Below are 144,179 nucleotides of genomic sequence, written 5' to 3' on the forward strand. Positions count from 1 at the left end.
TTGTTACAGATTTCTACTAAATGCTGAATTTGGATACATAAACCACGAAACAAAACCAACAAAAGGATCCAGCCATTCCCACTACTGGACACCGGATCACAGGAAGTGTGTAAAATTGAAAATTTATCCTGTAAACTGTCATTGGAACTAAAAGCGCAAACACGCCGGAGAAGAATATCTTCATTTTCAAATTTAAATGACATCACTAAAGAAGCTTGCCGGACACTGCTGCCAGCTATCCCGAAGAACTCTGAAAAACAAAATAGTGGTGTCGCTTTCACCACATCACAACCTATGAAGAACAGTGATTTACTATAAACTTTATTAACTAATAAGCTGTGAAATTATGTGCTGTGATATCTAATAAAATATACTGTGTTGAAAATTCTGGTGTTTGAAAGTGAAAAATTAAAAGTATACTAACAAATACAATTGTTTTCCTTAATAAAACTTAATCCGTAATAAACTATTATGTATATTAGCTTAATCCATCAAAACAATTACATTGCAGTGTAAAATAGTCAAAAGTAACAAATACTAACAAAAATCATTACTAAAATTGCAGTTCCAATAAACAGTTGGTCAAAATTATAAAACTAAAAAGTTCCCAAACAAAATTCAAACAAATATCAATTTCATAAAATATTGTTCTAATTGAAAAGTTAACTTTACACTATTTCTCCAAAAAGAAATACTAAAATGCCAAAGCATACGAAAAACTTGACTAAAAAATCCAAAATAGTATCCAAAATTATTCAAAACAAACATGTGCTTTGATATTAGTTAAGTCAGCAAAATTTGTTAACCTCAAAATGTATCACACAAAATGTAACTCTTTTTTTAAAAATTATATGTCAAATCAACATAAAATAAAAACACAAAATGTATGCTAATACCAAAAATACAATGCAACAAACATTTAACTTCAAAATAGTTACTAAAAGTTTCACAAAAGGTGAGACACAAAAAAAATTAAAGTAATTTCTGGTGCATAACAAAATCTAGGCTTATCCTTCAGCAAGTCATTACTAAAAATCAAAGTTACCCAGGGCGCCAGTGTAACGGTGGTGTATTTGGTGGGGGGTAAATAAAATGGAATGGAAAGCTCCGGCTAGTTCAAAGTAAATACACCCACATTAGCACAAAATTTATAATAAAACAAAAGCTAAATGGTGTCTCTATACTTGCTGGAGGAAAGCTAGAGGAGAAACAAATTAAACAATATCACATTTTATATATTTATTATACCAAAATCTTGCCTTACAGATAGGTTTAAGTTAATGTTTCCAAAATACTAAATTTGACACCATATATGAAATAAGAACTACGCTCAGTGGTAAAGCTGGGCCGCTTTAAGAGGGTCCAGGAAAAAGGTTTCTTACAACCATTTATTCTACAAAAACTAAATATGAATTTACCTAAAGTTATGCACCAGAATTCTCAAAAATAAATGAAATCAGAAATTACTTTACACAGAAATTAAAACCTGAATTACACAGCATTACCGGCAGGAAACGGCAGGAGACACACCTTGTCAGGGATGAGCCGGCTGCTCCCCGGACTCCGGTGCTGACGCCCCCTCGCCACGTGGACAGGGCTGACCCTTCCATACGAAAACAAGGTCCAAAGGCACCTTGCGCCAGTAACGCCAAAGAAAGTTTCCTTGCACATCAAAATTGTAAAAGTTCTTGTTAAATTCTACTTCTGTAATTCTGCCCGACTCCTATGAAACAAATAAATTGGTCACATTAGTCGAGTGCCCTCACACACTGTGATAAACTAAACAAAAAATGTAAGCGAGCTCACCGAAGACCTGCAGACTGCAGACCGAGGATCTCCACGGAGCACTCCCACCCTTAGCATGTTTCTGCCAGCTGGAAATAAACCAATTTATGGTTAAGAACATCTCCACGTTTCACGCCATGGAAATATCAAAAGCTCACAATAAAATCTACTTACTCAGACTGACAGAACGCACCACACAAAATATGGAACGCCACGGCAGCACGTGGCATGCCGGGCTCCAGGCCCTTATACGGCCGTCCGATCACTATACAAGAGGATCTCGTCACAGAAAGAACGGCGCACTGAATGATCTCGAATTTAAAGGACCCAAAACAAAAGCCGGGTGGCAAACGAATAAACAATAAAATACTCTAATTCATTAAATGAAAATTACTCCAGTTTCTGTATCAGACCTTGAAGTAAACAAAACCTAACAAATATCATTCCAGAACAGCCTTAAAAAACCTATGATAACATTTGTTATCATGTCTCTAAAATATTATATTTTCCAAAAATCAATACCTATACTATATCAAAACAATATAAAGTTTTCCTGGAATGACAGCCAAAATACCTACAATTTCGAATAATACTTGTTGTATGGCAACCCTACAACAGATAAACATAAATATGTGCATTTGAAGTGCAACAGATAATGCAATGAACGAGAAGGAAGTGTTTCATTCAAAAATTAAATTTATCTAAAATATTTAATTACGACTATCAAAAAATCTGCTACGTTACAGGGAAACAAGATTAGTTTGACTATTAAGCTTCCTACCGTTATTTGAAGCCTATTTTATTATATTTGAGAGAGCAATCCTGTTAACAGATGACGTAGCGGTTCACATATTAGCTGACAGTAGTCGCCATTATCCCCACCACCAGTTTTACCCTTCCAGTTTTATCCCCTCACCACCGGGCGGTGGCGCCTACGGGCGCCGTTTGCCTCATTGGCGTTCTGTTCTTCGGAGCGTACGGTTCACTACAAAAAATTCTTAGAATTTCTGAGATTCTTAGAATTTTTTGTAAGTAAAAAATATGTAATATTTTACAAAATATTTCATATTTTAACGGTTTTACCGTTCGATTATAAATAATAAAACGTGACGGACATTCCTTGTCCGTCGCAATATTTTTAGATAAGCTGACATTTCGAGCGCAGCGAAGGCGTCACGGTAAGTAAGCGACGAGCATTTGTTTTACTTTATTTACAGTGAATCGGTTCGCCATAAGCACGGATCAGGTCATTGAGAATTGAGACAGTTTAAATTAGACCACGATTTCATAAATTGTTCGTTAGTTATAAAAAGAAAGGCGCATCTTTGTCGTCATAATTTATAAGTTGTTAAATGGTCGCGGTCTCATTCCTGAATGAGCATATTTTGCATAAATGTCTGTTTGATGCAAAGTTTACGTTCTTAACGGTTGCTAAGTAATTAAACTTTTTGCACAAGCCTGCGCAAGGATAAAGTGCATCCTATTAGGATACTTGATTACTATTTTGTGAGGGACGCTTAAATTTTTATGACCTGATATTTTCCGTGCATATCCCCAGTATTATTACTATGCAGGCTATGGCGTGTAACAGTGATTGCTTTCAAAATTTTGATAGTCTCGCAAGAAGCTAAGATGCAATTCATTAACGATTAAGTAGATAAAACCTAGGACACGTTTAAAACCTTGTTGTATCAACTTGTAAAGGTTCTAGTGTCATATTGGATTCCCTATTGGGATCCAGTCTATTATGCTATTTTCTTCATTCTTAATTAAAGAGTGCCTACTATTGATGCATCGTTCTAAGTGTAAGCGTTGAATAAAATTCCGGTACTAATAATAATAGCTTACTGGAAGTTTGCTACTCTAGCTAAAGTAAAAGATTTTGAGTGAAACCCCCGTATGTGATATAAAATTGTAATGTGATATACATGCTTTTCTATGTCTAAAAAATGGCTATTTCACCCTATGTCTATAGTGTGAGGTCTGAAATTTACCAGAATAACCATTATTATTTAAAGTAGGTACCTACTCTGTTGTAAATTACCACATACAGGAGAGTCACTATTGATCTTTTGCTTCTATCCAAATAGGATTTATAAATAAATAGTAAGTAGCTGTCTGCTGATTTAAGTACACAAGTTGTTGTGCAATAAATTTATTTATTATTCTGCTGCGCAAGCAGATGTGTTGACTATGTAGTATTTGTATCAGCTCATATCCTAGATTTGGCGTTACAAAGAAAAGACCCGAAATTTGTTTTTTATTCGAATACCTACTCTAATAATTTCCGCTTGCGCAAGGCGTAAAGAGACATCATTATAATAACATTGTTGCTTGGGATACCCATTGAGACCATTTGCGAGGCTGGGCAAATGTTAGCGGGAAATCCGTGTAAATAGGAAAGTTTCCGCCAAGCCTATGTATCTAATCTTAATTACTCGTACTTCCGTCTGCGCAAGACGTGTAAGTATTTCTACTTACCCAACAAATAACAAGCCTGCGCAAGGCCTTTGTTTGTTATTTTTTGTTATTTGACTGCTACACTAGCAGACGAAATAAAAGAGGCTCCTTCTATGAGACTATCTATCTAGTGTAATGAATTACCAATAATATAGCAAGCCCGTCCTGGCCTGCGCAATGTAGCGTGATCATAGAACTTGCCTTTTTATAAAATTTTATCTGCCATTCCATAATATTCATAATTTGCCTGCGTAAGGCGTGTGAATATTATGAATATATTGTGAATATTCAGCCAACGAAACATAATCTCTGAAGAGATTTTGGCCGTCACGGCTATAGCCTCCGCAGGGCGTGTTAAACTTACAACTCAGCTCTCTGCTAGAACTATCAGGAACCGGATATTCTTAAATTAATGTAAACAGCATTCTTAAACTGTTTTTGCAGGGTTTAAGTAGGTAAGCAAGATATGATAAAACATATGTATTAGCCTGTTACATATCGCTAAACAAGTGCTTTGATAATGCAAGTAGTATTTGCTTCGGCAGTACATATACTTAAATTGGAATGACAGAATATTAGCACAGCCCCTGCGTATAGGGAAGACCCGCAAAGTGGTTAATTAAGCGTCTGGCCATATTACAATAACATAAATATATGCTTCCGCAAAGCAACCACAAGTCATATACTGTGTATTATTGCGTATCGGGCTACTACCACGAAAACGCATGCTATTAAGTAAATACACATTTCAAATACAAATCATCATATTCATGAAATATCTAACCTAACCTAACCTATTCAGCCGCCAGCGACTAGCTAAGTGAACTTACCGGTCAATGGCTCCTTTCAACCACATATGTATTGCCGGCTCCGCTAGCAGCGTGAAGCTCGCACTAGCGCTGAAACCAGCACCAGGGGCGGCTCACTCCGCATTTCTTCCATACATTCCAGCGGCCGCGAGTTCGCGGCTCATAAAGTTTGACGACCTTGTCGCTGCGCAATAGAACTCAATGTCGTATGCAGTCCATTGACAGGTTGTTGACAGTGAGCCTTCTGTACTTGTACTTTTATATATTCTGTGCCAGCACCAAATCAATGACTTTGAATACAAGTCACGTGGAACGGGATGAGCCTAGTTCCTTATTAAATAAAGGTTGGATTAGTGGGTGTAATCTTCGTAATCCAGCTTGCCTGGTAAAAGTGGTAAATAACCAAATTGTTCCTATATCTAAGATTGTGGTAATCTATACTGGAACTGAGTAATTGGCTTGCAAAAACCTGACAATTTGTGTTGACTATCAAATTCACGTCATCAAAGACTCAGATCTTTAACCCTTTATTAATTTCCTATGAGTTAGACACTTCACTTCCTTCTGTGGACATAATAATATATAAGGTTGTACCCCGCTGTATGTGAATATAACGTTGGAATTCTTTAACCTTCCACGTATAATATATATAAGAACAATTTGGATGTTTACCGTATGTAAATACCTATGACCCACATAGGGTATGATATGATCAGAGATGAATAAAATTTATCTGTACGGTACCTGTCCGAACGACAATAAGCCATGCTATACAAGGCTTTTAAATCAAATGATTGATATCGATTCCAAATCAAGAACCTTCTAGATTTCCTAGACAACTTGTCTAACATCCCACAGAAACCCGCTCTCTGGGTAAGAAGGAGGCCAAAGTTCTTTTCGAGAAAAGGGATGCACCGTAATCCTAAATGTGACGTTAGAAGAATGTACATACAACATGTACCTCTTCATTAGCTTGAATCTGCTCCTAACGCTAAAAGACGGCTCTTTAAGATTTTTAGTATCAAACACTAATTATTCTGGGAGCTTCATTCAGGCAAATAACTGCGAAGGTTATTGCTGCAAGAATATTACCAATGTTCAACAAGAACTGATCGCCGAGTCTGCCTACATTCTTCCCTTGTTTTTGACAAAAATAAGTTATGAATTATTTAGTGTCTTGCTTGGCTACTCGTCTAAAATACATAAAATGTACTAATATTAGAGCTATGCGCCTGTGACATAACTAATTTATGGGGCCAAATCAATGCTAAAATCTATTTTGGAACTATTTTTAGTCTTGTTTCAAATATAACTAAAGCTTCAGTTAGGCCTACAGTCCAAGTTATTTATTTATCTTACCATAATGGGTATCCAGCAGATATAGTTGGTACTTATATATTACAATGATAAGTGAAAACCAGTGTTTTTCTAGCTATACTACAACTTATTAGCAAAGGTAGTGCTGCTTACCATATCAACCCAACTAATTGCAAATACGTATATGTACAACAAAATGAAACCACTTATAGGGTGGTACATATTAAAAATGGACTGAAACGAAAATCTTATAAATTAAAAGATAATTTATTGCCTAAATAGCTGCGCTCTGTATACTACTATTATTCACCTTTAGGTGGGCACATGAAATTCGTCTTTTGTTCGTATATGCCAACTTAAATCGGCCTGGAAATACAATGCATGTACATACTGTGACATCACGCAATGATCACCTTTATTCAAATTTGTACGTACACACTTGACATTGTTTAGCCATTATATGCTAACAACAAAGTAAGGAAATATTGTAGTCGATTTTATATATCTTCAAGGGAGATCCCGTTGTTTTTGTAAAATGTTGTATAAGTGCACTTTATTCCTCATAAAGACTATAAGAACTTTCAAATAAATATTAATACAAAGGAATAAGCCATGAAGATAATTTTGTGTCTGTAACGTAACCTAAACAGTATTATGCCTTAGTTATACTGAGATCTATAGATCTAACATATATGCTTTGATAAAGATAAATAGCATTGTGGCTTGTAATGCCTCAACAAGATTTCACTTTCTTTTTGCGAAGTAGATCGATGCGTAATGATAAAGGATCCTGAAATTAATAGAAACAGACAATACCGAAAATTATAACTTTATGGGTGAAATGAAATAAAAATATGAACTCGCTTTTAGAAATAAGATTTAATCTTATAACTTGATTCACATTGATTTATTAAAAATACAGTATTCACAAAAATAGTAACATGTATCACTGCAGATTCCACTTAGTTGGTTGAATTGAAATGATTCACCCACACACGCAGATTATTAAGTGCACTAGTTGTTTCCACCAGTTTCACTAATGATGAGGAATTAATCACATTGGCGTTATGCTGGCCACCAGGCGGTCATAGACAGGTCTCAAATATAATAAAATAGGCTTCAAATAACGGTAGGAAGCTTAATAGCAGCGTTTTACCTTACAATAAAACGCATATTAAGCGAAGTACCTTATTTGAAGCCTATAGTTTTTAGGCCGCCAGTGGCTAAAGTACTCCGTTGCAATACACCACTTTACTTTTATTACACCCATGGAGGGTAGGTTTAACTCACTAATGTATTTTATCACCTTCACCATTCAGGTTGCAAAATCCAACACCTATACACTCCAATGTATACTGATATGTCCCTGTTTTTATTTAAAATGTACATAATTAAAATAATTATTGCAACCTTTTTAGTAAATTGTACACTTATTGCAACTTTGTTTTGGTTATAATTTGAGAACCAATGAGGCAAACGGCGCCCGTAGGCGCCACCGCCCGGTGGTGAGGGGATAAAACTGGAAGGGTAAAACTGGTGGTGGGGATAATGGCGACTACTGTCAGCTAATATGTGAACCGCTACGTCATCTGTTAACAGGATTGCTCTCTCAAATATAATAAAATAGGCTTCAAATAAGGTACTTCGCTTAATATGCGTTTTATTGTAAGGTAAAACGCTGCTATTTTATTCGAAACTTCACAGGAAGATTCCTTAAGACATATGACTGAATACGTGTTTCAGGTTTTTTGAAAATTTAACCCCTAAAAGGGTGAAAAGGGGTGATAAAGTAAAAAAATCAATATGGGTATCGTTTTTATGGTTTATCGGGTCGCTGATCACGATAAATACAACGTTTTTAAAATCTAACGAGGCGGAAGTGAAATACCTTCTCCTCTGTTGTGGTGCAATGGGGTTTAAATATCAAAAATATATATAAAAGAAGATATTGACTGACTGACTGACATATCAACGCACAGCCGAAACCGCTGGTCCTAAAGATGTCAAATTTGGCACGTAGGTTCCTTATATAGTGTAGAGGAGCACTAAGAAAGGACTTTTTAAAATTCGCCACCTAAGGGGCTCAAATGGGGGTTCAAAGTTTATATGGGGAAACAAGATTAGTTTGACTATTTTATACTAAACTTCACAGGAGGATTCCTAAAGACATATGACTAAATACATGTTTCAGGTTTATTGAAAATTTGACCCCTAAAGGGGTGCAAAGGGGGTAAAGCCAAAAACACAATATGGGTATCGTTTTTATGGTTTATCGGGTCGCTGAGCACGATAAATACATAAGATTTTAAAATCTAATGTGGTGGAAAAGAAATTTTACCCCCTGTTGTAGTGCAATAGGGTTAAAATATCCAACATAGCCATAAGAGGAGCACTAAGAAAGGATTTTCAAAGTTCACCTCCTAGCATGATAATTTGACAGGGACAGGGACAGGGACAGGGACAACTTCACAGGAGGATTCCTAAAGACATATGACTAAATACATGTTTCAGGTTTTTTGAAAATTTGACCCCTAAAGGAGGTAAAGTCAAAAACACAATATGGGTATCGTTTTTATGGTTTATCGGGTCGCTGATCACGATAAATACAACGATTTTAAAATCTAATGAGGTGGAAAAGACATTTTCTCCCCTGTTGTTGTGCAATGGGGTTAAAATATCCAAAATAGCCATAAGTGTAGGTTTAGTTTTTATCTATACTTCTGGTTCAAGATTTCAAATTGACACGGAAGTTCCTTATAGGAAGGATTTTTCAAAGTTCACCTCCTAGCATGATAATTTGACAGGGACAGGGACAGGGACGGGGACGGGGACGGGGACGGGGACGGGGACGGGGACGGGGACGGGAACGGGATAGGGTTAGGGTTAGGGATAGGGATAGGGATAGGGATAGGGATAGGCATAGGCATAGGCATAGGGATAGGGATAGGGATAGGGATAGGGATAGGGATAGGGATAGGGATAGGGATAGGGATAGGGATAGGGATAGGGATAGGGATAGGGATAGGGATAGGGATAGGGATAGGGATAGGGATAGGGATAGGGATAGGGATAGGGATAGGGATAGGGATAGGGATAGGGATAGGGATAGGGATAGGGATAGGGATAGGGATAGGGATAGGGATAGGGATAGGGATAGGGATAGGGATAGGGATAGGGATAGGGATAGGGATAGGGATAGGGATAGGGATAGGGATAGGGATAGGGATAGGGATAGGGATAGGGATAGGGATAGGGATAGGGATAGGGATAGGGATAGGGATAGGGATAGGGATAGGGATAGGGATAGGGATAGGGATAGGGATAGGGATAGGGATAGGGATAGGGATAGGGATAGGGATAGGGATAGGGATAGGGATAGGGATAGGGATAGGGATAGGGATAGGGATAGGGATAGGGATAGGGATAGGGATAGGGATAGGGATAGGGATAGGGATAGGGGGATAGGGATAGGGATAGGGATAGGGATAGGGATAGGGATAGGGATAGGGATAGGGATAGGGATAGGGATAGGATAGGGATAGGGATAGGGATAGGGATAGGGATAGGGATAGGGATAGGGATAGGGATAGGGATAGGGATAGGGATAGGGATAGGGATAGGGATAGGGATAGGGATAGGGATAGGGATAGGGATAGGGATAGGGATAGGGATAGGGATAGGAATAGGGATAAAGATAGGGGACGGGGACGGGGATAGGGATAGGGATAGGGGAGGGACGGGGACAGGGACGGGACGGGGATGGGGACGGGGACAAGGATAGAGATAGGGACGGGGATAAGAATAGGGATTGGGGTCGGAAATTATTCCGGTCGGCAATCGCTATTTAGGCAATGTAAAAAGCAAGGGGCTCAGCGGGAAGGGATTAGTAAGTAGGCATCTGCGAGTATCCTGCATCCGTGATAACTATTATATTCAATGTGCTGTAAGAAGATCGTTGTTTGCTTGCCTTTTATATGTTTACATTTGCAATAAGTATAAGCAAAATGGAAAAAATTGTAAGCGATAATGCAAGGAAGTACTTTTTACCCTACCGACCGTCGAGATACTGGCTATGTGGATTGTATGAAGTTTCCCCAGTATAAATATTTATATAGGTAAAATACATACATATTCGTACCTACTACTTACGCTGTGGTCGCTGTGTAACAATTCTACAATCATTGCAAGAATTTCTTTTAAAACAATAGTAATATGTGTAAGGTACAGTCAGCCAAAAAGCAGTGTAAGGTTCTTGGCTGACCGTACAGCAAATAGATCAGTTACAATGGCCCCCCAGTCGAGAATTGCCCCGCTTTACCTTAATCGAAATAATCGCGGACAGATGTACCTACAAAGAAACCTACGGATCCAAATGAAAATCTTATTTTTTGTAAACGTTTCAATAAGAATACTTTTATTACGCGGGCGAAGCCGCGGGTAAAAGCTAGTCAAAAATATGGGACGCAATCAGCGATTGTTAATATACCTAGATGTCTAAAGAGCTCTCAAAAATGACCCCACGAATATTGTGCCACGGTAGGCGGGGCCTAAAAATTGTGCCACGGAGCTTGTCAGTGCGGTAATGGCGGCCAGTCGGAAAATAAATAAATATGGGATTAAGTTTCATGTGTAATTTGGCGAGGATCATAATTATTTCGATTTATTTTGTACGAGCTACTTTTGTATGGGGATGATGTTATGCAATATTTTTAATAGCCATTGATATTTAAAAACTTTCATTTTTGTATAATTTTATTTTTATTAATATCGCCCATATGGCCCTAGACCGCGTCAAGTGGAGAGAAATCACTGTTGGTCACGATCCTCAGCCATGAGGGAACGACTGAGAAGAAGAGATTAATATCGCGCGACCATGTTTGCCTGCCTGCTGTGCGGCCGATATAGGCCAGTAAACTTGTTTAAACACACGTACGTGTCAGTGGCATAGTAGTTCGATTATTTTGATCACAGACCTTGTGTCACCGGCATAGTGGTTTAAATGGCCAATCTGAACACATTCGTGGACACGTATGGTATGGTATAGCATACGCGTAGTCATTTGTTTCCTTTGGTCTATGACAGATGACGTCACTAAGCGTCCCTAAACGTGTTAATTTAGAAAGTTGTAGAATATAAATAGACGTGACGTCCGGTGTCAGTACGGCGTATTATGATCTTGGAACCACTTTTCGTCTGGCATTTTGTTTGAAAGTAGTGTTCTATGTTATTATCTTTCGGTGACGACATCTAAGTAATTACATATTTAAGGTCCGGTTTTTTAGTCGCCAGATAAATATATCTACCAGATAAAGTTATCACTATCCTTTTCATCACACGTATAAATTACAGTGACAGCTGACATTTATCTGACAAAATAGATATTATTTATCTGGCGATTGAAAAACCTGACCAGCCCTGAAAAGGTAAAATTTATAAAATGAAAGCCTACGTTTAACACCTTTTAACAATAGATGGCAACTGACAACAACCTGAACGTGACTGTACATTGATATACAGATATAAATTGAATTTATCTAGCCATAAAAATACTTATTATAGCGGCATACGTGTACGACATAATTATTATTTTCTTATGTAGGTTGTTACTTCATAACAACAAATTAATTATGTAGTTATTTTTTAATATGCATAAAATTAAAATTATTTCTGCTTGGTTCTTTAATGTATGACATAAACTCATCCCTTTTCGTGTCAAATTTTAGTCAAATATGAACCGCGAATTCTTAGCTGCCAGTACGTACAGCAAGAAGGTTATTAGCCGAATAAAATCGCTGATTGGTAGTTAGTGACATTATATGCATTTCAGCTACACTTATCTGTGTGCATTATTATAAAAGAGATGACTATTGTTTTGTTTACCAGTTTTGATTACAGGGCCTGTAAACGTATTGTCTTGTGTAAATGTAGGCGTAATTGTGTATGTGTGCTAAACGGTGCCAAGAATTTGAACGGTAATGTTCTTAAAAGCGGCTTCCATGTTTATCTTACTTCGTTGGACGCAATTGCTTTAACCAATAAGATATCATATGGTATTTATATTAGACTAATTAGTAGCTCTGTGAACTGTCCACATTTTGAAAATGTTCCAATTCCAGTTAATAAAATAGACGGCTAAGACGAATGACTTTAATTCACCTTGCAAAATATTTATTGGTATTATCACTAACTTAGTAGTCCATACGACAGAAGTCGTTATTTGGCGACGGTTAGGTTTAACATAATGGAAGGACTCATCATGGCGCCCAATTTAAATATTCATCAATCACCTCTAAAAGGACCTAAGTCTACTAGAAACCGCTATGTAATTACAACTTTTGTGTTTACGAGCGCAGTTTAAAGAAGGGCGTATGTCGCTTGGAAATTGTTCCGTCGCCATCAGAAATATCTGCGCGGCCGGCGCGCTCAAAGATATCTGGCCCCGTAGCTGAATGGCATTTCTGCGACGCGAAACGAAAACGAAACGCCGCAGAAAGGTATTCTGGCTCTGTCGCGCCAATACGCAAGAGCGATAGAGATAGATAGCTACGAAAGATATACTATCTCACACTGAACGCTTTGACAATAGAGGCGTGTCCAGATATTTGTGACCACGTTGACCGCTCCGATATTTCTGATGACGGCTGTATGTAGTTACGATTTTATAAATGAAGGTTCTGTCATTTAGAATTCAGCAGAGCGGACGGGTTTCTTTTGAAATAAATCTTAATTCATTAATGTTATTCAGGCCCCGTAGCCCAATGGCATTTCTCCGACGCCAAACGAAAGCGATACGCCGCTGGCTCTGTCGCGCCAATACGCAAGCGCGATAGAGATAGATATCTACTAGCGCTTCGTTTCGTGAGCGTTTCGTGAGCGATTGTGCCATTCGGCTAGCCACCCTGGTCTGCTTGAATCTTGTACATAAGACAATTTGATGCTTTTGTTAGCATGAAGGGTATTATTGAATTTCTAATCTGATGTGCTGGAACCCTGAGTCCGTTTTCACACTATCCGATCCGATATCGGATGTCGGAAGAATTTCAATAGAAAAAATCCAAGATGACGCCTGTAATGTATCCTATCCTATGTATTAGGCTTGTGCCGTTTCGTTCATTGATCGGAGCGCTCCGATCTCGTTCAATCGCTCCCACGAACTAGTTCGCTCTTTTAGGTCTTTGCTCATTTAGTTCAGTCAGACCAGCGACCACTGCGGTCGGAAAGATCAGAACGAATGGGATCGACTAGTGTCAAAATGATACGAATATTCCACAGATAATAACAATTCCAGACTGAAAGGTTGTAAGTAACCGAATCTTAATATGAAAACTTGACGTTTTTGTGTCGCTTTGCTAAATAGCTCGCTCTCGGTCGGCGCAGTCACACACTCGTTCTCGATCCACACCGCTCGCGCTCGCCGATCCTATACTGAACTAAATGAGCAAAGACCGATTCTCAGAGCACGGAAAGATTCAGTTCATTTCGGTCATTGATGTGATTTTATTCCTAACAGTTCATAGTTCGTGAACGACACAAGCCTACTATGTATCCTGGTCCTACAACCGATATCGGATCGGATAATGTGAAAACGCACTTACTAGTTGGTAGCCTATACTAGTGCAGCTTGGTAACCCGAATTAGTATTAAAAGCGCATGCCACTTATTAATTTAGCTGAAATGGAACATTAGCGCCTTGAGTTGGACTTAAACTCACGACCTCTGGATCGATACCCCAGTGCTCGTACCCAGATCTCAAGCATTAGTGGAAACTGTTAGTGAACTATGCTTGAGATGGCCACTCCCGCTCCCCGCTGAAGGTGCCGCACACCCCCTCTCGGTTACCTCACAGTTACCGCCTGTCAGAAACACGAACAGTCGGCCTGTCATATCTCACTCATACAAGCATAGTACGCGTTCACGTACACGAGCTTAGACTGTGTGCGTAGGAACGCGCCTCTTTCATATAATTGATCGCCAGTGTCCGAGGTGTGGCCATAGACTCTTTAGGCGATAGAAAGGAACAAAAGATAGCCGCTCCCGTGTAAATAAAAGAGACGCGATGATAGCGCGGGCGAGTTGTAATACTTGTAACTCGTCGCCCAGCAATGAAGTGTAAATCGCTCGCTTTCGCTTTCATTCTTAGAGACAAAAAGTAGCCTATGTCACTCTCCGTCCCTTCAAGTATCTCCACTTAAAAAATCACGACAATTCGTCGCTCCGTTTTGCCGTGAAAAACGGACAAACAAACAGACACACACACTTTCCCATTTATAATATTAGTATGGATTTTTGCGTCTACTCGCTTCTTGCGGGACATGATAAAACATCTGGCCGTCCCTATCGCACTTACTAATAGTGCGATAGGGACAGCCTGATATTTTATCGTCTATCGCGCGACCATGCTACCCGTGTAATTATTTTTTTAAATTGTAGGTCGTAACATAAAGAGCTCAAGCCGTTATGAACCCATCAGTTATTCAGAGAGCACGCTCGTTACATGTATGTATGTATGTATGTCTGCATATTCTGCGGGTCCGTAATTTTCACTTACATGTCAGGATTAAAGGCTTTGTCCAGGGTTGTTATCCACTCCTAAATAGTAAATTGTTCATTCTCTGTGTTAATTTCATTTCTATGTTCGTATCACGTTGCGTTCAGTTACATTTTAGCATAACGTGGCCAGTTATTAAGAGATGTTCAATAATACACTATGTAACATAATTGCCGAAGATAAATCCCTCGGCTTATACATTACCTTCTATAGTACCTTTAATTTTCATGGTGTTTATTTTAAAAAAAGGAAGTGGTATTCGTAACCGCTATTCGATACCGGTTATGCTCTTAAATGGATCACCGGCATTAATGTTACATCCTGTATAAAGATGTAAAAATACTCTTTTCATAGGTAGGCAAAGACATTTTATTAGACTTATATTGACCGGGATATAGACCGTAATTACCTTTTCGATTTTTGTCGAGCTCCCGATATTTCGACGCAGTTGCATGCATCATGATCACGGAAAACTGATGAAGGCGGGTGGATGTAAAAGTTGCATAGACAGCGCGCGATCTACCTTCCTTCGCGCGCGTCGGCTGCGTTCACTTTCAGCGTTACCACTTGTCGCATTCACACTCGATGATCGATGATGATGAGTTTTCCGTGATCATGATGCATGCAACTGCGTCGAAATATCGGGAGCTCGACAAAAATCAAAAAGGTAATCACGGTCTATATCCCGGTCAATATAAGTCTAATGAAAATAACCGTGAATCATTCAAAACTCTTAAAGACATTTTAAGGTAACTGTCCCATATTACGGGAACTTAAGACGTTTCCTACTTTGAGTGAGTATTGTAAAAAAAATACGACGTTTCTAGTCGTGTTAATTATTTTATTTTAAGGATAAGTCTTCTACGATGGATTTAAGATATTATTTTGCATCGTAACTTCTAATTTATAGAAATTACCGTTGTTTTACTTAACCCTTAGTTTGCCCATTATTCCGGGATACAATTTTGGTATGGCTTCAATTCCGGGAGTCGTTGTACGTAATTACGGGATACCTTTAAAGTCCACGTTGTTAAAGCATAATGTAAAAAAAAAACGAATTAAAAATATTGTTTACGTAAATATATAAATGCTCATATCGTTTTGATAGATTTATACAGAGTGTATTTTTTATAATTGGCAATGTTTTGATGGGTTGGAGTGGGATGGGAAATATGATATTTTACGGTATAACTATTGTATGATATAATGACAGGGTGTTATAAGTTTTACTGTCTGTCTAAGGCATCGCTTTCGAATGGATGAACCGATTTAGATTAGTTTTTTTCGTTTGAAAGCTGAATTAGTCGAGAGTGTTCTTAGCCATGTTTGATGAAAAACGCTTAACAATGTCGGGGTTTTTTTTTTTTCAAAATTTAATTTCAATCCAGAAGCTATGGCCGGATATAAAAATTGCACGGCACTCGTGAAAATTTCACTATTTTGGTACTGGTGATCACTGAGCTACACCGTATACATATATGGTGGTGATACGTTATTCAAGTATGTATATATAAATAAATAGTACTCAATAAATAAAAATATTATAGGCCGTTCTTACACAGGTTGACTGTCTGACTAATTTGTACTATTTTATATTTATGTATGTCTAATTGTCTATCCTATTATGTATTATCCTCATGTAAATTTTAGCTTTCTAGTACTGATAATGATTGAGCTAAATCGTAGACGGACAGACTGACTGACGGACAAACCAATATGCGGTATAAAGATTTTTAGCTAACTAAGGAAGTTGAAAAACATAATAGTCGGGTCTCTATACCTTATTTTGTGTTTTTATATTTTAATATACTTTTCCCCTCACTAGCTCGGAAACACGTGTTTTGTCCTTTAATACCAGCGGGTAAAAACACATTTTATCCACTAGTGGGTAAAGTAATTTAACCTTGAATAAAGTCAAATTAATTGCTTTAAAATTGATAAAAGTAGGTGAATCTAGTAATAAAGATGATTTACCACCTGTGGAACTACTGGAAGCAGTGATAAACGCATTTTTTGCGTTATAGTTTCCTCGCTATAGTGAGGGGAAAAGTTTTGTGTAACACTCGGGTGCAAATGTATTTTACTTCTCGTGTGTTAAAAAACTCGCAAGTTCTGGATTCTATTCTCGAACCACTCGCTTCGCTCGTGGTTCAACTATAGAATCCTTTCACTTGCTCGTTTTTCAAATCCACACTCGGCGTTAAAATACAACTTTGCCCCCTTGTATAACAAATAACTATTATATAGGCATACTGGAATAAGATACACTCATATAAAGTCGTGTACTTAATTACGGCAGTCAAAACGAAGGCTATGTTAAAAGACAAACAAGATTTTTTTTTAGTACATTGGAAGATTATATAACAATTATACTCAAAACATCGAAATAAGTAACCTTTGTGCTTTAATTTTGTGAAATAAAACAAATTTAATGTCAAACACTGATTTAAACTTTCACGATTATTACACATCATTATTTTTAAAATCGGGACTTAATCGCGTATAACTACATATTAAACTGACCTCCAACGTTTCAAGGACGGCGTTGTCCCCGTGGTCTCGGAGAAGACTGGCTTGAAATGACATCAACACCTTCTGACAGCCGCGCGAGTTTTTCGAACTACCCGCACTTGGTTTTGATTATCAACTTGAACTGTTTGCGCACTAGGGATGTTACTCTGTCGACATACAACACTGACGATATTTGATTTAACGACTGTCGATATTATTTTCGGCTTACACTTATTAATGACAGGATTCCATGTGGATGAGATCCTAAAACCTTCGTCCCGATTGAAATTGCGATGTTTTTTGATTTCAATGGCTTCACGCACTTTTCTACTGTAGAAATGGCGTTCCGTGGAAAGGACTTTAGGGTCATGTAGTTCGATCCAGTGGTTTGGCCCTGACTCTAACAAATGTTCAGCCACGGCAGACTTGTTGACCTGACGATTTTTCACAGCCGCGATGTGCTCCTTTACCCTTTCTTCTATGGTGCGCTTAGTTTCTCCAATGTAGGAGCTACCACAACTGCAATCAATAAAAAGTGGCAACCTAGACGGAAGGCAAGGGGGAAACGTCCTGAGGTGTCCAGACAACCGGCATTTCTGCCGTATGTTAAAGGTGTGACGGATAAGGTTGGTACAGTACTTGGAAAGTACTCTATAAAGACGGTGTACACGCCATTATTCAAAGTTGCAGGAAGCCTAAGATCACCTAAGGACGTTATACCGTTTCAATCACCTGGCGTTTATAAAATTGATTGCAGTTGTGGTAGCTCCTACATTGGAGAAACTAAGCGCACCATAGAAGAAAGGGTAAAGGAGCACATCGCGGCTGTGAAAAATCGTCAGGTCAACAAGTCTGCCGTGGCTGAACATTTGTTAGAGTCAGGGCCAAACCACTGGATCGAACTACATGACCCTAAAGTCCTTTCCACGGAACGCCATTTCTACAGTAGAAAAGTGCGTGAAGCCATTGAAATCAAAAAACATCGCAATTTCAATCGGGACGAAGGTTTTAGGATCTCATCCACATGGAATCCTGTCATTAATAAGTGTAAGCCGAAAATAATATCGACAGTCGTTAAATCAAATATCGTCAGTGTTGTATGTCGACAGAGTAACATCCCTAGTGCGCAAACAGTTCAAGTTGATAATCAAAACCAAGTGCGGGTAGTTCGAAAAACTCGCGCGGCTGTCAGAAGGTGTTGATGTCATTTCAAGCCAGTCTTCTCCGAGACCACGGGGACAACGCCGTCCTTGAAACGTTGGAGGTCAGTTTAATATGTAGTTATACGCGATTAAGTCCCGATTTTAAAAATAATGAAATTTAATGTCGATGTCACACTCCAATATTTCGCACGTATTACTCAACGACTATACATTTCGTACTCAATTATGAGACTAAAATCTAAAAAATATATGTACCGTAATTATGTCACTATAAACTGTAATCTTTACTCAATATATTTACATCAAATATATAAATATACTTCACCGCAAATAGTAATAAAACATAAAAACATTGCGGACTGTGTTTCCGTTATTCCGGGATACTCCCGCAATTATGTACACCTCGTCAAAATGGTGTACATTATTCCGGGAGCGGGTATTTTAATTAAAATATGCTTCAAATTAATTTGAAAAGATGATATAAATGTCTTTTAATAACTATAAGACAATTATGATACAAATTTAATATAAATAAACTTACCCGCATCACAGTAAACCCTTAAGAAGTTCCGCTGCCGCGTTAAGCTCACCGTCAAACACGCCCATAGAAACCACTGCGTGGTTGCGACTGACGCGTTTGGAGGTACCTCACGGCTTCAAAAGATATGATAGATATTCGAAAATCGACTTTTTCGGTTCTATTTGATCTAAAGTTAATAAAATACTGCCTTAAATTAAGATTTTACTGATAGTTTCCTTATTTTGCGACAAAAATCAAAGTATCCCGGAATAATGTAGGGTAAGATGGTTGACAGTGGATCACTCTATTTTTCAGAGGCCATATCTCAGGAAAGGTTTGACATATTTACATTTTGTGTGGACTCTTATATACATAATTTATTTAAGATTTATTGTGTTGTGGTTGAAAAGCTGTATTATGAGCCATGTCGGGTCACTAACGCTTTTAAAAAAAAAGGAATTTGATCCACTGTGCAACAGGGGGTGTGAACAATGAATATACCAGTGGTCCACAGTGGACCAAAGAGAATCATATCAGAAAGACAAGGGGAAAAATAATGAAACAGAACATGTATTATTTTTTATTAAAATAGTCAATAATAAATATCAAACCTAGTAACATAGGTGTACTGACCATCTAACTAAAAGATCTAATTTCTATGAATTTTCAGTTTCGGCCACTACAAGCTGTCAACCGCCATACAATAAAACAAAAATAAATATTGGTTGTTATCTAACTTAAACTTTATAATGTAAGAAAATTAGACCAATAATTATTATGCGTATATAAATAATTAACTACTCAAAATGCTTTTATGAGATCAATATTTCTGAAATGAACATTTCTGACCATACAACATAAGTAAGAGCCACATAAAAATAGTCTTCCAAGATTTTCTAATGGCAGCCAATGCTTTTTCCACTCGTTCATTTGGTATTCCGCCTTCTTTTCTACAGGTGACCCTTTTTCGCAGCAGTCTGTAACATAGCAGTGTGTACTAAATCTAACCCATTGTGTACTTGATCCATATGACCCAGTGTCAACCCACACGCCAAAAAAATTAAATAATTAAAATCAAATACACAAAAATATTTACAGCGGAAAATGTTAAAGCACACAATAGCTTTTTAATCAAGGTAGTAATAAAAACGATAACAAGATATTCAATGGCACTTAATTCGAAATTATACGATAAATTCCAGCTTACGTAAATATGTTGCCCGCGGAGTGATATCACGTTCACTCCTGCACACGACGTTCTGTTCGCGCGGTCCCGTGGGCACTGAGCTAGTAGGTACGTGTTGGCCAGAGGTATCCATGGCGCGTAATAAATTAATAATAGTGTATTTGGATTCGTCGTAGTGTGCGTGACCTATTGTGCACCAGCGACCCACTGTCAACCACCTTACCCTACCACATTTTACTATCCCGGAATAGTGTACAGTTACCTTAGTGTAGACATATCTAACAACCAGCTCCATGTCATAATAATATTGCATTGTCATCTGTAAATATTCATGTATGCAAAATTGGGAAGTATGTCTTGAACTTCCAAGTTCTTGACCCACACCAACATACATTACATACATACATATTACCAACGGAAGACCTAATACATTAATCTTCGGTTTCATTCACATGTACTTTGTTGTATTGCTACTCAATAATAATAATGTACCACCCTGCTGTATACCATTTTTATCGCAATAAAGTAATTCATTCATTCATTCACATATTATTTCTAAAATGGGAAATATTCGCTTTTATGAGCATTCCTTTTTTGCCATTTTTTTTATTTTGATTGTTTTAGGGAATTTTAGGTCAATTGTACTCAGAATCACGAGTACCTATCTCACTGGGAGACAAAAAGTGTCCCAGAATTTCCATACATTTTTGTTGCTTTCCTCTTTTGTTACCCCATAGTCGGCCCATACAACATGTACGGAAAATGGTAACAAAATAAGAAAAAATCGTATGGGACAATTTTTTAACTACAAGGATTGAAAAAGCTAGTAATTCTGAGTAGCTAGAAATAGCATTTTTTTTTTCAAAAATATCACATTTCATAAAAGTGGCAAAAAAAAGAAATGCTTTTATTTTAACAACAATATTATTCTTGCACGTATGAAAATAACATGAAAAACATGCTCATTAGAGCCAACGCACAGGAGGCAGCCCTAGCAGCTTCATTAAAAAGATTAGCGGCATCATTAAAGCAATAGGCTGCTCCTGACGAGTTTCGGGAAGCTAATGAGAGCGTCAAGTAAGGCGAGTTCGAGTCGGACTCGCGCCCAAAGGGTTCCGTTCCTTGGTTTTTTCGTCAAATTCGACACGCCGTTAAGTTCAGGGTAAAAAAGTATACAGTATATAGTAAAAAAAACCGTTCAACCATTGCATAGCGACTTCTGGGGGGTTACCATGACGTACCAAAGACGTTCAGTTTAGGTTGAGAGAAAGGGACACAGCTATAGCAGTTACATAGTTCCGTCCCTCTCTCTCGACCTAAACTGAACGGCTTTAGCACGTCATGGTAACCCCCCTGAAGTCAAAGTCAACATGCAAAATTTGAACGGCCCTTTTTATTTGATTCTGTATAGCCCGCTCTCTCAACCGATCCTCGTGCATTTTTGTAACCAGATTCTATGATTAACCAAACATTTTTTGTCGAGCCTGTTTCTACAAAATTTGTAAAATGTAGAAATAGCTGTAGGTAGCATATCTGGCGCTTAAGATTATAGTGACTTGCTGTCTCTGATAATTACTTTCTCTAGTATTTTAAGATCTAAGTATTTTTACAAGCTTTTATTCAACTTGCCTTGTTAGTATGTTAGTGTGCGTCTAAACGTAGAAGCTAAATTTGACCCACTTCCCGGTTTCCCATTGAGTTGAAATTTTGCACACATATGTAAATCACGTGACAATGCAATATTATGATATCATGGAGCTGATCTGATGATGGAGCATAGAGGTGGTCATAGGAACTCTGTTATGAAACGTCGTGTCCCCAATGTCCCCATCGAGTAAGGGGTTTTTAGAAACGTCTCGGAGAGCAGTAGATGACTGTTGAAAGAAAGTTACAGTCGGCGATAATAGCTTGTGCAAAAAATGAATTTTCAGCAAAAAAGCTTATTTACTTTTGCGTTTTATAAGCATGTCGCAAAAGTCCACAGCTCCCAGAGCCACTAGTAAATAATTTTGAGCTAAGCTAAATTCGTGTATGCAATAGGTAATATTATCTGCAGCTCGCTCTGCGCAAGTGCTCGTGTTATTATTCGATTACAACACAAGACTCGTGATGACGTCCCAACTCTGCTCAAGGCATGTTCTGGTTGTGATAATAATTTGTATATTTGTTAGTTTGGTGCTCCCTCACTGGCAGTTATATAGCAGCCAGTGTGGATGCACCGTAAGGAACTACCAAAAAGTGATAAATATACGCGTCAAAATACAAATAAGTAAAATTACCTATTTTAACAAAAGTTAAATGACCGTTAATAAGAATGAAAAACCAGTTTAATTTACATGAAAAATTCGGCCCATCTCTAATCTACATATTCAGGTAGGTACTTTATTTCACAAACGGTCAAATATCTTGCATTGATAAGTGAAAAATGAAACATGGCTAAGAACACTCCCGACTAACTCAGCTTTCAGACAAAAAAACTAAACCAAAATCGGTTCATCCGTTCAAGAGCTACGATGCCACAGACAGACACACACACAGACAGACAGACAAACAGACAGACAGACAGACGACAGACAGACAGACAGACATCCACACAGACAGACACGTCAAACTTATAATATCACAGTGTGCCTTACTGGTAAATAAGCTTAAAGCTCCGGCTGTACAAAATTAAGGACACAAGTGATAATAATAGAAAAAAATACTGAAACTGAAAATAATTAAAACGGTGTCGAAATAAGCTTGCTAGGGGAAGTATATGTGGAGATAAATAATTTAAGATTGTCTCTATTTTATAACCTTTATTTATAAAGAGTATATTTTTGCCAAAGTGTGTTGTTAAATTGGTTCTTAATTTACTTACTTACTGCGCTAACTGTGTGAAAACTGACCTATAATTCTCTTGTTCGACACCAATGAAATGTACAGAGCTCAGCGGGAAGCTAGGTCGCTTAAAAGGGTTCAAAGTAAATTTTCACCCCTTCGTTTTTGCGTCGGGGGTTAATAAACAAGAGGCTGTTATAGAGGCCCGATGCCGCTTTATACGATTATTTTATATTCAATGAGTGCTTAATAAAATAACCAGTAACAAAGGTGAATATTGAATACTGGCTAGAAAAATTGGAATTATTTCCTTTTATTTCACATGAACCAAATGGTTCATGTTCGGCCTAGCCACGATATGTCGGCAAAACGTTCGCTAGTTTGCGGACGGCACAGCGCCATCTCGCGGGAATAATGAGAAACGTAGCAGGTTGTTTATTTTTATTAATTATTTTTAACCGACTTCAAAAAAGGAGGAGGTTCTCAATTCGACTGAATGTTTTTTTTTTTATTATTTTTTTGTATGTATGTTCCTCGATATCTCCGAGAATTGTGGACCGATTTTCAAAAATTTTTTTTTGATCGAACGGGTATAACCCCGAGATGGTCCCATTGGCACCAAGTCAGGGTCTGATGATGGGATCCTGGAGAAATCGAGGGAACTCTTCAAATGTTATAGGCACATGTAATGTTTTTAGTGTATTTTTCAAAGGTAAACCAGTATTTACGCCTGATGGTAATAATTTTATGTGGCTGAGCTGATGATGGAAGGTCAACTCCTCAATGGTTAGGAGTTAAAGGATAATTCTTTCACTAGTGTACATATATTCGGACTGATACGTATAATATCAATAGGAACCACTAAAAATCAACAAATAAATAAACTTAAAAAAAAAAACCGCCTTCAAAAATAAGCGCGTTACAAAACACGGAGAAACTAAAAAGCAAAAAATAATAAACCTTTGAATTCAGATTTCTTATCGTATTGCAATAATCTAAACATCCAAATTATAAACAAATCAATTATTTTTGGAGTCGGTGCCAGCCTGCGTATGGTTGGGTGGGGCAAACAGGCAATAGCAAGGCGACGAACAGGTCTGGTACCGACTACAAAAATAATTGATTTGTTTATAATTTGGATGATTAGATTATTGCAATACGATAAGAAATCTGAATTCAAAGGTTTATTATTTTTTGCTTTTTAGTTTCTCCGTGTTTTGTAACGCGCTTATTTTTGAAGGCGGTTTTATATCATACAGAGTGCTTATTTTGTTTTGGCCTGGGAATTGAATTGAAGCGATAGAAAGTATAACGAAATTTACATTAGACTTATATTGATCGGGATTACCTGTTTGATATGGGGAGCTTAACAAAAACCAAAAACCTAATTACGGTTTAAGTGCGACTTCACATTATCCGATCCGATATCGGATGTCGGAAGGATTTGAATAGAAAAAATCCAAGATGGCGCCTGTACTGTATGGGATATCGGTCCGACATCCGATATCGGATCGGATAATGTGAAAACGCACTAACGGTCTATATCCCGGTCAACATAACTAACCGAACTACTAACCGTGAATCATTCAAGACTCTTATAATAAAATGTCACACAAGTTGGACGTTTACTTTCTCGTGCAATCAAAATCGCTGCCAAGTAAGCTTGGTCTGACTCCAGATCTGCAGTCGTGATTAGGGAATGCAATCTCGTTCTCGCGAGATCTCTTTTGTACGAGATCTCGGTCATTTTTAGCGAGATTGATCTCGGCCGAAAAATCGACGAGATCTCGCGAGATCAACGAGATTTAACTCAAGCATAAAACGTCTTATTCGAGGCTCGCGAAATGACTAGACATGTTTCGTTCGCAAGTTGTAAGTGATTTATATGAACTATATCATTTAACTGAACTCGCCAAAACTCGTTAACTCAGTAGAGATCTAGAGATTCAACTCGCTTATTTCGCTCAATGATTTACCTATCTCAGTTCGGAATGACGAATGACAGATTCAGACCGTTTCGAAATAATTCGAAGGGTGTCAGCCAGGGCTATTTGCGTGATTCGCCATTATGGTATTACACTTACGGCTGTGTGTATATAACCATCTATTTTACGAATTTTCGTGCACAGAGTTTTGCTGGATGTCGAGAGAGCAGAAGCCTTACATCCTTACTACGGCTGTCGTTTGTTAGGCAACCAATAACAATTTCTATTTTACACTCAAAAAAGTATTGTTTTTTTTTTCTTTTTTAAATAGTCACACTACTATATATTCTTATATTTTTGACGACCGGTCTGGCGTAGCCCAGCGGGTAGTGACCCTGACTGCTACGCCGCGGTCTCGGATTCGAATCCCGGTAAGTGCATTTATTTGTGTGATGAACACAGATATTTGGTCACAGAGTCATGAATGTTCTCTATGTATCTAAGTACTTGTATATTATGTATACCGTTGTCTGAGTACCCCACAACACAAGCTTTCTTGAGCTTACCGTGGGACTCTGTCAATCTCAGTAAGAATGGTCTGTAATATTTATTTAATAATATTTATATAATATTATTATAGTATATTTCTGTTTTTCTTTCTATTTTAGTTTCTTATTTAACTGTCCGGTTTAAGAAGCGTATTGTATTGGTAGTCTAATATTTTTATGTAATTTACTAGTAGTCAACTAGTCATAATTAATTGAGTACAGCTAATGTTTTTATGTACCTATTTAATGATGGTAGGGATAACCTTGACTTTTATAATGTTAAATTTTTATCCTTTCATCAATAAAGGCATACGTTGCGGAATTTTTAAGTAGTCTCTACTGTGTACTGTTCGCGGTTGGCATGGCAACGAATTCGAATTTGGCACGCGAATTCTACTCATTCGTGAATTATTTTATTTTATTTTCATACATGATAATCTATACTTCAAAGTTTAAAAAAATATATTCTACCTCACAGGTACATAATTTATGTTAAACAAAGTAAAATACATCGAAAAAAAATTGAAAAATAGTCAAGATAAATATTTGTTTCATAATAGCAATCATTCTAATTATTGTTATTCTTATTCATTGCTATATTGTGACTATTTACAAGAATAAACCCACAAACCGGCCAATTTCGAGATCTCGCGAGATTGGTTTCATGAATTCCCGAGATCTCGCCTGGGCCCCAATCTCGTCGAGATTGCATTCCCTAGTCGTGATGCAAATGCTCCAGAAGTCTGGATAATAGCGCGCCTCAGGCAAGCAACATTCGAATTCTAGCTTTTAAACTTCTGATCTTGACGTGATTATAATATAGAAGGTCATTTTAAAAGGAAATCATAAAAATCATTTCCCTTTTAGCTGAGACGTGTTTAAAGCAGTATTCTCGGGATTCAATTAACGCCCTCGTCGTGGTATTTTGCTCGCTTGGGGACCATCCACACACAGCTGAGACGCGGAACGAACGTCAGCGCCACGCCGTCCGAATGTAATTTAGAAAACCTCTCCTCAGTACATTTTGTATAGAAAGGACGTAAAACGCGTCGCCTGTGTGTGGATGCCACTGGATGGTTCCTTGTGACACAGTCCACTATAATATAACCGACTAGGTAGAGGCAGGTACAGTCACGGACTTTAATTGTTGATCCGTTTAAAGCTCATTTTATACTGGAACGTCATAGCTTAGGGTCTCTATTGGTTCCCATAATTTTTTAAGTCCGATTTTTAGTATCCAAAACGTTTTCCGTCATAATTTTTCTTAGTCATATTATACTAGTCATAAAATTGAACGTCAGAAATTGTAGTTCCGATTTTTGAAAGTCATAATAATTGTTAGTCATAAGTTAAGGACAAAAGATAACTAGCAAAAGGAAACTAACGAAACTAACTACACGATGCAAAGGGTTATTTTTTGAAACAATTTTGTTCCGCCAATAAGTCGACGGAGCCCCGCTACGCGGGCCTCCTATTTCCGCTCTAAGGTACAAAAGAAAACTAACGAACCTACACGAGGAAAAGGGTTATTTTGAAACAATTTAATTCCACCAATGAGTAGACGGAGCCTCGCTGCTCGGGGCTCCTATTTCCGCTCTAAGGAATCAAAGGAAACTAACAACCTACCTAAGGAATGGAGTTACTTTTTGTTTGGAAGTCATAAATAATATTTTATGTATCAAAATGTTTCTGTGTAATTATATATTTGTCTGAAATATAATATACTTTAGGAATTTTGGACATTAAATCTATATGCAGACCAATCAGTAGGGCTTCAAAATATATGCCTAATAATATTTCTGAATAATTATTGTTATACTTTTCAATTTTATACTCATCAACTTTATGACTTTTGAGATTATGATATCCAATATTATGGTTTGTTATTGTTAGAGCCATTAAACGTTATTCGTAACAAAAATTATGACTAGTGATATTTATGACCACAAAATATATGAATAACAACTTCTGACTAACGAAATTATGAACAATAAGTTTATGGGAAAGAAAGGGATCCCCATAGCTTAACTATGAGATGTCCAGTATAAGATGAGCTAGAAGTGGATCAACAATTAAACCGTGACCGTACAGTCAATGTATAAAATAAATATAGTTAGATTAGATGCGAACAAAAATAAATAAGTAAACAAAATTACCTTGACTGCACCTAAGTATCAAATCCGGATGATATTTTCAAGATGGGACTGTGTCGGTGCCGGATTGCACTGCTGAACTAGGAAATTAAATACGTTGCTGTCGGTTTAAGTAATAGAATAGGTAGGGTAAACTCGCTTCATTCGGTGACAACCGTAATTCGGTAAAATAAGCAAAAATCGTCTTTCGGAATAGTGCTTCAAACTTCAAAGCTTAATGTATCACCGAATTAGGCGTGTCACCGAATCAGGCGAGTTTACCCTATTAGGTATTTCTTAACTCCTGCGGGGTTAGCACATCACTGGCGCGAGTGTCGCCACGAGATAGACTACCCGTCCTTATGTCATTAATACAAAAATAATTAGAAGAAGTCGTGTGGTGGCAATCATGTGCTAACCCTTTTTAGGGTTCCGTAGTCAACTAGGAACACTTATAGTTTCGCCATGTCTGTCCGTCCGTCCGTCCGTCCGTCCGTCCGTCCGTCCGTCCGTCCGCGGATAATCTCAGCGACCGTTAGCACTAGAAAGCTGAAATTTGGTACCAATATGTATACCAATCACGCCGACAAAGTGGTCAAATAAAAAGTGGAAAAAAATATTTTGTTATGGTACGGGGCCATACGGAAAACTACGGAACCCTACACTGAGCGTGGCCCGACACGCTCTTGGCCGGTTTTTATTTTATTATTGTGCGTGCCGCGGGGCGGGGCGTGCGGCTGCGGCGTGCATGTCAAGCAATGGAAGCTCATTCAAGGGTCCTGACTCGACGCGACGCTGCACAGATAGTACGCACGCACGCTCGCCCGTACCTCAATTTTTAACGCCATTTAAGTACCTAACTACACTGATGAATTGATGATGATGTCTTACAATTTTTTTCAAAATGTGTATTGACGTGATATCATGGTATTAAAATAAGAAAAAACATGTCATTTGCTCTTATAAAAAAATAAAAACACGCAAAAATATTTGAGGAAAATATGATTTTTGCCACTTCCAGGCTGCGACGCAACGCCATCTAGTTTTATCCGTAAAAGGCCCATACATTTCAGGGGTACACTTTCTTGTATGGGCTTTGTCAGTCCCGGTATATATCGTCCTTGTTTTTGACCAACAGAATCACTTGGAATCAGAACAATCTGACGGGTGACATTTTGAGCAGCAACTTCTGACAGCTAGGATATTCCGCTGCAAAAACGATATGCCCTAGATCTGCCAAGCTTACGAAATAGACACCGCATTGTAGGCAAATATACGAATACGACGCGACCTCACGCCTGTATTCCGAAAATGGTAGGCAGAGCACATGAAACTGCAAGTGTCAGCCACTCTGAGCAAGTAAGGGGTTGAATGAAAAGGAAATTGTGATATTGCAGTGCTTTTGTAAAAACTAGTGTCTACGCCAAGGATTACCATTCCTTATCCTTGGCGTAGACACTAGTTTTTACAAAACTTCAAACACTGCCGACTTCAGCTTTCGAACAAAAAAAAAGTAAATCTAAATCGGTTTTTTCGTTCGGGAGCTACGATGCCACAGACAGACACACACAACACAAATAGACAGACAGACAGACAGACACGTCAAACTTATAACACCCCGTCGTTTTTGCGTCGGGGGTTATAAAATAATAAACTATCCACCGCACCATCTATTTAGAGGTAGTATTTATTTGACCTCATGTATTTCGAAACAAAAGTGGTAGATCCGGCGGCCGGCCGTTCTGACGTCCAGCAGGATTTGGATGGAATAATTAAGTTGATCCTGTGCGGTGTCGGGTTAGAGCCATCACATGGAGGATTAACTTTTATTTCAGTTGGAACGGACAGTTTCGGCCGAATGGCTAATTGTGAAGCTTGCAGGGTACAGCGTCTTAGACCGTTTTCACACTGTCCGATCCGATATCGGATGTCGGAAGGATTTCAATAGAAAAAATCCAAGATGGCGTCTGTAATGTATGGGATAGCGGTCCGACATCCGATATCGGATCGGATAATGTGAAAACGCACTCACGCTTCGTGACCGTGTCATAGCTTTCCCCACAGATTTAAGAAAATTATTCTTTAGTATTTTTTGCTTTGAGGCTTTCCCTATCGCTCTTCTGTAGTGGCGGTGGCGCGACCTATCAGTGTGCAAAAGAGAAACTGTCACGTATATGATCATCCTATAAGTGGAAAAGAGGCAGACTGCAAATGAAAAAACATGACCGTTTTTGATGACAGGCAGCGGCCGCTAGCGGCCTACAATTTAAGTTAACGGATTAATCGGACCTTTCAGTACAAATAGGTGTATTTAGAGGATACAGTGGGTGATTTCCGTTTCGATTAAACAGTTAGAAAAGAAAATTATTCATGTTATTATACATAATTTCTGAATTAAATACTCCCAATGACGCTTGATATTGGTCCAGTTTTGGTCTGACTTTTGATATTCGACAGTTCTTCTTTGTCATCCCAGTTCTATGATCGCCACGTACCGTCGACGCCTGTCACTTCAATCAATGTTGATCAATGCTTGAAAAACATACATACATACAATCACGCCTGTATCCCATAAAGGGGTAGGCAGAGCACATGAACTACTCAAGTTTCAGTGCCACTCCTGGCAAAAAGAGGTTGGAATAAAACGAAATTGTGACTTGTGACATCGCATTGCAGTGACAGGTTGCCAGCCTCTCGCCTACGCCACAATTTAACCCATATCCCACAGTCGACTTCTACGACACCCACGGGAAGAAAGGAGGTGGTGAAATTCTTAACCCGTCACCACACGGCTTGAAAAACATTTACGTATTTACTGGCCAAGGTGTGTATGTATACTATTTTTCTTTAGACGGAGCCGGGAAGAGATGAGATATGACTTCGTTTAGCGCATCGGCCTTAAATTTGACGCTTTCCTGCAGGAAGGTAAAAGATATCATTAACATTTCTTTTTTTAAATATCAGCGTAATAAATCCAGCTTGAATACCTACATTAAAGCGTAAATATTCAATAATATTGAATAACAACAAACTATTCGGTACTTTTGAAAGTTTACCTTTGTCGTCGAGAGATGTCGCTGTACTATCCGTTAACTAGCGAATGATTCGTTGACGTAGCTACTACAAGTTATTTTGATTGACCAATCACGTTATTCAAGAAAAGAGTATTAGTACTCCCTATTTTTATATTCTAGTGTCCGTAAAACAGACTCTAGTTTTTAGTCATAGCAAAATAATGGTTAATGGACAGAATAACAGGGGCCCATTTCTCATAACTGATAGTTACAAACAGTGGAAGTCTATTTCCAACTTGTGTCATATGTCATATTAGACATTGACTACCACTTGTAGATAATCGATGGAATCAGGCGTTACTTTGCGGAAATCCATGTTAATCGTAAACTAGAACTTTCCTTTGCTAATCCGCGAATAGATAACGTGCAAGTCAATCAGTGCTAACCTGTTATAATTACTTGCGTATTTTTTACATGCAATTAATTTTCCCACCCTCCCACCGCAAAAATAAAAATAAATACGCAAATAAATATAACAACCCACCACCAAAAATACAAAACTCGACACGTGTTTCGCCTCTCTACGAGGCATCCTCAGGAGCTGATGTTGACGGTCCGAAGTCCCGCAACTGACTGATCGTCCCCAGAATGGTCGGCCATATTTATACTTTGTCCACCCCCCCTACCAAGCAAGTTAGATGGAAAAATTCGTAATAACGGCGATGACGCAACATTCAACTGCTCATTAAGGATTAACCCCCTATTGTTGTACCTAATTATCTCCAACTGTTCTAGAACCCCCAAACGCAGGCCTTTCTCACATACATGTAAAACATCAAAAGAATGATTCTCTGATACAGTATGGTCACTCTCTATCAAATGCTTTGCAAAATTGGATCTCTCTGGATGGTTGTGCCTGTATGATGCCATATGCTCCTTATACCTAGTAGTGAAATTGCGGCCCGTTTGGCCCACGTACACTTTGTTACAAACAATATTTACCACTTGGCAGTTTCGAACGGTTATGATAAATCAATCGTTGATGGCATCATCAGAAAGAAGCGAATGGTTATGGTTAACAATATGTTGTATGCGGCACGTCCTTCTGAACCGGTTAAGAGGTGTCAAGCGAGCATTACTTATGTTGGCAAAGTGTCAGAGGACATTTATAAGATTTTGAAGTCAAACGGCATTCCTGTGGCCTTTAGGACAAATAACACTTTGCACTCCAAGCTTTGTAACGGCAAAGATAGGATCGAGAAAGGGAAAAAATCTGGGGTTTATAAGTTGAGCTGTGATGTTTGTAACAAAGTGTACGTGGGCCAAACGGGCCGCAATTTCACTACTAGGTATAAGGAGCATATGGCATCATACAGGCACAACCATCCAGAGAGATCCAATTTTGCAAAGCATTTGATAGAGAGTGACCATACTGTATCAGAGAATCATTCTTTTGATGTTTTACATGTATGTGAGAAAGGCCTGCGTTTGGGGGTTCTAGAACAGTTGGAGATAATTAGGTACAACAATAGGGGTTAATCCTTAATGAGCAGTTGAATGTTGCGTCATCGCCGTTATTACGAATTTTTCCATCTAACTTGCTTGGTAGGGGGGTGGACAAAGTATAAATATGGCCGACCATTCTGGGGACGATCAGTCAGTTGCGGGACTTCGGACCGTCAACATCAGCTCCTGAGGATGCCTCGTAGAGAGGCGAAACACGTGTCGAGTTTTGTATTTTTGGTGGTGGGTTGTTATATTTATTTGCGTATTTATTTTTATTTTTGCGGTGGGAGGGTGGGAAAATTAATTGCATGTAAAAAATACGCAAGTAATTATAACAGGTTAGCACTGATTGACTTGCACGTTATCTATTCGCGGATTAGCAAAGGAAAGTTCTAGTTTACGATTACCACTTGTAGCTTCGAGAGATGGGCCCCGTATAAAAAAGTGGCAACATTGTAGGGTCAGTCCCGTTTTGTCATACATATTTGAAAGGGTTGACGCTACCATGTGCCACAAAAAATGTTCGAAAATGGATGTTTTTAGGGTTCCGTAGCCAAAATGGCAAAAACGGAACCCTTATAGTTTCGTCATGTCCGTCTGTCCGTCTGTCCGTCTGTCCGTCTGTCCGTCTGTCCGTCTGTCACAGCCGATTTACTCGGAAACTATAAGTACTACAGTGATGAAATTTGATGGGAATATGTGTTGTATGAACCGCTACAAAATTATGACACTAAATAGTAAAAAAAAAGAATTGGGGGTGGGGCCCCCCATACATGTAACTGAGGGATGAAAATTTTTTTCGATGTACATACCCGTGTGGGGTATCAATGGAAAGGTCTTTTAAAATGATATAAAGTTTTCTAAAAAACATTTTTCTTAAAGTGAACGGTTTTTGAGATATCAGCTCTCAAAGTCGTAAAAAGTATGTCCCCCCCCCTCTATTTTTATAACTACGGGGTATAAAATTCTAAAAAAAATAGAGGTGATGCATGCTAATTAACTCTTTCAACGATTTTTGGTTTGATCAAAGTATCTCTTATAGTTTTTGAGATAGGTTGATTTAACTGTAATTTTGGCAGGTGTATAAATTGACATAATAAGTTTATTATATTTGCTGCTACGGAACCCTTTGTGCGCGAGCCCGACTCGCACTTGGCCGGTTTTTTTTCTACTAAATTATTTGTCTATATCGGTTTCACATCTTATGCACCGACATTATCTAGTTTACATTGTCCCACAATGATTAAAGTTGTGCACGAATAATTTATAATGTCTCCGACAGATGGCGCTATTACACTCGCAAACTAGGTAACGGTGTGTAAATGTGCACAGCTCTAAATGAACTATCTTCCGTTTTAAATCCACTGTGTGTCACAATCTAACGGTTTTATCCATAACCGAGAACGAAAAGTTCTAAAGTAGTTTTTAGAAATCTACGTATTGATTTTAAATCGTAGATTTTATTAACCTGAATTGAAGAGTGAGCTTATGAGCTAGTTCATTCACATAAAGAGTACTATCGTACAGTATGTATGGCCAGTCCCGCTCCCCGCTGAAAGTGCCGCCCACCCCCTCTCGGTTACCTCACAGTTACCGCCTGTCGAAATCGCGAACAGTCGACCTGCTATATCTCACTCATACAACCACGTTACGCGTTACACGAGCTTAGGATGTTTGCTAGGAACGCGCCTCCTTCATCTGATCGCCAGTGTCCGAGATGTGGTTCAGTCATCAGATATATACTCTGTCAAACAAGTCTGTCAGTAAATAAGAACAAAGAAAACTATATGCATCCTTTTCTTAAGGGTGCTAGAGAAAAGGATACCTATAGTTTCCTTTGTTCTTATTTACTGACAGACTTGTTTGAGAGAGTTTAGTTGTTTGGCATCACTCACTCGCGACGACACTTATCTACAGTGGCCTATTCCACAACAGTGACGATTGTCACCCGACATGGACAGTGACAGTTCGCCGCACATTGCCTGTTCAAGTATTGACGCTGAGTAACAACGTTACTTTATCTACCCAGAAATAGGCACAGCATCGTCAATGTCCCACAGATAACGCCAAATAGAAAAGATCGGATACCTCATGGTTATTTGAAGTATTGACTCGGTCCTCACGAGATAGATATTAAAAGTCCTAATATTATAATTTGGTGAACACACTAGTTGGACAAACTTTATCGTATCACACTTACAAATAAGCATTTTTAATTTTTTTTTCTACTCCCGTGTTGTTATTCGTCACTTACCGTGTCGTGCATAGATCGTTAAAACCCTACATGGCAGATGCCCGCCCCCGGCCGGCGCCCCGCGCACCCACGCATACGATATAGCTCTTACAGCATTGTTAGGTAGCCGTTAAGGGATATAGCGAGCCGCGGGGCGCCGGCCGGGGGCGGGCGGCGGCGCGGGGGAGTGCGAGCGACAGGGTGAGTGCAGAAACATTGCAGAGGACAAGTCAAAATACTTGTAGGAAACAGTGCAAATTTCACGAAAGTTATTCTAGAAAACTATTCAAAAGTATGTGCATGGTCGTAGAAAAAGTATTGTATGCAACGGTGTTTAACTGAGTCAAAAAATACTCGTGGCGTCTTAATAACAATTTTCGGCTTCGCCTCAAATTGTTACCCACACCACTCGTCTTTTTTGACCTCCTTTAAACGCCTGTTGCATAAAATACTATTAAGCAACGTTACTTACTAGTTATCAATGTCACCGCTAGATGTCGCTGTACCACTCGACAACTGAGTAACAGTGTGAACACGTATAACTTTCAACAGGTTAATCTTGTTTACACTTATTCGTTAAATTATTTCTCCACAAATACTTCCCAGAACATTTTGATATGTTCGTTAGCAGATTTTTGAAAACCTACAATTTTTTAATTCGTAGGTTTAACTTGAAGTGGAAAGTGGTGCCAACTTACAGCTTGGTAAAAGAGTAAAAATAATAGGGGCGCCACCGTCTATGTAAACCGTTTTGCATGTGGCAACTATTGAGTCACTTAAAATAGTACATTACGATACAAGTGCGGAAAAAAGGAAGTTCGAAGAGGAGCACAGATGTTCACTTCTTGTCACGTCGAAACTTCGGAGGGCCCTCTGTATCTGTACTGAAAACGTCGTTCGATACACGAGCAACAATTAAATTCGTAACTTGTGTCAATTTAAAACACCCCCTTCGGTCGTATTTTAATTTATCCCCACTCGTTTCGAATTTCCTGTTTTCCGCAACAATGTCGTAATGCACAATTTTTCTACATAAACCTACAGTTTAAGTAAAAACGCAGGTTTCTAAAAATTCTTCTTTAATCACGTGATAATAAATAGATTAGGTTAGATTACGGATGTGAATGAATAAGTATTATAGTTAATTTATAACGCAGAGTTACCCAGTTCGCGAGTGTAACAACGACATCTGTCGGAGTCAATTAGAAACGTAATTCAGCGGAAAGAGCGTGCGATTTACGATCCGGAGGTGAGGTCGCGGGTTCGAACCCCGGCTTGTACCAATGAGTTTTCGAATTTGATATTTGCCAGTCGCTTTTCGGTGAAGGAAAACATTGTGAGGAAACCGGACTAATTCCGAAAAGGCCTAGTTACCCTTCGCGTTGGAAGGTCAGATGGCAGTCGCTTTCGTAAAAACTAGTGCCTACGCCAAATCTTGGGATTTGTTGTCAAAGCGGACCACAGGCTCCCATGAGCCTTAGCAAATGCCGGGATAACGCAAGGAGGATGATGATTTATAAATCTGTGAAAAAATCTAATAGAAGTATTTACCATGCTAGTTTCAGAGCATCTACAACTTAGCAAAAAAGAGTAGAAATGCAACTTTATTTTAAATCATAGCAACACTTTTCTCATACAAATGTGACTCAACATTTTCCACATCATGCAAAACGATGTACATAGACGGTGGCGCCCCCTATTATTTTCTACTTCTTTTTTTGCCAGGTTGTGTGTGAAGACTGACATGTAGTTGCGAAAACATTAAATTTTCGAAGATTTATTAATATTGTACATTATTTGTCAGGTCGAAACTCCAAATAGCCATATGTACCTAACTTGACTGTTCTTAAAATTAAATCTTTTATACATTGCACGAAATAAAGCATCAGATAATTATAAGAAAAACATGGACAGATGTTATTTTTAAATCCTATTTATATTTAATAAGTCAGGTAGAAATATATTAAGTAACTGAATTTATAATATATATAAATTAATATTTAGAACACTACCGAAGGGAATTTTTAAAATCGCTACCAGTTGTACAGTCGAGGTCAAAAATAAGTGATGACTTCAGTACCAAGTCGCTTTTAATCGTATGACACTTCAAAGACGACGTTAAAGTGACAAGGTACATAAATCATCACTTATCAATCGTGACTGTACTATTTTTTGGTCATCAAATTAATACATTGCAGTAGTTTATCAGCGTTTATTTCTTTTTTAGCGTTTTCTGCAGTTTGAGTAACGACGCGTTCTTGCTTTTCCTCTTCTCTCGCTTCAACTCTCCGGATTCTAGCGCTTTCTTCATAACCTGCCGACCAAGTATTCACAATTATATTACATTTATGTGAGATTTCTTTTATTTCAAATTCGTATGACAGTAAAAACCAAAGCATCTAAAAAAATCTTGGTAGTTGGTGGCGCCATCTATGTGTGGCGTAGTGTATGCGCGTTCTTAGGCGGTCGCATTTTAATTTATGAGATGGTATGATCTTCTTATATTTAATCTATGGTAAAAGTAACGTGAGTGACGACTTCATTGCGTGTTTATTTGAACTACAGCAGCAAATTAAAGGATTTATGCATATATCGGGAAAGTAACTCTAATTCAAAGATAGATTATCACTTGAACTTGCTTCGTGAATAAATGGAACATGCCATAACATCGTGACTCACGTTACTCTTGCCGTGGATTGGCCCAAACCCAATTGTTGATCAAAAATGGAAATAATTTTGCTACCCTGCGACACGTGAGGTACAGAGGCGCAATGTCGACTGCTAAATTATAAAGTACAAATGTCTACTGAAAACTACTCTCCATATACTGGCAGAGTAGATTAAGTATATCAATATTCACCCAAAGATGATATGGATGTTATACGCAATAATGTGTTATCCCACATTTATTTCGCAATAAGATTTCAACTCAAGTATTTGTCGATCAAAGTTGACATTTTATTGCAAAATTCATGTGGGATAACATATTATTGCGTATCAGCGTCCATTATTATATACCTGCAAGGCGTTATCCTGCGTCTCTGCCAACGCAGTGGGCTCATTAAGAGTGGGGTACTTGAAGGAGAAGCCCCTCGGGAACACGGGCCGGGCTAGCATGGCGTTCAGCTGCTTCTGTGTCACCTTCACGGCCTTCTCGAGGCCCGGGTCTAGCTCCTTCACGGGCCTGGAATCGTAAAACAAACATTTTATAAATACAAACTTACGCTTTTATTCCCGTAGGGCAGGAAACTGCTCAAGTTTCAGTGACAGAATTAAAGGGTTGAAAGAAAACGAAATTGTGTTGCAATTTGACCATTCACGAGGTCTAATGGGAAAGACAAACGCGCTATGATGTCTTGAGTATCGTAGAGTGCGTTTGTTTTTTTGTAGTACTTTTTTTGTACTGTGATACCTTATCTAGGTATTATATTCATCTACGATTGTATAACGCAGTACATGATACCAAGGACGATCGGTTATATAGTATAGAGTTACTGTCAGATGTGTAGTCACCGTGCATAGACCGCCGTCTCTTGACACATGCGTAAAACCTTTGAACCTGAGTTGATAATTTGGCCCATAATTTTAAAGTGGAAAATGTCTGCCTCGTGTGAGACTCGAACTCACGGCCTCTGGATCGATACTCCAGCGCTCTGCCAATTGAGCCACCAAGACTTCAACCAAACCAGCGAAATTTTCCACCACTAAGATCAATGGGATCCGTAGCAACATCTACCGTAAGAGTGCGTTCTTAAACGGCCACCGGAGTTCTAAGTCATGGAGTATCGATCTAAAGGTTGCGAGTTCAAGTCATTTTCAAGGCAGACATTTTCCACTTTTAAATTTATTCTAAGCCTAGTGGCGTCGATTACAGACGTTTCTGCTAATCAGAAGTTATTTCTTTCGATGGTATCGAGTTTTTTTAGACTATCTGTCTATACGGAGCAAAGAGGATCGAGTATTATAGAGAGTTACTGTCGAAGTAAAATGTGTAATCACAGTGCAGAGACAGCCATCTCTCGACACGGGCTTAAAACTTTTGAACCTCAGTTTTGACAATTTGGCCCATATTCTTAGCTCGATATGTGTTAATTAAAAATGTCAAATAATATTAGCGCCATCTAGCCGAGCGTACCCCAAAGGTGTATCGCCATCTAGCTCACCGTACCTTTTTCTGTATGGTTTTGAGGTACGTCTTTTTCTTAGAGTATCTGTCTATACGGAGTGATATACACGTGTTTGACAATACTAACGCGTCATCGTCGTCCACAATCATGTCCATGTCCCGCGCAGCCTTCTCTCTCCAGCCCAGCGCTTGAGCTGCGCGCTTGCGCTTGAGCAACAGCGCGTCAAGCTGACGCGCCGTGTTGACGAGCGCCTTGAGAGAATCCAAACTTAGCGGCGGCACCGGGAATGTCGGCAGCGAGGACTCTGGGGAAACAGGGAAAACATTATATTACAACGATGGCACATTTTTAACCCTCGACGCGAAAACGACGAGATTTTATAAGTTGAACATGTCTGTCTATATGTGATTGTCTGTGGCATCGTAGCTCCTGAACGGATGGAACCGAATTAGATTTCATTTTTTTTGTTTCAAAGCTGAATTAGTCAGGAGTGTTTTTAGCCTATGTCGGAGGTGTTCTCAAAATTTAAATTTTGTATTGTGATTATATTTAAAGTCGACCAAATGTTACAATTACATTGTCTATGTATTTCTTTTTTGTACAAGTATTACCACCTTTTTGTGTTTTAAAACTTTAAAGTTTAATTACTGTAGTACCATGTTATTATAATGAAATTAAAAAATTTAGTTTGAAAACTTGATTTAACTTACTCTTATTAAGCGTAATGTATACAGTTTGACGTATCTTTAAGTTTCCTGCGGCTCCATCATAAGAATGACAACTCCCTCCAGCCCCATTTAGATGGTACGAGTTTCTCGCCCGTCTTGGTCGAGAAACTCGTATGACATTATCGTATGCGATAATCGCCTGGCGAGTATCGTATGAAAACGTTTACATTAGTGCGAGAAATAAAAACTCGCATACGAGTATCGTATGCGAGACTCGCCAGGCGATTATCGCCAGGCGAAATAGTTTAGACGGAGAGTAGAATTTTCGGGAGATATTTCCATAACATTTCTCGACTCGTCTAAACCGGTTCTCGTATGACATTTTTTCTCGAACGTGCGATTATCGCACGAATCGGAGCGAACCGATTTTCATACGAGTTTTGCCTGTCAACTTGCGTGCCTAGTTGCTAATTAATTAATTATAAACACATATATTATATGCTTTTTTATAATATTGGGTATAATTTACCTTGGATTTATTTGAATTTAAGATGAATAGTACCCAATAATATTAAAAACACTATAAATGATTTATGAAGGTCTCAATAATATACAATAGGGAAAATAATGATTTCGACCGTAGCGTTACCTAGCTAATAAAATCTTGGTTGCGATACTTGCGATTAGGTTTAGGATATTATTAAACATAGAATATAAATAACATTTTTTTAAAATTATAGTAGGCATTTTGCCCCATAGACATATGGGGTAAAAAGTCAGTAGGTAAACATTAACTGTATAATATTAATAAGCCGAATTTATTTTTGGTTTTAGCAGTTACTGAGAGGTAGCTATAAATATAAAAACATCATGTTTTACATGATTTCTACTGAATTAATTTCGACTGAGTAGCGTATAAACTCGTATACGATTCTCGCATATGTGTTTTGTTTACACGGAGACATACAAATATCAAAGGCGAGGCGATTATCGCCCCCTCTCGTGCGATATCGTACGCATAGTTTACATGATACGATATTTTTTCTCGTACTTCGATAATCGTACGTTTGAGGCGAGAAACTCGTACCATCTAAATGGGGCTTAAATGGGGCTTTATAGACATTTGATAGAATAATTGATTGAATGATTAAAACTTACTAGAGATGCACAGTTTAGCGTATTTGTAAACCTCCTGCGACTTTATCAATTCATTGATTGAATTCATTGATTATTGATTAAATGATTGAAAACTTACTCTTATTAAGCGTGCACAGAGAACCTCCTATAGAGTAGCATTCTTGTATATTTTGTTCGCGATACGAGTCACCAGTGCCAGGGGTGCGAGGAGCGGGCGGGGGATGTGTTAAGCGCGCTGTGATTGGCCGTTTCAAGGACGGCGGGCAGTCGCGCCAGATGAAAGGGACTGTCCCTCTACTGACGCGTAAGTGGCCAATGTAAGTTGACCTATGCCGGCTCTGAATAAATTATAAATATGACTTTTATGTGGAATGTAATGACGTCTGTTTTTAAATTTGAGCTTCTTGTTACCTTTCCACACCATTTCACACTACAGGTGGACATCTTTAAGACATCAAAACACCCTTTTTCAATTTTTTTACTGCGAAAAACACGCGCTGCTTTCGGGTCTGTTACTTGGTCGCTACTGATCGGGCACGGCGAGCGCCCGCGCTTATATCAGTGCAAATACTAGGAAGGCTGGCGACCGCGAGTCGTCTTGTAATGGATGTCTATAGGGGTTGGTCTGTGTAAGCGTGACATACAGCTTGGCATATCTATAACTTCTTGCAGCGCCATCATGAGAATAGCGAGCCCTTCCTTATGGACAACTGATTGATTAATCGATTGAATGGTTGATAACGTACTCTTGTTGAGCGTGATGCACAGCTTGGCGTATCTGTAGGCCTCCTGCGGCTCCATCATGAGGATGGTGAGCCCCTCCTTGCTGGCGCGCGCCGTGCGCCCGCTGCGGTGCACGTAGTTCTGCGGACAGACGGACAGACATATGTTTCATACAGTGGCCTATTTCATTGCCTGTTCAACAAGGAACTATTGACGCTGAGTAACAATGTTACTTATCAACACAGAAATAGGCACAAAATTGTCAGTGTCAAGTGTCAATGTCACTGTGGTAAAATAGGCCAGAGTCAGAGCAATCGATACATGTTGAATAGTTACCTAAATAAATATATAATAATAATAAAATCTTTTATTTCGGACAAATAGGGTATCCATAGATAGTTAGTAAACATGCCATATCTTAATCTAGTGTTAGTATTTACAATATATCTAAACTTATGTGTACTACTTTATAATATTATTCCTATAGTTCATATACCGCTACACTTTTAATCTGCTTGGTCCAGTAGTGCAAGATCGGGCAGTCGAACCTATCAGCGATTTCTCTTAAAATGCTAAAAACAAAACGATAAAATAAAAAAATTATATAACCTCACTCAAATATTATAGGATATCGTTACCCAGATCGACCGAGTCCCACGGTAAGCTCAAGAAGGCTCGTGTTGTGGGTACTCAGACAACAATGTATATAGTAAATATGTAAATACTTAAAATACATAGATAGGAAACATCTATGACTTACGAACAAATCAGAAATCAAAATGTGTTTACGCACAAATAAATGCCCTTATCGGGATTCGAACCCGGGACCACCGGCTTAGTAGGCATCAGGGTCACCGGTGGCGGTGGTCTATTTATTTATCATAGAGGAATAAGTAAGGGAAGAGTCGTAACTCCATACATCAGTAAATAAGAAGTTATACGGCTTTCACCCCCTTCTCTATCCCACCCTATTTGTTTTAGGTATGGTAGATTATACATCTTTAGAGTCACGCAGAAATATGTACTTAGTAAAATATATTTTTCAATCGATTCGCGGAAAAGTAACGAACCCATCTTTACTGGTACAAATATCACTGCGAGTCCCCCGTCTCACCGCCAGACAGCTACGGCCTCGTAGCCGCGGTCTGTTCACGTGCCCGCGGGCCACACGCGCCTGCTCGCCGCTCCCCTCTCCGCCTGGCACTGACGTTACTGAACGCCGTCCTGGACAGCGACAGAGAACTAGATATATTTTTAACGACGGAAGCTAAATTCCTAGCCGCATCGAATTGTTACATCGAAACGACGGTTACCACTAGTTCCGTTACCTGAATTGTTTTAAATAAAATTAAGTTTTAAAATTTGACTTCTTTAAATTATTAGGACCCGTTTTCGCTATTTTGATATGATTTGAATTAACTTTTCCTTTTATTTTATATGTTTCTCGATTATTTTTATTTGAACATTTTGACTTTTCCGAACGATATTGTATTGCTATGAATTTAATAAATTTATTTCACTTCCCTCACATTTATATCGATGATCAAATTTATTCTCACGACCTGTTTAATGTAAATGACATCTAAATTTGAATGTACCTAAAATGTAATGTGTTCTATTTAAATTTAATTTAATATTTATTTCATTAATAAACGATCGACTGTTTCACTTCACTGTACTTGATATTGTATATTGCATGTTAGATCCTAAGAAATACAAAACTAATTATCACGTAAGGTTTAACTGTCAGTGTTAATTTTATGCAATAAATTGAATTGAATCTTTAAATGCGAGTTATTTGTATAGGCATAGTTATAATGACATCTAGCGACAACCACGCGTCACCTAGCGTAAATTATCAGTACTGCTACTTGTCAATAGACGTCGCGACAAACGAGGAATCTAATGCTCACCAATGTTTAGCTGATATTGCAATAGTATTAATCAATATTCTGTTTTCAATTCCTTCTGCTTGTAAATATAAGTTATAAATATAAACTGTTCTAATATTATTTTTTTGGCAGACGAGACACAGTTGCCACCTAGTATCGAGTAGTGGTACTGATAACTCACGCTATTTGACGCGTGATCGTCGCTAGATGACACTTAACTAGGCCTATACAAATAACCCTCATGTCCTGATGTATAGAGTTTTAACTCTGCCCGTACTTATTCCTCTATTTATGAATGTAAAATAAACAGGAGTCACCTCGGCGGTGCGCGGCACCTGGTAGTGTATGACGTGGTCCACGTCCGGGATGTCCAGCCCTCGCGCCACCACGTCCGTCGCTATCAGGACTCCGTGAGGGTCGTCCCTGAACCTGGAAGCATTTTATTTACTTTTGACCAAAGAGGATCGAGTATTATAGAGAATGACTGTCAAAGTAAAATGTGTAATCACAGTGCATAGACTGCCATCTCTCGACACCGGCTTAAAACTTTTGAACCTCAGTTTTGACAATTTGGGCCATATTCTTAGCTTGATATGTTTTAAAATATTAATACTAGCGCCATCTAGCCGAGCGTACCCCAAAGGTGTCTCGCCATCTAGCTCACCGTACCTTTTTCTGTATGGTTTTGGGGTACGTTTTTTTCTTAGACTTTATCGGTATTTACGAAGTTATATAGGTCTTTGCTTTTGACAAACAGAAATATAAGGAATTAAACTAAGAAATTTCTAATAAATTTCATACTGGAAAATTTCTGTCTCGGGTTAGACTTGAACTCACGACCTCTGGATCCGTAAGAGCAAAAAAACTACAACACAAAATTTTTACTTTGAGACCCCCGACATAATGGACGGATTTCCAAACATGGCTAAGAACGCTCCCGACTAATTCAGCTTTCAAACAAAAAAAAAACTAAATCTAGATCGGTTCATGCATTCGGGAGCTACGATTCCATAGACAGACAGACACATTAAACTTATAACACCCCGTCGTTTTTGCGTCGGGGTCAAAAGTGGGAGGAATGGGGTTCTTTCTTATCATAGCAATATGGATATGAATAAAGTTACCTTTCTAGATTTTTGAGCCTCTGCCGCTGCTGCAGATTGGCGTGGAGCTGAAGAGGCCGGCACTTGAGTAACGACAACAGCTGCGCTAACCTGCAACACAAAACCATTGTTTATTTATTATTATTGCAACTCCACTCTTGCTCCTTACAATAATGTGCAACAAAAAAATAAAGTAACTAAGCCGTGTACTAGCATAGATTAAATATAAGAAGATCATACCATCCCATACATTAAACTGCGACCGCCTAAGAACGCGCATACACTACACCAAGACATTTTTTTTTTGTGGCGCCATCTATGTGTGGTGTAGTGTAGTGTATGCGCGTTCTTACGGCCCAGCCACGACATTGGCCTAAGCGCGGCAGCGGTGAGCGGCAGCCATACATGAGAATGAAAAGTCCCATCGCTGTGTCTCGCTCCAATGTATAGCCGCCGCTCACCGCTGTCGCCCTTAGACCAATGTCGTGGCTGAGCCGTTAGGCGGTCGCAGTTTAATGTATGGGATGGTATGATCTTCATCATATTTAATCTATGGTACTAGCTATCTAAAATAAGCTCTTGAGGCATTGTACCAAGGATGCTGGCAACATTTCCTCGCTGTATCGCACTGATGATACGTTGTGCGAGGAAGTCGCCAGCTTATCGTTCACCAGTTATGTCAATCAGAAGCTTCGCAATTTTTGCGAAAAACTTGGCCCTAGAGCAGCGGTTTTCAAACTGTGGAGTGCGGTTACAGAGCTCGTTTGCATTATTTAACTTACGCGTCATGTTGCAAAGTACTATTTAATATTTGTTTATAACATCTCACCGCTGCACGCAGCCGATGGCGTTACAGAACACTATAGTCCTGCCCGGGTGTCGCTTCAGGATGTAGTAGAGGTAGGCGTCCTTGTGCTCGAAGGCGCACGCGATCCTGCACTCCGTCAGCGTCTCGGCGGTGCCTGACAACCATAAAGGAAACAACACTCAATTTTAATTTTGAAAAAAACTTCGACATAGTGGACCGATTTTCATCAAACATGGCTAAGAACACTCCCGACTAATTCAGCTTTCAAACAAAATTGACAGGTCGGTCTCGTTCTTCACAGGCAGTAACTGTGAGGTAACCGAGAGGGGGTGGGCGGCACGCGCAGCGGGGAGCGGGAGGGGCCATACATGCGGTAATACTCTTTATTATACTGTGGTACCTATAATGATGAGTACTATACTGGTATAATGAAGAGTACTAATAATGAAGATACAGTGTTTTTCTGAACTTATATGCGAAATTTCATTTGATGGAAAACATCATGAGGAAATCGGACTAATTCCAATAAGACCCAGTCACCCTTAGTTTTCTGTGTAGTGTTCTGGAAGGTCAGATGGCAGTCGCTTTCATAAAACTAGTGCCTACGTCAAATCTTGGGATTAATTGTCAATGCGGACCCCAGGCTCCCATGAGCCGTGGCAGAATCCGGGATAACGCAAGGAGGATGATGATGGTATAATGAAGAGTAGTATGTGGTGTGGTATGAGAGAGTCGACCTGTCATATCATATCTCACTCAAACAAGCATGTGACGCGTTCGCCTACACGAGCTTAGTGTGCGGAAGAACGCGTTTGTTTCATGTATTTGATCGCCATTGTCCGAGGTGTGATTATACTGTGGGTTTACTGAGTAAGGGCCACTTGCACCACCGAAAATGGAGGGCTAACCCGAGGTTAACCCACCATTTTACATAGAATTTGACAGTTGACAGCCCACTAACCTTGAGTTAAGCACCCGCTTAACGCAAAATGCGCACATTATCCGATCCGATATTTACGCCGCCTTCTTTGTTTTTTCTTTTGAAATCCTTCCTACATCCGATATCGGATCGGATAATGTGAAACCGCACTAAGAGTGACTCACCCAAGTTGTCAGCGGTGATGTCCACAACCTTGGGCTCGGTCATGCCGACGAGCGCCACCAGCCGAGCGATCTTCTGCTTCGGGGTCATCTTCTCGATCTTTCTGTTTATTATCTTGCCGCGTTTCGTCACCTGTCGACAAATAAATACATACAGATTGACATTTCACTAGATTGATCAATCATCACATTGTTTTTAAACATCTGGGTACGTAGCCGAATGGTACAAACGCTCTTAGATATCTACTCGTATCTCTATCGCTTTTGCGTATTGGCGCGACAGAGCCAGACTACCTTTCGCGGCGTTTCGTTTTCGTTTCGCGTCGCAGAAATGACATTCGGCTACGGCACCTGGCTTTTTTTAAATTCATGGTTTTAATTTTCCATTTTTCAATGTATTCTACTAAATCCTCGTAGCATCGATTTCAGACGTATCTGCTTGTCACAAAGTTCAATTTATGGTTTTTCTATATTGTTTTCAATTTTGGAAAAAAATAATCTTTGTCATCAAAATTTGATTGTACGTTTATTGTACTTTTTTCAAATATTCTTTACCTTATTTTTAACCGCCGACGCAAAAACGACGGGGTGTTATACGTTTGACGTGTCTGTTTTTTTGTCTGTCTGTGGCATCGTAGCTCCCGAACGGACGAACCGATTTAGATTTAGTTTTTTTAGTTTGAAAGCTGAGATATTACGGTAAAGTTTCACTTAATAGGTTTTCTGCGCCTATAAGCTGAGGCTCTGCACTGTCTGTAGTAACTAAGTTCTCTGTGTGCATACCTTCTTCCCCTTCATATGCGCGGATCATGAACCAAGGTGAGAGTGGCGGAGAAGACCAAGTTCTGCCGGGAGCTTCTCTGCGCCTCGTCGGAGTTGAGCCTCTCGAGCAAGGGATGTATGACTCCAGAGTCTGTAGTCAACAACATGATGATATGGTTACCTTCTTCCCCTTCATGTGCGCGGGCAGATCGTGCACCAGGGTGAGCGTGGCGGAGAACACGAAGTTCTGCCGGGAGCTTCTCTGCGCCTCGTCGGAGTTGAGCCTCTCCAGCAGCGGGTGCAGCTCCTCGAAGTGGTTGCGCTCGATCATGCGGTCCGTCTCGTCTATCGCCAGGAACCTGGGAACGAAAAAATAATAAATAATTACATACACATACGGTGGTCTTCTGATGTATACACTTGCATAAAAAAAGAATAGTTATTTGTTATACAAGGGGGCAAAGTTGTATTTTAACGCCGAGTGTGGAATTGAAAAACGAGCAAGTGAAAGGATTTTATAGTTGAACCACGAGCGAAGCGAGTGGTTCGAGAATAGAATCCTGAACTTGCGAGTTTTTTAACACACGAGAAGTAAAATACATTTGCACCCGAGTGTAACACAAAACTTTTCCCCTCACTATAGCGAGGAAACTAAAACCCAAAAAATGCGTTTATCACTGCTTCCAATAGTTCCACAGGTGGTAAATCATCTTTATTACTAGATTCACCTACTTTTATCAATTTTAATGCAGTTAATTTGACTTTATTCAAGGTCAAATTACTTTACCCACTAGTGGATAAAATGCGTTTTTACCCGCTGGTATTAAAGGACAAAACACGTGTTTCCGAGCCAGTGAGGGGAAAAAATGTTTAAATAAGAAAACATCAAAAAGGAGAATGTGGTACGAAATGGTCTAACCTCAGCATTTTGCTAACCGCTTCCAGCGTTGATTTTCCGATAATACCATCCGGTGAAACAATCACGATAGGTAACAAAAATTATAAAAAAACATACAGAAGCAAATTCACATAATACACATTAAAACAGATTTATATCACAAGCTTTTAAAACTAAAACTGCTACTAAGGTTATTAATTATTATGAACTATCGTAACGTAACGGGTACACACCTATACCAAAGAATTAGTGCCTATTCCAATATGCGTGAATATTTTCTGGCCAAAATGTCTAAAAAAGTCAAAATAATGTTATTTTCGCGTTCGACCTGTAAGTGCCTTTAAATATGTGTACTAAACGCGAGAACTTTTTGTTATACAGTGCTGGACAAAATGCATCATACACCGACATATAAAATAAACTTTCTATCATAATTTCTTTACCCTTAAACTTAACATCACATCATCGTTTCCATAGTTTTATTTCTTAACATCACAGTTGGATTGGAATACTTTTAGCTAATTTCATGGCGTATAACATACAGACAATAACATTGCACTGTATAGTATGTATGCGTTACTCTATTGTTTACTGTGCTGTGTGAAAGTGCCCTATTACAAGAAAAGGTGACCGTTTTCCATCAGGCGGGCAGTATACCTATTTGCCACCGACGTGGTATATAAAAAAAGGCCACTCACTTGACACTAGGCAGCTGCTGCAGGTGAGACACCAGCTCCCACAGGTGGGCCGACGTGGCGACCACTACCTCGCGGTTGCGGCTCTCTCGGACACTCCCACTATACTCACTGTACGGAGCCGCACAACACTCACTTGACGCTAGGCAGCTGCTGCAGGTGAGACACCAGCTCCCACAGGTGGGCCGACGTGGCGACCACTACCTCGCGGTTGCGGCTCTCTCGGACACTCCCACTATACTCACTGTACGGAGCCGCACAACACTCACTTGACGCTAGGCAGCTGCTGCAGATGAGACACCAGCTCCCACAGGTGGGCCGACGTGGCGACCACTACCTCGCGGTTGCGGCTCTCACGGACACTCCCACTATACTCACTGTACGGAGCCGCACAACACTCACTTGACGCTAGGCAGCTGCTGCAGATGAGACACCAGCTCCCACAGGAGTAGTGTAATATTGGTGCACCTGGATCAAAGAAGATCCAGGTGCCACCAATATTACACATTAGAATACTAATTTGAATCGATCGATCATTCAAATACTCATTTTGCATCCATTCAAGATGTCACGTATTCAAGTAGTGAGGTATTATAATGCTAGTAGGTACATCTAGCTACCACCAATATTACACATTATAATAGGTACTAATTCGAATCGATCGATCATTAAAAAATTTTTCGTTCACTTAAGAAGTCTCATATTCAAGAAGTGAGGTAGCAGAATACTTGTAGATTGTAGGTAAATGTAACTGCAATAAATATTACACGTTCGAATACTTTTCAAAGCAATCCAAGAAATCATCATTCAAATATTAATTTCGTCTCCATTCAAGAAGTCATGTATTCAATGGAACTAGCGAGATAGGAGAATGCTTGTACTAGGTACATCTAGTTGACTCGTTTTACCTACCTATTCAAATATGTGCTAATTTTACATCAATTAAGGAAGTCATGTATTTAAGAGGGGATATTTAGAATATTAGTAGGTAATTAACACGTATAACTATAATCGAGTTTTTGTATACATTGAGGTATGTAATCTGAAATCTCTAAATAGAAATGTCTACCCGATATGAGTAATGATTTTGATTTCGTACTGATGAGTTAGGTACTGTTCTCTTAATAAGATATTATTTTATAGTTTTATGTACCTACTCTAGGTAATTAACATTGAGGTAAAAGTTGGATATAGTTAAATGAAATTACGTGTACTTTTATAATGTTTATTAACTTAAGAACTATGTTCATATTACACAATCACATTAAATTGTACCCTTATTCGATGGTGTACCCATGTGGCGTATCTGAGGACAAACCTTCGTCTATCTTGTCAATTACTCTACGCGTTAATTCGTAAACTTGGTCTAATAACGTATTTTTCACTACATATTGGGCACACAGCTCGGCATTACATTTACATATATGTTCAAAGTTCTCATTCAATTTGTTACTGTCGTAAATTTCTATTTTGATGACTTTTGTACCTCCATTCCGATGTGGTTTTTTGATAAACGAGTAAACGGGTGTTGCCTTCCTCTTGACCCCCAAGGACAGACGTCTCACCCCTGACTCCCGTTCACTCTGACTTTGAGTTTGGGATGATGCCAAAGGAACGAAGTTGAATAGGTGTTCTGATGTATCCTGTAATTAATAATTAAGTTATTAGTTTAATGTTAACTACGAGTATTAACTTTTAATTAAATGAAAACTTGAAATAAGTTACATTAATAATAAAATATTTTATTGCACACAAAAAAAAAACATAAGTTACAGAGAAATCCGATGAAATTAACGAAGTAGGTGACTACAGGTGGACTTAGCGCTAAGCAGACACATACATTAAAAATTGTATTTACTTAATTATTATTTTATATCAATTACGTATGAGTAATGTAACCATTATAATTTGAAATTATTTTATAATAATAATACAAACACTCACTCTAAAAAAAATACTTACCGACATATTTTCCGTAGAACTAATCGCGTTGAATATATAAGAGTAAATAATATTTTCACTTATTTTCGGGGGTTTATATCTGAAATTATTGTGTTATTAGAGTTCAAAATCAAACGTTTAAAAAAAATGACATCACATTGTATTGAGATACGATTGGATTTACGATGTTAGCAATAATGCACTAAAGCAAATAAAATATACTAGCTCCGATCGCGACATTGTCTGTTTTTCTAAGATTAAAACCATAAAATGAATTTAATGAATAAAAAAAATATATGGTAAGTACCTTCACGTATTTGTTTTATATTATACACGGTGATCTGATTTTGCTGCGTTGTGGGATTTGCAATCGATGATTGTTTCCACCGACTAAGTGCTGAGTTGCGTTTTTCAATCACGTTGACAAATTTCATATAGGTATTGCGTTAGCTCCACGTGAATTTTCACTACTTAAGCTCCTCAGATCGATCCTCTTGATTCATTCCGCTACACAGGAAGCAAGGAAAACCCACTGTTCTCTCTACTGAAGCTACAAGGACATCATCATCATACAATGTAAGTGTGAATAAATGTATATTGTAATGTTGCTTATATAATTTTGACGACTTATCTGACCTACTGGTTAGTGACTAGCTACTAAGCCAGGGGCTTCTGGGTCGAATCTCAGTAAGGGTTTGTGTGATGAACACATATATTTGTTCCCGAGTCATGGTTGTTTTCTATGTGTTATTATGCGAGTACTCGCAACGCAAACTTACTGTAGGACTTAGTAAGAATATCCTATATTATTTATTTATTTATATTCGCAAAGTAACAAACTCGTAAAAATAATTAATCATTATTCAAATAAAACAACGTTAGAGTAATGGAGAATTATAATTATAAATGAATTATTTTAATAGCACATTATTTATTTTATTTCCAGGTCAAAACCCTCGTCCCACGCTGAAGATTTATATCTCTCATCCTCCACGGAGGAAGATTCGTCGGCACCGCCGCCGCCACCGCCGAAGGTTGACGTGATCGACAAAAAGAAAAAATCCAAGCCGCCGACATCGACGAGCTCGAGCAAGAGGTAGGTGTATACATAAATATTAGATAGTTGTGTGTTCTCAAAACCATAAAATAGCCTTTACGTAGTATTCTAACGCAGATTATAAATTAATAATATTTTAATAGTAACTTATTTTTATTTCCAGGTCAAAACGTTCGTCCCATACCGATTCGTATCTCTCATCCTCCACTGAGGAAGATTTGCCAGCACCGCCACCGCTACCACCGAAGGCTGACGCGGTCGAAAAAAGAAAAAATCCAAGCCATCGACATCGTCAGCAAGCTCGAGCAAGAGGGTCAGAATAGCTCCTGTGAAGCCGCGGCACGGCACTGCAGCGGAACTATTCGGTGCCGATAGCGATGACGAGGGATTAGAAGCGAACCAACCTGCAGGGGAGGGTAAATTATTATCGTACATTTCACGACGACTTGCGAACGGTTTTGCTCGTCAGACAAATCCTGATAAAAAGGGCACCCACTTTGTTGAGGTCAAAGTGTATAAATGCGATGATATTGAAAAGGTGACACCAGTAAATCGATGGCGTCATGCTGTAGTAAATATTAAAAACCGAACCGATGATAATACTGAAGCTTGGAGACACTTGGCTAATTTTATTCACGCAACGCGAAAGGAATACCGAACATGTGCGCCGTCATTTGTTAGCAATTATTATTGATCAATTTAAGCCATCGTATATATCTCTTATTACCACACTTATTAGTGCATCTGTAATAAAATACGAGGATTATAAATAAATGACTAATAAATAACGAGCTGATATTTGTGGTATTCCTTTTACGTTCTGTGAATAATTTTAACTAAATGTTCAAACGTGTTAGAGTGAATTTATTTCTTTTTCGTACATAGAATTATTCCTTTTTGTAAAATATGGGACCAATTGCATAGATTGAACTATGCGTGGATCCAACTATCCTGAACACAACGTAAAAGTAATAGCACAGATGTGAGCCCTCATTTATTTGTTGACATCTATTAATAATGTTTTTTACCCATATTCATTTTGAATTACATTACCTATGTTATGAAATGGAATATAAGTATTATATAATACATACTTTAATTAATTATAAATGTATATCTATTGTAGTACTAATTTGGAATAAAATGATATCTATAAAGTGTGTTATTTTGTTTACAGTGGGATCACGTAACCGTCCGTTATCCAGAACTATTTTAATGAAATGTGACAAATGTCAAATTAAATTGCCTAAGAATGAATACAATGCCCATTTGAGAACTAATTTACATAAATCGAATTGCATATTGAAAACTGATTTGAATAATATTGAAATTATAGCAACAGCCTTTAAAAACAGAATAGTCACCTATCGTCTGAATGCAACACAAAATGAATACGTAACTCCTGAGACGTTTTTGTGTGATATCAAAAGTAACATTATGAAAGTTGTAGAAATGTCATTACGGGAACATAAAAGTATCAAAATAAACTATGAGCTTTTCGTTTACTTTACATTACCTCATTCAGGCAAACAACAGTTAAAGTCATTCAATACAAAATATGATGTTATTTATGAAAACACAAATATCAATGAACTGTTTGAAAATACGATTGAACATTTAAAAAATAAAGTTATAGAATTTGAGCACCGTGAATCAGGCTGGTCTTTTGTCGCAATAAGTCATTTAGAAGTTAACGTAAACAAGTATTGTCCGATGCGAGGAGGTACTTACATACCTTTACCCCCAAGTGTCAAAAATACTAAAAGCTGCATTAATATTCAAAACAACGATAATTGTTGCTTTTTATGGAGTATACTGGCTGGTCTATATCCTGCAAAGAATAATGTGTGTCGAACTAAATCATACCCGCACTATTCAGATGTTTTAAATATCGATGGAATGTCATTCCCATTATCAGTCAGCGATATACAGTTATTTGAAAAAAATAACCCTGATATAAGCATTTGTATATATGGATTGGATAATAAGTATGCAGTAACAGGTCCTCTATATAGATCCAAATCAAAGAAAAATAATCATTTTAATCTATTATATATTGAAGTCGTTGGTAAAGGACATTACTGTTTAATTAAAGACCTGGTACGATTAGTTAGAAGACAAGTAACTTTACATAGAGGCCACATGCATTTCTGTGACTCATGTTTGCAATTTTTTAAAAGCGATAATAAATTTAAAACACACCATTGTTCCGAAATTGTAACAGTTTTACCTAATGTTTTGATCTTGTCATAAGTAGTTTTAAGTTTAGTTTTAATTATGGGTGCCCTGAAAATCAGTGCCGTGTCTCTTAGACATGGTCTACGCTGAGCGGCATCCTATTTGGTATACCGGTTCACTCTATTTGTATTGTGTTGTACCTATACTGTTCTTATACCAAATAAATATTTTTTCTTTCTTTCTTCTTTCTTTCTTTAATGAAAATACTGTCATTCAATTTAAGAACTTCGAACGTAAACAAAAAATCAATTTTATTATATACGCTGATTTTGAAAGTATGTTAATTAATTGTAATTCAGACAGTAGTAAAAATACGCAAAACCTAAAAAAGCATGTCCCGACATGTTTCGGTTATTACATATGCTGCTCGCACGATGCAAGTTTGAATAAATATGTTTCTTACAGAGGTGAAGATTGTGTAAAAGTTTTTGTTGAATGGTTAATAAACGATATTCATGAAATTCACAACATACTAATTAAAAATAATCCTATGAATCCATTAACATATAAAGAAAAGTGTAATTATGAGAATGCTACACACTGTCATATTTGTAAGCAGTTTTTATTTGGTGACAAAGTCCGTGATCACGATCACATTACATCAGAGTACAGAGGTGCAGCTCATTCACTTTGCAATTTGAAATACAGAATCTGTTCCTTTATACCAGTTGTCTTACATAATTTGACGGGGTATGATAGTCATTTATTTATAGAAGAACTTGCAAAGTACCCCGGGTCTATCAAAATAATGCCACAGTCCAAGGAAAAATATTCAAGCATAACAAAAACTATATATTCTACTAACAAATCGAGCGCCAAACCAATTGAAATAAAGTTTATCGATTCTTTTCAATTTCTTAGTTCCAGTTTATTTGAGTTAACCAAAAGTTTGAATAAAGAGGATTTTGTTAACTTGTCTAAAGAATTTACTGATACCCACCACTTTCAGTTATTAACACGTAAAGGTGTTTATCCCTATGATTACATTGATTCCTGGTTGAAATATGAAGACAATAAACTACCGACAAAAGAAATGTTTTATAATACTCTAAAATCTAAACACATCTCAGATATTGATTATAATCATGCCGAAACTGTGTGGTCAGCTTTTAATATAATGACTTTAGGGGAATATACTGATTTATACTTAAAATGTGACGTCTTGTTGTTAAGCGATGTGTTTGAACATTTTAGAAATACAAGTTTGAAGCATTATAATCTAGACCCAGCCTATTATGTATCTGCACCTAATTTAAGTTGGGATGCTATGCTTTTGTTTACAGACGTAAAATTACAGTTAATACACGACTTAGAAGTATATCAGATGATAGAAAGAGGGATACGTGGTGGATTAGCCCAGTGTTCTCTTCGGAATTCAAAAGCAAACAATAAATACACCCCTGATTTTGATACTTCTAGACCCACCTCATATTTGATGTATCTGGATTGTAACAATCTCTATGGTTATGCTATGAGACAAAAATTACCTGTATCAGACTTTGAGTTTTTAACTTTAGATCGGGTTAGAAATTTTGACATACTGACTATACCAGAAAACGGTGAACATGGATACATTTTAGAAGTTGACATGAGTTATCCTGATCATTTACACGATCTGCATGCCGATTTGCCTTTTGCACCTGAAAGGTTTGTTCCCCCAGGTGGGAAGTCAGAAAAGTTAATTGCAAATTTATATGACAAATACAACTATATCATTCATTTCGTACATTTGAAGGAATGTTTAAAGAACGGGTTAGTGTTACAGAAAATACATCGCATTCTACGTTTTAGACAGTCTAACTTCTTACAAAAATATATTGATCTAAATACTCGATTACGACAAGAAGCTTCTACTTCATTTGAAAAAGACTTTTTTAAACTATTAAATAATGCTATATTTGGAAAAACAATTGAAAATAAGCGAAAACATTTACATGTTCAATTAGCAATAAAATGGAAAGACAATGACAATAAAACAAACAAACACTTAGGTGCAGAAAAAATATTATTAAAACCTAATGTAAAGAATGTATCCATATTTAATGAAAACTTTGTGGCTGTTCAATTAAGTCCTGAAAAATTTGTTTAGACCGCCCGATTTATATTGGATTTACAGTTTTAGAATTGGCAAAAACACATTTATATCAATTTCATTATAATTTCATTAAAAAAACGTACAAAGAAAACGTGAAACTCTGTTATACTGATACTGATAGCCTTCTTTATAACATTATTACTGATGACTTTTACAATGATCTAAATAAAAACATATCAAAATATGATACTAGTAATTATGACCACAATAACCCTTATGGTATACCTAAACTAAATGCTAAAGTACCTGGTTTATTTAAAGATGAATTTGGTGGTACGGTAATTACTGAATTTATTGGATTAAGAGCAAAACTGTACTGTTTAAAAAATGTAAAGAAGACAATAACGAAAGCAAAAGGTGTCACAAAACCTATAACGAATAAATTAAGAATTAAACATTTTGACAAAGTTTTGCAAACAAAAAAAGTGTATACCCATAATATGAATATGATTCGATCAATCAAACATGTTTTATATTCACAGCAAGTTGATAAAGTAGTTTTAAACTGCAACGATGATAAAAGGCAGATATTGCCTGACAATATACAAACATTACCATGGGGGCACTGTAAGACTATATTTTAAATTATATAATAATGTGATACTAAAATTTGTTTTTGTTTGTTTTTTTTTTGTACCTATCTGTAATAATCTCCAGAAATTTAATAAATTTATTTACTCTGTTAATCAATTGTTTTATTTATGTTAAGACATATCCTATAAAAAGCGTTGAGATATCATATTTTTTTCATAATAACAATGAAATTCATTAAGCATACCCAAACTCTGGAAGTAAATAATATAATCGTTGAAAATGACGTGCATCAAAATACAAGACATAGTACATTATTACCTAATACAATCCGCTGTATAATATGTGGACCTTCAAACTGTGGTAAAACTAATGTAATATTAAATTTATTATTACATGAAAATGGTCTAAAGTTTAAAAATATCTATTTGTATTCAAAGACCGCTTTTCAACCAAAATATCGCTACCTCCAACTAATTATGGAGAAAATTCCAGATGCTAACTTTTTAATATTTAATGACAATAAAGACGTTATCCATCCAAATGATGCTATGACCAATTCAATCATGATTTTCGATGATGTTGTATGTGAAAATCAAGTGAACATTAGGAATTACTTTGCTATGGGAAGACATCGACAAATTGATTGTTTTTATTTATCGCAAACTTACTCCAAAATTCCGAAGCAACTGTTAAGAGACAATGTGAATCTCTTAATTGTTTTTAAACAAGATGATACTAACTTAAAACATATATACAATGAACATGTAAACACCGATATGGATTGGATAAAATTTAAAGAACTTTGTTCAATTATATGGGATGATTGTTTTAGCTTTTTATTAATTAATAAAGATTGTACACTAGATAAAGGACGATATAGACAGGGGTTTGATACATTTATTTACTTTTAAATTTCCCATTATTTAATGTTTTAAATGTTGACGAAGGCTCACTTGAAACTGAGTGCTCGTATTAAAAGGTTGGTGTCAAGACTGCTGAAATGGATACACATTTAAAAGATCAACTTATCAAAGCAGTAGATAACATAAAAAACAAAATAAAGAAGATAAATAATGAAGAACATGAAAATAATATTAATTTAAAAAAAGTTTTTAAACCTATTACTGAACCATTAGAAAACCTCGTTATGCAAAGTTCTTTTGTTAAACCAGCTATTAACATGACTACAAGTACAGATACGAGTGACAAATCTCAGAATTTAAATGATTCTATAGGATACAAAAATTTCAAAGAGATAATTGCTCCTGATCAGCATTCAGAATATTATGAATACTCTAATGTTAGTAATAAAACTTCTCAAGAACAAAATAATGATACACTTCTATCTCTAAAAAAAGAAGACATGATTGATTTATATGAGGACATCAATATACCATTCGGGATTCGTAGCACGAATAAAAAGTTGATGATGGGTAATTCTGATGTATACTTGTCTTTGGTAAATAAGACTTCCGATACTGAAAAACAATATGTTATTACTATAGACAACAAAAAATTTGAATTAACCGCAGGGTTGAAAGAACTATTGATGCGAAACAAACCCAATCTCAGTCTTGTTACTGAAAAAGATAAAACTGAATACAAAGAAATGTTAACCCGTACAAACGCACATAAACGAGATTTTGATCCAAACGGAAAATTAAAAGGAGACAAAGGTATAAAATATTGCAGTATTATCAAACCTCTCTTTTCACAATTACTTGACACTAACATTAAAACAGGTGGTAACTTACCTGCATTAAAACATTATAAAAGTAACACAGATTATATTTATTGGGATGATCCAAATGAATTAATTGAAAGGCTTAAACTTTTGATTGCATCCAAAGACGCTGGAAACACCAACCATGATAATGAAATTATATCAATTATTGAAGAATTAAAGGAAGCCGGTATTGTAAAGCAATAAAATAAATTGAAATATTATGTTAATGCTCAGTGAATAAATAAACGTGTCTTAGACATGACAAATAACAATGATATTTATAATTGTAAAGCAGAATTTAATAAAGTATTAAGTATAAAGGAGGAAAATATATTATCTAATACAATAAATACAGAAATAATAAACAAAATCGATGCCTGTATGAAAAAGGTGATGAATATAGATAAAAACATTTCGGTTTTAATGAATCGAGTAACAAAAGTTGAAAAGAATATTTCTAACAAAGAATTTGAATATAATATTAATAAACATTATGAGCAAAGCGGACGTCGTAAATGAAATTCATAAAAATGCAAGGGTGAATTTTCCTCGAAGAAGCGTCATTTTAAGAGATATTGATGACCTCTGGCAAGCAGATTTAATAGATATGCAGACTTTTTCAAAACTGAATGCTGGTTATAAGTACATATTAGTGATTATTGACTGTTTCTCAAAATACGCTTGGGCATTTCCACTCAAACGTAAGACTAAAGAAACCGTATCCAAAATGTTTGAAACATTATTATCAAGAGGACGTAAACCAATCAATTTACAAACAGACAGGGGTAATGAATTTTATAATAGTAATTTCAGAAAAGTTGTTCAAAAATATAATATTAATCATTACTCTACATTTTCCACCAAAAAGGCATCAATAGTTGAAAGACTTATAAGAACTCTTAAAGCTAAGCTGTATAAGGAGTTTAGTCTGAAGGGTAATTATAAATGGGTCGATGGAACTCTTGACCAGAAAGTTTCAGAATATAATCATACTTTTCATAGGACGGTGGGAAGAGCGCCGATCACGATCAATCGTAGTAATAAAGGAGTTGTATTACAAAGATACATTAAGAATTTACTAACAAAGAAAAACCCGGTTTGCAAAAGGTTTCGTATTGGAGATTTTGTAAGAGTTAGCAAGTATAAAGGATGTTTCGAGAAACGATTTACCCCTAATTGGTCAACAGAAATATTTAAGATAACTAATGTTCGAAATACTAACCCCACTACATATTATCTAGAAGACGCCAAGCGTAGGCCTATTTTAGGAGCATTCTATGCGCAAGAAATTCAGAAAACTTTGCATCCTCAAGTTTATCTTGTTGAAAGAGTGTTAAAACGTAAAGGAAATAAAGTATATGTTAAGTGGCTCGGCCTTCCACCGAGTGAAAATAGTTGGATTGATAAGACAAATCGTTTGTAATCGGGTTTAAATTTACTTTCACTGTTTTGTACACTCATTTGTATTTCAAACTCTACACTATAGAGACCAGTACAGACATATCCAACATTTAAATCTATTTCATAAAAAATGAAACGCACGAGAAATAATTCTGAAAACGAAAATAAGAAGAAACTTAGCAATCAGAAATTTGGAGCTGGCTTAAAGAAAACTTTTAATAATCTTGTTTCACACACTAAAAGACATATCAGTAATCTAAAGCCAAAATGTAAGAACATGCTAATGGAATTAGCGTATGCTGCTGCTCAAGAATTAGCATCGGACTTGCCTATACAATTACCCAGAGTGATACCAGTACCTAAAACTGGCGGATTTCTACCATTGATTCCAATTTTAGCAGGATTATCGGCTACAGGAAGTTTAGCAGGAGGTGTTGCGGGAATAAGAAAAGCTATTAACCATTATAAATCAGCAAAACGACAACTAGCTAAATTAAAGAGACATAATATGAAAATGGAGGGTAAATGTATTGGAAAAGGAGTGCATCTTAAACCCTACAAGGGTGGACTAGGAATTTATGTTACAAATAAAAAAAACTAGATGGCAGGCTACCCAATAGAGCATTGAGTAATATCGATATAATAAAACATTCGAAAAGTATTCCTTACTTTCGTGGTGTATTCATGAGAGATGAATTACCACCAAAACCATTACCGATGGAATGTGGTGTGATTAATTTAGATTCATCTGAAAATAACGGTACTCACTGGGTAGCCTATGGAAAAAATAAAAATTATATTGAATATTTTGATAGTTACGGAAATTTAAAACCTCCAAAGGAATTCATAAAATATATGGGAGCTAATATACGCTATAATTACGATAATATACAAAAAAATCATTTATTTAACTGTGGGCATTTATGTTTAAAATTTCTGAATTCATTCTGGCAGAAATATTATTAAATAAGTAAACTTATGTGTTTAATAAGACCAAAAACATAATACAACAATATTATAATAAACGATATCTTCTACCGTATCACATTCAACCTCGAACAGTGTCTAGAATCGGGTGTTAAGCATACGTTTACATAATTTTACCTTACAAAATCAAGTGATACATTATGTATGTTTTCAATAAAAGCGGAATTACAAGAATACCATCGAATATTCAACTCCCAGTCTTCAAAGGAGCAAGTCGATTAAATTCTAGCAAGAGAATTACTAAGAGCAATAAGTTATTTCTTCGTTCTCTTGGGTTTAAAATAAAATAAAATACTTATAATAAGATGTTGCATATCACAGATATTCCACAACAAGATAATTCAATTGAAAGCTATACCATCCATTCATACAATCCCTACAATCATAGCTTTAAGGAAAATGACGAAATCAGGATACCTATAAATCAACAAGATGTGTATGTATTACCATCTGCAAGCTCCATTTACATTGAAGGGTATGCAAGTGTATGGCGAGTAGATGCTGGTGGGAAAAAAATAACAAAAGATGTAAATTTTACAAATAACCCCATATTATTTTTGTTCAAAGATATAAGTTACGAACTAAATGGGATTGAAATTGACCGGAATAAAAATTGCGGGATTACTACAACGATGAAATCTCTTATTTCAATGAATGAAGGAGAAAGTAAGAACGCTGCATTGTGGGGTTGGGATCTAAGCGGGAGTATTCTAAAGCAAGGTCATTTCTCCATTATAATACCTCTGAATAAAGTGCTTGGCTTCGCGGAAGATTATAATAAGATTTTAGTCAACTGTAGGCATGAACTTGTACTAAACAGAAGTAATTCAGTTTTAAATAGTGTTGTACTTGAAGAAAATGATCAAGTTCAAATTGATATCCATAAAATCCAATGGCGGGTACCACATGTTAGAGTTTCTGACCGTAATAGATTGCCACTACTAAAGTGCTTAGAGAAAGATCGATCTATACAACTAGCATTCCGGAATTGGGATTTGTATGAATATCCACTTTTACCTAAAACAACAAAACATGCATGGTCAGTAAAAACCGCTTCCCAGTTAGAAAAGCCTAGATATGTTATATTAGCATTACAGACTGATAGAAAACTAAACAAACTAAAAAATTCTACTATATTTGATCACTGCAATATAACTAACGTCAAATTATTTTTAAATTCACAGTACTTTCCATACGATCCTCTTAATTTAAAATTTAGCGAAGACAAATTTAGTATATTATACGAAATGTATGCTAACTTTCGTCAGTCGTATTATGGGGTCGGTGTCGATCCTCTGCTTAATCTGAACACATTAAAAAAAACTCCTTTATTTGTAATAGACTGCTCAAGGCAGAACGATTCATTAAAAACTGGCCCAGTTGACGTTCGAATAGAAATCGAGTCCTCAGAAGACATACCTGATAAAACGACAGCCTATTGTTTAATTATAAACGATCGGCTTGTCGAGTATAAACCTTTGAGTAATATAGTAAGGAAATTATCATGAATGTGATTTTGGATGTTCAAGGATTTAAAAATGAAAATAATCAATTTATACCAAAAGAAGTGGCGATTATTTCTCAAAAAAGTTTTCTTGTGTTTCTGATCAGCCCTCCCCATCCGTTCTATACCTTAACAAAGAAAGAACGTTCACAAGTCTCTTGGGTGGAAAAATACAAAGGAATATTATGGAATGAAGGCTATGTATCATATTTTAATTATAAGAATTTGATTGTTGATTACTGTAAAGATAAACACATTTATACAAAAGGTTATGAAAAAGTGCAGTGGGTGAAAGAAATAACAGACAGTGATAATGTTTATAATTTAGAACATTTTGACTGCCCAAATTTAAAGACTTTATGCGAAAAATATTCAAATAAATGTGATATTCAAAATTGTATATATCATGCTAATGTCTGCGCTTTTAAAAATGTATCATGCCTGAATAAGTGGTGTATAGAAAATAATGTTTTTTTTACAAAATAAAATATAATCATGAATACCTGTGTTATTATTTTAAAATTATGATGATCTATAAAACAAAATAATATAGGTAATAAGTAATTTTAGTACCATCATAAATATCAAACCTAAAGTCACTCGAACCAATTTGCAAATAAATAATCAATTAAAAATGGACAACAATGTGGAAGACATCGATGAAGTTCTTATTTATCAATGTCATATACCGACATGGACACCATATATTATACTGGTTTTCGAGTATTGGCATGAGTAATCAGAAAAGATAAATGGTTCGTATAGACTTGGTTACAAATTTGAATGTTTGAGTGTTACTTTTAGAATTGAATCTGATAAATCAGAACTTACTAACATCCTGCTACCTCGCTACTTGAAAAGGTGACTTCTTGAATGGACACAAAATGAGTAATTATTTGAATGATCGATCGATTAAAATTAGTATTCTAATGTGTAATATTGGTGGCACCTGGATCTTCTTTGATCCAGGTGCACCAATATTACACTACTCACAGGTGGGCCGACGTGGCGACCACTACCTCGCGGTTGCGGCTCTCTCGGACACTCCCACTATACTCACTGTACGGAGCCGCACAACACTCACTTGACGCTAGGCAGCTGCTGCAGATGAGACACCAGCTCCCACAGGTGGGCCGACGTGGCGACCACTACCTCGCGGTTGCGGCTCTCTCGGACACTCCCACTATACTCACTGTACGGAGCCGCACAACACTCACTTGACGCTAGGCAGCTGCTGCAGATGAGACACCAGCTCCCACAGGTGGGCCGACGTGGCGACCACTACCTCGCGGTTGCGGCTCTCACGGACACTCCCACTATACTCACTGTACGGAGCCGCACAACACTCACTTGACGCTAGGCAGCTGCTGCAGATGAGACACCAGCTCCCACAGGTGGGCCGACGTGGCGACCACTACCTCGCGGTTGCGGCTCTCTCGGACACTCCCACTATACTCACTGTACGGAGCCGCACAACACTCACTTGACGCTAGGCAGCTGCTGCAGATGAGACACCAGCTCCCACAGGTGGGCCGACGTGGCGACCACTACCTCGCGGTTGCGGCTCTCACGGACACTCCCACTATACTCACTGTACGGAGCCGCACAACACTCACTTGACGCTAGGCAGCTGCTGCAGATGAGACACCAGCTCCCACAGGTGGGCCGACGTGGCGACCACTACCTCGCGGTTGCGGCTCTCTCGGACACTCCCACTATACTCACTGTACGGAGCCGCACAACACTCACTTGACACTAGGCAGCTGCTGCAGGTGAGACACCAGCTCCCACAGGTGGGCCGACGTGGCGACCACTACCTCGCGGTTGCGGCTCTCACGGACACTCCCACTATACTCACTGTACGGAGCCGCACAACACTCACTTGACGCTAGGCAGCTGCTGCAGATGAGACACCAGCTCCCACAGGTGGGCCGACGTGGCGACCACTACCTCGCGGTTGCGGCTCTCTCGGACACTCCCACTATACTCACTGTACGGAGCCGCACAACACTCACTTGACGCTAGGCAGCTGCTGCAGGTGAGACACCAGCTCCCACAGGTGGGCCGACGTGGCGACCACTACCTCGCGGTTGCGGCTCTCACGGACACTCCCACTATACTCACTGTACGGAGCCGCACAACACTCACTTGACGCTAGGCAGCTGCTGCAGATGAGACACCAGCTCCCACAGGTGGGCCGACGTGGCGACCACTACCTCGCGGTTGCGGCTCTCTCGGACACTCCCACTATACTCACTGTACGGAGCCGCACAACACTCACTTGACGCTAGGCAGCTGCTGCAGATGAGACACCAGCTCCCACAGGTGGGCCGACGTGGCGACCACTACCTCGCGGTTGCGGCTCTCTCGGACACTCCCACTATACTCACTGTACGGAGCCGCACAACACTCACTTGACGCTAGGCAGCTGCTGCAGATGAGACACCAGCTCCCACAGGTGGGCCGACGTGGCGACCACTACCTCGCGGTTGCGGCTCTCACGGACACTCCCACTATACTCACTGTACGGAGCCGCACAACACTCACTTGACGCTAGGCAGCTGCTGCAGATGAGACACCAGCTCCCACAGGTGGGCCGACGTGGCGACCACTACCTCGCGGTTGCGGCTCTCTCGGACACTCCCACTATACTCACTGTACGGAGCCGCACAACACTCACTTGACACTAGGCAGCTGCTGCAGGTGAGACACCAGCTCCCACAGGTGGGCCGACGTGGCGACCACTACCTCGCGGTTGCGGCTCTCTCGGACACTCCCACTATACTCACTGTACGGAGCCGCACAACACTCACTTGACGCTAGGCAGCTGCTGCAGATGAGACACCAGCTCCCACAGGTGGGCCGACGTGGCGACCACTACCTCGCGGTTGCGGCTCTCACGGACACTCCCACTATACTCACTGTACGGAGCCGCACAACACTCACTTGACGCTAGGCAGCTGCTGCAGATGAGACACCAGCTCCCACAGGTGGGCCGACGTGGCGACCACTACCTCGCGGTTGCGGCTCTCTCGGACACTCCCACTATACTCACTGTACGGAGCCGCACAACACTCACTTGACGCTAGGCAGCTGCTGCAGGTGAGACACCAGCTCCCACAGGTGGGCCGACGTGGCGACCACTACCTCGCGGTTGCGGCTCTCACGGACACTCCCACTATACTCACTGTACGGAGCCGCACAACACTCACTTGACGCTAGGCAGCTGCTGCAGATGAGACACCAGCTCCCACAGGTGGGCCGACGTGGCGACCACTACCTCGCGGTTGCGGCTCTCTCGGACACTCCCACTATACTCACTGTACGGAGCCGCACAACACTCACTTGACGCTAGGCAGCTGCTGCAGATGAGACACCAGCTCCCACAGGTGGGCCGACGTGGCGACCACTACCTCGCGGTTGCGGCTCTCTCGGACACTCCCACTATACTCACTGTACGGAGCCGCACAACACTCACTTGACGCTAGGCAGCTGCTGCAGATGAGACACCAGCTCCCACAGGTGGGCCGACGTGGCGACCACTACCTCGCGGTTGCGGCTCTCTCGGACACTCCCACTATACTCACTGTACGGAGCCGCACAACACTCACTTGACACAAGGCAGCTGCTGCAGGTGCGGCTGACCGCGAGCTGTGAGCTCCCACAGTCTGCCCGGCGTGGCCACCACCACCTCGGGGCTGCGGCTCAGTTCTCGCTCCTGCTTCACCGACGCCATACCGCCTACTACTGTCGCTATGCGGACACCTAGGAAAAAAATAATAATATTAGGTATTATACTGCCGAATGCCTATGTGGCTAGCCGTATTTCATTTCCGTAGTAAATTTGTAATCATTTAAGTGCAACAAAAAATAAAACCGCCTTCAAAAAAAAGCGCGTTACAAAACACGTAGAAACTAAAAAGCAAAAAATAATAAACCTTTGAATTCAGATTTCTTATCGTATTGCAATAATCTAAAGATCCAAATTATAAACAAATCAATTATTTTGTAGTCGGTGCCAGACCTGTTCGTCGCTTTGCTATATTGCCTGTTTGGCCCCACCCAGCCATACTCAGGCTGGCCCCGACTCCAAAAATAATTGATTTAGTTTATAATTTGGATGTTTAGATTATTGCAATACGATAAGAAATCTGAATTCAAAGGTTTATTATTTTTTGCTTTTTAGTTTCTACGTGTTTTGTAACGCGCTTTTTTTTGAAGGCGGTTTTATTTTTTGTTAAAAAGTTTATTTATTTGTTGATTTTTAGTGGTTCCTATTGATATTATATGTATCAATCCGAATATATGTACAGTAGTGAAAGAATTATCCTTTAACTCCTAACCATTGAGGAGTTGACCTTCCATCATCAGCTCAGCCATATAAAATTATTACCATCAGGCGTAAATACTGGTGTACCTTTGAAAAATACATTAAAAACATTACATGTGCCTATAACATTTGAAGAGTTCCCTCGATTTCTCCAAGATCCCATCATCAGACCCCGACTTGGTGCCAATGGGACCATCTCGGGGTTATACCCGTTCGATCAAAAAAAAAATTTTGAAAATCGGTCCACAATTCTCGGAGATATCGAGTAACATACATACAAAAAAAAAAAAAAACATTCAGTCGAATTGAGAACCTCCTCCTTTTTTGAAGTCGGTTAAAAAGATGTTAATTCGACCTTAATTTTCGTCAGTTAATCTGGATTTTACGTATTTTATTAATTTTCTAAACACAGTAGCACAGTTCCGCTCCTCACCGTCGGATGGCGCTAGTAGTACAATGTTTACGACATCTTTAGTTCAAACGATCGCTACTAGATGGCGTTAGTAATCCTAGGTAATTTTCAAACAAATCTCTTCTTGCCCTAGAGGTCTACTAATAGAAAATTCTAAAACGTATCAGCAATAATTTGCACGTGGGACATAAGAAAAAATACTTAATTAAAGAAATTAGAATTAGAAAGAGAGAAAATATGTTACTGAATAATTTTAGCAACGGCACCATAGAAAATTGGCATATATTAAATATTAAAGTTATTACATTAAAGATACTGCAGCTACTGATTTCTATATAATCGACACAATTAAACGACGGTTATTTTGACTCATAAACGGTATAGCCCACTCTACTACCATGAGTATTTATACGTTTGTTCTCTCAATTCATTTTTATTCTTAGATAGACTTTTGTAATTATTATATTATTTACATATACATTTCTATACCATTTACACGAGTACTTTGCTTTTAATATTTCTTGCCCATTTATTTAAGCAAATGATTTAGTTCCACCGCTCAACGCTAGATGGCGCTAGTAGTACTATATTAGTGCCACACAAATGTCTACATATTCTCGTGTTTGATATGACCACAGAATATATAATAGTACAAGTACTGCTTTGATGTTCACGACATGCCGCCTTTTTAAATGCCTACAAAATTCTTACAAAGAAACGAGCCGCACGTGTTCGGCGCCCGGCGATAGGGTTGCCTATGGACTAAAACGAATTAATACTCAGGTAAAATGTTATAATATTATATTCAAGTTTTGGGTATTTTCTAGGTATATATATATATTTTTTTATATATTTTAGTTTGAGTTCCAACATCACAAGCCTTATTGAATCTTTTCGGGGGAGTTAATCAGTAGTAGATCTGTTTAAAAATGTCCTATGGTATTTATTTTCTTCATGATATCTATTTAACTAAGCATTATTAGCCATTCCACACGCGGACATCCCATATGAACCTTAAAAAAAAAACTCGCGACGTAAAGTAACATTAGAAAGTGCAAACGTGCGTTCCGTGAGAACGCGCGCCACCCCCGATTAGGCCGCGAGCTCGCGGCCGCCGGCATGTACTTGTAGCGCGGTGATAGAATCGCGGAGTGAGCCGCCCCTGATATGACTCATAAATAATGCTAGAGTAATTTTACGTGCATAAATTATATAAAGTAATATGGCAAAGAGTGGGCAGAAATGTGGTTGAAGTAGTTTTAGTAGCAGCAGCAGCAGCCTTTTTTAAATGCTACGCTATCTGCATGGCCAGTTTACTGGTGGGAGTAAGGATGTGAACAAAGAAAATACACCGGTATTTTCTTATATATTTATATTGTCTATTCTATTACTTTTATAATCAACACGTTCGCTGCGGCAAACCAAATCCTTAACCCAAAATCTAGTGCGTTACGAGGCCCAATCCGCCCCGTAATAGTTTACATCGTAGTGCGTTACGGGTATAAAAGTGCCCCGTACGCCTAAGTTTGTTAAAAGTGCTGTAAGTTCCTGAAATGTTGGATTTTTAAATATTTTTTTCGACTAACTGTAAGAGTATTAAATTTCCTACGTCTCATTATCCCCGTACGTGGATACGATAAAAACTCAGAAAATTATATAGAAAAGAAAATACGGGGTTATTTTATCCCCGTATCGCACTAAAACTGAAAAAATACGGGGCTTAGTACACCCCGTAACGCATGTAATGTATTAAGGTCGATAAATTAGTAGTGATGGGAAATAAAAAAATCGATGTATATGCTGTATTAATAAAAAAAATTACACATCAAAAATATGATACTTCACACTCTTGTATTTTTGTGAAAGTAGTTAATATAATTAAGTAACAAAAAGAAATAAAATAAGATAAACCACCACCGTTTTTACATATTAAAAACATATATTTAATTACCTGCCTGCAATTAGATGTCAATTTGTGGTGATTTTGACGTTTATTGTGTGGGATAACCTTTGTTTTTGGAATATAGTAGTTCTAACGTGTGGTTTGAGCGCTTCATTTTTAATTTGCCGATAACAAGTATTTTAGTAAGCACTGCACTAACGATACTGTGCCCACAACCCCGTACGGGCCAGCAAATTCTTTTACGGGGTTCATGGAGATCCGTATTGCACTAGAAGGTAATTTTTGTCCCCTGGTCGGTACGGGGTTCCTGAGACCCCGTATATAATTAATATATCAATAAATAAAACTTTTGAACCGAAATCCAAATATATATTTGTCATTTTCGTAGTTGTAAAAATGACCAAATTACAGCTTCCGCACCAGCGGAGAGAACACGATTTTTCTCACCCGCACTGAGTGATGACAGCGTACGGGGTTCAAAAACCCCCGTAACGCAGTGAACGTGTTAACTTTGCATGCCATTTCTAGTCTCATTTAGGCACTTTAGTTCAAACGTTCAACGTTAGATGGCGTTAGTAGTCCCAGATTTTCTGGTTGAATAGTAGAAAATCTTATTGGAAACACGCTTTTTTTCTAGAAAGTTTGAAGTAATACAAGGTGGAATTACGATTTATATATAAGGGTTTGGAAATCAATAGATATTTTTTACCTGTATACTTGGCAACAGCCTTCAAATGCTGAGATATCTGCATGGCCAGTTCCCTGGTAGGAGTTAGAATGAGAGCGTAGAGCGGACTGCCCGTTCGCACCATCTCTGTGCCGGGCAACTCTATGTTGTCTATGACTTTCACACAGCCTATGCCTGAAAAAAGAATTTGGCATCTAAGTAGAATAGAATATACTTTATTTTTTAACATCAAATTGGACAAATACAAGATAGATAGGTACATACATCACAAACTACTTAGATGCTAAACGAGATCCCACTCAGTATGTTACCACGGCAAGCCAAGGATAAGTGATATTTGAGTGCATTTTTCATTAAAGTTTTTTTTATAATTAATGTTAGTCATAATCCTTTTGTAATGCTAAAAAACTATGATATAGACTCTGTATATTGGTAAACAGAATTCATTATAGGCAGGGAGCGTACTTTTCGTGCCGATGACATCAATTTGACGTCACGCTCCATATAGGATGATCACAAATTGTTTTATTGTTAATTATTAATCATTAGTCATCAATCATTTTAAGTTATGAATTTCTTTGCATGGTAATGAATGCAAGAAGGATGGTGTGCTTTACGTTAGAGAGAAATTCTCTTTTCTACGTATTTATTGTAATGTGTTGTTAACAATACTATTTAATTAAATTTATTTATAAAAACAATCTTCTTCAATCTTCATTTTCTTTCAACCCCTTACTTGCCAAGAGTGGCACTGAAGCTTTAGTAGTTTCATGTGCTCTGCCTACCCCTTTATGGGATACAGGCGTGATTGTATGTATGTATGTATGTATAAAAACAAATCAAATAATTTTATTCACGTTTACATTTCAAGTAGGTATTATTTATGCCACATGTAAATGGACTACTGTATTTGAAGTAATTTGTATATTATTATTATTATTATGAGCCTATTGTGTCCCACTGCTGGGCAAAGGCCTCCCCCCTCTTTTTCCATTCCTCTCGGTTTTGTGCGACAACTGACCAGTCTCTCAAAAAGGAGTCTAAGTTATCCCGCCATCGCCGACGAGGTCTGCCGGATCCTCGATAATTATTCTCGATAATTTGTATAAGTACGATTAAAATGATTGACGACTAATGATTAATAATTTACAATAAAACTATTTGGGATCACCCTATACGTAGCGTGACGTCAAATTAATGTCATCGGCATGAAAAGTACGCTCCCTGATTATAGGCATTATACTATATAATTTATATACCACAACATGGCCAGTTATTGAGATGGCTACTATGGCTAGTAATATAATTTTATGCACAACTGAGCTCTGTTTCAGATATGGGTGCATCATATGCATAATTTCGGTAACATAATTTTGCATAAAACCAGCGTGACTCAGGGGACCGTAACCATGGCAATAACAGGCAAGAAAAAGTTGATTCGCCCATATACAACATTTATTAGGGATCCATACTAAAAAGATACAAAATAGGGTTCATTCAATCAATCAATCAATCAATCAATATCTTTATTGCTTACTTTTACATAAAAGTATAACGTATGACATGAAAATTGGTATAATTATATCGCTATTTATATAGATATAACTACTTATTTCTATGAATGGACGTAGAAAGTATAGCGAAAGCAAGCTACCCTCCGTACTAGTATAATACTGTATTACGGCAAGGTACCTCCTCCCTTTCTGCCCGCGGTCCATTATGTCAGTTTTAGTGACTTCGTGTAAGAAATTGATTTTATACAGTACCAAAACCCTTATAAGGAATGAAAGCAGGCTAGCTGCATAGTTATTAAAAGGAAAAACAAAAATAGTTTTACTTGCAGAAAAAAAAAAAAGTGCGCGTGTGTGTGTGTGTGTGTGTGTGTGTGTGTGTGTGTGTGTGTGTGTTTGTGTGTGTGTGTGTGTGTGTGTGTGTGTGTGTGTGTGTGTGTGTGTGTGTGTGTGTGTGTGTGTGTGTGTGTGTGTGTGTGTGTGTGTGTGTGTGTGTGTGTGTGTGTGTGCGTGCGTGCGTGCGCGCGTGTGTGTGTGTGTGTGTGTGTGTGTGTGAGAGAGAGTGTATATGTATAAAAGCACATGGAAATCCCGACAGTCGACAGAATAAACAGTATGAAAAAGCATAAACAGTTAACAGTATAAAACAGTGCACAACAGGAACAAACTTCACCAGCTAAATAACAGTCGGTTTTTTGTTCAATTAAGCGTTGCCAGTCATGAAGTCATGATAAAATCTGGAGTAATAATTCAGTATCATCATAATTCAGTTGTTTGAGATACGTAGTTACAGCATTTTTGCAACCTCTGCTGGTGTACTTCTGCAGGTCAATATGTTTAGCTAAGCGGTTATACAAGAAGGGCCCCAAGAAGAATTGAAAGTTGTGTCCGAACTTCGTTTTACAAGGTGGAATACTAAAAACTCGATCTCGTCGTCTTTGGAGAGTTCTTACACCAGAAATATCCCTGTGCTGTCTACAAACCAGCGCCGCAATGAATAGCTGTCTGACAGAACTAAGGATCATTATGGTGCGACTCTGTCTGCCTGACTGTCACATTAATATAAATATCTAAAGAACTACTTACTTTCTTTTGAAATTTGGCATATAGTTATCAACATTGTAAACCTCTACAAATTGAAAGTGTTATATTTAGGATGGTGGTTAGTCATAAGGCACTGGCCACTTATTGGCTATTTACCGTACAGTGTAGTAGACCTCAAGCCAAGCAAAGATAAATAAATGATTTACCTTCCTCATCACCATCTACTTCATCTTGACTCTCCGTTTCATCACCACTACCTTCATTCTCACCATTTGATTTTTCATCACCCACTCTCTCATTTCCGTCTTCATCAGATTCAGAATCATCATCATTAAATATATCAGAAAGGTGCACATACTCGGCACTGTCATCACTATCATTCCCTTCATCCGTTGATAGCTCTCTCTTTTTCACCGGCACTTCTATCTCTTCTAAGAAATCATCATCATCATTGTCTTTTAATTCTTCCTGATCTTCTTTAATTTCCTTCTCATCTTCTCCACTGCTGTACCCATCTTCAGAAGAAGTATCTTTTTTAATTTCTTTCTTTTTAATTTTATTCTTTTTCTTTTTAATCTGCTTCTTCTGAGGCTCAGGTGCTGGTTTTTTTTTGCTGCTCTTTTTGTACGGGATCTCATAGACGTCTAGGCCCTTTGCTTGTGCCTTCTCTTTGAGTTTTAAGATGCCAGTAAGGATGGGCAGGCCGAAGGCAAGGGTTTTACCGCTGCCCGTCTCAGCTGCACCTAGGATATCTCTGCGACCTGGAATTTATAGAATTGATACGGTCAGTTAAATCAAAAACAATAGAAATAGCATCATGAGAGTCATCTTAGACAATCATGTGAATTATGAATGGGAATAAGGAAAACATACAGAGTTGTCTTGTCTCTTGTAAATATTAGTGTTACTGAATAAAAACAATATAAATCCACTGCCTTTTTTGAAAGTGTCCAACATACTAAAATAAAATAAAAATTAAAGACAAAACATAAATTTTTACTAAGTTTTAATCCCATTGTAGTATATCCGCAACTTTTTTGACACCTTGGAATGTACACTTTTTGACCACCAATAAAAGTAATGTATAAAAGTTAGGATTTTGTACATTAAAGTTTGAATTTAGAAAGTCACAAAGCAAGTATACCATGAATAGCAGCAGGCAGTGACAACTGCTGTATCTTGGTGGGCTGCTTGAAGCCGAGCTCCATGAGCGCGCGGGTGATCTCCTCCGGCAGCTTGAACTCGGCCCACGACAGCATGTCTTCAGACGTCAACTCCGACCTCACCTCTGACACACTCTCACCCAGTTTCTTTACACTTTTACTCTTTTTGCTAGCTCCTGGTGTGTTATGTCTCTTGTTCTCTGTAGGGGCTGGACGGTCTTCGTTGTTCAGCGAAGGCGTGGCGGCGTCGCAGGTCTCCACAATGAAACCATTGCTGAGTTTCTGTTTTTTGTTTGGTATCTGTTTTTGTACTGTTTCTTCTACGGATGTTGTGTTTTTGCGCTTCTTTTGTTCTTTTTTCTGTAAAAATGCAAATAAGTAATTGTTTTTTTTTTTTTTTTTTTTTTTTCTGGTTTGGCTTTTACTCCCTGCCAATTTGCACAGGGTGAATTTGCCAATGTCAGTGTTGGCTTGGTGTTACCGTAGCGTTGACTTTCACACGTGAGGAGAATGTTCGGTATTTTTTTTATTTTTTTATGAAGGATGTGAAGGGAAAACCTAAAACAAAACATTTGTTATGAACGTCACTGACAAACACATGACAACACTTACACAAATTGATTAGCGAAGAAGCGGGAAGCGGATGACAGAATGTTAGTAATGCCAACATGAGGGAAATGAAAGAAAAGAAAACCATATTACATGTATAATAGGAATAAATGAAGTAATAGAATATTATAGACGAAAGAGTGAGAATGAATTTACGTTATTTATAGTTTAATGTTATTTGCTTGTAAATATTTAATTAGGATAGAAGTTAAGGGCGAATCCATGTAACAAAGTAGCGAGCTAAAGCATATAGGTCGTGGAACACTTTCGGGCAATACATCGTACAGTGAGTAGCTACACATTGAACAAGAAAAGAAGATGTGATCCAAGTTACCCTCCTCTTGCCCGCATTGGCATAATGAGTTCGCGCGGACACCAATCATAGCCAGAAATAACGGAGTGCATACTTTTCCTAATCGTAACCGACAAATTGTGGATATAGCCCATTTAGGAGAATTACGAAAACGATAGAACCACGGCTTCCGAGTGATACGAGGTTGCACACATCCATAGTGCTTGCCCGTCTGCAATTTCGAGATATCCCATTGCTCCTGCCATGTGGCAAACATGTCTGCGAGTGCACCACTCAAAAGGTCAGTACTGTAAATTACCGGTTTCACTGAACCAATCTCGATAGCTCGCCTTGCCCATGAATCAACCATCTCATTGCCGTTAATGCCACAGTGGCTAGGAATCCAACTTAGAACTATGGTTAGGCCCTTTGATTCACACCTGCGAAGTATAGTTTTGATTTCTAAAATCAAAGGGAACTTCATTTTCATTTTAAATTGGTTGCCAATAATAGCCTGCAGGCAACTTTTACTATCAGTAAAAATAATAGTTTTACTAATGTTGTGCGTCTCTGAATATTTGACAGCCTCAAGGATAGCAACTGCCTCGCCTGTGAATATTGAAGATTGTGGAGGACATTTAAATGGGAGAGCTATATTGTAACGAGGAATCCATACTGCTGCTCCCACGCAACTGGTCGCATCCACTTTGGAAGCGTCAGTAAACACCGGTAAGTAATTTGACCATTTTTCTAAAAATTTATTGAATTTATTGTTTGCTCCTGGATCATTTTTGAAAATGCCTATATCTAATATTACTTTAGGGGTGTATATAAGGGTTTCAAATGCTACTTCAAATATGGGATTAGTACCGGATTTATATAATTTGGGGTAGATATTAATTAATTTGGAAAAAGATATTACTGTTCTTGGGAAAGCTTTAAATGTCCAATATCTATTTTCAGTGACCTCCAGCGCCAGCGGCCACAAGCGTGGAAGCATCAAGTGGCTATAGTATGAGCTGTTCTTGATTAGGAATCTGTCAGCAAGATATTGCCTGCGAAGAGCCAGTGGAGGGTCAACAGTTTCTACCTGCATGCCATTCTTCGGAGAACACCTCATAGCGCCAAGTATAATCCTCAAACATTTTGCCTGGATGAGGTCTAATTTGTCAAGCCCATCCTTATTGCAAGGTTCCATTACAATTGACCCATAGTCTATATGACTGCGTATGATGGCATTATACAGTAACTTCTGGCAATAAGGATGAGAACCCCACCACACCCCAGACAGTGCTCGTAGTATGTTGATATTTTTTTCACATTTGCCTATTATGTATTTGTGGTGTGGAGTGCCAGACATTTTATGGTCCAAAATAATACCCAGAAACTTTACCGACTCCTTACTCGGAATTCTGACACCATCATAGTATACATCCGTTGTTGGCATGTTCCTTCTGCGACTAAATGTAACCACACAACTCTTTGCCGGAGATAGAGTAAGACCATGGTCATCGAGCCAATCCCCAAGGTAACCCAGAGCCGTGTTCAGACTAGCAGTTGCTTTATCCATTGACTTTGCTGTCGTATATAAGACCAGATCATCAGCGTACTGCAAGATGTTACAGAAGGATAAGACAGATTGTTCCAAGTCGTATGTGTATATGTTGTAAAGAAGGGGGCTGAGTACCGATCCTTGAGGGAGGCCTCTCCACAAAGTCCGAGGGGGACAATAGGAGTTGCCATGTCTAATTTTAATAGACCTGCCCATGAATAGCGTGGTGACAATGTGTACAATCTTCGCGGGAATGCTCAGTTGTAGCATTTTAGCCCTGAGCACCGGAAGAAGCACATTGTCATATGCAGCAGAGATGTCGAGGAAACATCCCAGCAGATATTCGTTTTTTGATAATGTAAGTCTAATATCACTCGTTAAAATGTTCAGGCTATCCATAGTGCTACGGCCTTTTCGAAAACCAAACTGTGTGTCTGCTAAAATTCCATTGTTTTCCACGAACCATTCGAGCCTATTTTTAACTAAATGTTCTAATATCTTTCCCATTGTTGCAGAAAGAGCGATTGGTCGGTAGGAGCTAGCCTCGTCTGGGTTTTTAGACGGCTTTAGGATAGGAATGACTACCTGGGACTTCCAATCTGCTGGAACCTCTCCTGTGTTAAAGGCATGGTTTATGATACCAAGCAGATATTCCTGCGATGAAGTATTTAACTTTGACAGAAAACAATATGGGATCCCATCCTCTCCAGGTGAAGTATTCCGTAAACCATTAATTACCAGACTAAGCTCTGAAAATGAGAAGGGCTGGTCAAGAGAACATGAGGTACGCGGCAGCGGGGGAGATATCATACAGGACGCCTCAGGGACAGTTGGCGGGGCAAGCCTATCTGCGAATTCTGACATCCAGGGGGAATCTATTGTAGGCTTAGATTCTGGATTAAATGAACCCCTAAATCTCTTAATATTTCGCCATACAAGAGATGGAGGGGTTCTAGGAGATAGGCTCTCGCAGAACCCCTTCCAACCCCTCTTTTTAGCCTTTGCTAAGAAACGTTTTGTACGTGCCGAAACTTTTTTAAAAGTAATGTAATCGTCCAAATTCCCGGATTCGTTGAAGAGTCGCTCTGCATCATTTCTTTTTTTGATGGCAGCCGTGCAATCCGCGTTCCACCATGGGGGGGATGGAATTTTAACACTGGCAGGCTTCTTTTTCGGAATAAATTTGTCGGCAGCCTCTAAAATGGTATTCTTGAAGTTTGTATACATTCCCTCTTGGCCCATCTCAGTGGGGTTCCTCTCTTTGATACTCTCTTCGACAAAAAAAGCATAATTGGACCAGTCTGCTGACTGTATTTTGTATTTCAGCAGCGGCTCTGGTGGTGGCGAAGGGAGGATCGACGTTGGTTTGGTGATAATTATCGGAAAATGATCACTACCATATGATTGGCGCAAAACTCTCCAAGATAACAGGGACGATAGGTTCGGCGAACACGCAGTCAGATCCAGAACAGATTGGGGGTTCTGACCCGGGTAAACCCTATGCGTGGGGGTACCGTCGTTAATGACTCCTACGTTAATGTCATCAAATAGATCCAGCAGGGCTGTTGAAAAAGAATCGGAATGGTATGATCCCCAAGAGATATTGTGGCAATTGAAGTCTCCTAGAATTACAAGAGGGTGTGGGACAGATGAGAGAATAGAATGCAATTCATCTATATCAACTACTTCAGTATGGGGTATATATATAGAGATGAAATTAATGCCCATAACCTTTGCAGCTACGGCATTAATCCCATCCGAGTGGGGAGGGATAGAAATTTGAGAGAAAGGGTAACAACGTTTTATCAACAACGCACATCCAGCACGTCCGTCACTACGGTCCTCACGGAGGCATGAGAACCCCGGTACTCTAAAAAGAGCCCCGGGACGTAGCCATGTCTCCGAGATGGCCGCAACGGATACCGCATGGTCGTTGATCAACTGGGTAAGCTCTGGCTTCTTTGGGATGATACTCCTACTATTCCATTGTAAAAAATTTACCTGGTGACCTATTATGAAAGGTAAGTCGCTCAGCAAGTGTGACCATTAAAGGCGCAACGTCGTCCGGTAGAATGTCGCTCCATTTGGCGATGATATTTGTTAGGAACTTCAAACACAGCTCCATTAGGTCCTCCTGCGGGGTGACTCTATTGTAAGTACCATTCAGGGCCTGGCCATTGGGGAGCTGTGGTGGGGGAGTACGAACAATATTATTGTGGGCCTCTCTGTCATAACCCGGGGAGAGGGGGACCCTCGCCCGGGGCGCCCGATAGATGGTCTTACGGTAAGATGTCGTAGGCGGGGATGTTGGCATAGACGCATGACAAGGTGACTCGGACGATCTGGAAGAGTCTGGGGTCTGCTCAAACATAACTCTTGCTACATCAGAGTATGGGCGGCGTACTGATGAGAACTGAGCGGCTGCCTCTGCATATGAGATACTCTGTTCGGACATAGCCAGTTTGATGGCTTTCTGCCGACCAAATTCGTTACATGTTTTGTCAGTGGCATAGTGTCTGCCCGAACAAAATATACATCTAACATGTTCTGGAGCAATGTTACATCCATCTCCAGGGTGCTTTTGTGAACACTTGTAGCACCTAGCATCAGACCGGCACTGTGCTTGGATGTGACCGAACCTGAGGCACTTCCTACATTGGATGATTGGGAGCTGATACACTTCCACAACTAATGAGGTGTAGTATGCAAAAATTTTGGCAGGCAAGCTTTGACCCTCAAATGTTACTACTACTGATTGAGTCGGAACCCAGGACGGGGAGCCATCATCTTTAAGCACCTTCCGCTGAAGTCGACGAGCTTTAAGGATCTTCCCTTTACCTTCTCTAAGGGATGTTCCATTGACCAATTCCTCCATAGTCCAGTCTGAAGGAACTCCTCGCACCACTCCCATTCGAGATACATGATATGAAGGGATATCAGCTGTAAATTTATTTTCAATTAGAAGCGGGTGTTTCAGGAAGTTATTTGCATCTGCCGCTGTGGAGAAAGTGACTGCTACTCTGTTGCGACCTACCGATTTGATGCCATCGTTCTTCTGGATGTTATTGACATTTGCCTGAGTTAGCAAAAGGCCTACATTTATGGGTTTTAGAGTGGCACTGGAGGAAGGGGCGGCCTCTCTAGAGACATGCACTATGAACGGTCCATCATCGTTGGCACCATACTCTCGTGATTTGCTGTCTAGACTGGGGTGTTTGTATAGATGTGGATTAGGTTCAATTGAGCTATTTTTGTTTATTTCAACGGACTCTTTTTGACAGTTCGCATTAGTCTCGACCATCCTACTAGTACTGGGCTCCTCAACTGCACTATTTGTACTACCCGACTGCTGTTCGGACTCTGCCGGGTCAATTACAATTTTTTTGGGGGAAGGCTCCAGCTTGGTTGGTGATAAATCCAAGTTACGCTTGCGCGTGATTTTCTCCCAGTCCATACCATTATTACCATCCTCGTCTGGAGGCTTCTCCTTCTCGTTGCCGTCCATCTAAACTAACCTATGGTTTTACGTATTAATAAACCACCACCTGATTAGAAAATAAGGAAAATTGTTTTATTTATGGGAATATAACCTAAAAACGAACCACTCACTCAACGCGCTACTCCTCAAGCAAGTAATTGTTTATACCAATTTATATTTTTTGACAATTACTTGGACTGAAGAGGTTATCAGCAGATTATTATTTTGCCGCTTATTTTACATCCAAAGTACAATCTCAGAGGCAATGTATGTTAAAACACATAATGTTGATAGAGAACATAATAATTTGTATTCGATTTTACCAAGCAATTCTTGTTAAATAATTAAAGACATACCTTTTTATTGCGTGGTCTTTCTTTATCAAGACTATAACTTGTACACTCTTCCAAGCCTATAAATCCCTGTAATTTGTCCCCCATAGATGCTGGAAAGCCGTCTAAAGCTACGGACTGCCATTTCAAATCTTTTAACTTTTTACTCATGATTTTTAATAAAATAAATATGCACCTGAAACTGAAACTAATTTTATAACCTCAAACTATCCTCAAACAATAATGTGAATTTGACGTTTAAGTGACGTTGCCTAGAGCCCAATCAAGGCTCTTGAAAACCGGTAATCATATAATCGGTTTATCGATTGGTTTACATTGTCTGTGGAAATTCGTTGTTAGGCCGGCAACAGACAGTCTTAAATTTCATAATCTTAGGCTTCCCACAGACAGTCTTAAAAATTCATAATCTTAAAAAAAACTTGTATGCAATCTGACAGTTCAAATCTGTCAGTGTCTTGTCAGTGTCAGTTTGAACTGTCAGATTGCATACAAGTTTTTTTTAAGATTATGAATTTTTAAGACTGTCTGTGGGAAGCCTTAAAAAATCATAATCTTATGAAATCAGATCGAGTGCACGGATTTCCACACAATCTCGCAACTGTCCACAAACAGTCTTATTTTTTAAGATTATGATTTTTTTCAGATTGATCTGACAGATTGCGAATAATTTGAATTTTAAGGCTTCCCACAGACAGTCTTAAAAATTCATAATCTTAAAAAAAACTTGTATGCAATCTGACAGTTCAAACTGACACTGACAAGACACTGACAGATTTGAACTGTCAGATTGCATACAAGTTTTTTTTAACTTCGACAGTCTTAAAAATTCATAATCTTAAAAAAAACTTGTATGCAATCTGACAGTTCAAATCTGTCAGTGTCTTGTCAGTGTCAGTTTGAACTGTCAGATTGCATACAAGTTTTTATTAATATTATGAATTTTTAAGACTGTCTGTGGGAAGCCTAAGAATGTGTGTGGCAAGGCAGTCAATCTTATTTTATAAGATTATGATTTTTTAAGATTATGAAAATTAAGACTGTCTGTTGCCGGCCTAAAAGTAACAAATCTACTGTACAGTATGATAAATTATTTTAGTAAAATAACCATGGAGTGCATTATGGTTTAATTTTGTTACCTGAAACTATTTTATTTTGATATAAACAATTTCATATGGCCGTTTTCAACGTTTTCATTGCCCTACTGCAAATAAAAAAATTGGTTGTCTGTAAAGTCGTTTACGGACGGTAGTTTAACGTGATAACGTCAAACATTACAGTAGTATAGACAGGGGCGGTCAGAGTATAGCAAAAGGGGCCCGATTCTGGGACTTTTTTCACGTTTTTTGACGTGATAACGTCTAATCACTCGTTACTACGGGCAGCATGCACGAAAAAGATGACGTCATTGTCCCGTTTCCCAAGAGAGCGAAAGCGCCATCTATTGGCGCGCGTAGGAACTAAGCGGCTGATCGATGCGCTCGGTATGGTTGTAACGGCGCGGGGTGCGCGCTGCGCGCGAGCGTGTGGCCTGAGTAAAGCACCACAGCTGCGACAGATGGCGCGCCCGTGGTCGTTCGGTGTAGTCGCGCTGTGGTGTAACCACTGTAGCTACCTACCTCTATTAAATACATGTATATGACATTAAATAATCATCATAATATTTACTTATATACATAACTACTAAATACCATTAATACTATAATATCTATCACACTAAACATAAATAATAAACACAAATACTTATATAAAAACATCCACTTTTAGCACGTTCTTCTTCGTTATCAGACATTATGATTGACTTACGGTTTCCGTAGGTTGTTATGGAAATTCACCAGAAGAAAGCTGCGGTAATTGTCCAAACGTCGGGTCACCAGTGTGGGTGATGTAGCGGGGTTCTTTCTTCAATCAAACCACAAAATGTTCTCTCTAAAAAGTCTATTTGAACAGAAAATCGAATTTCCTTTTCGCACGTGTATCGTACTTCGGAGGGCCATCTGTACTGAAAAACGTCGTTCGATACACGTGCGAAAAGGAAATTCCTAACTCGTGTCGGTTTACCTACATATAGAAACGTTTAAATAAGGATGTTTTGTTATATAAACTTTTTCTTTTCCATTAATATTTACTGAGATATTAGGGTTCTAAGATTAGTAAATGGCACTAGCACTTTAATAAAATTAACGCGTGTCTCGCAAACGGTCTAGGATACAAAATGACAGGTTCGTTAGGTATCTTCAAACGGCCGAAGGCCAAACTGCACAGAATAGGAGCCCCGCGTAAGCGGTGCTCCGTCGATATCGCTTTCTGTCTCTGGCGCCTTAGTAATGCTACGGGAAAATTTTGCAACTTTGCACCACTCTAACTCCTAAATTAGTAGGTTTTTTAAAAAAACTTTAATTTATAAAAGATGCTTATTTTAATGCATTCTTTCAAATAAGAACAAAAAAAACGTGAAAAAAGTCCCAGAATCGGGCCCCTTTTGCTATACTCTGACCGCCCCTGTCTATACTACTGTAATGTTTGACGTTATTACGTTAAACTACCGTCCGTAAACCGACTTTACAGACAACCAATTTTTTTGACGTGAAACGTTAGGTGAACGTCTTTAAAAACCCGTAGTAGAGTGACCGGACCGAAAACCAGGTGTAACGAAAAGTGTTATGGCGCGGCGGCTTATATATCTGTAACTATAATACCTACATAGACAATTTTAATATGACCGTATAGAGGAAAGTAGCCATTACTCGGACATACATAATTTGCTGATACAGATGGCGCCACTTTTGCGGTAAAAGCGTTGCATTCGGGCCAAAAATGACGATTTTTGTAGTGTTTGTTTAGCAAGTACTCACAAAAATTGTATTGTGCTGTACCATAAAATGGTATTGTTAGATAGATCTAGACCTAAGTTATCGAAATCTTATAAAAAACTAACATATTTATTTATAACCAGCTGGAAAAATTCAGTAATGTGGCATTTTTTACAAAAAAATGTTGCTTGTTCATATTTGAGGACATCGTATGCAAAACTTAAAGCATAAAACTGTCAAAAATTACTTAAAACACTAAGAATAACTAATAAGGGTTAAAATAAATATACATTATCCTTAGTAAAACTTATTCATCATATCAAATAATGCATTAGAAACGATGGCGGCGGCAACGGCTGGCAATGTACTGAAACTTGTTGGCAATCGTGACTCTTTCGATTCGTTTGAGGCAATCATATCCTAAATTCAAGCATAAAACCGTCAAAAATTACTAAAAATACTAAACAAACTAATAAAGATTACAATAAATATACATTTTCTATAGTAAAACATACTATTCATCACCTCAAATATGCATTCGAATGTATGGCGCAGCCGTCGCATATAACATGCCGAAGCAATCTTGTCTCTTCCGATTCGGTTAAGGCCATCGTGTGCAAAATTTTAAGCATATAACCGTAAAAAAATACTTAAAATACTAAGACTAATTAATAAGGATTACAGTAGATATAGATTTTGTAAAACATATTCATCTCCTCAAATATGCATTAAAATGTATGGCGCCGGCATCCGCATCCGCATATAACATACCGAAGCAATCTTGTCTCTTTCGATTCGTTTAATTATGAAGATCAAGCAATAATGATTCATTGTAGTTCAAATTCAGTAAAGTAACATTATTAATATTCTCAAATAATGCATCAGAACCTGTAGTGGTGCGGCGACAGTAAGTGGAATCGACGGCAGTTGCTTGAGAATTTGGTCTTTCTAGTGTTCATTCATTCATTCAAATAGCTACATACTTAGACAGACGACCTGCTAAGCCGCGGTCCTCGGTACGAATCGCGGTAAGGGCATTTAATTGTGTGACGAACCCAGATATTTGTTCCTGAGTCATGGAAGTTTTCTATGTATAATAAGTATGTATATCGCCGCCTAGCACCCATAGTACAAGTTTTGCTTAGTTTGGGGATAGGTTGATCTATGTAAGGTGGTGCGCAGGATCCGAAGGCCCCACGGTCTTTTATTTTGTATTTTACTTACCTTTAGTGTTTTAGGTTTTTACGCGAGGCCGCAGGCCGAGCTACAGATAGATAGTGTTCCCACGCAGAATACTTTTTACACACTTTTATTATTGTTCTGCGTGGGAGTTGGACCTCCGGCCCGCCGCTTCACTTTTTAGACGCTTTTATTATTTCTCTGTGTGCGAGCTTTCTCTGCCCGCAGCTCGGCCTACGGCCTCGCGTGCTTGAGAGCGTCTCAGGGACGCTCCGGGCTTTCGGCCCTACGCGAAGCTCGGCCTTTGGCCTTCGCAGGGTTTCGAAGCTCAGCGTTGGGCCTCCGGCCCGCCGCTTCGCTTTTAAGACACTTTTATTATTGCTCTGTGTTCCCACAGTGCTCCCGCACTATCTCTCCGCAGCTCAGCCTGCGGCCTCGCGTACTTGGGAGCGCATCGGGGACGCTCCGGGCCTTCAGCCCTACGCGGAGCTCGGGCTTCGGCCTTCGCTGGGTTTTGAAGCTCACCGGCCCGCCGCTTCGCTTTTTAGACACTTTTATTATTACTCTATGTGGGAGCACTATCTGTCCGCAGCTCGGCCTGCGGCCTCGCGTACTTGGGAGTGCATTGGGGACGCTCCGGGCCTTCGGCCCTACGCGGAGCTCGGCCTTCGGCCTTCGCTGGGTTTCGAAGCTCAGCGTTGGGCCTCCGGCCCACCGCTTCGCTTTTTAGATACTTTTATTATTGCTCTGTGTGGGAGCACTATCTGTCCGCAGCTCGGCCTGCGGCCTCGCGTACTTGGGAGCACATCGGGGACGCTCCGGGCCTTTGGCCCTACGCGGAGCTCGGCCTTCGGCCTTCGCTGGGTTTCGAAGCTCAGCGTTGGGCCTCCGGCCCGCCGCTTCGCTTTTTAGACTTTTATTATTACTCTATGTGGGAGCACTATGTGTCCACAGCTCGGCCTGCGGCCTCGCGTACTTGTGAGCGCCGCGGGGACGCTCCGGGCCTTCGGCCCTACGCGGAACTCGGCCTTCGGCCTTCGCTGGGTTTCGAAGCTCAGCGTTGGCGCTCCGGCCTGCCGCTTCGCTTTTTAGACACTTTTATTATTACTCTATGTGGGAGCACTATCTGTCCGCAGCTCGGCCTGCGGCCTCGTGTACTTGGGAGCACATCGGGGACGCTCCGGGCCTTCGGCCCTACGCGGAGCTCGGCCTTCGGCCTTCGCTGGGTTTCGAAGCTCAGCGTTGGGCCTCCGGCCCGCCGCTTCGCTTTTTAGACACTTTTATTATTACTCTATGTGGGAGCACTATCTGTCCGCAGCACGGCCTGCGGCCTCGCGTACTTGGGAGCGCATCGGGGACGCTCCGGGCCTTCGGCCCTACGCGGAGCTCGGCCTTCGGCCCTACGCGGAGCTCGGCCTTCGGCCTTCGCTGGGTTTCGAAGCTCAGCGTTGGGCCTCCGGCCCACCGCTTCGCTTTTTAGATACTTTTATTATTGCTCTGTGTGGGAGCACTATCTGTCCGCAGCTCGGCCTGCGGCCTCGTGTACTTGGGAGCACATCGGGGACGCTCCGGGCCTTCGGCCCTACGCGGAGCTCGGTCTTCGGCCTTCGCTGGGTTTTGAAGCTCGGCGTTGGGCCTCCGGCCCGCCGCTTCGCTTTTTAGACACTTTTATTATTACTCTATTTGGGAGCACTATCTGTCCGCAGCTCGGCCTGCGGCCTTCGCTAGTTAGTTAGGTCCCCTCCTCAACAGCGGCGGTCCACACCAACGTTTCACGTTATCCATCGCGGCTGTGTCCCTGACGTAGCCTACCTTAATTTTTGTTCTTATTTGAAAGAATGCATTAAAATAAGCATCTTTTATAAATTAAAGTTTTTTTAAAAACCTACTAATTTACGTACAATTACGTAAACACTTCTCGCAGGTGAACCAACGTTGTTAGACAGTAATGGTTAAATGGGTACTATATATATGTATATATATGTATATTATATATTTTAGTTAGTTTATGTATGTATATGATTGTACTTATTTATGTATGTATATTGATGATGCATATAGTATTTAGATAGTGAATTATATCTATTTAAATTTCTGTTTTATTTTCCGCACCAATTGTAAGTTTCTGTTTGGTCCAATGGTTGACTGGTAGAGAATGCCTTAAGGCATTAAGTTCGCCATTTGTACTTTATGTTGTGCAATAAAGGTTAAATAAATAAATAATTTAGGAGTTAGAGTGGTGCAAAGTTGCAAAATTTTCCCGTAGCATTACTAAGGCGCCAGAGACAGAAAGCGATATCGACGGAGCCCCGCTTATGCGGGGCTCCTATTCTGTGCAGTTTGGCCTTCGGCCGTTTGAAGATACCTAACGAACCTAACCTATACCTATATAAAAGTCGTCATTTTGTATCCTAGACCGTTTGCGAGACACGCGTTAATTTTATTAAAGTGCTAGTGCCATTTACTAATCTTAGAACTTAGAACCCTAATATCTCAGTAAATATTAATGGAAAAGAAAAAGTTTATATAACAAAACATCCTTATTTAAACGTGTTCTATATGATTTATCACTATTAACATAGGTTATATTGGTAAAAAAAAATCATCGTAAATTTTCTGTCTCTGGCGCCTTAGTAAATACTATGGGAAAATTCGCAACTTCGTACTGCTCTAACTCCTAAATAAGTAGGTTTTTCAAGCAACTTCATTCTATAAAAGATGCTTATTTTAATGCAATCTTTCATGTTTTTAAATTACAAACACTCAAAAATAACAAAAATTTTCTAAGTCCTAAAATCGGGCCCCGTGGCCTTGAGGAACGGGACAATGACGTCATCTTTTTCGTGCATGCAGCCCGTAGTAACGAGTTATTAGACGTTATCACGTCAAAAAGCTAGTGCACGCTGCCGCCGCTGTGTCCATAGACAAATCGAAGGAGGGAGGAAGTTTGTGAGTGATCGATTTTGCACCGGCCTCCCGAAACTCACGACACGGGCATTTTCTTTGTTTGCCCGGACGCTTGTGTTGTGAATAAAAAGCTAAACAGTAGCCGCGGTAGTTGTGATAAAATGGCGAACACGTTTCGCGCCGTGACGGTCTCAGCCGTCAACAATGACGGCGCCTTGACGCCGCGTTTCAATTTTCCGACAAACGTAAACGTGGATTACGATCCTCAGGGGTTGAGTGTTAAAGTGATCCGTGCGGACCCGGTGCTGGCGCAGGAGGTCCTGGAGTTCCCTGTGCACAGCCAGAGCGAGTGCTCGCGCGTGGCGGCCCAGAGTTACATCTTCACGATAGACAATGAAACGCTGTTCTTCAAGTTCGCATCGGACGTCGATTGCCAGAATTTCCACCTGCTGGTCAGCAAAATCAAAGCTGGCCGCTCCTCGTCAGTGTTCACAGTGCGGACGGAGGACTCCTCGGCGCTCCAGTATTTCCAGTTTTATGGTTACTTGAGTCAGCAACAAAACATGATGCAGGATTATGTACGAACGAGTACATATCAGCGCGCCATTTTATCGAATATCAACGACTTTAAGAATAAAGTGGTGTTGGACGTTGGAGCGGGTTCAGGTATTTTGTCGTTCTTTGCCGCGCAGGCTGGTGCTCGTAAGGTGTACGCGGTGGAAGCCAGCAACATGGCGCACCACGCGCAGGCTCTAGTTCGCGCGAACGCGTTGCACGACCGGATCACGGTCGTAGCCGGAAAGATTGAGGAGATAGAGCTTCCTGAAACTGTAGATGTGATAATCTCTGAGCCCATGGGCTATATGCTGTATAATGAACGTATGTTAGAAACCTACTTGCATGCCAAGAAGTGGCTCAAACCCAATGGCAACATGTACCCCACTAGAGGCGACTTACACATAGCTCCGTTCACTGACGATGCTCTCTTCATGGAACAGTACAATAAGGCTAACTTCTGGTACCAGACATGCTTCCACGGAGTAGATTTAAGTGCCCTCCGAACTGCAGCAATGAAGGAGTACTTTAGACAGCCTATTGTTGACACTTTTGACGTCCGTATTTGCATGGCGAGATCGGTGAGACATGTAGTTGACTTTCTTAATGCAAATGAGACAGATCTGCACCGCATCGAGGTACCGTTCCGGTTTGAATTGACGCAATCAGGCACATGCCACGGACTCGCCTTCTGGTTTGATGTCTTGTTTGCCGGCAGCACACAGCCAATCTGGCTATCCACAGCACCAACAGAGCCTCTTACACATTGGTATCAAGTCCGCTGTCTACTTGAAACTCCGATTTTCGCAAAACAAGGCCAAGCTTTAACTGGACGAGTGTTGTTATTAGCGAATAAGCGACAGAGCTACGATGTTACGATGGAAATAAATCTAGAAGGTACAAATATCACATCCTGCAATACATTAGACTTGAAGAACCCCTACTTCAGGTATACGGGTGCTCCGGCGGCGCCTCCACCGGGCGTGAACACCACATCACCGAGTGAAGCATACTGGAGCACCATGGACACGAGCACGCTCAGCAACGGGCAGCAGGTGCTGCTCGAGACGCCCGCGTTCGGCGCGGCGCCCGACCTGACCTATCCCCAGCACCCGAACATGATTAAGACAGTGATGCTGCAGGAGGAGTTCATCAAGAGGATCGGGATCAGTCAGAACGGAGATATATAATCCGCGCGGACGCGCCGGGCGCGCCTGCGGGCCCTGAGGCGGCGTCGGTTGTGATCTGGACGCTCTAGTGTGTAAGCGGACTTATTTATTTCGAAGACATCACAGTGCGGCCGAGTTGACCTGGAGCTGGTCTTTGTGGGTTTGGTTCTGGAAGACTATGTTGTTTTCCGCCTTCTAATCTAAGATATTGTCTTAGTTGTACAGTCTTATTTGACAAATGAGAAGAATTGCCTATGCTAAGATTTTGGCCCTGTTTGGATCTAATACTTGCCTATGGTATGCCGTATGGCCAATGTAAAGTAAATCAAATTTCATGACTTGAGAATAGCATGCTCTTAACTAACCATTGATATAAGGTTTATATCTAAATCTTAGGATAAGTTACATTCTTGATCAATTAAATTACTCTTAAATATGAAAAAACTTTTATTAGATTTTGACACAGATTATAATGTCTTTTCAACCTTTAGACATATTTCACCATGTTTACAGGGCATGCTGAGAAGCTATACTATGGGAGTAACCACAAAACCACCAATAAAACTGGCTGATGAGAAAGCCACAATAATTCTTGATTTTGGATGTATCCCATAGAAAGATTACCTAACAAAACTTGTCACGATCTCTAATCTAGCCTAAAGGTTGAAAAAATATACTGTAGGCAAAACTCAACTTAGTCTTTCAAATTATCAAGTATTCTAGACACTGTTAAATTTTGAACAGTAACAGTTTGTAAATACAATGTCTGAGGGCCTCTAGCGAACCATGTTTGACATGTTGCCTCTTTGTCGCACTTGAAGATTTGTATATAAGTGTGACTGGGAGGCAAAATGTTGAATGTGGTTCTTGGTAGGCTCTCTGGGCCCGTTTCAGGGCGAAAGGCAGCTCCAGCCTAGATAAGTACATTTATTAGTGTTTCGAGTCAAACCTGAGCCTTGAAGACTTGTGGAATACTTTTAGAGTTGGGAGTTTACAGAATTTGTACCATTTCTTATTACTGGTTGACAAATATTGTTATTTCTACTCAGAATAATGAGGAGTTTAGAAAATACCCAGTATTTCATCTATAAGCCACTGTTGTGATGCTGGGAATAAATATCAATCTAAGTTGGCAGTGATTTAGCCAGCCCTGGCAATGTGTTATACTTCCATGATGTTTAATCAAGCCTTGCACAGTCAGCGCCATCAAAATCGCTGTCAACTTAATGTGGTATAACTACAACTACACTAAAATTCACGAATTGCGGGGCATATTCTGTCAGTAATATCGAATATATTCCCTCTTGTTTGATATGGACTTAAATCTTAAAACTTATTACTATGAATATAAATTCTCCTTCCTATTGCTAAATAACTAGTAAATTTATGCTCTTGAAAAAAGTAAAAATTTTCCAGGCAAATCAAGTCTGCAGGTGTGACTGGCAACACTGAAGCTAGTGTAGTAAGCTAATAGTGTAAAGCTTCACTATCAATACTCATAGCTCATTGACGGAGGTTTTGGAGAACATTGATATTTTAACAATCACTTTGTGGAAGAACAAGACTTTTTTTACAGTATTTTCTGTTGAAACAGACGAGATGCTCTGTGTAATCACTCGCTAAAGAGACCTGCTTGATAGGAATGAGACCTTTAAGTTGATAATTGCACCTATGGGGAAACATGAACAATTTCAAATGATCTACCAAACATGGTATAATGTAGTGGTGTCTTTATAAAATATTTTTGAAGCACCTTTGAAATGAAATTAGTTAAAAAATATGATGTATATGTAAGTATTAAAAATATTTTTGGGTCACTCACACATAGATGGAAAAAATATGTGAGTGACCCATCAAGATATTTTTAATATTTACATGTACACCATACAGTATATGTATGTTATTTTCTTTTTGATACTGACTGTACTGTGTTACACTTAATCATCTAACTGATGGAAGTGTGCAAGTGTCTCCCAAATGTAGTGAACTAGCCAAATTACTCAAAAATATCTAAATACGCTTATGAAGGTGTTACAGTGCGTGTTTAGATACTTTTGAGCGCATCTCCAGCTCTGATATAAAATATGTTTTACCAATAGTTGCAATTGCTAACTGAAAAAAAAATTAGTGTTCCATAACAAAAGTTCCTTAATGATATGGTCAAAAGGACCTTTTTGCTATGGAAAAGCTCAATTCTGTTTCTCATGTGCAATTTACGAATATAAATAATCATTTAATAAATCACTGCCATTATGTGCTAATAAAAAAATAATCAGCTGATTCAGGAAGCAAAATCCAATTATGTGACAGATCCGACTTGATTTTTGTATGACTTCATTAAAAATTATGACAGAATTTAATTTTTTTCATTTGATTTCCTGACGAAGCGAGTAGTGATACTATGTTCTCGCACAAATATTTCACCCTATTTCGATGACTTAAAAATATGAGAATAATTGATTATCATATTAATTATTCATCGAAGATAAAGATATTTATATCTTCACACTGAAGTTTTTTGATCGAAATATTAACACGGGTCACTCACTTTTTTTAAACCGAAAATTAATAGTTGCCCGTTTGACAAGCGTTGGATAGTAGAAGCCACTCGTTAGCGAGTCAAATATAAAACAATTAGGTATGTATTCTTTCTTAAAAACGTGAGTGACCCGAACGTTTGAGCCTTTGGAAATTACGTTATTACACAAAAAAGATGCCTACAAAAACCTATTTCCAATTCGAACCCATAATTTCATAATTGTTTAGTTTTTGTGCTAGGTTAACGCAAAATTCCATCGTAATTGTAACTATTATGTTTTTGTTATACATACATACAATCACGCCTGTATCCCATAAAGAGGTAAGCAGAGCACATGAAACTACTAAAGTCTCAGTGCCACTTTTGGCAATTAAGGGGTTGAAAGAAAACGAAAATTGTGACATTGTGTTTTTTTTATATGTGAAGATATCAATTTTCTCCAAAAAAAATCTATAGTATCAAGTCATCATTAGGTAGAATGAGTACAGACATCTGCAATAATATGGTACACAACGAAGATCGCAAAAAATATCTGATACTGTCTTATTTGTAGAGCCATAAGAGCGGTTAACATATTTTTACGAGTTTCGGTAAGTTACATATTATTGCACATTACTGTCCAGTTAGCCTGCCGTCCTAAATGTGGACAAAGCTTATGATGATGATGGACGTTTTTAGAAAAATGTGTACCGATCTTTTTTCCGAAAAGGAATTTTAAAAATTGAGGAATCACGAGTACCTTGAATAAAAAGGTTCACATTATTCATACATACAGTTTTGAGAGTAATGTTAAAATAAAATATCACAATTTTTTTTTCCAGTAAAACTTGAGATATATTATGTTTTTCTAAAAACGTCTACGTAGCTGTTGTTCCTTTTACAATGGCAGTATTGTTCGCTGGGAACCTACCCTAATTTGAAAGATTTCCTTAATTTTTATTTTACAATTATTTACAAATTGCAATAAATGCATTATACCTATTGTATGTGATTTCACAGATAAAGTAGATGGCACTGTTAAGTTTACGCAATTCAAAAGATAAACAGAACTGTCCACGACCACATAATATGCATGGCGATTGACGACGTGAAAAGCGATATGAAGACAATATCATATCAAGTTACAATTATTTATTTTATGAAGTAGTTTGTGAAATAATCTTGATTAAGGTATGTTTCCAGTGCCGCCTGCCACAACAAGCAATAAAGTAGTTTTAGGAATATGTCCATGTCATGTCCGTATTCGGTACCGAGTGTAAATATAGTAGAATAGGTATAGCATGTATGTAGATTATCTGCCCACCGAGGTTGTAGCATATTTTCTTAAGTCCTTTGTCATAAGTTTTACAGCAGAAACAAGTATACTTACGTAGTATCTATTTTGGAATTTATAATAAAGGATTTTTAAGTAAGTATGAGGAAATGTTAATAAAAACGCGTCAATCGCTTGTTTTCAGTATTAGGTGGGTACCTCATACTGAAAACAAGCAATTGACGCGTATTTACGTAAGTATAATATGTTTAGTTAAAGCTCGAGTATCCGGGTTAGAAAACTTAGAAACCAGAGCATTAGCAAATATTGGCCGTTTTTTTGTGATAAAACGTGAGTGACCCCGATTTATTTTAATTAATTGGTCGATTGATTTTGATTAAAATAAATTCATCAGCCACACGTTAAACACTAAGATACACCATGGTGTCAAACTTGAAATCGTTATACGAGTAAAAAAAAATAGATACATATACTAAACATACTTATACATAATGTATTGAATTGTGACCAACTGTATACCACGCCGACAGGCATATTGTTTATAAATATGCGTATTACATAAGAAAATGCGCTACAACTCAACACATACTACTATGATGGGGATAATAAAATAATGCTTAGCTTGATATGAAGCGTAAGCTTAAATTTTCATAGATTCACCTTGACGAGACGACGTTATACTGAAGGCCAAGTCAGGTCACATGTAGTTTTGCAACTAAGAGAATTTAAACATTCAGAAATAATAGAATCTTCCCACATTTTTGGCTGTAATTGCTGTAAAGTTTGTTTTAGATTCATTTAAAATATGGAGCTGAAATGATACCTATAAACATGTATTTGCTTCAGAAAACTGCCTTTTTTCCGAAAAACGAGAAAGAATTTTATCAGTTTGTAGTTGTGATCAACGCTACTATTTAAATGTGTCTATTGCCCAGTTTGTGACCCACCCCACGGTTTTTTTTACCTACTTTAAAAAGAAACTTAATTAAAGTAAATAGAAACATTTTCAAAATTTACTGTTTCCAAAAGCTCCTAAAAGCTTTCGAGCACATACCAGTAGATGTAATTACTGTCAGATTTTAAAATCGCTGATTTGTTAATATATGACGTTTTCAAGTAAAATGTACTTTGCGTATAAGTAAGGTTCTTCGCATATGAACAAATTTCCTTATGGGAACCAACAATATGGTACCTTTTATTTGAGAACGTCTTATATATTGATATGGTGCTGTATCTTCGCACAACTAGGTTACAATAACATGACTACCTCATTTTGGCAGTTTGGTTGTTGGCTAAATATTAATAATATCACAAAAAAACCTAAAATATTTCTTGTAATATTCTTCAATATCGAGAAACGCGTACAAAGGTAACGTACAGTGATATAGTATCGAAGACATTGAAGTTCACCAAAAACTTGTCGGTCAACCTGATTGCTGTACAGTCCCCATCAGATGTACCGGCTGCCAAAACTCTCATAAATATCGGAACGCGCCTTTATTGTCGACACGTCAGAGCTTTGGCAGCTCCGATATATCTAATGGCGACTGTACTCGGGATCTAGGTACCTACTGAGTAGAAATAACCGACTGACTAAGAGGTCTGAATAAAGACGGTTTTAATATTAAAGCTGGAACAGCATCTTCTTTAGCCAACAACCACAAATGCAAATGTTTTACAAACCACAACAGAATCCGACTAAACTTGCCTGTTCATTATGTTATTCTTTATTAGATACTAATCAATAAAATAGTATAAACAAATGTCACATACAGAGAAAAAAACAATGCCGCCAGTGCACTGGGCTGGCATCGAACTAACGTCCTATGTGGTGCCATGCTTAATCACTTAACCATTTGAATCATAGCTGTCATAAAAAGGCAACATGTTTACTTATATTCGACTTTTTTAAGTATTTCGAATTTATTTAAGCCGGCAACTTGGTCAAAAGTTCGTGAGTGAGTCTAACATGCCCGAAAATGGGTATCTGTTTGCGTGAGTGACCCACTTCAATAGTATAACAAGTTGAAGCCGAAAGTATTGTAGTTGCTTTGAATGATATCGATATGTTTTTAAATATACGACTTCACGTTAAAGACTTCTTAAGATGACTACTGACATATATGAAACATAAGTAATATTAGTAACAATGACAGTTTCAACATACAACTTTATGTTCAGGTGACATAAAAGCGCCAGCAACTGGCGTTAAAGTATCAATCATTGGGGAGATTTGTAGGTTATTTTAAGTTAATCAAGTATCAAGAGCAATATGGTTGTGTATAGAATACTGATTCAGTTACCGTCGTGTAACGATTAGACCATAAGTCAACGCATTAAGGTTCATTACTGCATTGGGCACTTAGTATTGTTTTTTAACATGATGGTAAAGGGTCTCTTTAAGAATTTATAAATAAAATCTAGCGCTGAATTAGGATCGAATTCATAGACAATATTTGTAAATTGCTTAAGATAATAGACACTATCAAATTAAAACGAAGTCCATTTTATCACGACACTTGTACGATATTCCTGTTTGAAACACCTGTCTCTTTTTAGCAATCATGTGGAAAAAAAAGAGACAAATGCGCTTATCGCTGTTTCGAGTGGCATTCTGGTACATAGTTGTTTCAGTATTACTACGGTATTAGAAGTGGCATCCAAAATGCGAAATAGCAATATAGTTTAAAATAAATGTATTGTCTAGATAAACAATTCAAATTAAACGGTATGGCATTTCCAAGAAAATCCCAATCCATGACAAATTTATGTTTAATGTTTTGTAATGTCTTGAAAATTTTGTTTTGCAGTGAAGGAGGATGAATAAAACAAAATGTCCATTAAAATACTGTTTTAGGTTTCAAAAGCTAGTAAAACCGGTTTAATTGGCGATAAACCGAAAACCTATTTTATTTGAAAGGTAAACGTTATTTTGACTATTTAAAGTAATATTTTGTGACTCATACTTCGTATCCGTTCTCCTTTTTCTTCGGTATATGTTTTTTAGCATTAGAAAGTAGTTAGAAAGATTCTTTCACTTTATTTTACTAAAAAATCATTTCAATTTGCATGATTTTTTTTTAAATTATTTACTTATTTGTTTCCATTTATGCTTGATTTTTAACTTAGCGCTTACTTCTTTCTAATTCTAAAATAGCATATGAAATCAAAGAAATTAAATTTTGATTGCATTTTTTACCTACCAGTGCACTTATTCTGTACAGCATTAAATATATTTAAACGAGTCACTCACGTATAATCAAAAATAGTGAGTGACTCGTTTAAAAATATATTTGAGTTTCACGGAAGTTTATCATTTAATTATGTACTCTACAGAGTGGGGCCTGTAACAAAGGCGAAGAATTGAACTGTAGGCTATTCTCCTTATACTGATCAACATTTGTTCAGTGACTTTTAAAAATTATGAAGTCTTTAAATTTTTAATTTTTCATACAAAATAAATATTAGCTTCAATGTACACCATTATTGTTGTCATTGACGTTGTCTGTCACACTTTAGACTTAACAGAATTCGCAATACATTACCTCTTAGAAAAAACTTTCAAGGGTGATAAAAATCAAAATACGTTATTTTTAAAAGTCGCCGAACAAATGTTGATCAGTATAAGGAGAATAGCCTAGAGTTCAATTCTTCGCCTTTGTTACAGGCCCCACTCTGTATAATTTAGTTAAAATATAATGACAATTGCGAACGTGATTTTGGATAAATAAATCAATTGTATGTAAGGAAACGCCGTTTTTATTTCATCCTTTATTAAATAAATCATTTTTATTTTAGTATTAATTTACAATTCACTACTTACATGGAAAGGCTTTAATTATGATTTCATAAAAATCTGATCGGTTTTGCAAAATAACATGAAACCAAAACATACTTTCTTATTGAAGCATTATATTGATTGCAAATGAATTTGGATACTAATATTTGTAATTTTAATACTTAGCTATTTACACAAAACATAGAAGTAATACAATTGTCTTTATAGCATAGCGCAAGCATCATGCTTAGTTAAAGATGGTTTTCCGGCATACTTTTTAGGGTTCCGTAGTCAACTAGGAACCCTTATAGTTTCGCCATGTCTGTCTGTCCGTCCGTCCGTCCGTCCGTCCGTCCGTCCGTCCTTCCGTCCGTCCGTCCGCGGATAATCTCAGTAACCGTTAGCACTAGAAAGCTGAAATTTGGTACCAATATGTATATCAATCACGCCAACAAAGTGCAAAAATAAAAAATGGAAAAAAAATGTTTTATTAGGGTACCCCCCCTACATGTAAAGTGGGGGCTGATTTTTTTTTTCATTCTAATCCCAACGTGTGATATATCATTGGATAGGTATTTAAAAATGAATAAGGGTTTACTAAGATTGTTTTTTGATAATATTAATATTTTCGGAAATAATCGCTCCTAAAGGAAAAAAAAGTGCGTCCCCCCCCCTCTAACTTTTGAACCATATGTTTAAAAAATATGAAAAAAATCACAAAAGTAGAACTTTATAAAGACTTTCTAGGAAAATTGTTTTGAACTTCATAGGTTTAGTAGTTTTTGAGAAAAATACGGAAAACTACGGAACCCTACACTGAGCGTGGCCCGACACGCTCTTGGCCGGTTTTTTATTTATTCATTTCATTTATTGCAATCATGTACAACACCATTGTCTTTCGAACACTTTATGTCCATCCCGATCCTGACCGAGTTTCAGACACCCCAAAACATATGGACTTGTATCGCTCTAATATTTACATAGTACTGTCACATCTCGGACACTGGCGATCAAATATATGAAAGAGGCGCGTTCCTAGCACACATTCTGAGCTCGTGTAGGTGAACGCGTACTATGTTTGTATGAGGGTGGGTGGGACTGTTCGCGTTTTTGATAGGCGGTAACTGTGAGGTAACCGAGAGGGGACGGGCGGCACTTTCGGCAGGGAGCGGGAGTGGCCATCCTGTACGGTAGTACTCTTTAATATATTGTGGTATCGTCAACCGATTCAGATTTTACTCTTCAAAGATTTTAGCTTTTACGCGGTACGAATATTTAAGTTTCCATCGTATACGGTGTGTAAAGTTGATATTTAAGTAAGTTTCAAACACTCCATAACATTAGGGATAGTGTCGCTCTTATACTTGCACAGCATCCGCAGCAGGTCGAGCTTCTTGTCCATGTTGCGGGAAGACTCGAGCTCGTACAGCGTGCACAGGTTGAGCAGCAGGCGCTCGCTGAGCCCGCGCTCGGGCGCCGAGTGCACGGCGCCCTGCAGCACCGCGATGGCCTCCTGCAGCCGCCCCAGGTACAGCAGGCACACCGACAGGTTGTTGGCCACCTGCAACCCGAGTCGAACCTATCGCGGTGCTGCAGGGCGCCGAGTGCACGGCGCCCTGCAGCACCGCGATGGCCTCCTGCAGCCGCCCCAGGTACAGCAGGCACACCGACAGGTTGTTGGCCACCTGCAACCCGAGTCGAACCTATCGCGGTGCTGCAGGGCGCCGAGTGCACGGCGCCCTGCAGCACCGCGATGGCCTCCTGCAGCCGCCCCAGGTACAGCAGGCACACCGACAGGTTGTTGGCCACCTGCAACCCGAGTCGAACCTATCGCGGTGCTGCAGGGCGCCGAGTGCACGGCGCCCTGCAGCACCGCGATGGCCTCCTGCAGCCGCCCCAGGTACAGCAGGCACACCGACAGGTTGTTGGCCACCTGCAACCCGAGTCGAACCTATCGCGGTGCTGCAGGGCGCCGAGTGCACGGCGCCCTGCAGCACCGCGATGGCCTCCTGCAGCCGCCCCAGGTACAGCAGGCACACCGACAGGTTGTTGGCCACCTGCAACCCGAGTCGAACCTATCGCGGTGCTGCAGGGCGCCGAGTGCACGGCGCCCTGCAGCACCGCGATGGCCTCCTGCAGCCGCCCCAGGTACAGCAGGCACACCGACAGGTTGTTGGCCACCTGCAACCCGAGTCGAACCTATCGCGGTGCTGCAGGGCGCCGAGTGCACGGCGCCCTGCAGCACCGCGATGGCCTCCTGCAGCCGCCCCAGGTACAGCAGGCACACCGACAGGTTGTTGGCCACCTGCAACCCGAGTCGAACCTATCGCGGTGCTGCAGGGCGCCGAGTGCACGGCGCCCTGCAGCACCGCGATGGCCTCCTGCAGCCGCCCCAGGTACAGCAGGCACACCGACAGGTTGTTGGCCACCTGCAACCCGAGTCGAACCTATCGCGGTGCTGCAGGGCGCCGAGTGCACGGCGCCCTGCAGCACCGCGATGGCCTCCTGCAGCCGCCCCAGGTACAGCAGGCACACCGACAGGTTGTTGGCCACCTGCAACCCGAGTCGAACCTATCGCGGTGCTGCAGGGCGCCGAGTGCACGGCGCCCTGCAGCACCGCGATGGCCTCCTGCAGCCGCCCCAGGTACAGCAGGCACACCGACAGGTTGTTGGCCACCTGCAACCCGAGTCGAACCTATCGCGGTGCTGCAGGGCGCCGAGTGCACGGCGCCCTGCAGCACCGCGATGGCCTCCTGCAGCCGCCCCAGGTACAGCAGGCACACCGACAGGTTGTTGGCCACCTGCAACCCGAGTCGAACCTATCGCGGTGCTGCAGGGCGCCGAGTGCACGGCGCCCTGCAGCACCGCGATGGCCTCCTGCAGCCGCCCCAGGTACAGCAGGCACACCGACAGGTTGTTGGCCACCTGCAACCCGAGTCGAACCTATCGCGGTGCTGCAGGGCGCCGAGTGCACGGCGCCCTGCAGCACCGCGATGGCCTCCTGCAGCCGCCCCAGGTACAGCAGGCACACCGACAGGTTGTTGGCCACCTGCAACCCGAGTCGAACCTATCGCGGTGCTGCAGGGCGCCGAGTGCACGGCGCCCTGCAGCACCGCGATGGCCTCCTGCAGCCGCCCCAGGTACAGCAGGCACACCGACAGGTTGTTGGCCACCTGCAACCCGAGTCGAACCTATCGCGGTGCTGCAGGGCGCCGAGTGCACGGCGCCCTGCAGCACCGCGATGGCCTCCTGCAGCCGCCCCAGGTACAGCAGGCACACCGACAGGTTGTTGGCCACCTGCAACCCGAGTCGAACCTATCGCGGTGCTGCAGGGCGCCGAGTGCACGGCGCCCTGCAGCACCGCGATGGCCTCCTGCAGCCGCCCCAGGTACAGCAGGCACACCGACAGGTTGTTGGCCACCTGCAACCCGAGTCGAACCTATCGCGGTGCTGCAGGGCGCCGAGTGCACGGCGCCCTGCAGCACCGCGATGGCCTCCTGCAGCCGCCCCAGGTACAGCAGGCACACCGACAGGTTGTTGGCCACCTGCAACCCGAGTCGAACCTATCGCGGTGCTGCAGGGCGCCGAGTGCACGGCGCCCTGCAGCACCGCGATGGCCTCCTGCAGCCGCCCCAGGTACAGCAGGCACACCGACAGGTTGTTGGCCACCTGCAACCCGAGTCGAACCTATCGATGCCCCGTGACACAGAACTGGGAACGTCGCTGAGCGAAATAGAAGTTGCCATTCGAAGGAACGTCTTCTCCTTTTGACAGAAAATGTAACTGTTGACAGATTTTTGCGGATTAGATAATTTCCTTACTATGTTTTAATTATAATAATGCCAGTAAGTAAAGACACTTTCTAGACTAGACGACCGAAGTTTGACAACGCGGGACTAAAGATATTGCTGTTAAAATTCGATTTAAAAATACGTGAGTGACCCGTTTCAAATTAAATAATTGTAACATTTTCGAGTATCAGGTAATAAATAATCAACTATTAAAATAAAAGTTTGATATACCATGATGTTGGTGGGCTCCTGGTCGTTGGCCTTGATGAAGTTGTCGTAGGCCTCCTTGTAGCGGCCCTGCGCCACCTCGAGCAGGCCGAGGTCCACGTACTCGCGCACGTCGGGCGTAGGGCATCTGAAAATGTATATTGATTGATTTCTTTCAAATTCTGCTATCAAAGTCTTGGTGCCGTGACCGGGATTTTTCACTGTCGGTAATAGAGTTTTCTGTTACGCCATATGGATGACTGCTATAGAATGCCATGAGGCATGAAGTGCATCTCTATCTTTAACTGGCGGAGAGTTTGTAATAATTCGATTGTTGTGCTCACAAATGTTGTCTCAAGTCTCTGGCCTCCTGCAGGTGTCTGGCGGCTGCTCTGCAGTGTCCGCCGAGCAGCCACAGGCGGCACAGCGCGCTCGCCAGCGCTCGCTGCTGCGCCGGACTCGAAGCCCGCTCTTGCAGGCCGGAGATAATCTTACTGGCTAGCCGGTAGTCCTGAAATAAAAATACCAATCATAATCAATAATAATCATTTATCAAACATGTCATGTACATTTAGGAAAAAACTTTCAATAACAGTTTTCTAAACAGCCTACCAGCATAGTACATTTCGTAAAAAAAAAATCCTTTGATCACTAGCTACGGACTTCGGAGGCCGCCATATGTTTGCATGCCACCGACGTATAAACAAAGTACCATCGCTTATTGACGTTAATAGCCTATAAAGTTGTTTACAATTTGGTGCCGTGACCGGGATCATTAATGAATAAACCCTTTTAAAGGCTTCAAATCTACAAAAATGTTCCAAAATGCCCGGTATTTCTTTATTGGGAAAGATACTGATCTTACTTAGCTTAAGATTAGTGATTGTTTCGGAGTTTACAGAAGTAGTAACCTTGAGAGCGATGGCGCAGTTGGCTATGGAGTGTTGCACGCGCGTCTCTCTCCCGCTCCACAGCCGCAGCGACTCGGCGCGGTCCTGCTCGGACGGCAGCGCGGCCGTGCCGTCCTCCGTCTTACCCGCGTTCAGGTTCGACAACATCTGGAATTCAAAATTAATATATTCATTCAAGTTACTGGCCGTTTGTTCCATTGCCACATGAAATAACAAAAGCAGTTTATATGGACAAGTGGGGCCCGCTTAAATATATTTCTTAATTCTGCTATCTTCAATCACATAAGATATAGTATGAGAGAAGATTTTCTCGATTTATTGCTTATGTCCATGGACGGCGATGACCGCTTCCCATCTTTAATATTTTAAGAAACTATAGGTATATAACGAAATTAATCTGGCTATAAGCTAAGATTACTTATGTTTATGTTACGACTGTTTGTTTTGCAATCAATGAAAAAAAAAAGCACTCCTACGAGAAACCATTTAGTATTACCTGCTGCACCACCGCCAGCACCGCGTAGAGTCGCGGGAGAGCCTGGTCGGGCTGCCCCGCGTGCGCCGGCAGCTCCGCCACGAGGAGCCGCAGCGCGAACGGCACCAGCGACCCCGTCCGGTTCTCGTACTGATCCGGGTAGAACTGAAATAAAAACAATATCCTCATATTCCTTGCATCTTGGGATCTTGTCTCGTCTCCGCTTGGCAACAAATTCTAAGAACCGGCGCAACGCAACAAGTTTACATGAAAACGACCGCCTCTGCATGTGACGCTCCAACCTAGAGAGTAAAATCTACTGTAATCATGATGTTTTCGTTCACTGAAAAGCAACTGGCAAATGTAAAATGTTATTTGCCACTTAAATTTCTAAGAGCGAGCCGGACATTCGGATCGAAAGTCTCACTTTCCCGGGCTCGGCCACCTACGAGATAGAAGAATATAAGATAATCACAGTATTTACTCTGCAAATCTGCATGGCATTTGTAAAAAATACAAAGTGTGTTTCTAAGATGCAGTCATTAGAATCGGTGCCGTGACCGGGATTTCCCGTGGTCATCGTTCGGGCACAAACGATAGGTGTTTCAGTAGTCTCACTTCGTAGTACATGTCAGGCTGGCCACAGTCCCCGAAGGCCTCTGCCTCGCGGGCCGCGTGCGCGGCGAGGCGCACGCGCAGCATGGCGCAGAAGCGCGCCAGCCACAGCTGCAGCGAGCGCGCCGAGTGCCGCGCGCCGGGCGGCCGGCCGGCGCGACCCGCGCCTGGGAAGGGAAGTGCATTTATAAGTAAGTACATATGCTGTTTTTTCCCGCACTGGTTAGCAAAGTAGTAAATTTCTTGTCTAGTCGAAAAACTTCAAAGGGTGGTCGTCGTGCGGAGTGGCAATTCGCGACTTGTGTCGATTCAAAACACTTCCTTAGGGTGTTTTATAGTTGCTCGTTTCGAATTTTCTCTTTTCCGCACTCGTATCGAACTGTACTATTGTAACTAAGTAAACTCTTTATTGCACGACCAAAATAAAATACACTACTTATTTATTTATTTAAGCAGAGAAGTTGCTTAACATCAAATCGAAAAGAAAGAAGAAGGAAGTATAAAGGCGAATAAGAGTATACATTAGAAAGCGGCAACATCGTAGTGGCGTCCACTTCTATAACCATGACGATACCACTTTTTGATTTCTACTCTTTTCTGTTAGCCTAGCAAGTCTAGTTTAGCGAGTGAACCATGATCGTAAGTGACCCGGCCCGCCTCGGCAGCGGCACCGTCTTCCGCGTGAGTGACTAGAATGATCATATGTTATGAGACGCGTGAGTGAGCAGTGGCACCTTGTTTGTGCTGAGCCAGCAGCGTGTGCGTGAGGTTGACGGCGGCACGCAGACAGCCGGCGCGGAGCCCCGCGTCGGCACCGTCGTCCGCGTGAGTGTACCTTGTTTGTGCTGAGCCAGCAGCGTGTGCGTGAGGTTGACGGCGGCACGCAGACAGCCGGCGCGGAGCCCCGCGTCGGCACCGTCGTCCGCGTGAGTGTACCTTGTTTGTGCTGAGCCAGCAGCGTGTGCGTGAGGTTGACGGCGGCACGCAGACAGCCGGCGCGGAGCCCCGCGTCGGCACCGTCGTCCGCGTGAGTGTACCTTGTTTGTGCTGAGCCAGCAGCGTGTGCGTGAGGTTGACGGCGGCACGCAGACAGCCGGCGCGGAGCCCCGCGTCGGCACCGTCGTCCGCGTGAGTGTACCTTGTTTGTGCTGAGCCAGCAGCGTGTGCGTGAGGTTGACGGCGGCACGCAGACAGCCGGCGCGGAGCCCCGCGTCGGCACCGTCGTCCGCGTGAGTGTACCTTGTTTGTGCTGAGCCAGCAGCGTGTGCGTGAGGTTGACGGCGGCACGCAGACAGCCGGCGCGGAGCCCCGCGTCGGCACCGTCGTCCGCGTGAGTGTACCTTGTTTGTGCTGAGCCAGCAGCGTGTGCGTGAGGTTGACGGCGGCACGCAGACAGCCGGCGCGGAGCCCCGCGTCGGCACCGTCGTCCGCGTGAGTGTACCTTGTTTGTGCTGAGCCAGCAGCGTGTGCGTGAGGTTGACGGCGGCACGCAGACAGCCAGCACGGAGCAGCTCGCGGAGCCCCGCGTCGGCACCGTCGTCCGCGTGAGTGTACCTTGTTTGTGCTGAGCCAGCAGCGTATGGGTTAGATTGACAGCGGCACGCAGACAGCCAGCACGGAGCAGCTCGTGGAGCCCCCGCGTCTCCGCGGCCCGCGTCAGCGCGCCACATGCCGCCGCGCGCGGCGCCGCCCACGCCGAGGTACTTCACGGCCACCGCGTGCAGCGTGAGTGTACCTTGTTTGTGCTGAGCCAGCAGCGTATGGGTTAGATTGACGGCGGCACGCAGACAGCCAGCACGGAGCAGCTCGCGGAGCCCCGCGTCTCCGCGGCCCGCGTCGGCGCGCCACATGCCGCCGCGCGCGGCGCCGCCCACGCCGAGGTACTTCACGGCCACCGCGTGCAGCGTGAGTGTACCTTGTTTGTGCTGAGCCAGCAGCGTATGGGTTAGATTGACGGCGGCACGCAGACAGCCAGCACGGAGCAGCTCGCGGAGCCCCGCGTCTCCGCGGCCCGCGTCGGCGCGCCACATGCCGCCGCGCGCGGCGCCGCCCACGCCGAGGTACTTCACGGCCACCGCGTGCAGCGTGAGTGTACCTTGTTTGTGCTGAGCCAGCAGCGTATGGGTTAGATTGACGGCGGCACGCAGACAGCCAGCACGGAGCAGCTCGCGGAGCCCCGCGTCTCCGCGGCCCGCGTCGGCGCGCCACATGCCGCCGCGCGCGGCGCCGCCCACGCCGAGGTACTTCACGGCCACCGCGTGCAGCGTGAGTGTACCTTGTTTGTGCTGAGCCAGCAGCGTATGGGTTAGATTGACGGCGGCACGCAGACAGCCAGCACGGAGCAGCTCGCGGAGCCCCGCGTCTCCGCGGCCCGCGTCGGCGCGCCACATGCCGCCGCGCGCGGCGCCGCCCACGCCGAGGTACTTCACGGCCACCGCGTGCAGCGTGAGTGTACCTTGTTTGTGCTGAGCCAGCAGCGTATGGGTTAGATTGACGGCGGCACGCAGACAGCCAGCACGGAGCAGCTCGCGGAGCCCCGCGTCTCCGCGGCCCGCGTCGGCGCGCCACATGCCGCCGCGCGCGGCGCCGCCCACGCCGAGGTACTTCACGGCCACCGCGTGCAGCGTGAGTGTACCTTGTTTGTGCTGAGCCAGCAGCGTATGGGTTAGATTGACGGCGGCACGCAGACAGCCAGCACGGAGCAGCTCGCGGAGCCCCGCGTCTCCGCGGCCCGCGTCGGCGCGCCACATGCCGCCGCGCGCGGCGCCGCCCACGCCGAGGTACTTCACGGCCACCGCGTGCAGCGCGTCCGGCTGCGGACACCATACACCGATTCAAATATGGGAAATTTTACAACCGGAAACATTTTCTGGATATGGCAATATATTAAGGCTCACCAGTTCCTCCTCAAAGATGACTCCGGGCAACGTGAGGGCCTCTCTCTCCGGGAAGAAGGCTCCTTTTGGCGAAGATTGAGCCTGGATACAGTAATTATCGCAATCAATAATTGTGATAAATAAATTACAAAAATAAGACACATACAACATTCAATTTATTTATTCAGTCAAAATTTGGTTGTTTCTCGTTTTTTTTAATGCTAATTGAATAAATAATTTACCTCTTTGAGTGGCATAATATATACATAATTATGTGAGTGTGTTTAGTAAAATGTCCCACTTTGTCGGTTACCATTAAGGCAAGATTTACTTGCATCTTTATATGAATAAACTGACAAAGCGGCTTTATAGTAGTCAACAAAGTGGGACGTTTTACTAAACACACTCACATATAAGCTAAGGGATATAAATTTTTTAGTCCTACCTTGAGTAAGACTTTTTTAGCTTCATCGCTTGGTATCCACGCGTCTCTGCGCCGGTCTGCCTCCTTGTCCACAGGCTGGTCCTAAGCACACAACATCTACTTGTTATGTAAATACATACCTACACCGCATAGTTGTTAATGAGGTTCAGAAAAGGGGACGGACTGAAAATCAGCGTTGCGCCGTCAATTTGTATCAAAATGGCTGCGCAGCATAACATGCTGAGCCCGTTCCTTTTGACATGCATGCTAGTTGTCTATTTTATTTTTTAATATTTTTGTGTAAATGTTCAATTTTTATTTGTGTGTCAATAAATGTTTTCTTATTCTTATTCTTATTCTTATGTAAAGAGTAGTATGTTGCACATTACTCTATGGGCAGGGCCGGATTAAGGGTAGAGCGAGTGGAGCGGCCGCTCTAGGCGCCACATGGGAAGGGGGCGCCAAAATCGAGAATGTGGAAAAATCCATACAAAAAAATTATACGTTGCGTGGGCGCGCACATATCACAAAATGGCGAGAGGAGTCGGGAATGAATCCAGCTATTGAAAATCTAGATTTGTAATTCAGATTAAGTGGAAAGTTGCACCAAATTGCCAACATATACCAACATTCATATGGGTGCTGTTGCTAGGGCGCTGTAAAAGGAGGATTCTATTAGCCCTTGGTGAACCACATTGTTGTGCGGCGAACGACAAAGTTAAGTCGCTATCCAAATGCAAAAACAGGGACCGGCCCGCTATCCCTTATACGGGGTTTTGTATGGGTATTTCGTTAGGCTTAACTTACCCTACCCTTTTGACGCGATACCCTTTCATTTTGCTTTTAAAGCCCTAACGAAAGCGCTTACCTAAAATAGCCCAATACCCTTTCAAAACCCTTATCATCGGCTCAGCCTAACGCCATAAGGGTAAGCCTTATATTGGGTTTTATTTGCTTTCCCTTATAGCATATCGTGCGAGTTTAAATCCTGTACCTCGCTCATAAAGCACACATTACTCCGAACGAAATAACATACGATCGTTACCTACGGCGGCACTGTGTGTGATATTTGCGTGTTTCTGTTTGATGGAAACGGCTGTAGATAAAATAAGGTTCAATTTTCAATACCAAATACTTATAGTTATGATAGGCTCCTTCTTTGCTCAGGTGTAACACAGGCAAACGCTGCTTTTTAGGGTTCCGTAGTCAACTAGGAACCCTTATAGTTTCGCCATGTCTGTCTGTCCGTCCGTCCGTCCGTCCGCGGATAATCTCAGTAACCGTTAGCACTAGAAAGCTGAAATTTGGTCCCAATATGTATATCAATCACGCCAACAGAGTGTAAAAATAAAAAATGGAAAAAAAAATTTATTAGGGTACCCCCTACATGTAAAATGGGGGCTGATAATATTTTTCATTCCAACCCCAACGTGTGATATATTGTTGGATAGGTATTTAAGAATGAATAAAGGGTTTACTAAGATTGCTTTTTGATAATATTAATATTTTCGGAAATAATCGCTCCTAAAGGAAAAAAAGTGCGCCCCCCCCTAACTTTTGAACCACAAGTTTAAAAAATATGAAAAAAATCACAAAAGTAGAACTTTGTAAAGACTTGCTAGGAAAATTGTTTTGAACTTGATAGGTCCAGTAGTTTTTGAGAAACATATGGAAAACTTCGGAACCCTACACTGAGCGTGGCCCGACACGCTCTTGGCCGGTTTTTTTATCGGACTTGTCTTGATGAGTACCCGAAGTCTAGCTGATGCTGAACCCTGGCTGCACCTAGGGGAACTCGGGTTTAGTGTAATACAGGCAAACGCTGTTTTCGTCATCGGACTTGTCTTGATGAGTACTCGAGTGAGCAGTACCCGAAGTCCAGCTGATGCTGAACCCTGGCTGTACCTAGGGGAACTCGGGTTTAGTGTAACACAGGCAAACGCTGGTTTCGTCATCGGACTTGTCTTGATGAGTACTCTAGTGAGCAGTACCCGAAGTCCAGCTGATGCTGAACCCTGGCTGCATCTAGGGGAACTCGGGTTTAGTGTAACACAGGCAAACGCTGTTTTCGTCATCGGACTTGTCTTGATGAGTACTCGAGTGAGCAGTACCCGAATTCCAGCTGATGCTGAACCTTGGCTGCACCTAGGGGAACTCGGGTTTAGTGAAACACAGGCAAACGCTGTTTTCGTCATCGGACTTGTCTTGATGAGTACTCGAGTGAGCAGTACCCGAAGTCCAGCTGATGCTGAACCCTGGCTGCATCTAGGGGAACTCGGGTTTAGTGTAACACAGGCAAACGCTGTTTTCGTCATCGGACTTGTCTTGATGAGTACTCGAGTGAGCAGTACCCGAAGTCCAGCTGATGCTGAACCCTGGCTGCATCTAGGGGAACTCGGGTTTAGTGTAACACAGGCAAACGCTGTTTTCGTCATCGGACTTGTCTTGATGAGTACTCGAGTGAGCAGTACCCAAATTCCAGCTGATGCTGAACCCTGGCTGCACCTATGGGAACTCGGGTTTAGTGTAACACAGGCAAACGCTGTTTTCGTCATCGGACTTGTCTTGATGAGTACTCGAGTGAGCAGTACCCGAAGTCCAGTTGATGCTGAACCCTGGCTGCACCTAGGGGAAATCGGGTTTAGTGTAACACAGGCAAACGCTGTTTTCGTCATCGGACTTGTCTTGATCAGTACTCGAGTGAGCAATACCCAAAGTCCAGCTGATGCAGAACCCTGGCTGCACCTAGGGGAACTCGGGTTTAGTGTAACACAGGCAAACGCTGTTTTCGTCATCGGACTTGTCTTGATGACTACTCGAGTGAGCAATACCCAAAGTCCAGCTGATGCTGAACCCTGGCTGCACCTAGGGGAACTCGGGTTTAGTGTAACACAGGCAAACGCTGTTTTCATCATCGGACTTGTCTTGATGAGTACTCGAGCAAGCAGTACCCAAAGTCCAGCTGTTGCTGAACTCTGGCTGCACCTAGGGGAACTCGGGTTTAGTGTAACACAGGCAAACGCTGTTTTCGTCATCGGACTTGTCTTGATGAGTACTTGAGTGAGCAGTACCCGAAGTGTAGCTGATGCTGAACTCTGTTTGCACCTAGGGGAACTCGGGTTTAGTGTAACACAGGCAAACGCTGTTTTCGTCATTGAACTTGTCTTAATGAGTATTTGGGTGAGCTGTACCCGAGATAGAGCTGATGCTGAAACCTGGCTGTACCTAGGGGAACTCGGGTTTGGTGTAACATAGGCAAACTCTGTTTGCGTCATCGGACTTGTCTTGACAAGGACTTGGGTGCGCAATAGCCAAGACAGCGTTGTAGCTGAGCCCTGGCGGTATCTAGGGCAACTCTGGTTTCGGTGCATTATAATATAGAAATATTTCATGCAATGTCAAGTTAGGCATAAAACATAATATTAACTGAACAAAAATCCTACCAGAAGTGAATATTAACATCAAGTAGTTAGAACAAATTTATTAATTTGCCATACATAAAACACTTTATTTATGTCTAAAAAAATACGTATGTATATCCATTTAAATATCAAAATTAAGTACAGTCGATTTCACTAATAGTAACACAGGGAATAAAGAGAATACTGGAGTTCCAAGCGTCCATAGACTGCGGTAACTATTTACTATCAGACGGGCTGTATGCTTGATTGCCACCAGAAAAGTATTTCTGTTTCAAACGATCTTCATAGAATTCACAACAATCAACAGAAATAGTTTGACAGATTCTATGGTACTACTCAACTCAACCAAGTACCAGTCATAAAGACGAGTCTAAGATATTTCACACGAAACATACTATGAACAGAAAACAGCGTTTATTTATATTGCACCGAACCTGAGTTCCCCTAGGTACCACCAGGTCTCAGCTACAGCAGTGGCTTGGGTACTGCGCACCCAAGTCCTCATAAAGGCAGGGCCTATATAAACGGAAACCGGGTTTGTCTATGTTGCACCAAACCTAAGTTCCCCTAGGTACAGCCAGAGTTCAATATCAGCTTTACCAGTACTCACTCATCAAGACAAGTCCGCTGACAAAAACAGCGTTTACCTATGTAGCACGAAACCCGAGTTCCCCTAGGAATAGCCAGGGTTCAGCATCAGCTCTACCTTGGTTACTGCTCACTCAAGTACCCATCAAGACAAATCCGATGACGAAAACAGCGTTTGCCTATGTTGCACGAAACCCGAGTTCCCCTAAGAATAGCCAGGGTTCAGCATCAGCTCTACCCTGGTTACTGCTCACTCAAGTACTCATCAAAACAAGTCCGATGACGAAAACAGCGCTTGCCTATGTTACACCAAACCCGCGTTCCCCTGGGAAAAGCCAGGGTTCAGCATCAGCTCTACCTTGGTTACTGCTCACTCAAGTACTCATCAAGACAAGTCCGATGACGAAAACAGCGCTTGCCTATGTTGCTCTAAACCCGCGTTCCCCTAGGAATAGCCAGGGTTCAGCATCAGCTCTACCTTGGTTACTGCTCACACAAGTACTCACCAAGACAAGTCCGGTGAAGAAAACAGCGCTTGCCTATGTTACTCCAAACCCGCGTTCCCCTGGGAAAAGCCAGGGTTCAGCATCAGCTCTACCTTGGTTACTGCTCACTCAAGTACTCACCAAGACAAGTCCGGTGAAGAAAACAGCGCTTGCCTATGTTACTCCAAACCCGCGTTCCCCTGGGAAAAGCCAGGGTTCAGCATCAGCTCTACCTTGGTTACTGCTCACTCAAGTACTCATCAATACAAGTCCGATGAAGAAAACAGCGTTTGCCTATGTTGCACGAAACCCGAGTTCCCTTAGGAGTAGCCAGGGTTCAGCATCAGCTCTACCTTGGTTACTGCTCACACAAGTACTCATCAAGACAAGTCCGATGACGAAAACAGCGCTTGCCTATGTTACTCCAAACCCGCGTTCCCCTAGGAATAGTCAGGGTTCAGCATCAGCTCTACCTTGGTTACTCTGCCCTCATAAGGCAATTGGCGGTATCCCAAATAAAATTTTAATGCAAACATATACCTTAAGTTTTCTAAATGACAGTTCCATTTTTAAACGCATTTGATTTTGAGATACCGCTAATTGCTTTATCGGGGCAGTACTGCTCACTCAAGTACTCATCAAAACAAGTCCGATGACGAAAACAGCGCTTGCCTATGTTAAACCAAACCCGCGTTCCCCTGGGAAAAGCCAGGGTTCAGCATCAGCTCTATCTTAGGAACTGCTCACCCAATTAACTCATCAAGGCGAGTTGGATGACGAAAACGGCTTGTTTTTATGTTGGCAATTAACATTTTCAATGTGTAATGTTAATGGTTAATTGTATTGATTTTCGGCCAACACTGTATATTTACATGCATACATACATATTTACATAATTATATTCATACATATATACCTACATACATTCATACATACCTACATACATTCATACGTACGAACGTACATACTGATCTATGGGCGGCGATGATCATTTACCATCAGGCGATCCATCACTTCCTTGTCTCCCAGTTCATTAAAAATAATTTCTAGCCGTGTTCTACTTTTATCCAACGAAAACATGTTTCGTTGCAAAATTAAAAATGGGGCGCATAGTGCGGAGTGGCAACAGCGCATTTTCCTTCCTGTTCTTACAATAGCTTAGATTCATAATCCTGTCTCTTTTACGCAAGGCTCGACTACGCTTTAACAAAAGGGAAAGCCTTATAAATAGCGCTTAAAATAAGGGTAACCCTTATTAAAGGCTTGCAAGCCGTATCGGATAGCGCTAAGCCAATGCACAGGGCTAGCTTTATTGTTTTGCTTAGTTTTTTGTAAGGGCTAGTCAAATGAATGGGCTTGCAGTTCGAAAGGGAGAGTCTCTCGATTGGGTCGTCCTTACGTTAGGGATTCCCAATGAAAGGCTTGTAGCGCGGAAGGGGTTGTCCGGTCCCTGTGCAAAAATATGAGTCTATAGACCCGATAGTCCAAAGCGGAGTTCCTCATAAAGCCAAAGGCGCAAAACGTCTCAGAGAGGCGCAATTTTGTGAGTCACAGCAGGTGAGCGAACTTCAAAGCACTAAGATCACTTAGTGGCAAAATACCGAAACGGCCATCCCGACGGTGACGATCGAGTCCGCATTATATATCGAGTCCCTATTATAAAAGTAATAGCGATGACGAAATATAAGGCTAAAAGTCGGGAACATAGGCGCCCTGTGAAGTCAAAATACCCCAAAATATGTCAAACACCGCAGCTCTGCAGAAGATAAAAGCTTGAAAGTTCGCGGATTCCTCGCTGGCGGGTTGTCTTAATAAATCGAGTCAATAGGTAAAAAAATCGCGCTCGCTTCGCTCGCTCTTACTATTTATATGTTCTCTTTTAGTTACTGACTTGGCCACTATAGTGCTCCATTTTGTTTGTCATTTTATGTACATGATATCCGCGTTCAGCCACACGTAACTGTACTAAATAGGGTGCGACTGCGAAACCTGTTCAACCATTTGTCCCTTTCGTACTCTGTATGACGAAATCCATAAATTCTGTATTGCGTTAATCTTCAAATTACGGTATTACTATGAAAAAAATTTCTCGATTTATTTTACTCCGTAGTGAAGCTTCTTCCCAAGGGCGCCGAAACTCAAACTCGCTCTACCCTGATCGAGTGCACGGGCCGGCGCTGTCTATGGGTATGGACTTTAAATGACAATAATAAAATTATTCATAAAAATTGTTATAACATTTAAACTGTTGTGAAGTAGATATGAATCTAATGTTTTTGACGAAGAGTAATTCCAGCACTTCTTTCTTTAAATCCTGTTACCCTCTGCCGGGGTGTAGGGCTCAAATCATTCTTCTCCATTTACTTCGATCTTAGGCTGTTTCAAATTCAAGCACTATAAATGAAAATAGGTACTGTTTTAACAAAAATGTAAACTAAAACACTGAATATACAATATAAACTGTACCTTAACAGCAAGACCGTCAATTGCCTCAGTCAATATGCTGGGAGTAGCAATTCCACTCATCGCCATTTGTGGCTCCGGCCCTATCGTGTCGAAGAACGTCGAGGGGTCCGGCAGGCTAGTCGCCGGCAGCGCTGTCGTACCGCTCACGGTCGGCACTACGCTACCAAACTTCAGCTCATCGCTCACTTTCAACTGAGAGAAAGAGGCCGTCATATTTGTGGGAAACAGATTAGATGCTGCTGGTTGACTAACTGAAATCAACAAAGCGAGTTTTAAACTCACTGTAGCGTGGATAACATATAGTGATTACGCTTTAAATAACAGTGAAAACAGCCGAAAAGTTACCTTCACTTTCGCCCAGGTAAACGCTTTGTATCATATCAGAGGGTGATGTCCCGATTTCGTCGAAGAACTGGGAGGCGGGAGGCACTTCCGTCTCGCCAAAATACTGGCTTAGTGACGGTTTATTGTCCATTTTCTGATTATTTACTTATCTGCCCTTATCTCAAAAAAATTATCAACATCTGACAGTTTAAGAGTGTTTTTCTTGGAGCGTAGCCTCAAACATGGTTTTTTATGTTCTAAAAAAACACATACAGGGTTATAAAACCACAAACGTCTTTGCTGATAGTGTTACTATTATCAAAAACTAGAAAATGATTTTCTTTTTTCCTTACTGTTTTAATGAATTCAATGTCAACAATAATGCAAAATAAATAATATAACATATTGTTTGAATTTCTTGGTAAAGATTATTTGATACTCTTAACCTTTTACTAAACTTGATTTTGATAAATCCAAAAAAGATTAGACAGGTCACCCTAATAAACCGAGCTGTCAGTTGAGCTGAATTAAAAGTCAACAACACCCACAAGAATTCCGATCAAAAATCTCTTATCAGCATATTTAATTCACGACTTTATTGTTGATACACGTTGCAGGTGCGTTCGCAATGCTTATAGATCGCATTCCGTGCGAGACTAGTCAGCATGATGACTGTTAACAACCCGTTTCTGTACATTTGGTCGAATGTTAGTTATGCACTGTTACATGGTTATTTTCTGTTGTTTGCCGATTAATGAGGGGTTTTTTGTATGTTTGTGTTCAGGCGCAAATGACGAACCAGGCGTCTCCCGTGGAGGAGCAGGAGAAGCTTCTGGATGAGGCGCTGAACGTCGTCAAAGTCCAGGTAATCGTTTCTATTGAAACCTATTGAAGTAAGTAGAATCGGATGATAGAATCAATTGAGGGGCGTTCATACATAATGAGGCCTGTATAACCGTAAAAAGTACGTTTTAAAGTTAGCACAATACCTTGTTTATGTTGTTGCATGGAATTCAAAACATTATGTCAACCTATGTAACATTGTGGTATGTTTTGTAACTGTCACAATCGTAGTATTTTGTCTAATTATAATGTGATTGTGGAGTTATGGTTACAGAAATGTTGTAAGCTCGCCAGAAAATAGGTAAAAATGGACTAATTTTTAACATTTCCATACACAGTAATTGAATGCATTACCTATTTCTATCATTTAACATGATCTTGTAGCTTTATCTGTAGTAGTCCAGTAGACACACCATCAGAACTCATTAATACTTATAAACACTGAAAATTTCAAGGATTCTCAAGAACCAGTAAACCTTTTCCTAAGTATGATAATACAGAAAGGGTTTGTTTTGTCTGCAGGCATTTCAGATGAAGCGCTGCCTGGACAAGTCGAAGCTGATGGATGCACTGAAGCACGCCTCCACCATGCTTGGGGAGCTGCGCACCTCGCTGCTCTCGCCCAAGAGCTACTACGAGCTCTGTATCCTTTTTGATTCACTTTTTAATTTACTCCTTAGCCTTAATTGTGGAGCTTACTGAATATGAAATATGTGACAAAAATAGTAAGCATCTTTTTTATGGGTGAATCAACTTTTTCTTGCCAGATATTGCCATGGTTACGATCCCCTGAGTCTCGCTGGTTTCATGCAAAGTTATGCTACTTAAACTATGCAAACATGCATTTTTCTCGTGTTAACAAGCCCTTTCCTTTATTTGCCACCTACAAACATGGACTACATGCATGCTTGCATAATTTTGCATAAAACCAGCGTGACTCAGGGGACCATAACTATGGCAATAAGAGGCAAAAAAAAGTTGATTCACCCTTATAAATGTTTTCTTTTACTATTCCCTTTTTGATTTTCTTATACATTTTCCCCATCAGAACTAGATACAGAAGTTGTAATTTCTTTAACTCCTTATACATATAAGTACCTAAGGGTAAGTTGTTTAGTTTTCGAATGTCAGTGTACAAAATACAAAATCATTCAGCAAATAGGCCACGGGGGCACTTTTACATGTCAACATTACAGAGTATTCATTAAAGTTAAACAAATTAAATTAATAGAAATATTAACAATTAAAAATATTAATCATAAGCTAAGTAGCTATACACTGATATAGAGTTAGAGATGTATAAAATCTCTAACATGTATTATTACTAACTATAATTAATACATAAAGAAAGCACAAACAGATACAAAGAAAAAATAAATCTATAATAATTTTAGAGTTGTAGACTGGATGTTACAAGTAAAGATATTATACTTAATCAAATAATCCATGGAGATGTATAGGGTCTCCAAGAGTTAAATTTTATAAAATTAAAATATTTAAAAAGTAAAAACTTTGTCAAATCATACAAAAAAAAATACAGAAAATGAACAGCTAAATTACACATTTACAAGTCTCTAATTGACAACATTTCATATTTTTACGTACTACTTTTTATTGTTTGGTTTGAAAGAATTCAATACTAAAAGATACACGTATTTTTTTATTTTTCCAAAAACTGCTATTTTAATGAGAAATTCCCTTTTTATTACTGCTTCGAGCAGAAAGAGCGTAAGTTACAAACGTCATGACACAGCTTCGTGACGTCACATGTGTTGTTTCATACACCTAAGAAAACGACAAAATCATTCCTAAAAAAAAAGTTTTAACAGTCAGCTTAAACAGTCCGGTATGTCTGACTGTCAAGTGTCACTGTCAACCACTAGTGAATGACTACGAATCATAGACTAAGCCATGATTTTTTTATATCTTTGCTACGAACTGTGATAAGTTTCACTGTCAAACTCAAGTGACATCCCAACTGGAAGATTTTTTTGATATAGTGGCAGCTCTAAATCAGCTATTTGACGTCACTTCCCCTTTAAACTATTTTTAAGATATTTTATACTAAAAATGCGGAAAAAAAAATTAAAAAAATGATTTATGTGATCTACAAGCGTATATCTCGAAATGGTTTTCGATTTAGGGACATTGAAAATTTTGAAACATTGTCAATTGTCAATCATTAAAGTAACAAATCAAGTTTACAAAAAAAATATAATCAAAATCTTAGAGATGTATAAGGTCTCTAAGTGTCCAAAAACTAACATTAACTTAATCAAGCGACAATGTGATCATTAAAGTAAGGAATCTATTTTTAGGGTTCCGTAGTCAACTAGGAACCCTTATAGTTTCGCCATGATTGTCTGTCTGTCCGTCCGTCCGTCCGTCCGCGGATAATCTCAGTAACCGTAAGTACTAGAAAGCTGAAATTTGGTACCAATATGTATATCAATCACACCAACAAAGTGCAAAAATAAAAAATGGAAAAAAATGTTTTATTAGGGTACCCCCCCTACATGTAAAGTGGGGGCTGATATTTTTTTTTCATTCCAACCACAACGTGTGATATATTGTTGGATAGGTATTAAACAATGAATAAGGGTTTACTAAGATTGTTTTTTGATAATATTAATATTTTCGGAAATAATCGCTCCTAAAGGAAAAAAAGTGCGTCCCCCCCCCCCCCCCTCTAACTTTTGAACCATATGTTTAAAAAATATGAAAAAAATCACAAAAGTAGAACTTTATAAATACTTTCTAGGAAAATTGTTTTGAACTTGATAGGTTCAGTAGTTTTTGAGAAAAATACGGAAAACTACGGAACCCTACACTGAGCGTGACCCGACACGCTCTTGGCCGGTTTTTTTAAAATAAAATCAAAATCTCAGAGATGTATAAAGTCTCTAAGTGTCCAAAAGCTAGTCAGCGTCGCCTGTAATACCTGTATATCATTCATTTAAAATTGAATATTAATTTTAGAAATTATAATAAAATTAATATTTAGTAAGGCATTTCAGTCTGTCCTTTAAATAAAATCAATTATTTCAGACCTTGAGCCCATATTAAAATACAACAAATAAAATTAAAATTAAATCCTTTGAAGTCTATAATTGCTTTGTAAGCCAAACAACTGTAAAATAAAATAGATTTCCTTAGCGCCACCCAGACATGGCCATAACAGATGAGCTCCGCCACCTGGAGCTGTACCTGCTGGAGGAGTTCCGGCGCGGCCGCAAGGTGGCGGACCTGTACGAGCTGGTGCAGTACGCCGGCAACATCGTGCCGCGGCTGTACCTGCTCATCACCGTGGGGCTGGTCTACATCAACACCAACACCAGCCTGCGGAGAGACCTGCTCAAAGTGAGTGCTACTTGGAACAGTTGGAACTATTCACTACCATACTCAATTATCACTGTGGGATTTGTTTATATCAATATTCATATTCATATTCACATGTTTAACAAAAGATTTCTATCTGGGCTATTCTGATTTCTGACCTTCCCAAAGCATTTGAAAAATTTGACACTGAGATTTCCAGTAACTCTAAGCTTCATCGGCATCAAAACAAAAGGCTGGAATTAGTTTAAAAAAAAACATGTTGACCAAGACTAGCTGTACGAAATTAGTACATTGGTGATTTTTGCCCATAAAATTTGGTGTCCCTCAAGGGAGTACTCTCGGACCGGCAGTATTCACCTCATACAACATTGTTCCAGGATCTGGTGGAGATGTGCCGCGGCGTGCAGCACCCGCTGCGCGGGCTGTTCCTGCGCAACTACCTGCTGCAGTGCACGCGCAACGTGCTGCCCGACTCGCACGAGCCCGAGAACGAGAACGAGGGCACCGTACGTTTCATATATTTATATATGTCGCTGTCGCCCACATGAACTATGTTTCTTTTTCATTCATTTAATAAAGAAAATTGGAGTTGGATAAGGAGAGCAAGGTTCTGAGTTGTGGCGATATTGTAGGTCTATTTCAATACTTGTCGTCTTGCGACACTTGTGTTGATAAATGCCGCAGTGAAGGTAGATGCTGAATAAAGTATTTCCTCGTGTTTTCAGGTTCGCGATGCCATCGACTTCATTCTGATGAACTTCGCGGAGATGAACAAGCTTTGGGTCCGCATGCAGCATCAGGGACACTCGAGGTAATAACAAACTGTAGAGTCTTATATTAATCTCTTACTTCCTTTTTTTGCATTGAGTAGTTGTGTTTTTCGTTTTCAAAATCAAGCTCACTAAAACCCCTTTCCTAAAATATACAGGCAGTGGCCTATTTCACAACAGCAACAATGGTCACCCGAAAGTGACAAATCGTCGTTGATTGCCTGTTCAACAAGGAAATATTGACGCTGAGTAACAATGTTACTTATCAACCCAGAAATAGGTATAGAATTGTCAAGTGTCAATGTCACCGTGGTGACCCTAACATGATCTTCAATGCTATAGGGATAAAGAGCGCCGCGAGCGCGAGCGCTCCGAGCTGCGCATTCTGGTGGGCACCAACTTGGTCCGTCTCAGCCAGCTCGAGTGCGTCACCGTCGCCGAGTACAAGCGCTGCGTGCTGCCCGCCATCCTGGAGCAAGTGGTGTCCTGCAGGGACGCCATAGCGCAGGAATATCTGCAGGAATGCTGCATACAGGTAAAATAAAAACATATTACAAATCCTGGTCACGACATCAATTCTAACGATCCCAACAGTCTAAATAAAAAGTGTATCACCCTTTAAAATGTAATTTCTAAGAAATTAAAATGCGACAGTAGCTTAGTGTCTTCTCTCTCAATTTTAAGCGTCTATAACGATAAGAAAGCGAGGCACAAATGTGAATGTCAATTAGCCTGATTCAATTGTAATCCTGTTTGTCGCAGGTGTTTCCGGACGAGTTCCACCTGGCGACGCTGCAGCCGTTCCTCAAGTCGTGCGCGGAGCTGCAGCCCGGCGTCAACATCAAGAACATCATCACGGCTCTTATAGAGCGACTGCAGCACTACAGCCAGGTATGATGGCTCCACCAAATTGTAAAAGAAAAGAGTTTTAGTCCCATGTGATCAAAGTCTAACATTCACCCACATATTTTCCAGCGGAGCGAGAACGGCGTGAATTTCGTGGTGACGGAGGACGGGCAGGAGCAGCAGGTGCAGCTGTTCGAGGTGTTCTCCGACCAGGTGGCCGCCATCACACAGGTATGTTTACAAATCACTGGAATACTAAACATCTATAAGGCTAGTTATAGTGTCTCGCGGACCGACCGCGCGGATGACCCGCACGGCCAATTTGTTTGAAGTTGTTGTTGTCGTCCGCGCCACTCCAAAATGCTCCCTGAACTTAATATGTACATATTAGAACGATGCGAATCGGTCCGCGTAAGAGACTAAAACCAGCCTTAGTTTTAATTTTTCAGGGTTTTTTCTTTATTGTCTTAGCAATATCTTACTTGACAAAAATCATCTATATCCTCGCTTTGTGTATACCAAAGAACTTGTTAAACCTACAGAGTCGCACGGACATGCCTCCGGAAGACACGCTGAGCCTGCAGCTCGCCTTGCTCAAGCTGGCGCAGCGCTGCCACCCGGACCGACTCAACTACGTCGACAAGGTGTTGGCTCATACCGACACCATTTGCAAGGATATCCTACAGAACAGGTAACCTGCTGAAGTTGTATCTGTGTACAAGTTGTCAGTAAGATTGAAATTTATTTGGAAAGAAATTAGGTTAGATTTTTGTAATATTTTGAAATATCCTGGTCACGGCACCAAATTGTAACAACATCGTTTTTAATGCTATGTAAAATACATCCTTTTAATGGATAGCGTTTTGTTTTTAAATTTCCTTACTTAGCAAGTATGTTTTATTAATATTGGTGTCAGACCAATAGATCAGTCAATGAATGCTCAAAAGGGGGGTCTAGGTGGAATAGCCAACAAAACCGCGAACTAACCGAGTGGTTTTTAACAACACAACTAGAGAATGAAGAGTCCGAAGACTCTGGCAAAATCGATCAAGATCTCACTAAAGGTGCTGAGCAACTCCTACAAGCCGATGACTGCATAGAGGATAATGAGTTATCTATCCTTTCACCGAAGCACAAAAAAGTACCAAGGCGCTCAAATTCTAAAAGGGTCAAACGTCGTCGTCACTTGTGGAATCGACGCAATCGCGCTAATGGTCGTCGTAGGCATACAAGTGCGTGTATTGATTTACCGGCCGCTTCATCTCAGGATTCTCCGGTCTGTGAGACATCTGTACGTCGATCCTCACCTACTGAGGAGAATACCACGCTTGGGTTATGCTGCATGGCTGATGCTGGGAGTGCGTCTCGAAGCGGCGAGGCGTCAATACAAGACAAGTCTCAACAGGAAACATCGAAACTGCGTTGCCTTTCTACGTCACGGTCTGAAAGACAAACTATTATTTTCTCTGACAAAATAGGTGTGGGAATTGGGCCTATAATGGCTGAGTGTCTTCAACAAAATGTAGTTAATAGGTGCTATTCAGGGTTATCGTTTAATGATCTCATTGAAAAATTCGATCCTGCGAGTATGATAAATTCACTACCATAGTTGTATTGGCCGGAAACCATACTAATGTAACTAAGAGGTCGCTGGATACTGGCATTAAATCACTGATTGACATTCAAATTAAATCTAAATGTAAGATAATTGTATGTACGTTTCCATACTGTTTTAATATGACTCGAGATTACAACCTGTGTATTCACCGAATGAATTTGTTTATGTATAATGCGACGAGCCAGGTTCGTGAAGCAATCCAGTTATTTGATGTTAATAAATTTATCTATAATTTCAAATTAACAAAATATACAATGTACATGTCGCAAGTAGAGAAACGGTGTTTAGTGAAATTATTGGCATATAACATTTCTGATCCACATGTACTAAATGCAAAACAGTCTATTACCAATGTATTTGGTGACACCAGCAATACAAATACTAAAGTGCCGAAAGAAATTTCTTTGCATAATTTAAACTTACAGTAAAGACAACAGATAAGCAAAAAGTATTTCACTACTACACCAAAACATAAATCGCTTCTCTGGCAAAATCCTAGATTTAGAGTTGTTTACAGAAAGACAAGATCTCGATGTGGTTTGCTTGACGGAAACTTGGTTGAAAGACGACACAATGAAATTTAATGTAAGTAATTTTGTAGTAGCTAGCGCTTATAACAGAACGACCACGGTAGGGGGTGGCTCTATTGTATTAGTGAAAGATGGCCTAGCATTTAAAGAGCGTAGGGACCTGTCGGCTCTTTCTGTGGATCGAATATGTGAGATCGCCTCTGCAGAGCTGGACCAGTATCTTATAATTTGTATCTATAAGCCACCTTCTAGCAACATGGCTTATTTTATGAATACTGTTGAAGATGTCTTGAATAAAGCGTCCAATTCCAAAAAATCAATAGTCGTATGTGGCGATTTCAATATAGATGTTTTAACTCAATCTATTGATAAAGACCTGTATGTATCTTTGTTTCGGTCATTCAATCTACATTACGTGTTTGAGGAACCTACTCGGGTTACTCCTACTACCGCTACATGCATTGATAACGTTTGGTTAAACTGTTCTCATCTGGGGTCAAGTGTGGTGAACGGTGTTCGTTCGGACCATAAAGCTCTTATTGTTAGCCTACCGAGTGAAAAGAAAGATACTGGCCGCGTGATCGAAATTAGGCCACTAGGTAAAAACAGACTGGAACAACTTAAGTTTAACTTGGCTGCTAAAATCTCAAATACACAAGTAGAGTCGAATGACCCGAATGAGCTGTTTAACATGCTCCAGAACACAGTGTGCACGGAATTTAATAAAACTTGTGGAAAAAAGCAAATAAGATTAAAAAGTAGAATGTCATTTCGAGAGTGGGCCACGAAGGGTATACGCATAAGTAGAGACAGATTGTATCAGTTATATGAAAGAAGATCTTACACCAACAACGAAAATTTTCACCAATACGTCAGAAACTATTCAAAAGTTTTTAAACTAGTATGCAAAAAAGCAAAAGCAGCTTATCTTAAAGAAAAAATAAAAACCTCTAAAAGTAAATCTAAAGCGGTCTGGAAAATAATAAACACTGAAACTGGTCAAAACAGTAAACGAAATCCTTCAATCACCTTGACAGTCAATGGTAAATTAGAAGCAGATCCCGTTAAAGTGGCAAATGAGTTCAATGCTTTCTTTTCCGAAATACCCAAAGAAACCACTAGATTACTGTCATCGTCAACAGCTGTTGCTGAATCTTTGCTACGTCAAAATGTAGAACTTAAAAATTTAAGTCACTTTAAATTTCAGTGTGTTTCCGCATTAGACATAATGAAGACGTTTAAAATGTTACAAGTAAAGAAAACTGAAGATTTATGGGGTGTTTCGGTCCAGGTACTGAAATCGATTTTGGAGATTGTGGCACCAACTCTGGCATTAATTTTTAACAATTGTATAGATATCGGTGTATTCCCAAGTTTAATGAAATTCAGTAAAGTAGTACCAATTTTCAAATCAGGTGATAGCCATAATCCGACTGACTATCGTCCAGTGTCTATATTGCCTGCATTCAGTAAAATATTTGAAAAGATGATCCTTAATCAATTGATTTCCTATTTCAATCGTAATAAAATTCTACATGAACAACAATTTGGCTTTACCAAAAATAAATCTACTGCTGACGCAGGTATAAGTCTAATCAAATTTATTTTGCAAGCTTGGGAAGAGTCGCAGGACGTGATTGGAGTTTTCTGCGACCTTTCCAAAGCTTTTGATTGCGTAGATCATAAAACGTTAATTTCCAAGCTCTGTTTCTATGGTATTCAAGGACCAGCATTAAATCTCATACACTCGTATCTATCAGAAAGAAGCCAAAGAGTTACTGTAAATGGCGCTTTTTCAACAGATAAAGTGGTAGAGATGGGTGTGCCACAGGGTTCGATTTTAGGCCCTTTTCTGTTTCTGGTATATGTGAATGACCTGCCATATATGGTGAGCCAAAAATCTGGCATTGTCATGTATGCCGATGACACTTCTTTACTTTTTAAGGTGAATAGAAGAGATACCGAATTAGTTGAGGTGAACAACACTCTCTCTGAGGTAGGCCATTGGTTTTCTGTAAATAATTTAATATTGAACCCAAAGAAAACCAAGTGTATGAAATTCTCCTTATGTACTGGTTCTAATCTAAATTTAGTCTCGAATATCAAGCTTAATGGTCAGCTTCTTGGCTTTGCGCAAACAATGGTGTTTTTAGGAATAACGCTGGACCCAAAATTACAATGGGGATCTCATGTAACTATTACACTAGCAAATAGATTGAGCTCAGCTGCTTTTGCAGTCAAAAAAATGAAACAGTTAACTAATGTAGAAACGGCACGACTGGTTTACTTCGCCTACTTTAATAGTTTGATGTCGTACGGTCTTGTATTGTGGGGCTCTGCAGCCGATATAGAAACAATATTTATACTACAAAAACGAGCATTAAGAGCAATTTATAATTTAAAGACACGAGATTCACTAAGAGAAATCTTTAAAAATATTGACATTTTAACGTTGCCGTCCCTATATATTTTCGAAGTCATTATGTATGTCAGGAGAAATTTGTACGCTTTTCCAACAAACTCTGAGAAAGCAAAGGTTACCAGAAATTCGGGTAAGCTTAAAGTTTCTTCCTGTAGACTAGTAAAAACGAAAAAGTCCTTCTTGGGAAACTGTACAAAGTTCTACAATAAAATTCCACTAGAAATTTGTAATCTTACAGACGCAAAGTTTAAAGCCGTTGTAAAAGGGGCGCTCATACTATATCACAGACCGGGATATATGGAAAATGTACTTAAGTGACAAACCAAAATAATGTATTTTGCTTTATATGCATAATTATTTAATTTAAATTGTATTTTCAGTTAGGATAATTGGTTAATTTATTTATTTATGTTTGTACAAATGTACCCTTGACTTTCATAAGAGCATTTGTTAATGCCTAAATTGAAGAATAAAGAATTTCATTTCATTTCATTTCATTTCAATGGCCGAAAGCAGAAAGTTTCACTACGGGATGTTGTTAGGGGTAGTCAGGAGACATACATACTAAAAGTCCTCGGACTATGGACGTGAGCTCGAAGAGGGGGGGATGAAAAAAGGTCCCATTTTTTGGTTTTTTGCTCATATTTCAAAAACTATGCGTCATACGAAATTTTGGTTTACCACACCTTGAAAGCTTATAAAATTCTCTATAACTTTGATCTAGAAACTTTTTTTCTATTCTCAACCATTATCTAGGTATGAGCACCTAAAAACTGTTAATTTTTTAAAAATCGTTTCCCCCCCACTTTTTGCTTCATACATTGCTCCATATCTTGCAAAATATTTATCTTAGACAAAAGTTTTCTTAAAAATCTTGTAGATCATTCAAATACCTTTCATAATATGTGTACATATGCTTCTGGGTCATGTACCATTGAATAATTATACGACTTTAAAACGAAATGAAACAACAAATGTATGTGATAAACGTGTAAAATATGTATTTCATGAACATGATTGTATTACGATGCTGTATAAATGCATTCACACAACAGGTAACAATACAATTAGCTGTATATAAAGGCCTTCTCACACCCACATCTACCACTACTACAATCTGTGGTGCACCGGCAAAATATTGACTTCAGTATTTCTTCCGGAGCAGCTGGTACTTTGGTTTGCACAGGAATCAGTAAGTTGCTTTCGTTCCGTGCCATCCCCATTCATCATCCTCCTTGCGTTATCCCGGCATTTGCCACGGCTCATGGGAGCCTGGGGTCCACTTTGACAACTAATCCCAAGATTTGGCGTAGGCACTAGTTTTACGAAAGCGACTGCCCTCTTACTTTCCAACCCGAAGGGTAACTAGGACTTATTGGAATTAGTCCGGTTTCCTCACGATGTTTTCCTTCACCGAAAAGCGACTGGCAAATATCAAATGACATTTCGCACATAAGTTCAGAAAAAAGTCATTAGTATATTAGCGAGGGAGGTAAAAAAAGTGTGGAATACTAATACAACTAACTAACTTAGTTTCAGAGGTAAAAACTGCACCTGCTGCTTAACCTGTGTGGTGACGGGTTAAGAATTTCACCACCCCCTTTCTTCCCGTGGGTGTCGTAGAAGGCGACTATGGGATATGGGTTAAATTGTGGCGTAGGCGAGAGGCTGGCAACCTGTCACTGCAATGTCACAGTTTCGTTTTCTTTCAACCCCTTATTTGCCAAAAGTGGCACTGAAGCTTTAGTGGTTTCATGTGTTCTGCCTACCCCTTTATGGGATGCAGGCGTGATTGTATGTATGTATGTAAAAACTGCAAATAACAGCTTAAGTTACAATTATGTCCTAACTCTTAAAAGTTTTCTACTTCTATTCTACTTTAAATCAAATTTTAACGTAAAAAAAGGTTTTTACTTGACGAATACTGGACCAAGTGCGCTAAAATACTCGTACTCTTAGATCTAGAAATCAAGTACTCTTAGATCATAAACTGTTATAAATGTATCTTAGACAATATCCTCCCCGCCGTTATCATCAGTGTCTTCCTCTATCCTGGGGGTGTCGTTGACTTTCGATCCGGAGGTTGCGGGTTCGAACCCGGCTCGTACCAATGACTTTTTTCTGAACTTATGTGCGAAATGTCATTTGATATTTGCCAGTCGCTTTTCGGTGAAGGAAAACATCGTGAGGAAACCGGACTAATTCCAATGAGTTCTAGTTACCCTTCGGGTTGGAAAGACAGATGGCAGTCGCTTTCGTAAAACTAGTGCCTACGTCAAATCTCGGGATTAGTTGTCAAAGTGAACCCCAGGCTCCCATGAGCCGTGGCAAATGCCGGGATAACGCAAGGAGGATTATGAATGGGGATGGGCACGGAACGAAAGCAACTTAGTGATTCCTGTGCAAACCAAAGTACCAGCTGCTCCGGAAGAAATACTGAAGTTAATATTTTGCCGGTGCACTACAGATTGTAATAGTGGTAGATGTAGGTGTGAGAAGGGCTTTATGTACAGCTAATTGTATTGTCACCTGTTGTGTGAATGCATTTATACAGCATCGTAATACAATCATGTTCATGAAATACATATTTTACACGTTTATCACATACATTTGTTGTTTTATTTCGTTTTAAAGTCGTATAATTATTCAACGGTACATGACCCCGAAGCATATGTACACATATTATGAAAGGTATTTGAATGATCTACAAGATTTTTAACCCCCGACGCAAAAACGAAGGGGTGTTATAAGTTTGACGTGTCTGTCTGTCTGTCTGTCTGTCTGTCTGTCTGTCTGTCTGTCTGTCTGTCTGTCTGTGTGTGTGTCTGTCTGTGGCATCGTAGCTCCCGAACGGATGAACCGATTTTGATTTAGTTTTTTTTGTCTGAAAGCTGAGTTAGTCGGGAGTGTTCTTAGCCATGTTTCATGAAAATCGGTCCACTATGTCGCGGTCGGGGGTTTTTTCAAAATTTTAATTTTTCAAGAAAACTTTTGTGTAAGATAAATATTTTTCAAGATATGGAGCAATGTATGAAGCAAAAAGTGGGGGGAAAACGATTTTTAAAAAATTAACAGTTTTTAGGAGCTCATACCTAGATATTGGTTGAGAATAGAAAAAAAAGTTTCTAGATCAAAGTTATAGAGAATTTTATAAGCTTTCAAAGTGTAGTAAACCAAAATTTCGTATGACGCAAAGTTTTTGAAATATGAGCAAAAAACCAAAAAATGGGACCTTTTTTCATCCCCCCCTCTTCGAGCTCACGTCCAAAGTCCGAGGACTTTTAGTATGTATGTCTCCTGACTACCCCTAACAACATCCCGTAGTGAAACTTTCTGCTTTCGGCCATTCCATCTAGGATCGTTCGTTGACCAAGCTACAAGCTAAGTTGGCCACGATTTTGCAATTGTTATAAATATTATGTCAATGTCGATCTCCTTTTAATTTATGTCGTTATTCTTGCTTCCTATAGTGCATAGTTTGACTCGACTGGACTTTAAAAATTATAAATATTGAACATATATTGATTTGAAACGTTTCTGTCAGTGGTAAAAGTCACCTGGAGCAGAACACCCCCGTGTTCAAAGAGCTGATGAAGATCCTGAAGCTGCCGGGCGAGCAGTACGCGGACGTGCTGACGCTCACGCGGCTGCAGCACTACCGCCCGCTCATGCAGCACCTGCCGCACGCGGGGCGCAGCTCGCTGGCCGCGCACCTCGCCGCGCTGCTTATTGACGCTGGGACCGTGGTGACCACGCCGGAAGACGTGAGTTCTGAGACTTTGTAGACGGCCTAAGTTAATATACGACGTAGACTTTTAACAAAGGGCCTTAATGAACTGGCTAGAAATTTAATGAAAAGCCTAAGCTTTCAGTGGCGAGTTTAGGATGCATTTGCGCATTTGACGTGGAACTGTGATGATAAATATCTTATCGTTTCAGGTGGAGTCAGTATTGTCGATGTTGGACGTTCTGATCCGGGACCAGCCCGACCAGCCGGCCGACCCGGACCCGGACGACTTTGCCGAGGAACAGTGGCTGCTCGCCAGGTGAGTGAGCTCACCTAATCCCAGGATTTCGCGTAGACTAGTTTCTACGAAGGCTAGTCAGATGTGCTGTCAATGTGTTTTTATCGTAATCTCCAGACTGATCCACCAGTTCAAGTCGCCGTCGGCGGACCAGCAGTACCTGGTCCTGAGCGCGAGCCGCAAGGCGCTGCAGGCGGGAGGCGCCTCCAGGATACGGCACTCCTTCCCGCCGCTGCTCTTCCACGCCTACCGGCTCGCCGAGCAGTACAAGGACGAGAAAGACCAGGTCTGCGGTTAATGCGGCTATGCTCAAATATACAATCGGTTTGAAAAAAACGATAAATCCCGGTCACGGCACCACGTTCACATATTGTTTTTATTAGACCCGCCATTGCCTATATCACATTAATCGTTCGTTCATTATAAATTGACTATAGTAGAAATGTAACGTTTACGGTTACTTCCCATTTCCAGCACAAAGTATATGTAACGACAACAATGTTCTGTATATTACAATCTACGGGTTCATACAGACATAATTCGAAACACGACTTTGATCGTAACGATGATTATTTTAGGACGAGATGTGGGAGAAGAAATGTCAGAAGATCTTCCAGTTCTGCCACCAGAGCATCAGCATGCTAGTGAAAGTCGAACTTGCAGAATTACCCCTTCGGTAAGTGAAACAAGCATTTACTATTATAATACACAATTAATTAAAAATATTGAAGTCTTTTCCATAATCCTGTACGTTTTATGCCATCTCTTTTTTAATTAGAAAGAAACAGATATTGAGATGCTGTGTGGTGTCCGGCAGAGTAGAATAGCACCAACCCATCACACTTCGGGTGTCGTACAAGGCGACTAATAATATAAGAGGTAGAAGATCTGAATCTTCCGTAAACCAGGAAATGGGCAGCAGCATTTTCTGGTTCTCTTAGCAACTCACTGCGATCGCCAACCCGCCTGCCCAGCGTGGCGATTAGGGCATTACCCTTCAATGATAGGTACACAGACCAAATGGCCCCCAGTTCCCGGCCGCCGCACCAGGCTTGACTACGGTAGCGGTCATAGCGTCGGTGCGGCACGGGGTGCTAAGAATCCCCGGGCTACGGACGGCTACCAAAATCACAAAACATTGACTTTGGCTACGTATAACGGACGAACTCTGCGGCTCAACGAACATCTAGCCGAATTGGAGGTGGAGTTAAACAAGATACGATGGCACGTTCTGGGGCTGTGTCCTCCCCCTCTCTTCGGACTTCAGATAGCTGAAGTCCGAAGAGAGGGGAGGACACAGTAACTTTAGAATCAGGCCATCTACTCTACTTTCGAGAAGGCGACAACCTCTCCCAAGGGGGTGTCGGATTCCTCGTGAACAAGGCCCTCACTGACAACATTGTAGAAATCTCCAGTGTGTTGGCAAGGGTAGCGTACCTCGTACTTAAATTGACTGATAGATATTATCTTAAGGTCGTACAGGTATATGCGCCGACCGCCGCATACTTGGATGGTGAGGTGGAAACCATGTACGAGGACATAGGCAAAGCCCTACATAACACCTCGAAGGCTCACATCAATGTTGTCATGGGGGACTTCAACGCCAAAGTGGGAGTACGCACGGACACCGAATCGGTTATAGGAACGCATGGTGTTGGTAATAGGAATCACAGGGGGCAGATGCTGGTTAACTTCTTAGAGCGGGAGGGGCTATTCTTGATGAATTCGTTTTTCAAGAAGAAGCCCCAGAGAAAGTGGACCTGGGGGAGCCCCGACAATGTGACAAAAAACGAGATCGACTTTATCATGGCGGATAAGAGGCGTATATTCAGAGATGTCTCAGTGATAAATAGGTTCAACACCGGGAGTGATCACCGACTCGTACGAGGCACTCTGAATATAAACTTCAAGCGGGAACGCACCCGTCTGATAAAGTCCACGCTCCGGCCTACTATGGTCCAAGCCATTGCGGGCTTCGAGAGATTCCAATTGGAACTTAAAAACCGTTTCGATGTGCTGGAAACCCAGTGCGATGTTGACGAGGACTTGAGTGGTGTAGTGGAAGCTATGAGGGATGTGGGTAACAGGTTCTGCCGGAATAGGCATGGGGGCAGGAAGTCCAAACTTTCGGACGGGACTCTGGAACTCATGAGAGTGAGACGCGAAAATACACAGGCCACGGTGGCAGATCAACGAGCCCTCACGAGACATATTCGAAAAGCGGTACGGCGGGATCTTCGGGCTTCAAATACACACCTCATTACGGAGCCCAATAGAGCAAAACCGAGGTCCCAAAGTATTCATGAAGCGTCTCGGGAGGAGCCATATGTCTAAACTGACTACCGCCGATGGCCGTCTCGTCTCTTCTAAGCCAGAGATACTCTCGGAGGTGGAAGACTTCTATGGCCAGTTATATGCCTCGCAATCTCCGCAACCTGAACCTGTCTCCAGCGATCCCCGAGCTACTTTACTCCGACACTATACCGACGAACTTCCCGACGTCAGCATTGACGAACTTGAGCTGGCCCTCAAACAACTTAAAAATGGAAAAGCCCCGGGAGAGGACGGGGTTACGATTGAGCTCCTAAGGATAGGGGTAACTCCTGTCCTTAGGCAGCTGCAGCGCATATTTAACTCCGTTCTCCACTAAGGGAGAACTCCAAGTGCGTGGAGCAGGAGCATGGTAGTTTTATTTTTCAAGAAGGGGGATAAGACTCTTCTCAAGAACTACCGCCCTATATCGCTCCTGAGCCACGTGTACAAGCTGTTCTCGAGGGTCATCACAAATAGGCTGACGCGGCGTTTAGACGACTTCCAACCACCGGAGCAGGCCGGGTTTCGTAGAGGATTTGGCACCATAGACCACATTCACACAGTGAGACAGATTATACAAAAGACCCAGGAGTATAACCAGCCTCTGTGTCTAGCTTTCGTGGACTATGAGAAGGCCTTTGACTCTGTCGAGACCTGGTCTGTTCTGGACTCTCTGAAGCGATGCCAAGTTGACTATCGATACATCGAGGTGCTAAAAAGCCTGTATGACGCCGCAACTATGTCCGTCCAAGTACAGAACAGTCAAACAAGATCGATTCCATTACATCGAGGAGTAAGGCAAGGAGATGTTATATCCCCGAAACTGTTTACGAATGTATTGGAAAATATCTTTAAGACTTTAAACTGGAACAGACGGGGTATAAATATAAATGGTGAATACATCTCGCACTTGAGGTTTGCAGATGATATCGTGATCATGGCAGAATCGCTGCAGGAAGTCCAAGAAATGCTGCACAGCCTAAATGTAGCCTCCCAACGAATTGGTCTCCGGATGAACCTGGACAAGACGAAGGTCATGTTTAATGATCTCGTCATTCCGGAGCCAGTAATCATCGACGGCACGCCTCTCGAAGTTGTCAAGGAATATGTATACCTTGGGCAGTTAATGCAGTTGGGTAGATACAACTTCGAAAAGGAAGCCGATAGGAGGGTCCAGTTGGGTTGGGCAGCGTTTTGGAAGTTACACCACATATTTTCGTCAGATATACCACAGAGCCTAAAGACGAAAGTTTTCGACCAGTGCGTCCTTCCTGTTAGGTTTACCCTTGAATCGCCGACAGACACTTGTTCGAATATTATTTCAAAGACAACGTTTCAAATAATTTCATTTCATCGACAGTTCATATCGTAGAACAATCGACACAAGTAAAATCAAACCGTAGACTTTTACTTCGTATATAAGTTATTCCGAGTATACTTTATATCGTGGTGTTTCATTTCGTGTTTTTTCATTTCATTTTGTTTTACATTATATACAATTCATTACGAATAATATTATTTCAATTATGATTTCTTCTAAAATTTTACAATTTATAAACTGTTTGTTTAGTCACAGTTCTAATCTAACCTAAACCTACTTTAAAAACGGTTCGTTGTTGTGTAGGGTCGCAGTTTTAACCTAACCTAAACCTACTCTGCAAGCCGTTTGTTTCTGTGTGATCACAGTTCTAACCTAACCTAAACCTACTCTGTAAACTGTTTGTTTTTGTCTGTGGTCACAGTTCTAACCTAACCTAAACCTACTATATGTATAAACCGTTCATTGATGTGTAGGGTCGCAGTTCTAACCTAACCTAAACCTACTCTGCAATACGTTTGCTTCTGTGTAAATCACTGGTCGAACCTAACCTAAACCTACTCTGTAAACTATTTGTTTCTGTGTGGTCACAGTTCTAACCTAACCTAAACCTACTCTGTAAGCTGGTCGTTTTTGTGTGTGGTTTAAAAGCTATTCGTTGTCGTGTAGGTCGCAGTTCTAACCTAACCTAAACCTACTCTGTAAACTGGTCGTTTTTGTGTGTGGTCACAGTTCTAACCTAACCTAAACCTACTTTAAAACCCGTTCATCGTGTTGTAGCATCGCAGTTCTAACCTAACCTAAACCTACTAGTACTCTAATATAGGATTAAAGCCAATGGTCATAGTCTAATTATGGACGTATGTGATGTGCCACGATAAAATCGACAATTTGAAGTTTCCTAGAATAAAACATCCATAAATGTGTAGTACGACACCTGGTTATGGATGCTCTGACATCGGACATACAGGAGGAAGCACCCTGGTGTATGCTGTTTGCCGATGACATTGTTCTTGTTGGGGAAAATGCACTTGAGGTCCAGAGCAGACTGGGAAAATGGCAAGAAAGACTGGAAAGTGTGGGACTGAAAATCAGCAGAACCAAAACTGAACAGATGTTCTGCGATTTCGGTGGTCTATCCAGTTTTTCCCCTATTGCCTTAGATGGTGTATACCTACCAGTCTGCTCCGACTTCCGGTACCTTGGGTCATTATTCCAAAATGACGGAAGCATCGACCGTGACGTGAAAAATAGAATAAATGCGGGATGGATGAAATGGCGACAGGTCTCAGGGACAACATGCGATCGACGGATGCCCCTTAAACTTAAGGGGAAAATCTATAAGACGATTGTGAGGCCTGTTGTATTGTATGGATCTGAATGCTGGGCGACAAAGGTGGAGGATGAAAGGAGATTGCACGTAGCGGAAATGAGAATGTTGAGATGGATGTGTGGAGTGACCAGAATGGATCGGATCAGGAATGAGTATATTAGGGGAAGTTTGAAAGTTGCGCCTATAACGGAAAAGATGAGGAGTGGCAGGTTGGCGTGGTACGGTCATGTAATGAGGAGGGATGAGTGTCATATAGGCAAAAGAATGTTGGAGATGAATGTTGATGGATGGAGAGGGAGGGGTAAACCCAAACAACGATGGATGGATTGTGTGAAAGAGGACATGAGAAAGAAAGATGTGAGTGTTGAGATGACGAAAGATAGGGGAGAATGGAAGAGAAAGACATGTTGTACCGACCCCACATAACGTGGGATAAGGGTAGGAGGAAGAAGAAGAGAAGAAATGTGTAGTACGACAAATGAGAAAGTTTTGTAATAATACGTCGACTAAATGAATTGCGATGTTTTGTATTTCTGCTATTTGAAGTACTTTGAAATGAATCAGCGATGAAGAAATATTAGTTGAATAGTATTTATTAAAACTAAGAAAATTTCAAGTAAATAATAGTTGAAACCAAATTACTCGAAACAATTTTACTCGAACTAAACTTTCGATGATTTGTTGTCGATGAAATGATATTCGATGAAAAGTTTGTTGGCGAAACAAGGGTACACCTTCCTGTTATGACGTATGGATGCGAGACGTGGACTCTGACTGTGGGGCTAATCCACAAGCTTAAAGTCGCTCAACATGCTATGGAAAGAGCTATGCTTGGAGTGTCTCTGAGGGACAAAATTCGGAACGAAGTGATCCGCCAGAGAACCAAGGTGACCGACATAGCTCTGAAAGTTAGTAGGTTGAAGTGGCAATGGGCTGGCCACATATGTCGCAGAACCGATAACCGCTGGAGCAAGCGTGTTCTGGAGTGGAGACCGCGTCTTGGTAAACGTAGTGTGGGACACCCTCTGGCTAGATGGCGGGATGATTTGCATAGGGGGGCCGGCGGAAACTGGATGCATAAAGCAGCAGACCGGGCTCTGTGGCGTACCTTGGGGAGGCCTATGTCCAGCAGTGGACTGCAGCGGGCTGATGATGATGATGAGATATTGAGATCATGAACAAGCATGTAAGTAACATCAAGAAAATAGTATATATCGATGGTTATACTAGTAATGAAATCACCAATTCTATTCCAAACAAGTAAATAATGATTATGTTTCAATTTATCATCTGCAGAAGTATATTTGTTTCTCTTCGTCAGGTTGTACCTGCAAGGCGCCCTAGCGATCAGCGAGATCGGGTTCGCGAACCACGAGACGCTCGCCTACGAGTTCATCGCGCAGGCCTTCTCGCTCTACGAGGACGAGATCCCGGACTCCCGAGCGCAGCTGCAGGCTCTAACGCTGCTCATCGCCACGGCCGAACAGGCCAGGTGCTTAGGTAAAGAAAGTACCAAACTGTAACCTGGCCACGGTACCAAAATGTAACCACTACACTGTAGGACTAGATTATGGGTTCTCGAGCGCAGCTACAAGCTCTAACGTCGCTTATGGCTGCGGCGGAATAGGCTAGATGCTTAGGTAGAAAAAAGTTTTAAAAATCCTGGTCACGGCACCAAAATGTAACTACCACTTTAGTGATTATAGTTTGTAGTGTAAAGGGCAATGAAATCGGGTCATCATATCAATCGTAGTAAGTCATTATATTAATCATAATAAGTTACGATACTCGTGTAAGGTAAGGTTTTTGAGTATTTTACATATAGGTACATAATATGGTACTTACGAATGTAATGAGAAAGTATTGAAATAACAGGGAGAGATTTTATTGTTCTCAAATGGCGTGATAAGATGCCAGTGTGTATCCTGATGGACGGAGTGTAAGGGTGCGGTGTGGTGCGCAGGCGCGGAGAACATGGAGCCGCTGCGCACGTCGTGCGCGCTGGCGGCCGGCAAGCTGCTGAAGAAGCCCGACCAGGCGCGCGCCGCCGCGCTGTGCGCGCACCTCTACTGGAAGATCGACAAGGACGGCGAACCGGTATTCACTTCATTTTATTTATTATATCTCTTTTTCGTTCCGTTCTCTTGTAAACGTCCGACATTTTATTAGGTATCAAATATGAAAGAGCGGCCGACCGAGGGCCGCCACCTCGCCGAGTTGATCCGGTCGGCACGAGCGCGGACGTTTCGTCCGGTGTGGACCCGGCTCATTCTTTGTTTCTTTTACGATTCAATGTATGCCTTCAACGCAATGTTGTTTCTTTGTGACACGATCTAGTAACGTCTCGTACATTTGACCGGATAAGCCACAACTCTGACTTGTATATTCCAGTGGGCGCTGAGCGACGCGGGGCGCGCACTGGAGTGCTTGCGCAAGGCGGCTCGCGTGGCCGCGCAGTGCATGGACGGCGCCGTGCAGGCTCAGCTCCTCGCCGAGCTGCTCGGGAGATACGCTCTACTCCGGAGCAGGAGACACCCGGGGCTCACGCCGCAGCTCATACACACCGTGAGTACATTACTGTAGCGAGCCGCGCAGTGCATGGACGGCTGCTCGGGAGATACGCTCTACTCCGGAGCAGGAGACACCCGGGGCTCACGCCGCAGCTCATACACACCGTGAGTACATTACTGTAGCGAGCCGCGCAGTGCATGGACGGCTGCTCGGGAGATACGCTCTACTCCGGAGCAGGAGACACCCGGGGCTCACGCCGCAGCTCATACACACCGTGAGTACATTACTGTAGCGAGCCGCGCAGTGCATGGACGGCTGCTCGGGAGATACGCTCTACTCCGGAGCAGGAGACACCCGGGGCTCACGCCGCAGCTCATACACACCGTGAGTACATTACTGTAGCGAGCCGCGCAGTGCATGGACGGCTGCTCGGGAGATACGCTCTACTCCGGAGCAGGAGACACCCGGGGCTCACGCCGCAGCTCATACACACCGTGAGTACATTACTGTAGCGAGCCGCGCAGTGCATGGACGGCTGCTCGGGAGATACGCTCTACTCCGGAGCAGGAGACACCCGGGGCTCACGCCGCAGCTCATACAAAATACAAAATCATTTATTCAGCAAATAGGCCACGGGGGCACTTTTACATGTCAACATTACAGAGTATTCATTAAAGTTAAACAAATGAAATTAATAGAAATATTAACTAAAAATATTAATCATAAGCAAAGTAGCTATACACTGATATAGAATTAGAGATGTATAAAGTCTCTAAATGTCATATTATTACTAACTATAATCAATACATAAAGAAAGTGCAAACAGATACAAAGATAAAAGAAATCTATAATACTTCAATAGTTGTAAAAGACTGAATATTACAAGTAAAAATATTATACTTAATCAAATAATCCATGGAGATGTATAGCGTCTCCAAGAGTCAAATTTTATAAAATTAAAATATTTAAAAGTAAAAACCTTTGTCAAATAATACAAAAAAAAATAAAAAATACAGAAAATGAACAGCTAAATTACACATTTCAAGAGATGTACAAGTCTCTAGTTGTCAATCATTAAAGAACAAATCAAGTTTACAAATAAGGGCCAATCAAGGTTACAAATTAAGTTTAAAAATATAATCAAAATCTCAGAGATGTATAAGGTCTCTAAGTGTCCAAAAAACTAACATTAACTTAATCAAACGACAACAAGGTCATTAAAGTAAGGAGTCTATTTTAAAATAAAATATAATCAAAATCTCAGAGATGTATAAAGTCTCTAAGTGTCCAAAAGCTAAAATTAACTAAATTAAACGACAACGTGATGGTCTCTAGTGTCATCCTTAAGACATTACTTACTTAAGTTTAATTCTTACAAGAACCGAATGTAGTGTCTCGCAATCCGCTCAAAAGTAAAGTTAAATAATCTAACAAAACATGTGGCCCAGGTAAGCTTGAACAGACCAGTCTCCACAAACAGCACCCGTTCACGAGTATGACGCGTATCTCAGCCATCGCCTCCTCAACCTCCATTCGGGAAGGTGGCGACCCGATCAACACGCCACCGTAAGCAAAGACTTTTAAACGAGCATGACATGTTCAAGCTAACAGCAAATTGACAAAAGAAAAATCGACACAGTGAAACACGACATTAAGCTTGTAGGTGACATTAAAGAGGGCAACAATGCCTAGTATAGCTATACATAACTAATTACATGCTCAACGTGACTTAGAGATGTAAAGGTCTCTAAGGGTCAGTGTACTATCATACTTTAAATAAATTTTATATAACTACGCTATATAATGAAAACAAAAATCTTAGAGGTGTATAAGGTCTCTAAGCGTCCTACTAACATAACTAATGATACAATACAATCACATGAGAAAAATTACGCTGTGTCATTTTTACTGGATACTAGTACGGTTGTATTACAAACTTCTGCTACCATAATCAAGCTACTGGCTTAAAGGCATTTTTATCATTTATAAAATCATTTACCGTATAGTAAGCTTTACCTAGCAAACAGCGCTTAACATGTGACTTAAATTTGCCGAGTGGCAAGTTCACTACATCAATGGGGATTTTGTTATAAAAACGTGTACAGTTCCCAACGAAAGACGTACTAACCTTACGGAGACGGTGGAAGGGCACGGCAAGTTTATGTTTGTTTCTAGTGTTATAGTTATGGATATCACTGTTAAGCTTGTATTCATGGATGTTTTTCCTAGCATACATAATATTCTCAAGTATGTACTGAGAGGCAACGGTAAGAATGTTCACCTCTTTGAATTTCTCTCTTAGGGAAGCTCGAGCGCCCAGTCCATGTATGGAACGTACAGCTCGCTTTTGCAGCACAAATATCGTCTGAATATCTGCGGCTTTACCCCATAACAGAATTCCATACGACATAACACTATGGAAGTAACCAAAGTATACCAGCCTGGCCGTCTCTACGTTTGTTAGCTGTCTGATTCTCCTTACTGCGTAGGCAGCTGAACTAAGTTTGTTAGCTAAAGTAGCAATATGTGCGTGCCATTGCAGTTTTGAGTCTAAAGTGACTCCCAGGAAAACAGTTTGGTCTTCAAACTCCAGCGTATCACCTTTTATTTGGATTTTGCTGTTATTTATCTGCTTGACGTTAGGTAACGCAAACTTGATGCATTTGGTTTTCTTGGCGTTCAAAAGTAGATTGTTTGCCGTAAACCAGTTAACTATAGTTGATAGGGCATCATTAATACTGTCGAAGCTATTTTCCTTCCTGTCCACTTTGAATATAAGAGAAGTGTCATCCGCAAATAACACTATATCATGTCTGCCTTTAACAAGAGTGGGTAGGTCATTAATATATACTAAAAAGAGGAAGGGACCAAGAATTGAACCTTGAGGCACTCCGAGGGCTACCGGGGACCCCGCCGAATGAGTTCCATTAATAACTACTCTCTGAGTCCTATCCGACAGATATGATGAGACTAAGTCGAGGGCACCGGCTTTTATCCCGTAGTGGCTTAATTTTCGTTTTAAATTTTCGTGATCTACGCAATCAAATGCCTTGGACAGATCACAGAAAATTCCAACAGCATCTTGAGCTTTTTCCCAAGCGTCAAAGATGTGCTTTAGGAGTACCGCACCAGCGTCAGTGGTTGATCGACCTTTGGTAAAACCAAATTGATTGCTATCAAGCAGTTTATTTCTGTTGAAATGCGACAGCAGTTGATTTAAAATAAGTTTCTCAAACACTTTGCTTAATGCAGGTAGTATTGAAATCGGCCTAAAGTTCGTAGGATCTGTCTTCGTTCCTGATTTAAACAACGGGATAATTTTGCTATGTTTCATAATATCTGGAAAAGTGCCAACATCAATGCATCTGTTGAAAATCTCAGCTAAATATGGTGCAATAGATTCAATAATGGAATGCAAAACTTTGACTGACAGGCCCCATAGATCTTCAGTTTTCTTTAAATTCAGTGATCTAAAAGTCTTAAGAACTATGTTCGGAGTGATATACGAAAATTTGAAGAATTCTGTACATTCCGCTACATTTCTCTTCAAAATTTCTTCAGCGACATCTGGCGACGAATTAAGAGACTTTGTTGTTTCTACCGGTATATTCGAGAAAAACTGCTCAAAATGATCTGCCACTTCACGGTCGGAACTTACTAAAGCGTCACCAATTCGTAGCTTGTAGTGCGGATCCTTCATTTTACGTTTCCCAGTTTCATTGCCGATCACCTGCCAGGCAGTTTTAACCTTATCACTAGAATTTAGGATCTTTTTAGACAAGTGATTAGCTTTCGCGGCGACACACATCATCTTAAAAGATTTTGAAAAATTCCGAACATGCTCCAGAAATTCCGGCCTTTTATCAGTGGCTTTTAAATCGTATAAGTCGTAGAGTTGGCGTCTTGTCTTATGAATATCCGGCGTAGCCCAGTCGCTAAATTTAGTTTTGGTCCTGCTTTTTACTTTCTTTTTAGTGAAACAGACATCAAATTCATTTTTAATGCAGTTAAATAAATCAGAACTCAAACAATTGGGGTTTTCTTGCGTACATGAAAGACAACATAATCGTTTGGTAACATTACGATTAAATAAATCTAGGAGCCTTTGAGAGATTGGCCTACATAAAGTATCTTGCGGAATTTCTTCTGTTTTCTCATTGAAAGAAGCTTTTAGACCACAGTGATCAGAACTTAGGTTGTTAATAACAGATTTACTAATCGCATCCTTGTTACTAAAAATGTTATCTATACATGTAGCACTGGTTGCTGTGATTCGAGTGGGTTCGCAGAATAAGTTAACCAAGTTAAATGATTTGAAGGTGTTTAATAACCTTCCACATAATGGCGAATGTTCAAGTATGTTGACATTAAAATCGCCACACACAATTATACTTTTTTGGGTTCTAAAAACACTACTAAATACGTCATCTATTACTGATTCAAATACATTATAGTCCGCCGAAGGGGGCCTGTACACGCATATAATGATAAATTGGTCCATCTCAACACAAGAAAGTTCAATATGGCGTTCTACAGACATGTCAACAATGTCTCTGCGCTCTTTACTTTTTAAGTTATGCTTAACCATTATTAATGACCCGCCACGGTTACTAGATTTCCTAAAAAAGAACTAATTATACTATGATTCTTAAAATTAAACATAAATTCATGTTCTTTAAGCCAGTGCTCAGTAATACAGAGTATGTCAATATTCGACGACTGCAAATACAAATCAATTTCAAGTTCCTTACAAGTGAATCCTTGGATATTTTGGTGAACCAGGTTCAATAAATTGGTTTTACCTATCATACTAGCATCGCAGTGATCAATAAAAATGGAGCCGGCTGGTGCACTCGTTGTCGGAGCTGTTAGTTTAAATTCAAATCACCAGACGGCTTCATCTCGAAACCCTCGCTACCGGGGCATGAAAAATTAAACCGTTTCATATTATTATTAAACGCCGTGCTAGCCACGTCGGGGCCTTTAATGTTATACGCTAACAGGTCAGCACATTCTACTAAACATCTCCTCGGTAGGTAGGTTTTCTTATAAGGCATAACAAACTCATCTATAAATTTATTCGTATCAAAATACGAAATCGTACTACTGTACAACGCCAAATTATATAATAAAGAGTTGTAGTGAAACACCCTCTTGTTGACTTTGCTAGACATTCTGTACGGGAGCGCACAAATAATGATCTTCGCAACCTCTTCTCGGTCGACCTTCGACAGAGTAGCGGATAGTTTTAAAATATCTCGCTTAGTACAGTCGACACTGTTCCCTATGAAAACTACGAGCGTGGAGTCGCAGTCAAACTCGCCTGCAGAGATACATTCGATCAGTCGATCGACGGTGGCCCCCGGGTGACAGTCGTTGATGACTCGGTGGTGGAGGCGCTCCGCCAGCAGCGCGCCCAGGCCGACGCCCGCCTCGTCACTGTACAGCACGGTGCGGGCGGCGCGCGGGCGCGGGCGCGGCGGTGGTGCCGGGGCAGTGGCGGGCGCACGGCAGGGTGCGGCGCCCGGCGGCGGCGGCGGCGGCGCAGTGGCGGGCGGCGACGGAGAGGGCTCGACGTAGGTCAGCAGCGCCAGAGCCAGCTTGGCGAGGCTCGGCGGCGAGGGAGCCGACTCGACGGCGCGCGGCGGGGCCGGCTCCGCGAGGCCCGACCGTGACGGCGGCGAGGCCGCGGTGCGGACGGCGGGCTCGCGGTCGCGGCGCGGCTCGGACGCGAGGGAGAGGCGCTCGGCGAACAGGGCGCGCAGGGAGGGTGTCCCCGGCGCGGCCAACGCGGCACGCAGCGCGGGCGACTCCGGCTCGACGGGGCGCGTCGTAGGCCGCGGTGACTCCATGCGCAGCGGGTACCCGCTGCCCGGCACTAGAACATCATTCATAAAAGCTATGTATTCCTGCAATGCTTTACTTGAGAGTTCCTCTTTATTATTGAGGTCTTTTAACTTTAGTTCTAATTTTCTTATTTCATTAGAGCGATGATTCAACTCTTCGACTGTCTGGTCCAATTGATGCTGACAAATTAAAAGTTCATCACTTAAGGCCAAATTACTTAACTTGGAGTGAAATTTCTTGAATACTAAATTATGGCGTTTCAGTAAAAGTTTTGATTTCCTTATGAATCTACTTAATTTTAGATATTTTTTGATTTTGTTGGATCCCTTCATACTAATTTTATTAACCTCATTGGCGGGACATTTTACAGGACTTGTTAAACTTTCTACTATTGGGGAACACACTGTTTCATTATGAACAAAATCTAACTCAAAACTATTAAGTTCTGCAAAAATACTTAAATTGTTATCCGTCGGTCTGGCCTGGCCCGAGCAATACTTGCAAGTCATTTTTGCTTCTGACTCCTCCAGCTGCTGTTCCAGGTCCTGGATGCGTTGCAGTGCCTGCTCGTGTATCTCCTGACATTGCTTGAATCTGTCAACGATGGCCTGTAATTCATCTCGCTGCCCCTGCATATCTTCGAATTCGACATCTTGAGTTGCAAGCTGGGCTTTGAGACTTGTATTTGTTCGAACAACAGACTCAATTTCCTGCTCACATTCTTCCTGTTCTTGAAGAAGTTTTGTGTTCAACTCATTGGCCGTTTTGAGCTCTCTCTGTAGTTGTTGCATTTTGGCTAGTAGGACGTCCCTGCGTGTTGTCATTTTAGTGGTTGTTGCTGGAAGCATATTTATATGTGAGATATATGAACAAAGAAATGTAATAATATGTAATGCTTCTAACAAAATATGGTGACTAAAAAGAAATAAACTATAGTATTTGCAGGTTTTATTTACTATATAAGAAAATCATTGAATAGCCTTTAAAATTCACTATTTTACAAGTTAAATGATTACCAATGGGTATGATTATGCTGTTTTAAAGTGATCCACAATGGTATTAGTATGTAATTCAAATGTTAAAAACCTACTATGTTTCAATCAAGTTTCTCCTCTAAAACATGTAAAGTAACCACAAAAGGAAGTATGGCAATGAGTAATTCTTTGCAATATGGGCTAATAAACTAAATACTAGGCTTATAGATAATGAAAACAATACTCATCTGTAAAAATCTTCGGCGAAATACAGTATAATTTTAAATCTGGAACGTTAGGCCGTTGACAGTTGCCTTGTCCTCTGTCGTCGATATTTTGCTTCTTGCGTTTGACGTAATGTTAAAATAACATTTGAGCACTTTAATTACGACGTGAACTTTCTAATTATCACTAAAACTATGTTATTATTACAGTAAAATAATTAATTTAACATTTTTAAATACGTCGAGCTAATTTGACGTTTGCTCCCGGCGGTGTTGCCAGTGCACTTTTTCACCGTGAGTACATTACTGTAGCGAGCCGCGCAGTGCATGGACGGCTGCTCGGGAGATACGCTCTACTCCGGAGCAGGAGACACCCGGGGCTCACGCCGCAGCTCATACACACCGTGAGTACATTACTGTAGCGAGCCGCGCAGTGCATGGACGGCTGCTCGGGAGATACGCTCTACTCCGGAGCAGGAGACACCCGGGGCTCACGCCGCAGCTCATACACACCGTGAGTACATTACTGTAGCGAGCCGCGCAGTGCATGGACGGCTGCTCGGGAGATACGCTCTACTCCGGAGCAGGAGACACCCGGGGCTCACGCCGCAGCTCATACACACCGTGAGTACATTACTGTAGCGAGCCGCGCAGTGCATGGACGGCTGCTCGGGAGATACGCTCTACTCCGAAACGGGAGACACCCGGGGCTCACGCCGCAGCTCAAACACTGTAAGTTTTTATATATAATTTCAAAATACTCGTTATTAATAATTATAACGAGTGTGTAAGTCAAAAATACTAAAATAATAATATATTCTATCGTCTATCCAAATTCAAAAGCTCGGCCGAAAACAAAAATAATTTCCGGATAAAAAAACACTAATAGAGAAAAACTTTTTTCGGAATTTTTCAAAACTTGTTTACTGAAAATTTGTTATAGTAATTGAATCGATATTTGTACGCGCAGGTGATCGCAAAGATCCGCGAAGAGCTCGGCAACGTGGAGGCGAGCGAGGAGGCGGAACAAATAGCGCGCCACTTCCACAACACGCTGCGCCACCTGCGCCGCGCCGCGCCCGGGCTACCCGCGCTCGACGACGCGCTGCTGCAGTGAGGAGTGCGGTGCAGTGAGGAGTGCGGTGCAGTGAGGAGTGCGGTGCAGTGAGGAGTGCGGTGCGGCGCCACACTTCCACAACACGCTGCGCCACCTGCACGCGCTGCTGCAGTGAGGAGTGCGGTGCGGCGCCACACTTCCACAACACGCTGCGCCACCTGCACGCGCTGCTGCAGTGAGGAGTGCGGTGCGGCGCCACACTTCCACAACACGCTGCGCCACCTGCACGCGCTGCTGCAGTGAGGAGTGCGGTGCGGCGCCACACTTCCACAACACGCTGCGCCACCTGCACGCGCTGCTGCAGTGAGGAGTGCGGTGCGGCGCCACACTTCCACAACACGCTGCGCCACCTGCACGCGCTGCTGCAGTGAGGAGTGCGGTGCGGCGCCACACTTCCACAACACGCTGCGCCACCTGCACGCGCTGCTGCAGTGAGGAGTGCGGTGCGGCGCCACACTTCCACAACACGCTGCGCCACCTGCACGCGCTGCTGCAGTGAGGAGTGCGGTGCGGCGCCACACTTCCACAACACGCTGCGCCACCTGCACGCGCTGCAGCAGTGAGGAGTGCGGTGCGGCGCCACACTTCCACAACACGCTGCGCCACCTGCACGCGCTGCTGCAGTGAGGAGTGCGGTGCGGCGCCACACTTCCACAACACGCTGCGCCACCTGCACGCGCTGCTGCAGTGAGGAGTGCGGTGCGGCGCCACACTTCCACAACACGCTGCGCCACCTGCACGCGCTGCTGCAGTGAGGAGTGCGGTGCAGGAGCGGGCGCCACCACCACCAACACCCCGCCGAGTACCACCGCCGGCCTCCAACACCTCGTCACACTAACGACTACACGAAGCTCACGAGTCCCCGGCCGGGTTCTCGGTTGCGACAGTATTACTCGTACATGACGCATTATTACACTCGACGGACGGACGGAGAAGCGGACCGGGGGCCGAGGGGTGAGGGCTCGAGATAATATAGGTACGTCTGGATTTAGAGGTATTTGCTTATTCTAAATCCGTAATTTATGATTTATACTATGTTTTTTTTTCGTAACCGGTTACGATATATTATATGTAAACTTGTATATAAAGTGTCCCAAAATGAATGAATGTACTATACATTTTATAAAATGCACTGATTGTTAATAACGAATTTAACAATTAAATTGTTAAAAGGTACTTTATAACATACTTTATTTAAATTGGGCAACTCGCAAGCGGGCTCTACGAGCGCAAGCGTCCATGGGTTGCGATGACTGCCTTGTTTGCCACCGACGTGGTATATTAAAAATGCTTATTTTCAATTAGATTTTTATAAATCAGTCAGGCATCCCTCGCGTTAAGATTTAGTTGTCTGAAAGACACTTTGTAAAGTTTAAAAGCGCAATTATTTTAGGCGATCGACGCTCTGTGGAACGCAAGCGATTATCTGAATGTAGGAAATGCCAGCGCTCCTCTAACCGCATTAGCATTTTTCATACATTCCCCGATCGCATGCGTTTAACGCGGCGACTATCGCATAAACATATATAGTTATATTAATAAAAGCGTCGACTTTAGTAATCTTTAAGAAATCTATCTCAGTGTGTGAATAGGTAGCCTTAATTTTGTAGCCAATTTCGGAAAAAAATCTAGTCTATATTATATCACTACACGTTATAGTATAGTATAGACTAATATTTTGTAGCAAATAGAACTAATTTAGTGAATATTACTATGTTTATATAATTATAAGCGGTTTTGTAAAAGCAATATTGTGTTAATGAAATAAACTCAATTTATTTAAAAATATTTTTTTATTTAATATTCGTGTCTAAATCCTTCCCTCAAAATTGGGTGACCCCTAGAATAGGCATGACGACTATATTACAAAAAATGTCAAATGTCATTCTCTTTAGTCTTTAGATCGTCCAAAAATACTGAACACATATTTTTCGCTTTACCTAATTAATGAAAATAAAAACCGGCCTTGAGCGTGTCGGGCCACGCTCAGTGTAGGGTTCCGTAGTTTTCCTTATTTTTCTCAAAAACTACTGAACCTATCAAGTTCAAAACAATTTTTCTAGAAAGTCTTTGTAAAGTTCTGCTTTTTTGATTTTTTTCATATTTTTTAAACATATGGTTCAAAAGTTAGAGGGGGGGTGTA

At 40.7% G+C, this 144,179-nt stretch overlaps 7 protein-coding genes across 14 annotated transcripts; 3 read left to right on the forward strand and 4 right to left on the reverse strand.

Annotated features, from left to right (window-relative positions):
• Positions 1-36,677: 36,677 nt before the first annotated feature.
• Positions 36,678-79,438, reverse strand: LOC125238033 (ATP-dependent RNA helicase DDX24). The gene is made up of 14 exons (XM_048145318.1): positions 79,216-79,438; positions 72,910-73,288; positions 71,972-72,526; positions 69,232-69,384; positions 65,489-65,642; positions 46,983-47,160; positions 46,043-46,172; positions 44,960-45,092; positions 44,152-44,241; positions 43,345-43,456; positions 41,159-41,276; positions 38,734-38,911; positions 37,499-37,664; positions 36,678-36,794 (listed from the first exon to the last, which is right to left on the reverse strand). Exons 1-14 carry the CDS (start codon positions 79,360-79,362, stop codon positions 36,693-36,695), a joined length of 2,595 nt encoding a protein of 864 aa, XP_048001275.1. The 5' UTR covers positions 79,363-79,438; the 3' UTR covers positions 36,678-36,692.
• On the reverse strand, positions 49,606-62,852 carry LOC125238035. 4 transcript variants are annotated; one of them, XR_007178413.1, is made up of 3 exons: positions 50,643-50,783; positions 50,357-50,435; positions 49,606-50,037 (listed from the first exon to the last, which is right to left on the reverse strand). XR_007178413.1 is itself a non-coding variant. In XM_048145320.1 (2 exons), the coding sequence occupies exons 1-2, from the start codon at positions 62,712-62,714 to the stop codon at positions 49,672-49,674; spliced, it is 372 nt and encodes a 123-aa protein (XP_048001277.1). In that variant the 5' UTR covers positions 62,715-62,852; the 3' UTR covers positions 49,606-49,671. The 4 variants fall into 4 exon arrangements, 1 of the variants encoding a protein (XP_048001277.1); XR_007178414.1 differs by lacking the exon at positions 50,357-50,435 and having other exon boundaries at positions 50,643-50,756; XR_007178412.1 differs by lacking the exon at positions 50,643-50,783 and having other exon boundaries at positions 50,357-50,480.
• LOC125238036 (zinc finger protein 865-like) lies at positions 50,168-52,561 on the forward strand. Its single transcript, XM_048145321.1, has 3 exons — positions 50,168-50,911; positions 51,282-51,431; positions 51,556-52,561. Coding segments are annotated over exons 1-3 (312 nt in total). The 5' UTR covers positions 50,168-50,909; the 3' UTR covers positions 51,716-52,561.
• LOC125238034 lies at positions 73,314-78,993 on the reverse strand. The gene is made up of 2 exons (XM_048145319.1): positions 78,416-78,993; positions 73,314-73,486 (listed from the first exon to the last, which is right to left on the reverse strand). The coding sequence occupies exons 1-2, from the start codon at positions 78,884-78,886 to the stop codon at positions 73,463-73,465; spliced, it is 495 nt and encodes a 164-aa protein (XP_048001276.1). The 5' UTR covers positions 78,887-78,993; the 3' UTR covers positions 73,314-73,462.
• A 6,709-nt stretch (positions 79,439-86,147) lies between the features above and the next one.
• Positions 86,148-90,187, forward strand: LOC125237676 (histone-arginine methyltransferase CARMER). The gene has a single exon (XM_048144818.1). The coding sequence runs from the start codon at positions 86,270-86,272 to the stop codon at positions 87,851-87,853; it is 1,584 nt and encodes a 527-aa protein (XP_048000775.1). The 5' UTR covers positions 86,148-86,269; the 3' UTR covers positions 87,854-90,187.
• A 5,982-nt stretch (positions 90,188-96,169) lies between these two features.
• On the reverse strand, positions 96,170-112,200 carry LOC125237675 (trafficking protein particle complex subunit 12). 2 transcript variants are annotated; one of them, XM_048144817.1, is made up of 11 exons: positions 112,028-112,200; positions 111,683-111,933; positions 104,743-104,823; positions 104,319-104,399; positions 104,057-104,234; positions 101,425-101,588; positions 100,828-100,971; positions 100,332-100,478; positions 99,765-99,931; positions 99,445-99,568; positions 96,170-96,983 (listed from the first exon to the last, which is right to left on the reverse strand). In XM_048144817.1, exons 1-11 carry the CDS (start codon positions 112,155-112,157, stop codon positions 96,735-96,737), a joined length of 1,716 nt encoding a protein of 571 aa, XP_048000774.1. In that variant the 5' UTR covers positions 112,158-112,200; the 3' UTR covers positions 96,170-96,734. The 2 variants fall into 2 exon arrangements, with proteins under 2 accessions (XP_048000774.1, XP_048000773.1); XM_048144816.1 differs by lacking the exon at positions 96,170-96,983 and adding an exon at positions 98,673-99,091.
• A 301-nt stretch (positions 112,201-112,501) lies between these two features.
• Positions 112,502-143,822, forward strand: LOC125237681 (vacuolar protein sorting-associated protein 35). 4 transcript variants are annotated; one of them, XM_048144826.1, is made up of 19 exons: positions 112,590-112,713; positions 112,791-112,871; positions 113,372-113,492; positions 116,016-116,209; positions 116,566-116,694; positions 116,914-116,999; positions 117,301-117,493; positions 117,721-117,849; positions 117,934-118,035; positions 118,347-118,495; positions 125,919-126,138; positions 126,314-126,420; positions 126,517-126,685; positions 126,978-127,075; positions 132,685-132,863; positions 133,327-133,460; positions 133,755-133,928; positions 141,890-142,037; positions 142,072-143,822. In XM_048144826.1, the coding sequence occupies exons 1-18, from the start codon at positions 112,672-112,674 to the stop codon at positions 142,034-142,036; spliced, it is 2,454 nt and encodes an 817-aa protein (XP_048000783.1). In that variant the 5' UTR covers positions 112,590-112,671; the 3' UTR covers position 142,037; positions 142,072-143,822. The 4 variants fall into 4 exon arrangements, with proteins under 4 accessions (XP_048000785.1, XP_048000783.1, XP_048000784.1 ...); XM_048144827.1 differs by having other exon boundaries at positions 112,591-112,713; positions 142,089-142,220; XM_048144828.1 differs by having other exon boundaries at positions 112,502-112,623; positions 141,890-143,822.
• The last annotated feature ends 357 nt before the right edge of the window (positions 143,823-144,179 follow it).

Source organism: Leguminivora glycinivorella, chromosome 22 (genome assembly GCF_023078275.1).
Source record: "Leguminivora glycinivorella isolate SPB_JAAS2020 chromosome 22, LegGlyc_1.1, whole genome shotgun sequence".
Classification (NCBI taxonomy): Eukaryota; Metazoa; Arthropoda; class Insecta; order Lepidoptera; family Tortricidae; genus Leguminivora; species Leguminivora glycinivorella.

What these genes read in the sequence shown, in the direction of transcription:
- LOC125238033 (XM_048145318.1), bottom strand. Translation starts at nt 79,362, where the DNA reads ATGAGTAAAAAGTTAAAAGATTTGAAATGGCAGTCCGTAGCTTTAGAC. An exon ending in CAGCAGCTGCCTTGTGTCAA is followed by an intron (nt 47,161 to 65,488) that starts GTGAGTGTTGTG and finishes TTTCGTTCCCAG; the next exon opens with GTTCCTGGCGATAGACGAGA. An exon ending in AGGCTCAAAAATCTAGAAAG is followed by an intron (nt 43,457 to 44,151) that starts GTAACTTTATTC and finishes AAATGCTTCCAG; the next exon opens with GTTCAGGGACGACCCTCACG.
- LOC125238036 (XM_048145321.1), top strand. An exon ending in TCGACGAGCTCGAGCAAGAG is followed by an intron (nt 51,432 to 51,555) that starts GTAGGTGTATAC and finishes TTTTATTTCCAG; the next exon opens with GTCAAAACGTTCGTCCCATA.
- LOC125238034 (XM_048145319.1), bottom strand. Translation starts at nt 78,886, where the DNA reads ATGGACGGCAACGAGAAGGAGAAGCCTCCAGACGAGGATGGTAATAAT. An exon ending in AGAACGATGGCATCAAATCG is followed by an intron (nt 73,487 to 78,415) that starts GTAGGTCGCAAC and finishes GTTTTGTTTTAG; the next exon opens with GTTTTCCCTTCACATCCTTC.
- LOC125237681 (XM_048144826.1), top strand. Translation starts at nt 112,672, where the DNA reads ATGATGACTGTTAACAACCCGTTTCTGTACATTTGGTCGAAT. An exon ending in TGAACGTCGTCAAAGTCCAG is followed by an intron (nt 112,872 to 113,371) that starts GTAATCGTTTCT and finishes TTTTGTCTGCAG; the next exon opens with GCATTTCAGATGAAGCGCTG. An exon ending in AGAACGAGAACGAGGGCACC is followed by an intron (nt 116,695 to 116,913) that starts GTACGTTTCATA and finishes TCGTGTTTTCAG; the next exon opens with GTTCGCGATGCCATCGACTT.
- LOC125237675 (XM_048144816.1), bottom strand. Translation starts at nt 112,157, where the DNA reads ATGGACAATAAACCGTCACTAAGCCAGTATTTTGGCGAGACGGAAGTG. An exon ending in CTAAAAAAGTCTTACTCAAG is followed by an intron (nt 104,400 to 104,742) that starts GTAGGACTAAAA and finishes TACTGTATCCAG; the next exon opens with GCTCAATCTTCGCCAAAAGG. An exon ending in AGCCTGACATGTACTACGAA is followed by an intron (nt 100,972 to 101,424) that starts GTGAGACTACTG and finishes TTTTTATTTCAG; the next exon opens with TTCTACCCGGATCAGTACGA.
- LOC125237676 (XM_048144818.1), top strand. Translation starts at nt 86,270, where the DNA reads ATGGCGAACACGTTTCGCGCCGTGACGGTCTCAGCCGTCAACAATGAC.